The 144,179-nt window shown below is 40.3% G+C and overlaps 2 protein-coding genes and 1 long non-coding RNA gene across 6 annotated transcripts; 2 read left to right on the top strand and 1 right to left on the bottom strand.

Moving 5' to 3' along the window:
* The first annotated feature begins 46,156 nt into the window (after positions 1–46,156).
* Positions 46,157–61,362, top strand: MSH6 (mutS homolog 6). Of its 2 annotated transcripts, none has more exons than XM_030034477.1 (10): positions 46,157–46,489; positions 47,785–47,987; positions 50,526–50,707; positions 52,219–54,760; positions 56,161–56,426; positions 57,026–57,143; positions 59,399–59,488; positions 60,097–60,251; positions 60,457–60,656; positions 61,192–61,362. In XM_030034477.1, exons 1-10 carry the CDS (start codon positions 46,221–46,223, stop codon positions 61,271–61,273), a joined length of 4,107 nt encoding a protein of 1,368 aa, XP_029890337.1. In that variant the 5' UTR covers positions 46,157–46,220; the 3' UTR covers positions 61,274–61,362. The 2 variants fall into 2 exon arrangements, with proteins under 2 accessions (XP_029890337.1, XP_029890336.1); XM_030034476.1 differs by having other exon boundaries at positions 52,216–54,760.
* On the bottom strand, positions 61,329–139,204 carry FBXO11 (F-box protein 11). Of its 2 annotated transcripts, none has more exons than XM_030034478.2 (23): positions 138,715–139,204; positions 100,747–100,874; positions 100,546–100,627; positions 93,665–93,809; positions 92,188–92,317; positions 91,023–91,106; positions 90,808–90,940; positions 85,539–85,645; positions 85,329–85,440; positions 80,156–80,262; positions 79,933–80,070; positions 69,677–69,894; positions 69,274–69,359; positions 69,097–69,191; positions 67,878–68,000; positions 67,690–67,775; positions 67,262–67,338; positions 67,007–67,150; positions 65,962–66,072; positions 64,681–64,788; positions 63,234–63,342; positions 62,740–62,838; positions 61,329–62,661 (listed from the first exon to the last, which is right to left on the bottom strand). In XM_030034478.2, exons 1-23 carry the CDS (start codon positions 138,824–138,826, stop codon positions 62,532–62,534), a joined length of 2,664 nt encoding a protein of 887 aa, XP_029890338.1. In that variant the 5' UTR covers positions 138,827–139,204; the 3' UTR covers positions 61,329–62,531. The 2 variants fall into 2 exon arrangements, with proteins under 2 accessions (XP_029890338.1, XP_029890339.1); XM_030034479.2 differs by having other exon boundaries at positions 93,665–93,806.
* A 203-nt stretch (positions 139,205–139,407) lies between these two features.
* LOC115350275 lies at positions 139,408–143,125 on the top strand. 2 transcript variants are annotated; one of them, XR_003926376.2, is made up of 2 exons: positions 139,408–140,293; positions 141,845–143,125. It is a non-coding gene; the product is annotated as an uncharacterized LOC115350275 (long non-coding RNA). The 2 variants fall into 2 exon arrangements; XR_003926375.2 differs by having other exon boundaries at positions 140,885–143,125.
* The last annotated feature ends 1,054 nt before the right edge of the window (positions 143,126–144,179 follow it).

The raw sequence follows: 144,179 nt of genomic DNA, 5'->3' as shown, positions 1-144,179 counted from the left end.
GACCTCATTCATTGCCAGCACTGGTATTTCCCAAATTAATTTATTCTATTTTGGCAGGAAATTCTAGAAGCTCATTCTGATTTCCTTTGTGAAAATTGGATTTTTCAGCTTTCTCTCTCATTCTGTAGATTTCTTTACAGGGGCGTTCGGTCTGAAAATGAGCTGGAGCTCCTCGTGTCACTGAACTGAAGTCACTTGCAACCCATGGTTTGCCTTCACTTGCCTGGAGTCCTTCCAGTTATGTTGATGCTATACCAGCAGAGATGAACTGGGACTGATGAGATACCTCATGTCTTTGCCCTGTGTACTATGGTCCCTTCTAACATTTGTGCTTCACCAAGTCACCTGCGGGGCACAGTCCTTGCTTTTGGGGGGAGGCTGTGGACAGAGCAATGCGGTACAGGGGACGGGAGGTCAGGCAGACGTGGGTTGGTCTGTCAGCCTTGTTGAGATGATTTTGAGGGACTGGGGACGAAGCCAGTGCCACTTGTCACACCCATAACGACTGGAAGGACAGGGTTCAAGGTAGTTTTACTGTCTTCCTGTCCAGCCAGTTAGCCAACACCCATTAAATATACACATGTACACCAACTCTGTCAATAGTTTTTTAGGGTGTGCTGAGGCAGGATGAGTATCAAGCCCACAAACATGTAAATATAAATGTATAGAGTGTAATCAGCACAAACTTTAGGAAAAGTGCTGTTTATCCTTTTTTTCTGCTTCCAAGACCAGAATTTTAAAGGACTAATTTGGCTAATAAACTTGTAAAGAAATTGAATATGCTGGAAAACTACTTTTGAAAGGTTAATGTTTAAAGAACTATTTTTGGTTCTTTGAACACTGGTGGGAACATAAAGTAGGAGAAGTTAGTCACATCACCACCATTTTCTAAATCACCATTTCCTTGGCAATCTTTTAAAGTTTATCTCCAGTTCATAAAGTGATTTGAAACATCCCTGTTACCTTCACGAAGATGTTCATAGCTTTCTGAAACTACCTGACCACAAGCTCTATAAAAATAAGCATAAGCGTTTTTCTAAAGTTAAATTACCCTGACCTGCACTAAAATGCCTAAAAACTGACTGCAGCCTATCTTGGTAAGCAGTTATGTTCCAATCTGCATTGCTGCCTAGGCTTCAGCATCTCGTGAACACCTGAGGGAGAGAAATAGAGAGACACTATCAATTACTGGTTTAAGAATCATGGTTCTTCAGATTTTGGAATACCCTGTATCTCTTAAAGGCTGTCAATACAAGAAATGTATGTCTAAACTTTGCTGTTGTGTGCCCCCTGATGCTCAAAAATTCAAGGCAAATCTTAGCATCCTTGCCCTTCAAACACTGCTTTTTGAAATGAGTTTTCTGAAGGATATGATTTCTGTAATGGTTTGCTGCCTAGCTTGGCCCTGCAAGAGTAATTCTTTCTTGGGGAGCAGAGACAGGCTTTGTTATCAGTGGATTTGGAACAGCACGGGTCATTTCATTTTACTTTTTTTCCCTTTCTAGCAGTATAACAAGAAGATTGAAAACCCCAATTGAACATTTCTTTAAATACTGCCATTTTCAGGGAGCTTTTGGGCTTCACTTTTGTTTTACCTGAGTGATAAAACACTGGCACATGTACAAAACATAAATATAAAAGCTTGGCCAGCACCTGTTCTGAATAGTGATGGTCAGAAAATTCTTTTGCAAGGTATTTACAAATGCAAAATCTATATTTAAAAAAAAGCTGTACATGATACCTTCTTCATACATTAGAGGAGGGGTTTTTTTGTTTAATAAACACAGTCTCTTCCAGAGGAAAACAAATATATCTGTAACTGTCTTCTGGCATGGACTACAAATAAACTCTCTTGTCCCTTGTTACTGTCAGCTACCATATATCGTCTCCTTCTTTATGTGGATTATTTTTTCAGGCATAAGAAATAGCACTTTAGGGACACTCAGTTTTAAAATCTTAGTTCTGATTTACGAGAGGTTGTACAAACCTGATGCTGGAACAGCCACAAAGGGGTTCACAGACAGACCTATTAGTTCCTTGGCTGCAGGTAAGTAAATGATTAGTAATAGCTGGCATGAAAGGCCAGAGTCCAGCAGTTCTGCTAATTGCTTCGCAGAGGTGCTTTATCAGTAGTAGTCTTGAAAGCAGGATTTGAAACCCGAAGAAGGAATGGGTAAGCCAAGTAGGAAACATCCAATTTCCCTCGGTGCTGCAAAGGTTTTCTAGTGCCTGTGCTCTTAGTCCATCGGGCTGGCAATGTGATGCACAGATCCTGCTGCTGTGATACCCTTAACAGGACCCTCAGATGGGGTATAAGCACCAGATGGAGCGTGACTCGCCCTGTGAACGCTGTCGTTGGGAGAGCGCTCCTCTGCAGTCCTTAGCTGTCTGGTGAATGGGGTGGTCGGTGCCTAGTACTGAGTCCATTAAGTGAGGAAGCGGTCCAAAAGAAAATCATGTTTTTAAGTCATCTGAAAAGCCAGTGAAATGGTGGTAATCAAAAATAGGAAGCACAGGGTCCTGGCTCAGCAAGACAGAGGACCCATTTCTACATCTGCAGCGTGGCATTAGGAACATGGGAATGGAGTTGCAGAAGGCCAGAGGTGTAAGGAATTCAGACTAGTTGCTTGTTCCTGCAGCTGATGGGGAAATGTGTCTCCGGTGTGAACTGGCAAGGGGGAAGATGCAGACCACAGGTCTGTGGGTGAGTACAAAATAAGCAGCTGGAGGACATCCTTGCAGGGCAAAAGCATCTGGAGAATAGCGCTGGAGCAATTTGTAGTATAGCTCTGCCCAAATGTCCCTCTCCATGCTGTGCTTTCCTCTCTCAGTCAGTGTACCAGCAAGTTCATGGTCCTTCTGTGCACAGGCTAGTATTGGCTACGGAGAATGAGGTCAGACTTGTAGTATATTTTTTAGGGGAGCATGCACCTGCAGCTGGGTTTGATCTTAGCAGAATAAGACAGCTTAATAAAGTTTCTTCTAAATTTAATACATGCTGGAAAATACAGTTGACCTTGTCGGTGCCACCGAACAGGCTTACTACATTTTGAAGCTAACTTTCTGGAACATTTAAATATGGAAAAGCAGAGTCTGAGACAGCTTCATTGCAAGGCTGGCTATATTTAATCCTAAAGCCTCAGGAAAATGTCAAAGATGGCATTGCAGTAGGAAATCCTATTTTTCTCAAGAACTGTATGTGGCCTAAGCAGACACATTGTTTTCTTCTGGAACACCAGATGCTGTGGAAAATGTCATTTTAGAAGGTAGACCTTGCAGTCTGATAATACAGCATTTATATAGATTCACAACCCTGTAAAACGGATCATTACTTGCACAAAATCCATACCATCTTCTTGTCTTAATATAGTAGTGAAAGAAATATTCCCAAGATTTCACCGGAGGAACAGATTGGAGATCATGACAAAGAATGAGCATGTAGTGTAATTTATAGCTTGCCCGAATTAGACTTCTCATGTCTGATCTGCAGTTAAAACTGGATATAGTAGGCTTAAGTTGGCTTCGTCAGCTAATAAAGAACTTATATCAGGATAGTGGCTGTTCATTTAGCCTGGCTGTGTTCTGCGATCCGGTCTCTGCAGCTGTTTCCTGATCTTGTTGATGTGTTTAAAGAACACACATTTGGTACTCCATGCTTCTGGAGGTGGCATATCTTCACACTTCCTGCGAAGACTTAGCACTATACTTTACAGAGTAGTAGAAACAAAAGCCCATAACATAAACAATCAAAATTCTTTGGGGAGAGGGATTCTATTTCAAAGCAGAGTCTCAGAGTTCAGCCCCACAAAAAGCCTCATGGCCAGTTCTGCCATAGCTCAAAACTAAGATCCAAAGCATGCATGCCAGATCTTGCTCTACCTTAAGCTAGTTTGTCAGGGTAAATATTTACATATTTTGAAATATAAAATAGGTATCAAAACCAAACTTCTGCCATAGTAACAGACAAAAAAATCCAATATGTAACGTTTACTTGAAAGATTTACATATGGATGTGGAATTCTGTGTAGGAGACCAAGACACACCCACACACTATCATAAGCAGTAATAATAAGCTATTGGATATTTGACTTGAAGGACAGACTAACACCATATATATTTATATATAACCTGTTTGTTAAATTAATGCACACTATAAAAGAGGGACCACCTAATTGTCCGTTAGAAATACTGTCTTGCTTCTTTCCTGGATCTAATGTCCTTTTACTTCCTGGGCTATTGAAAAAGCTAAAAATAACAATAAGGGGAGGTGTAAACCTTTTTCAGGCAGCTGTTTGGTTCTTACTCAAAGTGGTTGCTGCCTCTCCGTGTTGTCTGTGGCACTGAAATCATGAGGTGTCCTCATCCTCGTAGCTGCTGCCAGTGTAAGATGAAGTACCCTTCGAAGATGGGTTAGATGTCATCATTCTCAAATGGAAGTGAAGCCTATCAACCCCCAGGGAAAAGTGGTACCCCTTAGGGGTATGTCTGGATTGGGACTGAAATGCAGCGTTGTCCTGGGAAAATAACGGAAGATTGGCAAGGAGGATTGTAAACACCCTCAAGTGACTTGCAGCTGGGGTGTAGAAAACCACATATATCATACTAATCATTGTTTAGTCTTGTGTGTTTGACAAGTAGAACATCTGTATTTAGATAACACAGGCTTGTGGTAGACTTCGAGGCACCCTATCGAACATGCTCGAGACTCCTGCTCTGCTGTGGGAAAGAGCAAAGCACAGTGGTAAACTACTCCTGCGTGAATCCCTGATATACAGGTGAAAACAGGAGGTTTGGTGATCCTCTAGCGTGGAGCAAGCTCTGTGATGCCTGCGTTCCCGCTTGCATGCCTCTGCCTGGGTGCTGCTTCAGGGATCCCCCGGTTGGCAAGGTAATGAAAATAAATTTACTCTTTGCATTTCATCCGTGGTTTTGTGGTTGTTCCTGTGTCCTTCCTGTGCCGGCTCACGCAGATGTAGAGCAGGAAGACACTTCTGAGCTGCTTTAACTAGAAGGCCATGGCAGCCTCATGGTGGTTACTATAACTTGCAAGCCTTTGAGACCTCTTGAAGGATACTTTGGTTTCTAGACAATCTTGTGCCCCGTGCCACTAGACCTGAAGGGCGATGGTTACCCGAAGCAGCCTGAATATGTCTCTGCAGGCTGCAACTGCACCTCTGGATCTGAGTGCAGTTAATGCTCGGGGACAAGCGTGACAGGGAGCCAGGGGACACATGGGTGTGTGGGCAAAAACAGTGGGCACCAGGGAGGTGCTGAGAGAAGAAGGGCCACAGAGCCAAAAAAAAGAAAAAGGAAATGGCAAGATCCAGACTGGAAAGATGTGTGAGGACATATGGCATGGCAGAAATATAGTATACAACAGGAGGGTAGTGCAAGGGAAGCAAGTGGAGTATAGAGGCAGATGGGGGACAGGAGTGTGTGTATAGGAAGCGTGGAGCGGGATGTGACTAGGGCAGCAGCTTCTCCCATCTCAAGTGAAAGTTACAGGGAAGGAGGGAGCGCTGGAGCGGCTCTTGCCTAGGTTTTCTCTGAAAGACGATGGCAACAGTAGATGAAAAAACAGTGTTGAATTTGGAATAAAGGAAAAAAGGCCATTCAGGAATCATGAGCTGAAATGATTTAAACTCATGGGATTAGTAAAGCTGTAACACAGTTGCAGTGGTCTTGTGTATGGAAAGAAAAACTGGGCTCTGAACAGACTGTGTCTTTGAAATGGGTGCGGCAGCTCTGAATTGAGTACAGTTCAACACCTGATAAGAAGTGGTGAAGGGATAAATAGCATGGCAAGGTTTCATTTTCTAGAGATGTGAAAGGGAAAAAACCTCTTTCTCTAAGCAAGGATTAGATTGCTTCCACTTAGCACTAACCTTCAGATTCCCAAAGTTAAATCAGTATTCAAAATACACTGGCATCCCTCTTGTTCCTGAAAGCGGTTGTAGAAGTGGCACTTTTAAGCTTTCCAATTGTAAAAATAATTTTCTATTGTATGAGTGCAGGGGCAGGATGTGCGTAAAGGAGCTAAATTAAAGGGTTCACTAAGATGAGAAATTTCACTTAAAAATTTTACCTTCCAAAGAGGCTTTTTCAAAACCCTATTACCATCACATTGTTTAACTTGCTTTATTGTTGACCAATTACACTGAAAGGGGAAAGTTACTTTTCTTATTTTGGGTGTATGCTACACCTGTTTTTTCTGCACTGTTAAATCCACAGCCTTCAGGTTCTCTAGAAACCCTTAGGGCTTCTGGATGCCCATGCTACCAGGAATTTAATATTTTCCATTTCCATCTGAAACTGATTTAAAATAGTGTAATATAAATTTACATCACAGATTAATACCATAATTATAACCTGGAAAAAAAGCCACATATGCTAACCTAGCAAATGTTCTTGTGCTATAGCAATATAGCACATCAAAAACTTGTTCACAAGTGGCCTTTCTGCTCTCTCTTTTGTTAGGATATTGTCACGTGGACACATTGGCACAGTTCCAGAAAAAAAGAGATGCGTTTATCTGGAATGAGTTTCTTTTTCTATAGCAAAAGTGTGAGATACAAGAGCACTCAGTGTGTTGCATGCAAGCCTTTATCTTCATTCTATACATATACTTGCCCATAGAGAAAGCACTTTCTAACAATGGTGGCTCTTTCAATAATTTTTTTTGTTAACCTAACTGTAACTTCCTTTAACAGAGTATCCAGAAATTATTTCTACAACTGTGCATTGCAGACAATGCAGAAACAGTTAAGTGCAAAATGTAATGAGCACAAAGGTACAATGGAGGGACCATTTGTGCCTGTTCTCACCAGACAATATCCACACTGCACTTAGGTACATCTCTATAGGTGTCTCTCAGATGCAGAGACTGGAATGACACCAGCCCTAACGGGAACGAGAAATGGGAATTGCTCAGCTAAACTTGTATGTTAGCCTCCTTGTTCCTGTTTTTCCTGTGCTTTGAATACAATAAACCCTGGAAGAAGCATGGGATCCATGCTCAGGACAAAATTTCTTCATAACTGCACTGTGGCAAAAGACATTTAGCATCTGCCACTGGAGACCAAAGGTTAGCAAGAAGCATGGAGAACAAGAAGTTAATAATGCCTTGCAGTTGCCATACAAGCATTGCCTGTCTGTTACAGAAATAACAGCTGATGGGCAGCCAATGCCTTTCAGCAGCCCAAGTGCTTATAAGACATAAAGTCTCAAATAATCTGGCAAAATACTGGTTACTGCTGTGGTGCTATGAAAATAAACCTACTAACTGGGCAAAGTTTGTCTGGATGTGAAAATAATGTCAAAAAAAGAAGCAAATTGAAGTGTCTGTCAGGTAAGGGAATGATTTATGTCTGGTATATGATGAGAAGAAATATAGATATGGTAAACTTGTCCACCAGGATTCAGTTTGCTGGGGATCTAGTCAGCAAAATTCTTCCAATACAAGGGAAATCTGATGAGACAAGCCAGGCATAAGATAAATTGCTATGATGTCAGAGAAACAATATTATCAATGTCTGCGACTGCTGGAGTGCTCATCGTTGAAAAACTAAACATGGTATTATAGCAAGGATGTCAGAAGAAACAAAAAGAATTTCTGCATCATTTTGGTCCAAAATAGACAGCCATGGATCCTGTTCTCCCACAACTTTAAGATTACTAGCATTGCAAATTTAATTCTTCTGACCAACGGATCCTATTTCTTACCATGCTTATTAAAGACATTCTTCCCCTGCTTCTACGAAGAATGCAGGAAACTGGTTGGTGACCCTTGCACACTGCTGCTGCCTGTTCGTGGCATTTCCATGATGCAGGCCAACATGGAGACATCTGGTAGGGAAACAATATGTTTTCACATGAGATTTTATTTTTAAATCTGTTTTTTGAGCAAATGTGGCATTCAGTCTGCACTAATGATGGGAAAAAACATCTTCTCTAAGGCTTTCCAAAAGCTCTGTCTAGTTGATAGCTGTCTGCGGCAGCTATTGCTTAATAATGCAGGTGTCCAAGTCAGTACCATCAACAAGCCACAGAAATTCCCTTTGAGCAGAGTTGAGATCAGCATTTGCATTCATGTGTTGACCCTAGTCTTCCAACTTTCTGGAAGGTAACGTACTTTTCTGGCCATGGCTCCCAGTGAAAATTAGCTTCTATTAAAATAATGAAACTGTCTACCCAGGGGAGGGAGCAAAAATGCAGGGGACAGAATTGCCCTGGGAAATAAATTTGGATAATGGCACTTATTTTACAATATATCAAAGTGACCCCAGTTCCCACCATGTTCAAACCTCCTTTGAATTAGCTTTTCCTTAAAAATGCATCCTGATATACAGCCTTATACACAGACATAACTCTTTATAAAAGTGCTTAAGCAGTTTCTTCCCTACACATTGGGGGAAGTGGGATAGGAGAGTCTCAGTGACTTGACTACCTTGAGCTACTTAAAGCAGCCTAATCCTACAACTCTGAGACCACACAGAAGCTCTTAATGGCTGTAAAGTTTTACATGGTCTTATTATACAAAGATAAATTGCTTTGCTCCCATCCTAAATTGCCTGTTTTACGGAGCCTTGCCTGTAAATTAATAACAAATGTAAGAGAATCGGTAGAATTGTATTTCTGCAAGAGAAATTAATCTGTTAACATTTAAATTCTTTGCCATGGGCTTTAGTAAATCTTTTAGTTGAAGGTAAGACTAAATTCTTCCCCATGGTGCCTACACCTTGGCTTGTACTGTTTTTAAAGATGCACGAAGGATAGAAATCCTTGTGTTTCAGCTTTTTGATCAGATCACTTTCATTTGGCCAAATGCTATCATGGCCATAAATTTCAAAGCTAAAAATAGAGTTGACTTTTTTTTCCCCTTACCCCTTAATTCTCTCAAATAGATAATGATTCAATGCTACCTTGTGACCTTTCAAGTCTAGCTCACTGCATGTTAAGTGAACATACTGATTTGCAGAGCAGAAGTCTTATATTATAAGGTTTTTAACAAAGGAGCCAGAATTTCCTATCTTTTATTTAAAGCAGTAGGTAAGAGCAAGGTGACTTTATTCCTTTACTGCAGGACATACACGTGCCAACTCTGGATCCTAAAAGCCTGATTCTGGTTTTTCACTTCAAATAATTCTATCACAAAATCTTTACTTTTTACAAGACTGCTTCCTAATATGTAAAGCCATTAAAACATTAGATCATGCTTTCACTTGTACTGCCATAAATCTTGAGTAATTGATTAAGGAAAACCGACACCAGATTTGTGCCATCATAGAAAGTAACAAAGAACGATCATCAGCTCTTGTCTATATCACTGCAATATTAATTGCTACAAAGGGACTTTGTTAGCATCTTGGTTTAAAACAAATATTATGACAGAAATGGCTTTTTTGAAAGAATAAACTGTATCCGAATATTTCTGTTTAAATGTTTAAGATGAAATTCAATAGCACAGCATTGAAACTTGAAAGATCAAGCAAGACACATTAATTCATCAGGAGGTCAATCTTTGTGGAGGATGCCCCTCAACACCAGATTTTCTGCCAGTTTGTCTAGCATGTCCTTGTGGGGTAATTCCCAAAATGTCTTGGCAGCCTCAGACAGCTGGTATTCCACACCACTGACACAATGCAGTTATCCAGAAGGTGCTTTTAGGAAGCTAGGGAATTCAAGACTGTAACTGTTTCACTGGTTTATTTTCCCTTTATGTGCAAGAAGGAAAAATTTGGTTCTGGTCAAAGGCTTCGCATAAACGCTATGCTAGATGAAACAGGAGCACATGGAAGTTTTGCAATGATGGAAAGAATCACGCTCTGAATTTCCTTCTTGGTAGTGCAAAATGTATCACAACAGCAGTGTAAGCGTGATGTAATTCATGACTGCTTTGACTGTGGTCTAAATCATTTTAGTCAGGGATGCCAACAAGGAAAGGAGTGTGCTGGGTGTATTTTGCTGATTGTTTTATGTGTGTATACTCTTTCTGGTGATACTGGTTGTGCAAAAGTAAAGAATTTGAGCCTTCTCTTTAATTAACTCTAGCACTGATATCACTGCCTCATGGTCTATCTGCACCGTCTAGGCTAGGCAGGACATCCAAAATGGCAAAACTCTTGATTGCAGCATGGGTTGCCCATTACTTTCCTACCTTCCTTGGACTTTGAATTAACCCACTGTTAATGGAAGGGCAACTCTGTTTCTATGACTTCAAAGGAGTTTTATGAAGGCATGTTGACTCCTTATAAAGCATTGGATACAGTTATGGTAAATACTATGAGGAGACCAAGAGGAGATTATTCATCTGAGTATGAATGAAATACTGATATTAAAATGAGCACTGAATAAAGCCGAGGTCTGGGGGTGGGGAGGGACGTAGAGGGAATGAGTTTGTGAGAGAAGGCAGCTATGGCAGCAAGGACGCACACAAAGGAACTGCTCTGAACTAAGTGGATTGAACTCCGATCTTACCTTACTTCTGTGATGGGGTTTTGCTGTTGAAAATGTCTATTCCCCAACTCATGTACTCATAAAACAAGGAAGAATAAAACCAAAGAAAACATAAAAACTAGTTTCTATCACACGGGATGCTTGATGTTTTCAGGATGTTCCTCCAACAGGTGTTGGATTGGAACAAACAGCTTGAATAGATGATTTGTATGCCATTTGTTACATCTGGCAAATGTAGCTAGTAATGGTCTTCTGGGGGAGCTGTCAGTCATTCCCAGCAGGCAGCACTGCTAATCTCCATAATTACACAAGCCATTATGATGTAATGCACACTCAAATAGTTTTGCATCTTCCATTTTCTGTATCGTCCACCTCCTTTGCCTTTAAACTCTTTATGGTGAGGAGCATCTCAGTGTTCGTAGTTCGATACAGCACGTGCACACTTCTTGCTTTGTTTTTGATGATTAATGAATTGACTTTGCTTTTTAAATGGTGAAAGTTGTAACTAAAGCATGACATCAAAACAAGAATAATGTCTGGAATTTCTAGGTCGGTTCACTGATACACACAATTCAGAGAAATCAGTGAAGTCTTCCCAGCATTAGTTTTGTTTAGTTGAGTATCAGTTGATACAGTAAATGTAGTCCTGCTAAAACTGTTCTGTTCACCATCTCTTAGCAAAACTTGAAAAGCATCTCCTTCTGCATACACGCTAATCTCAGTGAATTCGTAATCTTTTCTGTATGGTAGAAACTACCTCAAAATAATGTCTAAGCAACTCAGAAATGAACAGTCTTGGCAACACCTGTAGGGAAAATCAGTAACCTTTCCCTTTTAAGTATGAGATAGTCTGTCTTCTTTACCACATCACACAGAAAGTCTGTTACAAAACAAGATCATGAACCTGCATTGCAAAACTGTTTGTTCTCAGAAGAAGAGTTCAGTAAATGCCAAATTCATAAGCAAACCTAAAAAAATAAACAAAGGAGCCCAATTCTGTTACCATCCCTCATGGGACCCGGGGCTATATATATCTATCTGATTTTGGCCCTAAAATTACACTACCAGCTTCTTTGGTGCATTGTTTGCTGATTAGTGTATTGCAGTTGTGGGAAAACACAGTCACTACAATGTGTGCACTGGATGAAAACTCGTGTGCACAACAGCTGTGTTTGTCTTAGTTGCCTGCCTTGTGTGTCTCCACCTTTTAGCTGCATGAGAGTTATAGTCAATGATGTAACTGCTACAGTATGGAAAAATACAGTTTTGAGAGCCACTTCTAAATGGTTGGATATAGCAGTGTCCCATTTACTGAGGAATGCAGTCAAGCAAAGAGACAAAGAAACCAAACCAAAAATGCTTGAAATATCACATGCGTCTTTTCAGAGCTCTTTGTTTCATATGTCAGTGCCATTTTCCCCAAAGTGATGTACCTAATTCTCAACTTGGCCCAAAGGAATTTAGGAGATCCGCAGTCAAAGTGAAAAAGCAGGAGCTTCTTCAGAGGCAGGCGTAAATAGCTCATTCTCCCAGTTGGCTCCTTTCCAACTCACCAGTATCACAGGGTGCTGTCAAAGATCACTCCTGCTTTGAGAAGTAGTCCCTAGGCAATGTGTAGAGAAAACTGTATCACTGAAGGATTTCTGTTTGGAGCAATCCACCAACAAACTAAATGAAAAAGATGCCAACTCCATCCCGCACCTTTGCTCTCTATTACCCCTTTTCCCTTACTCCTCTAAGCAGCCACCCACTCTCATTGCTATTTCTCTCTGTTGGGACAGAGATCTGCGCTGGGGAGTAACCGTCGAACTCTAATTGTGGCTCAAGGTATTACCAGTGGCATCTCGCATATCTCATTTTAAGAAAAGGACATGCATTCCAGGAATGTAAACTTAAATTATTTAGAAGAATATTCAGATTACAAAACCTCAAAGACAGTAAATGTTGGAATCAGTGCCGCCCAGGCAAGTGGCACTTTTTAAATTCAGGTATAAACTACTGAAAACTTTTTTTTTCTCCCCAGACAATCTATCTAATTACAGATCTCTGTCCCAGCAGCTTCTCTTGCAGCAAAATTGAATTGAAAATCCATGCAGGGAAGAATTCCAGTTCAAACCCCGTTTATTTTTATTTGTTGTTTTACATATCCATTTTTAGGCCTCAACTCTTTTTCCTTGAGCCATGCACTTCTGGAATGTGTTGTTTTAAATTTTACAGTTGGATAAAGTGAGAGTTAGTCGCCCTCTATCCAGAGCACAGATAATTGGAATCTCACGGGAGGAGGCTCAGGAGAAGAAGTTTAAGAGATTTGCCCAAGCCATGATGCTTGTAGGAAGTCAGGGCAGAACTTTTGCTCAAGAGGTAACTAAAGCGGATGAAATGGCCTCCTGGAACAGGGATTAGCTCATCGTAAAAGGAGGGGGCTGGAAAATAAAGGAGAACATACACAGAGCATTTCTGACTCCTACAAGCAATTAGATGAGTGGGTACTGCAGGAGCACCCCTCTTTCTCACACTGAAATCTTCTGTCCAAGAGAAATTGTTGGGAAAGAGATGCATTTAGCACTGCTGCTATGAGAGAAAATAACTTGGCTGACAGACATCCATTTCTAACACAGAAAGCATGAACCGGGGCACGATGTCTCCTGCCAGCCTTCATGCTGGAGATCCTGCACTAAAGGTCAGAGACCTGCAAGAAAAAAAGTGCCCCAAGCTCTGCATTTCTGGAATCAAAGCCATCAGTCATTATGCAATGTGCACCTAGGCTACCACTTTTGATCTCCAAATTGTTACAGGAGATAAGTGGAGCATGCTTCCATCAGAGTAGGATGCTTCCAGGATTAGCCTCATTATAAGAGACCTTTTAAGTCTTATTATTGATAAATTATACTGCTTTGTTGCTGGCACTCTTCAAGCCAATGGAGTTACTGGCTAGATGACCCATCCTCAAGATGAAAAGAAAAACAGGAGCAAATTTGCAGGTGGGAGAGTTCAAGGTCCCATTTTTGAAAGATGATAAATGCCTCTTAATTTTATTTATTGTCATAGGAACACAGAAAATTATCAGCATTCCTTGTGACCTGGCCCTACATAGTCAAGTATTTGGATAAAATTAAGTTATGTTTACAAAACTGCTATTACTGTCAGCTGAAATAAGCTGAAATAAGCACTACTGGCAGTCAAGAGACCTTTTAGAAAAATAACAACTTTTTATGTGACATGAAGAGAGACTTTTTAACTAACTCTGTTGTCTGTACTTGGTACTTTCGTTACTTGTTCCTGAAAATACACTCTTTACTGTTCTGGAAAATGGTTGTAAAAATGACCCTTTTTTCTATAAGCTTTCCTACTGAAGTATTTATAAAATACTGTGCATTACAACATTTACACAGCAACAGTGAAAGGAAATAAATCCCTTCCCTGCTCCAAGCAAAAAATTCTAATAAAACCCTAAAGGTCATTATCTTCAAAATACTAACAGCGCAGGAGTTCAGTTTAAAAACACGGAAACAAAACCTGGTTACAAAAGCTGTAGTTATTCTGTGGCCTAACTACGCTCAGCTGTGGAATAATTGCAGCACGTCATAGCCTCCTGCCCCACCACTTTGTCCTTGAAAGATTTTGGATTAGCCAGTTTGTCATGACCTGATTTAAAAAAACCCAAGTAGGCAGGCAGGAAGCGGGCTCCGTGCAAACTCTGCGTGGTACTGCCAAAATAAACATGCCTGATTGCTGCAAGGTTTCTGCCAGAAAACGAGGATAGGACTCGACTGGAGGCAAAGGGAAAGAAACAGAGAAGAAATAACAGTTTGGCATCCGGGAAGGGACAGTGCATAGGACTCTACAAAGCGAATGGTCATTGCAGTAGGACCCTTCCCTGCAACTCAGCCAAGAGCCGAGAGGCACCTTGTATGGCATCCTCAAGCACGGGAACACAGAGACTTTGCTGACACCAGCAGCTTCGTCTGGTTCCAGCAAGTACCTCAGAAAGACCTGCATCCACCCATAAACATCTCTAGCTTTAACCTTCAGCCCTGGGGTGCTCAGTCAGGGCTCAAGGACAAATATCTGGCACTCAGCAGCCTGCTGGTGGGTGAGTCTGGACCCTGCTTTTTGCATATGGAAATCTGTCACAGATACCAAACCATATGCATTTTTCCTCTTCCCCCTCTCCTTTCCAGGAGTTGGATTTGATGATCCTTATGGGTGCCCTCCAACTTGAGATATTCTATGATCCTATGATTCCCTGACCTATTCTGCCTAACCACTTACGTGACTCGAACTTCCAACTTTGCCACCTGACGCTTTCCAGAGCTCCGCTGATTCTCTTTGATTTGCCTGTTTCTCCAGATATGACATCAAACTGTGAAACAGGTGAGATTACAGCAATCAAAGTGAAAGCTGGGGAAGGAAGTGAACTCCACAAAAGCTTTGGGCATAGAGAAAGAAGTATTATCTGAGGGCACCTTCACCCATCACCTGTTCTGGCCATATGGCGTGGACTTGCTGTTAGCTACCTTTGACAAATGGGAGGCTGTAAGCAGTGCGTTAACTGGCTTGCAAATAACATTTCCACTCCTCCTAAGCCCACGATCAGTTCCAGTGGTGATGGCTCACGCAGGCAGAGGGCACAATTTCTTAACAATCTGTGCTCTGCAGCAAAGCAGGAGGTTAATATTGGGAAGAGGTAAATCGCCTCCCATTAAGGCTGAGCTCAATAAAGAAGATGTAAGATCTGAATGGAGAGCTGGGATACTTGATCCCATGCTGAGACGGTTTCAGCAAAGGGGTATGCTTCTATAAGCCAGGGACAAACATGCATTCTGGAGGGGTTTTGGGTAGAGCACAAGTGTTGCATACCATTGCATTTTGACAAAGATAGCTTCATCACAAGCAAGGAATGCCTGGAATACCCATCCTGAACCTACCTCTCCACGTTAGTAACCTGTCCACAGATTTGCAGGAATTGGCATCCAGGAAAACATGACATTGTAAAATGGAAGCAAATCCAAATCTTGCAGATTGTCAAAACAGTCTTCCCAGTACAACTAATAAAAGACTAAAGGAAGAACACAATACAAGAGGGGGTTGATACAAACAAGCAGAGAACAGTGAAAAAGTAGCAAGTACTTTCCTGATAAACTCAGGGAACATCTGTACTGGTAGACAAAAACAACGCTAGCAGCAGCACATGATGGATGTTACAGAAAATGTAGTTAACATCTCTGTACGCAGTCCAGGAGCCAGTGTTGTAGCACTAAAGCTATGGGAATTTTGGCAAGGAAAACCCAATCTACAGATATAAGGATTACAGATTATTAGAAAGGATTCATTGCTTTTTCTGCAGGTCGTCTTTACTGCAGCCTGCTTCTGGGTCTTTGTTGAATATGCAAATCTAAAATTAGGAAGATCCACTCAGGGAGATTTAATCCCGGGAAGGTTCATGGCAGCTACTGACTCAGCAGTAGGAAGTCACAGCTTAATAGTTTAATCATTTAGATATTAGCCAAGGACCACAAAGGACACACACATTTCATTCAGCTCTGAAACACTCTTAAGCTGCCTCTAGCATGGTTTTGATGAAGAAATGGGGAAAGCATACTGCAGCCCTGGCTGGGGAAAGGTCAGTAAGGCACTTATGACTTGTCTTAGAATTCAAGATATGAAGCATCCTAATAGAAAGAGTCTCTTGGGCACAGAAAAGCAGCACTAAGGCACTGAAAGCCTAGCAGAACAAAAAAAGTAATGAAACAAACTCTGTCCTAAGCCTGCAAGTGTTAAATAGGCTGAGGGACTGGGTACTTCCTCACCCCCTAAAGCCCATCTGTTCCTCCCCACTTGGCCTTCTTTGTCTGCGCTAGCTCAGGAGCCATCAGAGCCCTCAGCCAGTCTCAGTGTGGAATTCCAGGTACAAGCTGGAAAATCAAGAGTTCAGGGAATTATCCCTAAAGATGAGGTTTTCATGCAAGAGGTAAAAAAATCGTACTCCACTGTCTAATCATGCAGCAGAATGGGTAAATAAAGAACAATGCGATACAGATGTGACACTGGCAGTTGTGTGCTGGACTGCTGTATGCAAATTATGACTGTGAATACAGAAAGAAAATAAAGGCAAATGTAAAAGAAGAAAGGCAGATACACAAAATCAAGAGCAGAGATTATGTTAAAGTAATGCTAATAAGGATACTACCTATTTTGACACTGTTTTGCCTTATCTAAGTTCCATGACTGTATTTCAAGAAGAGTTTGGAAATTTGTGGGCAGAAACTTCTGCATTAGCACCGTTCAGGGTCAGAGGGGTACAGTCAGAGCGCCAGCCCTCTCTTTCATTATCCAACTCAAGGCTATGAAATAGCTCAAACTGTAAAAGGCATTTGGATTAGGATTGTAACACCTCAATTTAAGTAAAATATATGCTTGTCAGCTTGTTGGTACTCAGGTTGTTTTTTCTACCCTTCTGCACATGGAAGTCTCAGTTCTCTGTCTTGTTCCTCTGATATTTTCTGATCCCATAACTGCCAACCGGCCTAACTAAAGTTGACCTGAGCTGCCTATAATGGTAATGTCTATATGCTAAACTATAGATGAGCTAAACTACACCATACATAAACTATATACTTATATTCTATCATTAACCACCTCCTGCATTTCTTGAACTCAATCCAACACCCAGGTGTCATGAAAGAGCTGAGATGAAAACAGAACTACCCCAGGGACAGCCCCTTTGCCTCAGGCTGCCTGACCCAACCAGTTGTGTCCCTCAGCCCAGCCTGGGAATGAGCTTGAATATGTGGTGGAAGGAAGGGAAAAATCAAAGCCACGTTTGGGCTGTGCAGCCTGGACACACCATACCCACCCTACTTTTCTTTGCAGTGGGAACGTGGGAGGATGGATGATATTTGGGCACAGGACCGGAGTGTGAGGAAGAAGATGTGGCACTTTGACATCTGCCACTTTCTTCTCTTCCTCACCTCCCTCTTTCTTGCCCCCAGCATTCCTACCTTTTCGCTGCCATTACTGTCTGCTCAGCCTGCTGCGTAGGCAGCAGCGGCAGCAGGAATTACAGAAGTTCTGGAGTATTTGCCTCCTCTTTGTACCCCTCACCTGGGTGCAGGGTGCATATGTTTCTTGCTCTGCCCTGGCTATGACCCGACCATTTGTCCGCCCAGGGGAAAGCAGTAGGAATACCTGCGCAGGAGATGAATGCCCAGGAGGGATCTGGCCCAGGGTGCAAGAAACACATCGGGTTCCCCTTACTGGCAGGAGCAGTGTAAGCTGTCCCACTGGTAAGCTCGGTCTGATTCACGTTCAAGAAGTGCTTGAAAAACTGTCAACCTGCCATTGAGACAGCATGATGCATTTCCCTGTAGTAGGGCTTTAGCAGACAAGCAGAATCAGCCTGAAAGCAGAAACCACGGTCCCAGACCAATAGCCAGCATATATTAGGATCTCACTAAGAATGAAGTTGGCAGGGCCAGAGGGACATATTGCTAAAAATACATTTGGCAGTTAGCAGGAGAGAAGCAAGACAAAAATCTGCTTCACTCAGCGCTCTTTGGCCACATGTCCTTAAAAGAGCAGGAGGTCCCACAGTAGGCATTCGCTGAAATCATCCTCTGTGGGTCCAAGTAGTAAACCTGTATCAGTGGATTCAATACTGAATCCTGTTCAGTCCTGGAAAAAACTGGGGAAGGAGAAAGTATAACCATTCTTTCCAAGGAAATGATCAAGTGTTAAAGCAAATACATGCAGATTAGCAGTGAGACAACTAGTAGGTGCGTCACACTGAACTCAGCTTCCATCCCAGAAACTCATCAGAGGGAGAAAGCTGATGAAATGAAACTCCACTTTATCTTTTTACTCCACTTTCTTTTTTAAAGTATTTTCTCAGTGCTGTGATGCATAAGGTTTCTTTGGAAAGATATGTTTATTGGGAAAGATAATTTATTAGCTAAGTGCCGGGTCCTGCACTTGGGTCACAACAACCCCATGGAACGCTACAGGCCTGGGGAAGAGTGGCTGGAAAGCTGCCTGGTGGAAAAGGACCTGGGGGTGCTGGTCAACAGCCGGCTGAATATGAGCCAGCAGTGTGCCCAGGTGGCCAAGAAGGCCAACGGCATCCTGGCCTGTATCAGAAATAGTGTGGCCAGCAGGAGCAGGGAGGTGGTTGTTCCCCTGTACTCGGCACTGGTGAGGCCGCACCTCGAGTCCTGTGTTCAGTTTTGGGCCCCTCACTACAGGAAAGACATTGAGGGGCTGGAGCGTGTCCAGAGAAGGGCAACGAAGCTGGTGAAGGGTCTAGAGCACAAGTCTGATGAGGAGCAGCTGAGGGAACTGGGGTTGTTTAGTCTGGAGAAGAGGAGGCTGAGGGGAGACCTCATCGCTCTACAACTACCCGAAAGGAGGTTGTAGGGAGGTGGGGATCGGTCTCTTTTCCCAACAAGCAACAGGACAGGAAGAAATGGCCTCAAGTTGCACCAGGGCAGGCTTTAGATACTAGGAAAAATTTCTTCACTGAAAGGGTTGTCAAGCATTGGAACAGGCTGCCCAGGTAAGTGGTTGAGTCAAGTATGTCCTGGTCAAAGAGCGCTGGGGAAGATATCAGTCAATTAAGTACTATGTTGCAATTGCATTTTAACTGTCAAAGTTATTTTTCAAAACTTCCTAAAAGGTGTAATTTTGTCCTCATTGCCTTCAGTTTCATTGTGAACGCACCGAAGTAGGACAGCTTATATAAGACATGGGCTTTTGGGTTTTATGAGGAAAGGAAAAAAAAAATCATCATCAACAGGAAAGCTAGAAAGGAAGAGAACTCAGAATAGGAGAGCAGATATGGAGGAGGAGCTGAGGGGGAGGGCATTTGTATTTACTGTCAGGGACAATATTGTCTCCTAGAAGAGGAAAAGCACACAATACTTGCAGAGCTTCTGCTGCTCTAAGTTTGTGTACGCTGCCTCTTACTAACTAATGTGTGTCACCTCCGCAGTATGGTAAACCACTTGACCTCCTTTTGACATTCCCTTTTAGTGAATATCATCCGATGGTAAATGAAGAGTGTCTGGAAGGCACAGAGGGCTTCTTGCAAACACTTTTAAGAAATTATCACACTTCTTGCCAGATTTCTGCATCCTGGATGCTTCCATGAGGGCAGAGCTCCTGTAGGGGTTTGGGGAAGATGAGTCACACCATTGCAGTGGCAATAATGCATGTGGATGAACTTCTTTTCACCCTTTCTAAAGCATCATTTGCAGTGTCTAACTAGGTGACTTTTGACTTTTCAGGTGGTAGGCCTGGTAAAGCAAACCCAGCATAGTAGTATCTTTTTCTCTCAGTTGTTCCAAGTCCTCCACCTTGCAGGCCTCCACCTTGGTCTGGTAACCAGAGTGGGAAGGTAAGTAAAATTTGCTTCTGGCAGCAGAACAGGAGGAGAGGACGTGCTGCCTCATGCTTTGCAAAGTACAACAGTGTTTCTGTAAGTGTGGGGGTGTCCATAAGTGACTGCTGATAATCGTCTCCAAGCCACGTGCTCTGCTGGAGGCAAAGACACTCTCCAGTTTATGAAAAATAGCAAAGTACCTGGCAATCCTGAATAAGTGTCACATAACCTTTTTGTGGTTAGGCTATGTGGTTTTTACTCTTCACAAATACAAGTGGCAAGAAAGAAGCGTGCAGGGACGTAAGTCTCTTCACATGTCTCAGAACTTTAAATCTGTCTTCTTGCTTAAGCCAAGTGTTGTGATGGCAGCACAAGCACTTTGCTGGCACTGCATAGTTCTGCTAAAAGCAAGCTGCTTCCCATGGGCAGTTCCATGCAGAGGAAATCTCCTTGGAGAGCTTCCTAAAAGGTTCCTACAAGAGATCCCCCACTAACTTCTACTTCTCAATATAAGCCCATGTTACCTGCCATCCAAATAATTCCTGGGAGTCAATGTTTCACTTCAGCAAAATTTAGTAGCGAACTGTAGCAAACTGAAAGTCTTAAATAAAATTGCACCTGATAAACAAATTCTTGTATGACTTCTTGGTCAAAAAAATTATGTATAATCAAAGTCTTGATTTTCTGACACTGATCCAAAACCAATCTGTAGCTCACCTTTGTGTGTCAAGGAGTTACACAAGTTTGGGATTGGTATATGTTGCATTTGCAGCTACGAGAAGCAGCATAATTTAGGCCATCCAGCTATTTATTTTGATAATTATGCTTCTTATAACATGTTTTCATTGTAGCTGTTGTGACACCATGGATGGCAAACCTCTTCAAACTGGAATAGTGGAATTGGACTGAGAAAACCTCAGGACTTCAACTGATGTTTTTTAACTCTTCTGTAAGGTACCACAGACACCTATTGCCTCATATACTCATTGCTGCTTTTCATCACAGGTGGTCAATTGTACATTGTAAAAATGTGTAAAATCCCTGTCGTATATTAATTCCATTTTTCTCAAGTGCTCAAAAATTCTGAATAGTCTGCTTCAAAATCTCCTGTATTTTGCCTGTAGTAGTTTAAATTCCTAGCTACAGTACGCTGATCTCAATCTGAAATGAGACAGTAACCCTGCAAACAGAAGTGCTGCAGTTCTCTGCCTATCATTAGTACACGTCAACACTTCATTAAACTGTCCAGAGCCTGCAAGCGTAAGACAAATGGACTTGATTTTGAAAAGAGGCAGAAGGAAAAATAATAATTTTTCATCCTGTGTGTTTTGTTGATTAATGGACATACATTCAATTGATAGGGGTAAAAATTTGAATGGACAAAAAAGGCAGCAGTTTAAAATATCATATTCCTATAGTTGAAAGTCAGGTGTCTGTGAGCCATTAGCCCTTGTTAAGGTTGAGAGACTGATGGTTCCTGGCACGGGCCATGAGATAGTCACCTCTAGATACCTTGGGAAAATCAGAAGTTATCATGCAGTCCATTAGCTGCAAATTCCAATCTGTAAGGTCAGGGCTGAGGCACAATGGATATGAGAGTGCATGATACATTTAAATTGGTGTTGCACCTCTTTTGTAGACAAAAATCTTCAGTTTCCAGTGATATTTGTCTTGCTGAAAGCCATTCTGTATCTCTGAGTGTTCATGATTTTTAAATGTAAAGGTTTGAAGCCACTGAAGTGCAATGGTACATTATGTATAGGCAGAGAGACCAAGCTATTCTAAGAAAACACACTGGCCTCAGAGGTGAGGAGAGAATAAAGGCAAGAGAAATAAAGCAGCAAAATGGGCACATTTATGATCATAATTTTAAAAATGTAAAGGTAAAATAATGTTTTGTAAAAATAATTTATTGCACACATTAAGTATGTTTTTATCAGGCTAACTTTAAGAAACAGAGGCAAGTCATGTATAAGGAGTGTGCTTATTTTTAGTCTATAGGAGGAAGAAAATCAGGCAAAGAGGACAGAATCACGGGGAAATGATATCAGGTAATAATCGAGTGAACATTAAGGAGTGAAAAGGATAATAACCATCCTGCAGTGGAAAATGAACATTTGGGATGACAGGGGCTAATTTGTTAGGATTGCTCAAAGCCTCTCCATGCTGTTTAAATTCATGAGTGACCAAAACCATAGCTGGTTTCAAGTCATTGTAAGTTCTCAATGGGGAGACCTAAAGTCTATGTCTATCTGACAAAACGTATTTTTTCTCCTTATCACCCTTGGTGCTTCTCTTAGACTAACAGTACTACTAGCAGTATTTTAAAACACTTGGTGCTGAAAAAAACTGAAATAATCAGAGTGAGAAATACAAGAACATTGAAAATCAGGGAAAAAAAATGTAGCTTTACTTTGTGACAGTTTACATGGAAAGAAATTAATTGGGTGAAATTAAACTAGATTTCCCTGAAAATCACAAGATTTATCGTAGCAAGATAAAAACTGTTTGGAAGAATGGTAACCGTTACCAGTGCACATTGTGCAACTGTGAGATCCCAGAGAGCTGCAGAGCTCTTGGGTCCAGCCATGTCCCTACTCCACACTAGGGCATGACACAGGTATCCACCATTCTCCTGAGAACAGAAAGCTGGGTGAATGTGCAGGATTTGCACATCTAAGTAGTTTTACTGTTTTCTGAAAGAATAAAATCCTTTTATTTTATGTGCTGTGTCCAGAGGGCTTTGCACCATCTCATACTGTATTTCAGAATTGATTTTCTCCTGCTCTGCTTGCACAAGTTCCAGCTCTAACACTGCAAATGTTATAAACAAAGGCTGAGGGAGGGAAATCATGGTTATAGCTCCCTGCTCAGTTTTCATAATGTAGACCTTGATACTTCAGAAAATGGGGGCTTTTTTCCCAGTGCCTCTGGAAATTTATTTGCCCCTGAATCTCAGTCTATTTACAGATTAGAAAAAGACCCAGCTAGGCAAGACAAGCAAATGTAGCACTGATAATCACAAAATTACAACAGATATTCCTGACCATTGCACAGGTTTCAGAGAGGCAAGAGCTTTCCACTGCTAGAAATTATATTTCTGTAAGTTTTGAAGCTTTTGGCAAGAGCGAGACTAACCCTAATAAGTTACTTAAGAACTCGGACTTATTAGAACTCATGTGGCAGCTATGTGAGAATCTGAGAAGGTATAGCAAGCTCCTAAACAACTGACTTAATTAAATGCAATTAAGGACTAAGAGGTATCAGATGCATGCAATCATATTCTCTTGATCTAGCAATTCATATTAATAACTCTCAGAGAGCATTTTCAAATTCGTTATGTGTGTGTGTGTGTGTGTGTGTGTATCCAAACAGCAAATTCTGCTTTATTATGATATTCAAATTCTGTTTGGGGAATATGAGGCAGGCCTAGCAAATCCAAACACTGAGGGATTCTCTGTCCAGTGGAAGCTACCTGAAGACTACAAATACTACCTCCAGAAATTCCCTGTGAGTATAAAATGCAATCCTTAAAGAACATATTTGGACTCACTGGGTGAGTAATTTTTATGTGTTAACTACATTTATTTGCTTTGTCTGACACACAGATTGGCTACCAACTCTGTCTCTAAATTATTTTTGCAAAAGTAGAGCAGCACCCTTACAAAAAGCATAGCTTGAACCATATCATGAATTAAACTAATAAAAGACCTAGCCAGTAATTCCTTCTTAGCAGATAACAAAATAGAAAAAAGTATCAGAGATTTACTGTAGAGGGAAATTATTTTTTCAAGGCTGATTCTATAAATGTAAAGTATTAAGAGAATTAGACCTGTTCTGTTCTGTAAAATATTAAACCAAATCACTTTTCCCACCCATATAATTGATATTTCTTTTTTTAGGTGATGAATAGTCTACATTGTGGTTGATATATTAGCCTTTACAAGTTCTTTAACCCACATCCCAGAAATAATTAAACTGAAATTACTCTGTGCAATGCAATGTAAAGTAAAGATAATAGTTTAAGAATCTGAACACCAGTTTTGGCGAAGTCAAACTGTCAGCACTCATTAATACCAGGTTTGAATCTGAAAGAACTAGAGAGTCCTTCCACTTAAAAAAATTAAAAAATACACTTTTGGTGGGTGCTTCCTTGATGTGGGATAGCATTTGTCATCATCATGCAAAAACAAAGGAGAGTGAATATTGTATTCCTAGAAACATTTGATATCTTTATTCACTGAACATGCCAGGCAGCTTGAACTCCTGACATCAGTGGGCATGTGCGGAATGCCATCCAGGCAATCAAAGTCTCCATAGGTATACTGCAAAGAAAGGCTTGGGTTTTCTATGATGGCATGACTTTTTTTTCTTCTCAGTGTTCTCACAGAGCAGGAAAGGGAACCTGGTAGGCCATTGTCCTAAGGAACGTCCCCTGTGAAGAGGGGACCATCCCATGGCTGCCAGCCTGGGGTTCCTTCAACTGAAATGCTTCAGAAGCATCCGAGCTGACACAGTGCGACGCACAAGGGAGACTTTACCCAGTTTTGTAATCCCTGTATGGTTTAAATGACTTACAATAACGTTAGCCCTTGTGCTAGTAGCGCTGTTCCTGTGTAGGAACATTTAGGGAATACTGTAAATCCTTCAGTAATTTTATGGCCAAGGTGGTATAATACAGTTATTTTGGGCTTCAGCTCACAGTGCCATACGATTACATCAGCATCTTCATTTTCATAAAAAAGAAATGGCAAGTTTCTTGCCCTTACAGAAAGCTTTAAAGGAAGAAGAAAAGCTTTAAAACATGAAATTGATGTAATGTCATCTGCCTGAGGGCCTAAAGCAAGAGCTCTAAAGAGACTGATGCAATGTGATATGCTTGAGAGCCTGAAATGTGCTCTAAAGAGCGTAAACTCCACTACACATCTTCATTTCCTATTTATCCCTGAATCCACGGTCCCAGCGAAGATTGTGACAACCACCCTTGCAAAGAGCAGTGAAAAGGCAGGAACAGATAATTGTGGTAAGCCCTGCCTACTCACTAAGTCACGTGCCCTGAAAATTAATGTAGATATTACAGGTTACCCTGCTGCTCTTGCTTCCTCTCTTACAAAAATAAAAGGTTTCTATTTTCCACTGCTACTTTCAGTGGTTAAGTAGGACTATGGCAGAAGGCTACAGAGTATGGAGCCATGGAAGGCTTGTTGGCAGTACATATGGGCTCTGAATTATCTTATTCCAGCCACCACGTATTGGGAATGTCATTTAATAAGAGGATGTAATATGTGGATGTAATGCGAAGTAATGTTGAAAGTTCATGAATGTTGCATAGCTTGCTAACCTATTATTTTTCTGTGTAAAGAGCCCTGGAAGTACACATGGGGATAAGGGAAAGAGCTGAATCTGTCAGGAAACTGTGTTGAACAATTATGCAGTTACGGGTAGAAGCAGAAAAAAGCTGGGACTCTGTAGAAAGCTAGAATTAATGAAGCCCATTCTTTCCTTTGAGCCATAATGTTATCAGCCTGCTTTACTCTCGGTTTATAGAATTGGCTCATCTCCATTTTTTTAAACTCACTTATGTGGTATAACTGGAGGCATCATCTGGTCTTTTGGTATTTGTTACTATTTTCATCTATTAAATCATTTAAGTATTTTTGTAATTAATAAAGGCTTGTAAGTGTTTTTTTTTAATTTTTTTTTTCTTTGGGCAAAGCTGTTTTAATTGCTTGGCTGCTAATCAGCTAACAGTAGTTGGTTTGAATATTTGTGATCTGACAGTGTATTCTCAAGAGACTAAAAATATGCACATTTCTGATTTACTATAAGTAACTGTAACATTTAACTGACTGAGGTCTCTATCCCACAGTGAACTTAATATAACCTTTGGTATACTATTGGCTTGCAGAATAAAGACAACCTTAACAGGGAGTTAAAAGAAAATAGGACTGAAGAAAGAAGTCACGGTAAAGCATCTGGCATACAAATAGGAACAGAAATATATCTGTATGTATATGCATTTCTACTTATTTTTACTTCTCTCTCATTAGCCCCATTTCTGTGGCTACATTTCTGAAGAAAAGAAGCTGAAAGAAAGAGAAAGATGTTCAGAACGTTTTTTTTAAGTAACGAGGGAAATAAATTGACAAGCAATAAAAGCAGAAAGAAGGGAAACAGCAGCGTAGGCCATAGCCAGATTTGCCGCTGTGGCTCCAGCTGGGTAAGAGGTTACTGCTGAAGCTGCTCATCGCCACCTCCCCCTCGATGTTACTGCCTCTCCAAGATCTGCAGGCGTAACTGAACATGCAGATTTGAGCTGTGTTATCTGACTTTTGGAAGTCATTCAATGTGCAACCCTGCCAACAGCTTCGAAGTCACTACTACTGCAGGGGCAGTAGCATCCATCCAAGGGTCTACCTGGTGATAGTAACCCCAATAACTCAGCTCAACTGCCAGGAGAGCACTTCTGACCAGCTAAATTTGTGTCAATCCAACAACACCAGATTTTTACTACTGTAACTAAGAGCAGAATGTGATGCATAAAAACTGCAAACAGGATGGGAGCAAAAGTGCATCAGTTTGAAGGAATAGGAAATGAAGAAGTTAAGAGAAAAAAAAAACAAAAAAATGAGGTAGAATCTGGCTCAGATGTATAAACCATCTGTACTGTGTATCAGTGGAGCAACAAAGATCTACAGCAATACAAGCTTTGAGGCCATGTGGAAGGGGAAGAGACTGCAAAACGCAGTTGTTTGCTTATAACCAAGGACCTGTTCCAGAGGAGTTTTTGGCAGTGATCTGTGCTGCATGGACTGCTAGTGAGTCTCCAGGTGCTACCCAGGTGTAGGATTTTTGTTTTTTTTTTTTACTTTTAAAGCTATAAGAAGGACTTTACTCCTTTTGCCAGATCAATATTTCCACCCTAAGATGTAGCTTGATTCTGCAAAGCATTCCTGGTTTTTGTCTGCCTGAGTGTGGATCTCGCAGCTTTGTCAATAAACCGTGAAATCCCTCATTTCACTCAGCACAGAGGAGTGTGAATGGAGGTGCTGGGGTGAGACATTGAGATATCGCTTGAGTAGGAAGTCTTACAGTTGTGATGTTCTCAGAGATATCTGTTTCGGTGGGGAAAACAACCAGTGACTGTTCTCTCAACAGCCAGTTGAATTGTGGGAGGGTGCTTAGCATCGAGCCAGTCCTCAGCACAGTAATCCTATAAATCCAAAGAAGTTAATGGAATAAAGAGCTTTTTTTTATGACTTGGGAGCCCCCTGTGGCTGCAGATTTGGCAGCAGTGTCTGGCTTCATGTTCCAGAAATCTCACAAAAAGCTTTATGGTGAAAAAGCGAGGCATATTAGATCTCTAAGCCTTTGACACATATTTCTCATCATAAACCCTAGTATTTTTTGTCCTTTTCTACAGGCTTGTGGATTAGTTTTGGATGTCTCACTCACATAAAGACTCTGCAGCTTAGTTTTCCATATTATTGTGCCCTCAATGCATACTTGCTTTTATCTCCTACAGGCAGAATTGGCACCCTATAGGCAGTCAAAGCATCTGACGTTGTGGGATGACTTGTACACCAAAAAGGCAGGTGTCTTGTGCCAGCCCAATCCCTTTCCACTGCAGTTACTCATCGTTATTTATTAAGGAATCAGTACTTTTCAAATTGGCTTCCACAGTTATAAGCCTTTCCAGCACAATACAGCTTTGAGCTATCATTTGGACAGGGCTGGTGACTCAGACAGGAGTGTGTCTTCCCTAATTCTCAGTTTATTCTGTGTTTAAAAAAGTACCACAGAAAGGACTGCCACTGTCTCTGAGCAGAGACTTCTGAGAAGTGACAGAAAGATTCACCCTTTATAGTGAAAATTAACATGATCAGACTACTCACTGTCATTCCACGACTTTCACACACAATCTCAGTAAAAAGCTTGTTCTCACCCCTATAAAATAAAGGCAACATGAGAAAAACTTTAGACTGTACCCAGCTCCCATGTGGGAACCCTATGAAGGTAAGCAATTACCAACTCTGTTCTCCTCCCTACTTGTAAAACCTCTTAGTCTGGTACCGAACCCGCTCTGTGCTGGGGTGGTGGCCCTACTAAGCTACCTTCAGTACCGTAGGAATTGACCAGCCCATACTTTTCTGAAAATTAAGCATATAAGAATAGAAGAACATCCCTGCTGGGTCCAACTGCTGGACGATCCAGACCAAATGCTTTGTCTCCAGCACTTGCAGTAGCAGAGGTTGTGTAAGGAGAGCACCTGAGCCTGGCCACTTTCTGCAGCGTGTCCCCTCAGTATCCACAACTGTTGAACTGGGGATGTTAGAGGGTATGTCCCTTTAGTGTCTGCTGGTGGAGCTGAAGACAGTTTGCCTGTGCCTTTTTTGAGCTTTCTGAGAACATCAGAACCACAATGTCCCAGGGCAGCAAGTTCCATAAGTTCAGACCTTGCTATCTAGAGCAGTACAGCTTTCATCTCTTTTAAACTCATCTCCTACTAGTTTCATTGAGTGACCCTCAGCTCTCACATTGCAAGACTTGGTGAACAACAGTTCCCCATTCAGCTTACAGTGACTTTGTAAATCTCAGTTATATCCCGCTCCGCCTTCTCCTCTCCCCACCAAACATTCCCAGTCTTTTTGCCCTTTCCATGCAAGGCGACGGCTCCATCCTTTGAAAATTTCATTGCCACGTCTCTCTGCCCGTGTTGAGGAGCACAGGACCAGATCTGCCTGCACGCAGGGCACAAGCTGTGGGTTTGCCGCGGTCCTTTGCGGTGGCCCCGAGATGCCGTCTGTCTTGTTGCCAGGACCCTTTCTGATGGTGCCCCGATGGTGTTTTGTTGCTTTTCCAGCTGCTCCTGTGCACTGAGCCAGTGATTTCAGTGACCTGCCAGTGGGGGCTGCAGGAGCCCTTTCTTGAGTGCTCTAACTGCCTGTTTTGAGCTCAGTATCGTGTAAGTGTGACTTAGATATACTAACTATACTTCTATCTGCACTGAAGCCTTTTTTGACTCCTCACTCAGTTCCCCATCATCAGTGTGCACCGTTTGAGTGCTAGTCTCCATAAACTTGGGGATTTTGCTGTCTGCCGCCCTCTCCAGGTCACTGATGAAGATGTTGAGTGAAACCAGCCTCACATCCAGTCCCTGAGAGACACTACTGTTGACCCTTCTCTGCGCTGAAAAGTGACAGTTTTGCCTTTCCTTTTGCTTCTTAGCCTGTCATCAGATTTCAGACTATAAAAGCGCCTTTCTTCCAATCCCATGGAAATTTAATTTCTTTAATGGCTTTTCATGAGGAGTCTTGTCAAAGGCTTTTTGAAAATCCAAGCGTATTATGTCTACTAGCAATCTTTTCCATAATTCACAAAATCCTCCTTGTCCTTGTAAATCATCAACATATAGAGTTACCACATGAGAACTAAGCGCACTTATCATTTGGCTTCAGAATTAGAAGCACCTTTAAGTCGTATGCTTTTATTCCTCAATTGCATTGTGCAAGGAATAGTCAAGGTTCCCCTCCTATGTGATGTACGTGCTAGCAGCAGGTAAGTGATAGAGCCTAATTCAAGTTGCATTTTGTATATTGGTAGCTCAGAGCATTCTCTAAAATGAAATCTGAAGAAAGAAATATATTCTTTATTTAAATAAAGAAGCTGAACAAATATGTGATTTTTAAAAGCTGGTTGTTTAAGGTCTACTCAAAAGAAAAGTCTGGGGTTTCATCCTGATCAAAATAGAAAGTAACAATGATTGCTAGGTCAAACTAAATAGTTTTAAAATCCAATATTATTATTTCATTAGATTGTAATATACTTTCGCGCCATGTTAAATAGTTAACTCAATTTTGAAATAAAACATTATTTTAAAATGAAAAAGTGGCACACTTCATTATAAAATATTATATTAAACAAACTGTTTCACATTTTAGGGGGTTTTCTGTATTTGTTGGCTGAAGCTTACTGGCCAAATTCTGGTATGAATTTGCAAGTAGTTCCAGTTGATCCAAAACAGCATTATCAGCAAAAGAATTTTTTGTATGAAAAATTTCAGCTACCTTTATATACAAATCTCTCAATTTGCAATTGTAAACAAAATATATACTACAGTATCATGTGTTCTATTACTTGACAGAATATCAAAGTAGGATGTTGTAATTAATGCACAGAGAAGTCTAATTTGAGAGTAACTCACATGTCTACCTCTTTAAACTGCATAAAGTCAGACTTTCAAACTGCTTGTCTTGCATACTTACTGACATATCGCTCATGTGGTTTCCATACTATTAAACTGAACTAAACTAGAGTCTAACTTGGTAATTTGTGGTAATTCTCGTTTAGAGAATCAATCCTCTTAAAAGCAGAATTGTTTTGTGCCATACCTTTTCTCCTGTTCTTGCATCTGAAAATGCCTAGAGTGTCACCTCTGAATATGCCTCATATTACATCCATCTTCTGATAATTTTTACTTATAACCTCTGAGGTGTCTAAGTTACAGAAGGTTATTGTCAACATGCAGACCAAAAAGTCAGTCAGAAGGGGGGTTTGCACAGGGTGTAAATTTGGTATGAAATCACGATCAACTATGTATGAATCACTCTTTCAAAAGACAAATGCAGGTACTTGGTGATCTAACCACATGCCTCAGGGAAATTTACATGCCAGTGATGTACTCTTCAGAATTTAATAATGCATATGCATTGTTAATGTGCTACTTAGCAAACCTAGGGAATATCATTTATCAGTCAGGCAGAATTTCTCCTAGCTTCATTTTTTTCCCTGTTACTTTGCTCTACAATTCAAAATGAATAATCATCTAACTTTTTTACTTAATAAAAATGTATTAAAAAAAGATCTTTGGTGTTGGTACGGGTGCTTTTGTTTATCACACAGGATTTGGGAGATAATGTTAAACAGTACAAATATTAATGGGCCTGCCTTTTAGCAAGAGCAATAAGACTAGGGAAAGTGGGGACAAAACGTTAAGGGTGTCAAAATGTGTAAGCAGGGAAAAAGACAATTTCAGCATAGCAAAAATGAAAAACATTTATAAGAACCCGTTACTGACTGTACGTACTGGCAGGATTTGAAAATACTACCAACTACAACAGGGATGCCCCCCCTACATATTTCTTTATAATACTACATAAACTTAGAATTTTCCTAAAAAATGATCTCGTATTAGAGCTTTGTTCAATACTACAAATGACCCCAAAGGTTACAAAATCTGCAATATTACTGGATTTTTTTTTTTTTTTTGTAACTTAACAAAAGCTCTGGAAGAGGGGAAATAACAGGCAATCAGGCTAAGCAGATTCCATAGTCTCAGTGTATTATGTAGGGGTATAACAAAGTACAATTTATAAAATCATGTAAAGGATCTCAAAATTGTTCACACCTTTCTAGCAGTAATTTATTGTAAAAGTTATGTTCAACACATAGCTAGTAACTATTTCTAAATGATAACAATGTCATCGGAATATAAACAAACTCACTACATCCTGAATCTGCAGTGTGACTCCCAGTGACTTAAGCTTTTTGTTTACATATCTGATATACCACCTAGGATCCAGTTATAATCTGTTGTTTTAATTTAAATTTTAAAAACCAATAATTTTCTCTTCCCTTTGAAAGTAAAATAAGCATCCCGGGTCCAATTTATCTAACTTTCAAGCATAAAAACCAGAAAGTTGAAGTAATCTGAACTCAATTATACTTTTAATGTTAGGAAAATATACTTCCTCCATCCCTTTGATATTGAAACAAATTAGTCCATACTATGCATTAAGCAAAAGTGAAAATTAAACAGCAATGACATAAAATATTATAAAAGCAACATAGAAAAATTAGAAAGTCTTGAAGCACTAACATTCTGCAACCTGTTTTTGAAAGATGCTTATTTCCAGGCAATAAAAACAAACTCTAGCAAAACCACTTCAAGTACAAATTAAAAACATGTGAGTGACATGTAAGCCTAATCTGACTTCCAGAAGCAAGTGGGCAGCCTTAACAGAAGTCCTTTAAGAAACATATATACAGATAGGAGAAAGCACCATTTGATCCTCATGTTTGTATTATTTAATCTTTAAATGCCTTTAGAAGTCTGGCTCTTTACCATTAAAAAAAAAAACCAAACCAAACTTTTTCCCTGAAAATCCTAGCAGGTAACTATGTTAAACTTTATCTGCTCTGTCTGTTGTAACAAAGCCATGATTAATATTGTATTAACCTGTCACAGTTGCATTCAAAGACAATAATGCCCAGTCATGATGCTAAACCTTCAGCACCTGGAGTTAGGAATTGTTTTTCTAATTAGGTTATTTCTTTCAATTTATCTTACTGCATGAAGCACATGGAGGTATCCAGTGTCCTAACACGCAGAACATCATATTACTGGAAGATAAGAGATTAACAGAAAAATCACTATGATAAAACCAATACAAAGCATGTTATATACTCTTGCAATTACACCTTTTTCTTTAGAGCTTTGGTCGTTGCAGCAGACATGCATATTTAGGTAAACACAACTTTGCTGGAAAGTAGTTGAAAAATGTATCTAACCTGTTAGTTGAGGCAAAGTGACCCACAACCATCTAGCAGAAGAAACACTTTTGGGTGGGGTTCGGTGTACAGACGGACTTTCCTCTTTGATTATGTTTCTTACTGGGACAGCTCTGATTTTGTATTGGTTAAATAAATTGGTCCTTTGTAGTGATGGAGGAGGCCTGAGCATTCAATACACGTGTTTCTTTCTGTAGATCATTTTCTAGCCAAGCAAGTGAGAGTTCACTTGGCTGACAGATGTTCACTGAGGAGCAAGGTAAGTGCAATGTACTTACATTATTGATTATGGATGGTGATGATGTGGCTCCCTCTACTGCAGTATCCTAGATGGTGTTGCTAGTCCCTGTCAGGGTTCTCTGGCTTGGCTACGAGAAAAAAGAAACAGTCCTTTTAAATAAAAAACAACCAACCAACCCCAAAGATCACATTAATAAATTCAGCTCACTAAGAAATAGCTTTACGATTGTCTAGAGTAAGTCACAAAGATATACCTCATTTCAGATAGTAGTCTTTTCTGGCAGAAAGACAAAACACCAAAAGAGATTCAGGTGCAGTCGGAGCCTTATAGCTCCTTTTAAAGCAGGGAGGTGCCTTAAGGAGGTGGGGTGTTCCTCCAGAAGGGCCCAGATACAGTCTCATGTCTCTTAAGGTTCCTTTTGCTCCTGCTTCCATTGATTACCATTCCCCTTTTTCAAGTATTTTTCTTTTTCTTTCCTGTGCCCCGATCCTTGTTATCTCTTTTGCTTTTTTTTCCCCTTATTGTTCTGGGCTTATTTTCCCTTTTTGATCTTCTTTGTCTCACCACTTCTTTATAAGACAAAATGCTTGGAAAGAGTTGTTGTCTTTTCTGACAATAGCGTTGACCATTGTCACAAAATCCTTAAAGTGAAGAAAAATGCACTGGCAGCCCAAAAAGCAACTGGTTCGGCGTCCTGATGCTTCAGTTATTACAGTGCACCAACACCATGAAAACTAAGCGTTAACCACCTTCTGCCACCCACGCAACCACGAGAGGAAGTATGCTGGGGACCATGGGGCAGATCTATGTTTCTACATGTGCCCCATCTCAGTGTGGTATGACAACAGTGTGACCTGTCATCCCCGTGCTACACAAAGCTGGTCTGCTCTCAATTAATCAAGTAGAAACAAATTGCTGAGGACTGGGGATTACATGTAGAACTGATGTGGAAAATGGTTTGCACTTATTCTAAGCAGAAATCAAGCAAATCACTTATTTGAAATCAAGATGTAAATTTATATCTACTTTGCAGACAGCTGGAATGACAGCGGTGCTTGTGCAGGAGGTCACTACCTTGTCTCTCAGCAGCAGAGTAAGATCTATAGATGTTACTCCTTTGTATCTTTGCAATATCAGTGAACATCTGTGTTTTGAGCTCATGTCTAATTTTGCAGTGGAATTAATTCGCACTGAAGTTTCCACATGGTTGCCTTCATCTGAAGCAGATGCAGAAGGTAATGTCCAGCTGGTAGACGACAGCGAGTACCTTGCGCCATTTTCAACCACTCCAGCTAGGTCTATTAAAAGATGTACGGCTACCCCCTTAGACTCTCCCTGCCTACTAACAGGTACTTTCTCCTTCTCAGCGGACAGCTCATGAAAATGAACTACCCTTCATACACTACGGGAAAGATGATCACATGGAAGAAAGACAACTTTCTGAATTTAGCACCACAGGTCTACGTGCATGTGCATACCCATACCCATGGGCACGCACACTAGATGCACTCTAGTGAGGGTGCAGAACTGCCCTCTTGGGTACCATCAGGTGCAGAATTGCAAGTCCCAGGTTTTTTTTCCATGAAATTCACAAGATACGATACTTTTTGTGCAACCCCAGTTTCCAAATCTCCAGGTTTACATGAGAATTTAAGTTTTTATTTGAAAGGAAGACATGTTCTTAGCTTTCATCCTTCCAGATAAATATTTGAAAATGAGACCACTTGGAACTTGAAAAATCACAAGACAAATTTTAAAGTTCATTACATTTTAAAAACTTGTTATTTTTTAATGCCTGAAGCTGGCAATATAGCATAAGTCCTATCCTGCTGTCATCTCATAGATTTTACTTAAATTAGATACTAAAGGAGTTCAGCAGTCCTCACCAAAAAAATATGGGGCCATCTGTTTCCAAGAGTTTCTTCTAAAATTATGAATCCCCGTTGCAAGTACTGCCCAGCTGTAATTGGCTGAGAGGTAAGTAAGCCACCACCTGAGGGGAGAGGAAAAGACAGCAAACAGAAACTTTACCCAGAAAATTAATTAACAAATTATACTTCAACTATCTAGTAATTTTTTTCAATACAAAAGTGTTTCAAACTAATGAAGTGCATTTTCCATTCACAGAAAAATAAATGTGTTTAAAAAGTGCACCAATTCGATAAGCTAGTTTAACTATGAAGCAGGGTTTTCTTGAAGAGACCCTGTGTTAAGATTTAAGGAAGAATGTGGGAGGACATAGCAGATGCTCCAAGACAAGTGAAAATTATTTAGGTGTACTTCTATTAGTACAAAAGCTGCGCTGTATTATTACTTTGAACGCAGGATATTCAAGAGACACGGTAATAGACAAGTCAAGCTGTGATGTGGGAGTCTTCCTGCTGAAGTTACCTTCCTGAAACTATGAAGAAAAGAGAACGTGTCAAACACAAAACCATTAAATGTGAAACAAAAAAACAGTAATGAAAATGTAGTGCGTAAAAGGAGACCCTGTCTCCTGGTAACCCTGTGGAAAAGTCAAATTTAGTGATAGAGATTATACCTTAAATTATGCATGAATGAATGTCACAGCTAGAGGCTTTGACTTCTGAAGTTCAGGAAGCACTGATAGCAGACTTGCCGTGCAACTAGTCTAACCTCTCAACTGCTCGGTGTCAAATGTGTGAAAATGCCAGTGCCTACAGAATGAGCAATACAGATATTTTCTGTCTGGCACAGGCACATGAACTCACATTTCTGATGAAAATTGCTGTTTGCAGGTTATAGAGTCACATAGGCAAGATACTTATCATTCATGGCTACAGCAGTTCTGTTCAGAGATGGGTAATTAACCCACTACAATTTGGCAAAAACCTCTAAAACTGTGCACTTTATCAGTGTCCCTTTAAAATCAGAACTATTTACTTTATATGTTTTTGACACCTGTGTTACACGTAAAAAGAATATAGGTGGTGTCCATCATTTTTTAAGACCCATCAATGTTCTAACGTAAGGGTTAGTTGGATTTGGTTCTGCAGAGCAATGTAGGAAGCCCATAGGCAATGTAAGAAGCCCTTGGATAAGGAAGAGTACCACCAGGGTCATCCAGTATTTGAGGAGGGGGACCAGCTACGGCCCCCCTGTGTGTGCTCTGGATCACACAAAGGGGGTGACTGAATGTCAGTCTCACGATGAGCACGCGAGGGCTGGCTGCACATCCTTCCCGTAACTCCATGTAGCAGGCTACCTGCTCTGTCCTGGCAAAAAGCCCTACGCACATCTCTTCCAAATTCTCCACAGGAAAACAGAGGAGAAAATATTGCAGTGATCCTAAAAATGAAGCTTCAAATAACGTTCTTGGTCAGTGCAGACCACCAGGGTTGCATCAAGTCCCACTGCAATCGGCAGTGCAGGACTGAGTGGTTCCATGGCAATACAATTGTCACTGGATCATGACTGAATTGTTGGCTTTAGCAGGCAATTAAAGGAAGGGGTGGAGAAGGACATCTTTATATAGTAGCCTATTTTAGATATCAATAAATCTTAGGGGTTTAAAAATTAAAATAGAAACTTACTTGAGAAAGGAAATAATTTTTAGACCCTGATCTATGGAAAGAATTAATGTATTTGGCACTATCTCTAATTTGTGAAGATATACCTTTGTCCCTACCTGAAATGCATTTAGTTTTAAAGCCCCTGCCTCTCCAAGGTGTGGATGCCAGCTGCACAAATATATCTGATAATTCTGTACTGTAGGCAAATTGCCCCTATATCACCCCTTGCCTCACTGGTTTCCCAGCCTGCTTAATTGCTATACTGTATCATGAAATAGCATGCCATCCAGATATATTTAATGTATTTTTATTTTCTTTTAACAATTACAATAGATTACTAAACTGATTGCAGGTTATAATATAACTTATCAGCAAATAAACTGTGTACCAAAACAATTATACTAGCAACTGATTTCAATGATAACTATTAGGTACCCACTAGAAGACCAGTACCAGTTGTATTATTTGATGCTTTGACAATATTTTGCCCTAAATTTAAAGCAGTATAAAAAAATAATGAACTGGACTTGGTGGTATTTGTCTGCAGGGTTTGCTGCTGTTTCTGTTCAGTTATGGTGGTCAAAACTTTGTAAAAACTAGGAAGAGAATGAGGACAGATTGATAACCGCCTACAGATCAACACCTTACAGCATAACATTGCCCTCATGTATGTCGGTTTTGAACAGCAGCTTGGTGGAGCATATAATATTAGCACTCTGCATGGGTTCCTTCTCAAAGAGAAAGAAAAGAAAAACAGCACCAAGTGGAGCTCTTGGCAGGGATTGGAGATGCCTGTAAAGAAAAGAAAGGCTTATGGGAAAAAAAAGAACGGGAAACATTGTGTCCCCAGCATGTGAAGAGAGATCTGGTACACACAGCAAAAAAAGGAGATAACAGAGAGGGTCCTGACCTTGTGAGGAATGGCAAAAATGGTGTGGAGAGGAGCAAGTGAGGTGACACGCAGAGCCACTGCCATGTACGGGAAGGGGAACAGCATGGCACAAAGAGTGTTTACCATCACGGGGGTGAGCAGGATGAGAGTCCTGGTAACTCCATCAAGAGCTCTCAACCTCCCTGTTTCCCTAGGTTTATATTCCACCACACAGGCCAGGGAATCATCCCTGCTCTACCTTGGGCCAAGCACAAGTTGCTTCTCTGAGTTTAAGGAGAGGTCATTACTGCCATCTCAGAGATCTCAAGCCTCTGTCTCCCTGAAAGCTTCATGTTATGTGGCTCCCAAGTCTGGCTGCTGAAATATAAAGTGATAGTGAAAACCAAGCTACATCAAAAAAGCAGCGTTCTAAAACTGAAGCATTTTACAGTGGGAACTACTAGGTTAGAGAAATGTGTATTGAACCAGCTCTCTAGTGCAGCCACAAGCATATAGGCAGTGATTTCAAGAAAACGAACTCTTGTTAAACATTTCAATTCATGTTCCGAGTCCCTCAGACCTTTTGCCCTTTGTGCTACGTTACAAGCACTAACCTGGCCGTCATGGGGAAAATTAATTTCTAGACTCACTTCAATCAATAAACTGTTGACTGTCACAAACTCAGTGTATGCATACTTTAAAAATAAATCCACATAAATATAAAGCTACTAACAAAACAGAAACTTCAGGAAAGACACCTCTCAGAGCCTCTGCATTAAGAAGTCTGCAAAAAAGGGCTCAGAGTAGTAGTTCTAATAAGCTATTAATTCCCAGTAAGCTGACTGGTTATTATTTCCTACTAAAAGCATACACATTCAGCAAAGGTTCATAGTTAAACTACATCTCTCTCGCTATGAAAACCAGTTGGCAGCTGAGGTCTGAGTCAGGGGATGGATCCAATGTGGACAGGGCTCAGTGGGCACAACACTCCTTCAGTGTGAAACTCAAAGCATCATGTTGTTGTCGTAGCAGAACAGACCACCTTGCCCCACGTCACCTCATCCTTGTCCCGATTTGCACTTTCATCAGAGAAACAACTTTTGGAAGACATTTCCCAGATTTAGTGCCAATGTCACTTGGCAGGAGATTAGCTCCCCATAAGGAACAAAGTTATAGATTTAAGAAGGAAATCAAGAAGCCTCTTCTTTTTTCCCCTGCATTTTAATTAGTAGGAACCAATCTTCCTTTGGCTCTCCGAGCAGTATCTGGCAGGGATGCAGAACTGAAACATTTAATTCTCCAAGCAGTGACCGTACTTGTTCGTCATCACCAGGCTGCTTTCCCTTTGCCTCTCTCACCTATCATCAATGCTGACAGGTGATATCTCTGAAGTAAGAGAACATCAGTCATGCAAAATACAAATACTTTCTTTTTGCAACACCAATTTGCTAATTCAGTGCTGGGAAGAAAACTGGAACTTGCTTAACCCTATCCATCCAGCTTAAATTTATGTTCTGTGCCTCAACAGCTGCAAATATCTCATCGTACTTAATTAACAGACCATTATTATGGTCTGTCTTTGCAAGCCTTTAAATCAAAACTGTTTTCCACAAGAGATTATCTGATTTAAGCAGGGATTGATTCAGGGAAATCCAATGTCCTGCGCTATGCAGGTCAGACTGTTTGATTACAGTTGTTTTATTCTGGATTTATGAGTAATTTTTTCTTTGCAAATTGAAATTATTAAACTGTATCATCAAAAAACCCACAAGTGCTCATATTATTAATAGAAGCACAATAAAACAGAAGGCAGGAAGCAGGATAACTGTGGGTGGCTACTACACTTTCAAAAAGCAGGAGCATCTTGAACCCAACAAAATCAGCAGATGAATACTCCTGCTCTGTGGGAGCCAGATGGAACCACGTAGAAGAGTTTGATCGCCTTCAGCCCTGGCCCATTTTTCTTTTGTTTCATGCTTTTTTTTAATTTCTATTTTTTTAAGACTTACCATTGTTATGCACAGATCTATACTGTATCACATGAGAAACACCTGAATTGGAGATGCAGTCTGTCTGCGGTTTGGTTGTGCATCAATTTCACGGGTTATGTTTAGACTTTTCTTGATTTTTGAACTCTTGTTTCTGGTAGTTCTGCTACATGCCATTCCAGCAGCTCTCATCTCACTTCAGACCTGCATCTAAAAGAAGGCACATTGTAAACAAAACATCCTAAAATGTCATTTATTCAGAAATCTTACAGTTTCTTCTTTTTGCTGCTTTGTCATGTAAGAAAAACAGTAAAAAGGTTTTAGTCATAGACTGTGTAATTAAAGGGACCCTAAATAAACACGCATTTCTTGCTTCATTTCTTGCTGCTATACAAGTTCCTCTAAAACTGGTACAAGGAAGCTGCATGTCTGCAGACATGCAAAAAGCAAGCAAAGAGGAAATTAATTATCTTCTGTTACTAAAATAAAGGTGGTTTCTCAACCCAATTACAGAACAATGAGCTACTGAATAAACAGTCTCTAACTTATTTTCATACTCATGCTTAGCCCCTTAAGTATGCTGGATGCTGAGGAGGAAACTGAGAAGTAGTAAACTTAGCACTGGGGAAAAAATGCCTTTGAAACACACTTTTACAACACCCTTACATATTCATTTTTCCAAGCCTGCACAAAATTAGTATATTAGGATATCTGATACTTACCAGCCTACCAGATCAATTATATTTAGGTCAGAATGACCTCAGTACTCATTAAGATTTTGTCCTGATCGTGTTTTTCTTAAAACTTAACCTTTCACTGGTTACCTTATTTACAGTGCATATCTCATGCTTAAATTCTCCTTTGGGGGAATTTCTGAGAAAGGTCAACATTGTCTTCAGTCCTGTCTATATTGGCATGATGAAACTGTTTCTGTAAATCGTTCCACCTCACAATCTAAGGTTGGTCTGGCACCCTTTGTCACCAAGGTAAGGCCCATAAAGAATTTAGCACTGCTTTAAGGTTACTTCTGATCATCTCACCTCTATGGGTATAAAAGCAGCTCAAGTCAACCTCAGAGAAAGGACACACATTAATTGAATGAAGCAGTGGACTCTTCTTTCCACTCCCCATTAAGCTATTTGATTTCACTTGGTTTTGACGGAGTTACTGGGTATTTGCAGCAGCCCTATAAAAAACAGTTAAGACTAACAATCTTCCTCCCTAGTCACGTCTTGTGCCAAAAAATGAAAATAAAAGATATTAAAAAAATTTTTCAGAAAAATGTGTTCATACTAAAGGGGAAAAGTGAAAATTGTTACATTTGTCCCAGTGGGATAACTGCAGAATATTGGAATGAGAAAATCTTACAGTTTTGTTCAAAATGAAAAAATCCTACCTATAATAGCCAGGGTTTTTTTTCTCACTTTCAGAGCTTTCTGTTAGCTCTGGTACACAAATTTGTTACTTTGCTTAGAAGACACATAAAGAGGGGTAGTGCACATATCTTGTACTTCAAACACCCACCAAAGCAAACTTTCCTAGATTGCTCTTGACATTAACTATTGCAGATACAGCTCTTTTGCTAACGGTTTAGCAAATTTTGCCTGAAGAGCTTTCAAAAGTTTGTTATCAACAATTTGTTTGCCCTGGGCACCCGGCCCCTGCCTGAGCAATGCTCGCTGCAGGTGTGCCTGCCTGCAGCCCTGCCTTCTGGATGGACCCTGGATCTGATCCACCCCCTTGCCTTGTCTGGGGCTGTTGGTGTTATCAGTACCCTGCTCTGCCCACACAATTCAATGTCCAAGTGGAAACCAGTAATGAGTGGTGTCCCTCAAGGGTCTGGACTGGGACCAGTAGTATTTAATATCTTCATCAATGACACAGACAGTGGGATCGAGTGCACGCTCAGCAAATTTGCAGACACCACCAAGCCCAGTGGTGCGGCTGACACGCCTGAGGGACGGGATGACATCCAGAGGGACCTGGACAGGCTTGATGAGCGAGCCCATGCGAATCTCATGAGGTTCAACAAGGCCAAGTGCAAGGTCCTGCATCTGGGTCAGGGCAACCCCCAGTATCAATACAGCTTGGGGGATGAAGGGATTGAAAGCAACCCTGCGGAGAAGGACTTGGGGGTACTGGTGGACAAAAAATTAGACATGAGCCAGCAATGTGTGTTTGCAGCCCGGAAAGCCAATCGTACCCTGGGCTGCAGAAAAAGAAGCATGGCCAGCAGGTCGAGGCGATTCTCCTCCTCTACTCTGCTCTGGTGAGACCCCACCTGCAGTACTGCGTCCAGCTCTGGAGTCCTCAGCACAGGAAAGACACGGACCTGTTGGAGCAGGTCCAGATGAGGGCCACGAAAATGATCAGAGGGCTGGAACACCCCTCCTGTGAAGAAAGGCTGAGAGAGTTGGGGTTGTTCAGCCTGGAGAAGAGAAGGCACTGGGGAGACCTTATTGAGGCCTTTCAATATATTTAGGGGGCTTATAAGATGGAGAGAAACTTTTTACCAGGATCTGTAGTGACAGGACAAGGGGCAACAGTTTTAAACTGAAAGAGGGTACATTTAGATTGGACATAAGGAAGAAATTTTTTACTATGATGCTGGTGAGACACTGGAACAGATTGCCCTGAGAAGTTGTGGATGCTCCATCATTGGAAGCGTGCAAGGTTAGATGGGGCTTTGAGCAACCTGATTTAGTGGAACATGTCCCTGCCCATGGCAGGGTGGTTGGACTAGCTGATCTTTAAAGGTCCCTTCCAACTCAAACTATTCTGTGATTCCAGGATTCTATGATTCAGATGCTGTGGGTCTGCATCATGGTCAGCGAGGGCACTGCCTGTGCCAGGAGCACCCTTGCTCCTGCTGCATCCTAAGCCTCAGCAGTTTGCTCTTGGCTGTACCTGGTAACTTCAAGAACAAGATCCCTCACCTGAGGAATGACCCTTCCTTCCTGTCAAATGTTTGTTCCAAAGAATACCAGGGATAGCAAACACTACAGAAGATAAACAACCAGGCACCTGGCCTCAAGTGTACTTTGCTTTTCTGTTGTGGTTATTGTTCTAGGTATTCTTCTTGATTTACATTATTTCATTTTTCCGGAAAGACCTCAAAATTACCTGATTAGCATTTTCCTTATTCCAGCATCTAACAAGATAGAAATGATTAATTCCAAACTCCAGAGGAAAGCCAAGGTATAGCAGAGAGTCACTGCACTGCAAGCTAGGTCTTGGATCCTGCCCCACTATCAACAACAGTCAATCATCCTTTTCTGCATCAGCTGTAGAGAAGGTACTGTATAATCTAGTAAAGCGAGGTATATCCAAAGTTGTTTCAGTTTCAAAAGTGTTGAGGTATTATCTTGAAAAAAGCCAAATCCTTGCCATTTCCAATGTTCCTAAAATGGAAATTGTTCAGAACCACTTAGGGAGCTAAAAAGCACAGTTGAAGGCTGTGTGGGAGTATTTGCGTATGCATTGGCAGGGGGAGAGGGAGGAAAAGAATTATGATAAATACAGCACTTTTCAGTGTTCCGCTGAGCTTGGTGTAAAGTCTGCACTACAGCAACTTAACAATTCCCTACGGTTTTCTCTTCAAAACAGAATATTCAAAAAAAGGGGGAAGGACAGAGTTGTTTATAACGTTTTCAGTAATGTCACCTTTTACAGCCTCCTATGAAACAACTTCAAAGACTTTCCTGTTTTAATTATTCTATAGCCTACCCTGCTAAGACTGGTAGAAAAACAAGTAGAATTACATATTTTACTAGACAGAAACTGAAAACCATGTCATAAAAGCCCCCTCTCTGTGAGTTTGTGTGAATGGCTCTACAGGTGTGTGTGTGGATGGAGAAATAGGTACCAGAAAACAGCAGGCTGAAGAGAGGGAAAGCACGTGCCAAGCAGTAGCATGCAAAAGTCTGCCAAGCACTGATAAACTCCAGAGACTAGCAGTCCTGCTGAATCCACAAAACCTGATAAACTCTGAACAGAGACTCTGCCAAATCTGTCCAAATCCACCAGCATCAACCGCAGGTTATACAAACCAGGCTACATCCAAGGCGGCTGCTATCTGCAAAACTACAAGATTACCTATCTATCTATGTATATAACACACACACATAGATATACGATGAAACAAATCATCTGGAGGGACTTCCTGAACACCCACCTCAAAGCCCCTGGCACATCAAGACATGCCTCTGCTTTTAAGTACACAGCTGGGGTTGGTCTCCCAACTCTTGCTCCACTTGGGTACCGGTTAGTGTGCATGTTTGTGAACTGTGTGAGGGAATAAGTGAATGCAGTGTGTGATGAGTCCCTTGTGATTAATAACAGCATAATAAAACACTATCTGATAAATACTGGTGTGATCTGTGTTTCCCCCAGCCTGATCCCACCAGAGGAAAGGGGATGTACAATAATCCAGTACTGCAAAGTTTACCTCCTACATTTTTATGGATACCAAAGTGTGGAGCTACCCCACCTTGGGGAGGGCACCTGACATTGGATCCAGCCTTTCTAAAATACAGACTTAGGCATGTTTCCAATGTGGCATTTCTTAAGTGGCTGTCACCCTAAATGGAGGAATGCCCAGACCCAGACATGGGGACACCACAGACCAGGAGAACTGGTATCATTGCATGGGACAAACTAAAAAGCCACAAAACAAAGTGTTAATCTTCTCAGAGGTGTGTCGTGGTTTAACCCCAGCCAGCAACTAAGCACTACGCAGCCGTTCACTCACTCCCCCCCTACCCAGTGGGATGGGGGAGAAAATTGGTAAAAGTAAAACTCGTGGGTTGAGATAAGAATGGTTTAATAGAACAGAGAAGAAGAAACTAATAATGATAATGATAACACTAATAAAATGACAACAGTAATAATAAAAGGATTGGAATGTACAAATGATGCGCAGTGCAATTGCTCACCACCCACTGATCAACACCAAGTTAGTCCCCCAGCGGTGATCCCCCCCCCCCACTCCCCCCAGTTCCTATACTAGACGGGACATGGTATGGAATACCCCGTTGGCCAGTTTGGGTCAGTTGCCCTGGCTCTGTCCTGTGCCAACTTCTTGTGCCCCTCCAGCTTTCTCGCTGGCTGGGCATGAGAAGCTGAAAAATCCTTGACTTTAGACTAAACACTACTTAGCAACAACTGAAAACATCAGTGTTATCGACATTCTTGCATACTGAACTCAAAACATAGCACCTTACCAGCTACTAGGAAGACAATTAACTCTATCCCATCTGAAACCAGGACAGGTGCATACTCCAGGCCCCTCACTCAAGCTTCTGGACCACGTGCCCCTCTTCTAGCAGCGCCGCCAGGACTGACTCACGTGCTCCTGCCAGTCTGGAGAAATCCCAGGGCTACCAAAACCGACCCCAACACCACACTGACTTCTGTGGTGCTCATACCATGCTGGCTCAGGAGGCCACCAAATTCAGGTGACCTTTCATGTTTTTCTGTCACCTCCATTCCTCATATGAACTGACAACAGTCATCGCCAGGGAGAAGCTACCAGGATCTATCAGGAGTCTGCTCAAAACAGGCTTCATCTTTAAAGACTTGCTTTCAGCATTCTCCCAAGTTTTTCCCCTCCCTGCCTCAGCCCATCTCCCTGCTTCCACCTGCCAGGTGGATGATCGGAGTGTAATTTTCCAGACAGTAACAAATTTAAATAGGGTTGCCTATTTCCTGTAAACAACTGACAAAAAATGTGCTACCTAAACATCTCTGCAGGTACCAGTCCTGGCGAGCGTTTTTGATAGGAACAGCAATATCTGCCGAGGGGGTTGTCCTGCAGCGTGTTCCACTTCCAAATGCTTCACGGTCCATGTGCTTTGGAATCCCCTGGACTATTATCAGGAAACTAAATGCAGTTGCTTTTCTATTTCAGTTTGAGGTGTGTGTAGTTGAGGACACATCAGATTGTTTATGAAAGCAATTAGATAAAAAGGAAATTATGTTTTGAAATTAAACGGAAATAATTCTTTTAGAAGGAACACGCGTTTAAAATCCTTCAGTATCGTTTGGGTTTGCGTGACCTCTTGTGGTCACATCCCTACCTTGCAGTTCCACTTTTTTACTCGCGGTGGGAGCGCTCCTGTGACATTTCTGGCTACAGTTGTGCTGAACGGTAGGAGAGTTTTTGGCTCGCAGTATTAAACGGCAATTTTAGTGAAAGAAAAAGCTATGCTAACAGACATCTGGTGACAGTAAATAACTTTTCTCAGAACTTATGCTGACAAAAATAAGTTCTTGGTTTCGCTCTGTAATACTGTAGCTTAAGCACAACAGTTAAGAACTGTGAAATGGACTGTATTCTAATGCATCAGAAAGTTGCTTTTTAAGGACATAGCCTCACCTGTGAATATGAAAAAAACATGTAGGAAGAGCAGAGGAAGAGATCGTATTATTTTAGCTGCCATTTCTTAGCCCTCTTGTGCATCTGCCGGTAAAGCCAGCTGAGAAGTACCACTTTGCAGCCTGGCAACGGGACCAGCAGCTGTCCAAGCTTCTCCTCTGGCCACGTACCAGCTTCTCCTCTTCCCACCGCACCGCTGCTCTTGCCCTCTACTGCAGGGGCAGGAAAGAAGTTCTCCAATGCAGGTGCCGCAGCTTCTCCTTCCCTGAGGAGGTTTTTTTTGTGGGAAGGCCCCAGCTCATCCCATTACTCCTACCAACATTAATCGTAACAACCGCTGTGGCCTCACTGCAGACGAGAGGCAGGGTTTGAAGGGCTGTTAGTTAACAAGGACAGACCTTGCCGTGAGCTACTGAGCTCGGGGAAGGCCCGCCTGGCAGACCACGGCGCAGCAGGCCGGGGACGCTGCCACACGGTAGGCCCCGAGGCGCCCCAGGCCCTCTGCCAGCGGCGGGGAGAGAGGGAAAGCGGGGCAAACACGGAGACCCCGGCAGGGAGAGCCTGAGGAGCCCCTCCGGGGACCGGGGTTCAGGCTGCCGGGGGTGGGCGCGGGCGGCGGAGCGCACCGAAGACCGGGCCGGGCGGCCGCCACGGCGGAACCACCTCAAGGGCCTCCACAGCGGCTCCCGCGCGCCGCGGGGAGGAGGGGGCGGGGCCAGGATAGGCCACGCCCCTACCGGGCGGGGCGGGGCGGGCGGCGGCGGGTTTGGCGCGCGCGCTGGCGGCGGGCCGCGCTTCCCGCCGTGGACCATGTCACGCCAGAGCACTCTGCTCCGCTTCTTCCCCAAGGCCTCCCCGGCACCGCCTCGGGCGGCTGCACCGGCACCGGCACCCGCTCCCGTCCCGTCCGGGACACGCCGCCGCCGCGTTTCAGGGGAGCAGAATGGCCGCCAGGCCGCCGCCACCACCACCAGCCCCACCGCCGCGGCGAGCAACGGTGCACCGGGCAGAGCTGCGGCCCGGCGCAAGGAGGCGGGGGAGAAGGACGGAAGGGACGGCGCGGCCGCCAAGGCCCCCAGGTAACCGGCGGCGGGGAGAGGAGGCCGCGGGAGCGCGGCCTGCGTGAGGGGAGGAGGAGGAGGAGGAGGAGGAGGGGGGGGGGGGGGGGATGATGCAGCGCGCGCGGACCGTTGCGGGGGGGCGCGTGCTGTCGCCGGTGGCGGTTGGAGCGGGACCCCTCGGGGCGCGGAGGCGCCGGTGTCCGTCTGTGTCCCGTCGTCGTCGTCCCCGTCACCCCCTTCACCCACCCGGGAGACGGCGGCTGCTTGGGCCCACCGGGGCCTTCCCGGCACGGGGTGGGGGGGGGCGGTGGGGAGCGGTTTTCAGCGAGCCCCCGGGCTTTTGGCCGCCGCCTCAACGGCGTGGGGGCTGGCGGGAGCCGTGGGGGGGGTGTGTGTGTGTGTGGGGAGTGTGTGTGCGTGGGGGGGTGCGGGCCTGCGGCGCCTTGGCGCGGGGGGAGGCGCTGGCGGCAGCGGCGTGGGGTGATGGGAGGCCGGCGGCCTTCTGCCTCAGCCGGGGTTTGGGGGTAACGCCGGCATCCACCCGGAGGGGAAGCTTATTTTTAGTTTTTCCCTGGTGCCTAAATTTCCTTTCTGTCCCGCGTCTTGGTGGTTTAAGTGTCTCGGCTGGCTGATGGTTTGGCTATAGCCTGCGGGGATACCCCCCCCCCCCCCCCGGGTCATCAGCGGCTGGGTTGAAATCTTGGGGGAGAAGGAGAGCGAGAACGAAAGCCGCATCGGGTGCTTTGCGGTGGAGACGGGGTTTTTATTTATTGCTTTAGTTTTTGTTGCTTGAGGGTTTTTTGGAATCTTACTCGTTTCCTTTAGGTGGCCTGTTGAGAATTAGTCTCTTCAGGAAAACTCGTCTTGGTTATGTAGGTTGGCAATTCGTAACAGGTAGTCTGCAACCTTTTTCTTTAAGTTAATGTGACTGTTGGACCCGGTTACTCTCTCCCCCTCCCTTAAGAAATCCGCTAAGAGACTGGTTACACATGGCTCTAGGTGGCCCTGCTTGAGCAGGGGCGTCGGACAAGATGAGCTCCAGAGGTCCCTCCCGACCTCAGCCCATCTTCTGTGGCTATAAAGCTCTATCTCGGGAGGGATCCAGTAGAACTTGGAGGAGCAAATCCAAAAAGTCGTTGAAGAGAAGTATTGGCGGTGGTGTAGAAGGACTGTATAATCCGGGTTGCACCACCTGGGTGCCACCCAAGACCTTCAGTGGGCAAGCTGCTCAGAAGCAGTGTGCAGTTGCGTTTATGAAGGGAGCTCTTTTAAATGTTTATGCTCCTTAAATTACGCATCTGTTGTCTTTGCAGTGTCTCCTGTGAGTATTCACCTGGTGACTTGGTCTGGGCCAAGATGGAAGGTTATCCTTGGTGGCCGTGTCTCATATACAACCATCCGACTGAAAGAACAATAGTCAGAGGAAAAGGGAAATCCACTCGTGTCCACGTACAGTTTTTTGATGACAGCCCTACAAGGGGCTGGGTCAGTATTAAATATCTGAGGCCATATAAAGGTAAGAGATGCAAATAAAACTTTTTGAAATGGAAATATGCCACTTTTTGTTTTTGAAAAATAGGCATGGAATATAGGGTATGGTGTTCTCCATAGAGAAAGAGCAGCAAAACCAAGATCAGTATTGAGTGGGAAAGCATGTTTTGTACTTTGTAAGTTAGACATAGCAAGTTTTTGAGGGTTACAGGTGCGTTTATGGTTATATGGTTCTTTAAACGTAAACCACTAAGCCCTCTTGTTTATTAGATTAGAACGCAAACTTGAAGCTTGCTTATGTTTTGAAGTTTTTTCCTTTATTTCTCCCATCAATATAAAAGAAGATCTAAAAGATAAGTCCACTATTTCAATTTCTAGCCCTGAAATCCTTAAAATATTAGAAATGCCAAACCCAGTTTTTATTAGCTATTTGGGAACTGCAGTTTGTCCAGCATCAAAAGACTAGGCACAGGATGTTTGGTAACTAAAATTAATTCTACTGTGGTGTTATTTCAACATTTTGCGTAATAAAACTCACATTAGTAATCATGATCTGTTTTCCCCTGGTTTTATAATTTTACTGTTGCTGAAAACTGTAAATCATTGGCTGTAAACAGTCATGTATAAATCGTGTTGCTGTAAACTGTCCTGTTGTTAGTCAAACAGTACTTTGGGTATAATACACTACTTTTTGATACACTGTAGAATTTGCTTATGATGTCAGTGAAACAACTGAATTTAAACAGTTTCTTACTTTTTACAAGTCAGAGTTCCATCTCATGTGATTTTTTGGGGCTTGTTTATACTTAAATGTACTGCATTTAAGCCATAGGTAGTTTTACGGTAATAACATTACTGTTTTAATATAAATATTAGCATAATTTAAGGCAAGTGAATTGGTCGATACTTGATATGTATCTTTCCTGAAGGTATTTTAAAATAATCAAATATATTTTAACAGCTTGCAGTTGCATTTAGAAGCAAATACAGGTAAGCAGAATTGATCTGTGTACCAAAAGAAAATTGCAGTAGAGTAAGATGTGTTCAAAATGTTTAAACGTAGAAACACTGGTCTATCTACAAGAAATGTGGTTAATATAGAACAGAGTAAAAATATTTAAAATACATGCTTTGCTTTTAAATTCAGACAAAAAGCATCTCTGTATACAAAGTAAGTGTGTTGGAATCTTTGGGTAAGAAAATGGAGTTGTGGTGGTGTTTGTAAATACAGACATGACAGGGCTAGGCTTCTAACAGTTGGGCATGCAAGAAGTGGAGTTACATGCAAGCTGGTTAAGTGAATATGCAGGTGTTGCACACTTGAGTATGCAGTTAAATTATGTGATGAGATTTTTCTCCTGCCATTGTTAAATTGTCAACATTAAATGCAAAATATTTTTGGATTGTCTCACTGCGTTTGCAAAATTAAAATGGAGATCTGGTTTGTTAATGTGTTGCACTGTGCTGTAGAAGCAGCTACTTGTAACTCCATCCTTTGCTACTGCAAGCTCAAAGAAATGAATGTGAGAAAGAATTCCATTTGTCTTATTTCTGAGATAGTTGGCCTCCTACAACTCACCTGCCTTTTGTCTACCATTGACTTAGAGCTGAAGCTTCAGTTAATAGCAGCATATGAAGGGATTCACAAGAGCGGGTGAATCTAAACTTATAGGAACAGAAAAAGGAATTGCCCTTTCCCATCTATAGTGTACTCTTATGTCCCCCTTCTTCCTTTCTGCAAGTTGAATACATAATATGTTACACACATGATTCATTTCTTGAGCATGGCATTAACATGAATCTCAGCATCTTTGGGGACCCTTTCTAGAAATCAGTCTGTAGATTGGCTGGGCTTTGTGTTTATGTACAGGTAGTGGAAGGAGGAACTGTGGTGCTCAAGGGATGTGAAAGAGGAAGAGGGATGGTGCAGTTATTAATAGTAGGCTTTGCTTGATGCCCTGCAGTGTCAGGGTGAATTGCCAGCATGATTGATGATCAGCTAATCTGGCTAATACGTTGGTGTTGGGTCTGGCTGCCTTGCTGCGCTTATGGGAGCAGTTTGAACGGCCAGCAGAGCTTTAGCCAAGAAGTCTATGTTATAGATGACTGATGCCCATAACTTGAAAATAACTTTATGATTGAACTTACCTATCATTGCTAAAGTAGCCATGTGGTCTCAGTCAGGTCTGCTGCACTGCTAGTATGAAGTGTTGCTTTTCAGTAGTAACTATAGTTAGTGTGAGGGTGTTTAGAGCTTAGCTTAGAAGTGTTCAGATGTGGTAATGAGTTACAGAAATAGAAGCAATTCTTCAAGTGTTCATGTACTAGGTAGGCATTTCATTTGTGAGTGTTTAGACTTTCTCTAGGGATAGTTTATCTGGCTGAATGAGTGACAGGTTGCTATATTTAAGATGTGGTGGGAATGACTGGTAACAACACAGAATGTTAGATAATTATACTAGTTGTCTGAATACATTTAAAAGTGAAGTATGAACAGTAACTAAATGACTGGCTAAATGCTAGACTAACTTCAGTTTCTGATTAATTATTTGTGGTTTTAAAGGTTCATCAGATGGGGAGACACGGAAGGGAGGTATGTTTTATAGTACAAAGCCTGAAATTAAGAGAGCAATGGTGCTAGCGGATGATGCAATGAGTAAAGATAAAACTAAGCGGCTTGAACTGGCAGTATGCAGTGAACCTTCAGACACAGAGGAGGAGGAGGAGGAAGAGGAGGAAATGGAGGTAAAATTTTTCTTACTTGCTGTCATTTTCAGAAATAGTGTTAGAACTTAGAAGCTGTCTCTTGGAACTAAGCATGGAATATCCTGCAATTCTCTAGTACTGTAATAGCAGCTTAATCTGCTCTTTAATCATGCATGCATATATATCCATGTCTTTTTTTGCGCTGCTTCTGTGTTGTCAGGCCATACACTGGTCTCTCACCTTTTATGGTTGGAAAGACAAGTCTAATATCTCTTCTTGGTGTTCTGTACGGTAAGGACTGACCTCAGAAGTTACTTAACTTCTCTGACTCTCTTTATTGATCACTCCCTGGGTAACGCAGGTGACCCACTTTCTCACTCATAAAGAACCTTTTTTCTGATGCATCTTCTTATCTTCTCTATCTGCTAGTCATATTCCAAGTTCCCCTAAGTTTGATCTGAAGTTTTAATTTATCATAATGTAGAAATTTCTAACTTCTTGAGTATTCATTGTAAGGCCTTAAATTGGATTTTTGGAGCCTGCTCTCATGTTGTAGAGTAGCACTAAAGTACAAATTCTTGTACTGGTGTTAACACCAATCTGTTGGTGGGGTACCTAAAAAGAGATCTTTTATTGTATTGTATTCAAGTTGTGTTGTGAATGATTCAAATATTATTTCAGTACCACCATATGCGTTGGAATAAATTTCTTTGGAAAGGAATGGTACGAGGAAACTGTCAAGGGGACAGTGGTTTTCTGTACCTCCTCTGTCAGCATGGCCCATCTACTCTTTCTCCAGTGTGACATTGCCCCGAGGGACAGATGCCACTCCAAGCGTTGTGTTATGTTTGTGGCAACAGTGTGGTGGGCACTGGCACTTGGTACTTATTACAGTCCCTCCACTGCTGTTTTTCTCCAGCACTGGCGCTGGAGTTCTTAAAGTTTCAGGCTGAAAAGGCAAATAATGGAGCTTCTTTTCTTTCTCCTAGACATGCACAATCTTCTTGAAGGTTACTATAAGGTAGTATGTTTGTAGGTGGAAATAGGTAGTTAACTCAAAAAAACCCAAAACCAAACCCAACCCAAAACAAACACAAAACCCACAAAAAACCAAAACCACATGGGCGAAACTCACATAGGCCAGTACTGAAAGGCTGCAAAACCCAGTCACATTTCTGACATAGGTCGGTAGGAAAAAATTACAGCACAGAGTTAGCTTATGGAGGCATTTCTCCTTTGTGCTGAATTGCATATACCATATGCCTTCTGTCCAGTTTAAATATTTTGTTCATCAGCATCACTTATGCAAAGAATGAGGCTGTAAAGAATGCAAAGAGGAGTAATTATGCCACTGGTCGGTAGCAGTTTGTTATCCAGAAAAAAATTTAATTCTGTGAAGGTAAATGGAATTGGCTGTGACTCTGCTGTTTCTTGCTTGAAGTAGTATAGCTACTGCATTATTGCACGTTTTTGTGCTTCTTTTTGCAGCAGCGATACTTTACTTTGTAGCCAGAATTTTCTAGAGGTAAAATAATTTATTTTTCCAGCAGATGAGTGAAAGTGCATCAGGCAACAGTGATGACTGCAATAGTGAGGAGGATGTGAAGAGTAATAAGCGAGTAATGAGCAGGGAAAGTGCCATAAAAGCCAAAAGAAGAAGAGTGTTGGATTCTGACAGTGATCATGATGGTTCTGACATAGAGTTCAAGCCTGATGTGAAAGAAGTGGCAAGCAGCGAGGAAGGTAGTAGTGGGGTGGATGAAAATGAATCTACTGACACAGAGACAGATGCAGAGAGTGTCGCAGAAAGCCCCATAAAAGTCCCTTCTAAACGAAAGAGAAGAGAGATAAACAAGCCTGCTAAAAGGAGTAGCTTAGAAAATGAACGTTCTGAAACGCCCAAAAGAGCAGCAACGGTTTCTTCAGAAGCCAAGTCTAAGCTGACATCATTTGCAGCACCTGAAACTTTTGAATCTCAAGCAAATGCTTGCAGTGGAGGCACCAGTGGCTTCGCAGTATGGGAACATGAAAAGCTTGATTGGCTGCAGGAAGGGAAAAAGAAAGATGCGCACAGGAGACGGCAGAGTGACCCTGGTTATGACCCATGTACTCTGTATGTACCTGAGGACTATCTCAACAAGTGTACGCCAGGAATGCGGAGGTGGTGGCAGCTGAAAAGTCAAAACTTCGATGCTGTGATTTTCTACAAAGTTGGAAAATTCTATGAGTTGTATCATATGGATGCAGTCACTGGTGTAAACGAGTTGGGCCTGATCTTTATGAAAGGTACTTGGGCCCATTCAGGTTTTCCAGAAACTGCGTTTGGCAGATTCTCTGATGTTCTAGTGCAGAAAGGCTACAAGGTAGCCCGTGTTGAGCAAACAGAAACTCCCGAAATGATGGAAACGCGCTACAAGTCAATGGCCCACCCAACAAAATTTGACAAGGTTGTACGCCGAGAAATATGCAGAATCATCACCAAAGGAACTCAGACGTACAGTGTTCTGGACTGTGATCCCTCCGAGAACCATAACAAATACCTTCTGTGCGTTAAGGAAAAAGAAGACTCCTCTGGACAACGTGTTTATGGGGTCTGCTTTGTTGACACGTCGGTGGGGAAGTTTTATGTAGGCCAGTTCTCAGATGACCGGCACTGTTCGAGGTTTAGGACTTTAGTAGCGCATTACACTCCCGTGCAGGTACTGTATGAGAAGGGGAACCTGTCTGTGGACACACAAAAGATACTGAAGGGCTCACTTGTTTCTTGCATTCAGGAAGGGCTGATCTCTGGTTCCCAGTTCTGGAATGCCTCTAAAACACTAAAAGTCCTTCTTGAAGAAGGCTATTTCAAGGAGAAACAGAACTCTGAAAATGGATGTTCTCTGCCCTCTGTAATCAAATCTTTGACTTCAGAGAGTGACTCGCTGGGATTAACTCCTGGTGAAAACAGTGAATTAGCTTTGTCAGCTCTTGGGGGATGTGTCTTCTATCTCAAAAAATGTTTGATTGATCAGGAGCTGTTATCGCTGGCAAACTTTGAGGAGTATGTCCCTGTGGATATTGATACTGCAAAAACTACGAGTCCAAGTAGTTTCTTTGCCAAAACTGACCAGCGGATGGTGCTGGATGGAGTCACCCTGATGAACTTGGAAGTCCTGCAGAACGGAACCAATGGAACCACAGAAGGTACTTTGTTGGAAAGGATTGATTCTTGTTGTACGCCATTTGGGAAGCGACTCCTGAAACAGTGGCTCTGTGCTCCGCTTTGTAATCCTAAATCCATCAATGATCGATTAGATGCTGTTGAGGACCTTCTGGCAGTGCCAGATAAAATGTCTGAAGTTAGCGAGCACCTGAAGAAACTTCCTGACCTCGAAAGGCTGCTCAGCAAAATTCACAGTATTGGATCGCCACTTAAAAGTCAGAACCATCCTGACAGCAGGGCCATCTTTTATGAAGAAATCAAATACAGCAAAAAAAAAATTGCTGACTTTTTGTCTGCGCTGGAGGGGTTTAAAGTAATGAATGAAATTGTTGATGTCATGGAAGAAATTGCCAGTGACTTCAAATCTAAAATCCTTAAGCAGCTGGTCACCCGCAAAGCCAAAAATCCAGATGGCCGCTTCCCAGACTTGAGTGCAGAGCTTAAAAGATGGGATACTGCTTTTGATCATAACCAAGCTCGAAAGACAGGAGTGATTACTCCAAAGGCAGGTTTTGACCCTGACTACGATAAAGCACTACAGGATATTAAAGCTGTTGAGGAAGATCTTCACAAGTACCTGGATAAGCAACGCAAACTGCTTGGATTCAAATCCATGCTCTACTGGGGGGCAGGCAAAAACCGATACCAAATGGAAATACCGGAAAGTGTAGTATCACGTAATTTACCTGAGGAATACGAGTTGAAGTCAACCAGGAAGGGATATAAGCGTTACTGGACCAAGGAGATAGAGAAGATGCTGGCTGCCATGGTTAACGCTGAAGAGCGCAGAGATGCAGCACTAAAAGACTGTATGAGGCGTTTGTTTTACAACTTTGATAAAAATAGCAAAGACTGGCAGACAGCTGTGGAGTGCATTGCTGTGTTAGGTAAGAGATTTTCTTCATTTTTACATATAGAATAAATATTCTTATATAGTAAATGATGAAATCTGATCTGGATAAGCAAAAAAGGCTTGTTGCCAGCTCTTAATTTGTAGTTTAAAAACTCCGATTGTGATAACAGGGTTGATAATTAAGAGTGATCACCTGTTTCCTTCCTGTCAGTAAATGGCAGAACAGTTGTTAGGTCCTGATGTTTGCAAACTCTTTCTTCATTCCTGTTGTGTGATTGTAGGTGTGCAGCTGAGTATTTCTCGCTGTTCAGCATAGCCTGGTGGGTCTCTCGCTGCTTCTAGGATTCTCATGTATGGATTAGTTGCTTCTTATTAAATGGAGGCAGTGATGCAGATGGAGGTATAAAAATTTAACCTGCTAGTCATCTTTCCGTCTGAGCAGGCTGCTTTCTCAGCAGCCTTCAAAAATAAAAAAAGTGGTCATTGTCACTGCTTCGAAGAAGGTAGTCTAGTAGGAAGACTTCCCCAAATCTTCCTTAAATTTCTAGGGTAGAACAGTCTCCTGCATTCCCTTCTCGGGACTGGCGTACTCTTGTGCTGTGAATTTTCTCCTTGTGCCTCGGAATGAGGCACTCTGGGATGTCTTTGTTCCAGGGAAAAATGAAAGCACTCTCTGAATGCCACTGGGGCAGAAAGGGGAGGACAGGCAGGCAGCGAGCGCTGTCTAGGAACGGATTCTCTGAGCGGGCTAGAGAGCTGGGAAGCAGTCACGTTAGCTACGCTGCAGTACCAGGGCAAGTACTGAATTGATTTTCAGTAGAAAGGGAGACAGCTTTCAGGCTCAGCTGTAATATGTGTACATAAAGTCTCTAATATCACGTAACATGGTCTCATTTTGTAGGTAATCGGCTTTTAGAACCTTAGAGCTAGGCTAATTGAGGGGGGTTGTGCTGCTGCTTTCTGCTAGGCCAACAGAATTTTAGTATTTATATAAATTTATTCTGGCAACTTTCAAGCAGCATTATGATTCTTAACAAAGTAATTCACTGCCACAGAAGCTGATTTCCTCTTTACTTACCCTGTTCCAAATTAAAAACCAATGCAAGAAAATAATGTTTTATACATGTACATTAAAAAAATAGCTTTTGAAGTGAAATTATGTGGATTTTAAAGACTTAAACTAAAAACTAGAGGGGAGGATTTTTAATCTGGCATCGGTAGAAACCTGGAAGGAATGAGGAAAGACATGGTGAACATTCCCACCTTTTACTTGTTCTTCTGGAGTACTTATTGGGTGTTTTCCTTAACAGGAAAATGGAATGGAAATGGAAAATTGTGTTTACAAAAATGCTATTCAATGAGTAAATGCATTCCAGTGAATGAATAAAGAAAGGTTGAAAGCGTGACTTACTGGAATTTCTCTTAATCTTATAGATGTCTTGATGTCCCTTGCTAACTACAGTCAAGATGGTGGTGGACCACTGTGCCGACCTGTAATTCTACTGCCTGTGGATAGTGCTCCTCCCTTCCTGGAACTTAAAAATTCACGCCATCCGTGTATTACAAAAACTTTCTTTGGGGATGATTTTATTCCTAATGACATTGTGATAGGCAGCAAAGATGAAGATAGCAGTAGTGAAGCTTCCTGTGTGTTAGTAACTGGCCCGAATATGGGTGGCAAATCTACGCTCATGAGACAGGTGATTGACTATCTGCATAAGATTGAGTGTTCCAGCGTACCTCTGTGTTTTGCATAATTACATGACTGTTTATAAATGTCAAAGGAGGTCCCAGGAGTGGTCTTCAGGGTGTGCAGCACAGTACAGCAATTACACTGTAAAGACAAAATATAGTCTGGTAGAAAATGCTCATGTTTAGATAGTAGATTTTCTACTTTTGCTTACTTTAGTGAGGAATAAGTTTTATTTCTCTTATGAGAGGTGGTTGGGAAAAATCTTTCTCAAGTGGCCTTATCCAGGATTTGGCATCATCTGGTAAAAGATGCTTCTGCAGGTTAAACAAGATGAAAATAGACTTCGGCGGCCACTGGGAAAGCAACAGGGAGTTTGCTTTATTAACACTGCTTGTGGTGATAACTTGTGTTTTGAAGGCTTTCAGAGTACTTTAGTCCTACTTGAGATTATGATGCTGCAGCCTGGAGCTGTTAAAACAGTGGGGAGCTTTAGGCACTCTAGTCTTTGTTTTAGGGGAAATACAGTTTCATTCCCTCGTTCTCTGTGTGGAACTGAAGCTCCAAGCACATAGTAAAAATTAAAATGTTTTAATGTTTGTTCTGCAGGCTGGTCTCCTGGTTATAATGGCTCAACTGGGATGCTACGTACCTGCTGAAGTCTGCCGGCTTACACCGATTGACAGAGTATTTACGAGGCTTGGCGCCTCAGACAGAATTATGGCAGGTGAGTTTCTGAAATCCAAAGTGCTTTTGCCACCGAGTGAGTTTCTTTTCTTGCTTTGAGTGGCAAGTTGGAAAGGGATAGTCTGTTGATTCTGGGGGGGAGAGCTGGGCGACTCATTTGTTGTCTCTCGTCGTTCAGAGTAGAAACAGGATTGTAGTTATGCTTGATTTGTTTGATATGCTTGTCCTCCATTATTTTTGACAGACACATAGGATCACTTTTTAATGAATTTTAATATTAAAAGCCTGCCTTCCAGCTGGATGCAAGTCTGAGGAATATCTTTTTGGATATGGTACAGCTGATTGTGTTCTACTTAGACGGGTATCTTTTTCTAAGTGTTCTGCAATAGGACAGTGATGTTCAGGTAGCTGTGGTAGAGTTGTTTTTTACCTTCTTGCAAGGCCTACCTAGAGGTCCCTTGTTTCAATCAGAATGCCTGCCTTATGTCTGAAATCCGATTTCTTCAGACAATGAAGAGAGAGGCAGGGTTCCTTCTTGGAAGCGGTAGTTGACAGTTCTTGGGAGTATTTTGTTTCTTCCCATGGAGAGGAAGACGGAAGTGGAGGATGACCCAACAACTGGAATGGGAAAGTCTGCCTGTGGTGGTAGGTTAAGTGTCACGGGGCTAGAAGAACAAAGTATTTTTTGTGGTAAGAAGAGTAGTATCACAACTCATTTAAGGAGGGTGCAGATTTTCTGTGATCTTTCTGCTGAAAAATGTGGGTCAGTGAATATGAAAGGAATTAAGCCTACTGAACTTGTTGCACATAAGGAATTTGGAAATGAATCATTCTGAGTTCTTAATTAAAAAAATATTTACCCTTCCCCAAATCAAGGCTTTTCTTTGCAGCTAGGGAATTTTATTAAGGGTTTCTTTGCCCAGCTATTTTCCATTTTGTTTAATTTCAGTACAAAAAGAAATTGTAAGAATGGAAGAATACTTAAGTGCTTATGGTAGAAATAAAAACTGCCCCTTCTGCAAGAGAGAGGTGGTCTAGAAAAATGTAACATTTTCAACTTATTTTTCTGTCAACTGAGAGCCAATTCTTTTCCAAATACATGCACAAATGTTTTTTCACATCATGAGGCTGAATGCTGCGCAGCGGAACTAGCTTTGAAATCTGTTCTTGTCGCATTAGTTTCCACACTGTGTAGAAATGAAAGCACAGTGAAAGTTGTCCCATGGCAGTCATTTTGTAATGGATGTCAACAGGACTTTTATGAAGTAAATTTTAAGTAGTATCATTTTAAAATTGCCTATGTAATTTTAGGGGTTTATTTTCTACAGCAAATAAATGGTTATTCCTAAACATTGTTAAAACCATATTAAATCCTGGAAATTTCTTTAAATAAATGGAGAATATCAGGATTGCTGGACACTGCTTAATAATTCATGTTGAAAAACTTATGTTAGAGCACAGCAGTGCTTATGCGGCATGAGTACAGGAAGTAAATACTTGCCTGCTCTGAAATTACATTAATTGCTGCTGCATGTGATTATTCGGAATGAACCCTGCAAAGAACTAGTAAATCTGAGACTTTACACGTGTGGATTTGGCATGTACAAGGGTCTGAATGATTGTGTAATTCTGCTTGTAATCTGCTAAAATACAACTTCAGCTCTACATTTCAGGCCTTGTATTATCTGGGTTGCTAGAACTCCTGTAAGATGTTCAGTCCTTAGCAGCAGTATATTTCTTTTGTCATAGCTCACTCAAGTAGAGTACCTACGAGTACAGCCTTTAATTATCTGAATAATTCATTACCTTATGACATCAACAACCAAACTAGTAAGTCTAGTCTCTTGTCTTTTTTAAGATTTTCTGCTTGCTTTTTTACACTGAAAAGCCACACACCTTAGGCCTGCCTCTTGCATTTAAGAGCAAGAAGGGGCAAAAGATTCTCCCCATCTTGTATCCTTTGTGCCCCTCTTTTTGTCCAGCTGGCACATCTGACCAGTGCTATTAAAAGTAGACAGATAAGGTGGCCTAAAACTTAACTCAATTAACTGTACTTGTGCCCATGCCTGTACTCTTTAAGGAGCCAAACCCTGCTTTTTCTGGCAAATGGAGACCTACCATTTTCATGCTGGAAAAAAAGCTTTATGTTTTTGTTCAATTTGCTGTCACGTTTCATTTTAGCTTGACCAAGACTCCAGTGCAGATTAAATGGGGGTTTAGTTGTGGTTTTCAGATCTTTGACTACTTCATGGCTTCTCTTTTTTTTTTTTTTTTTTTTTGTCATTTCTTTTAAAGGTGAAAGTACCTTCTTTGTTGAATTGAGTGAGACTTCCAGCATTCTCCAGCATGCAACAGAGCATTCCCTTGTCCTTGTGGATGAACTGGGTAATTAGTCTATTTAGTAATAGATGGAAATTAAATCTAAGATTGAAGACTAGCTGTAAGGTTGTTGGGCTGATTAAATGGCAACCAAGTACACAGGGGCAGTTTCATCATAATGCTCCTCATGTTTAACTGGTCAGTATCTATGCATGTCTCTCTTACATGTGCTTCTTAGGTGCCCTGGGAACTAATACACCTCCCACCCCCCAAATCGTTACTAGCCTGTTTCTAGCCAAGTTTTTCTGCTTTCCTTTGCATAATTACTTGCAGCAAACCTTGAGCAAGCCGGTAGCAAGGCTCGAGAGAGCAGAAGTGTCTTTTTCTGCAGTGCAGAAGAGAGTGGGATTGTTATGGGGCAAATACTTGGGTCACTACTCGCTGCTGTTTGTCAATCTTCCACACAGTGAAGAGGGAGAAAAACAAACAATACAAATTGATACATGGCAAACAATGCATTGCATTTGTCTTTAGAAAAGCATCTTTGCTTCTGTTTGTTAATCTTGGCAATTAAAGGTGGGGGGTCTATCCTCAGTAGCAAGTATACTATGGATTGAATTTACTTTGCCACTTTTGTTCCCGAGTATGCCAAAGCTTTTCCATTTCTTCTCCAGGCAGAGGCACAGCTACTTTTGACGGAACAGCTATAGCGAGTGCAGTTGTGAAAGAACTTGCAGAGAAAATCAAGTGTCGGACTCTGTTCTCCACACACTACCATTCGCTGGTAGAGGATCATTCACACAACGTGGCTGTGCGGCTTGGCCACATGGTATGTGTAAGTGTAATGTGCAAGTTGTGAGCACCGAAGTATGGGATTTTTCCTTCTGGCTGATAGATCTCATGCTGTGTGTGCTTTTCTGCACTCTTCCACCCAGAGTCATAGATGTGTCCTGAGAAAAGGATGTGATGTTTCATGTGTTTATTAGTCTGGAGGTAAGTATTACATACACTGACTTGTAACTTACTCTTTCTAGGCATGTATGGTTGAAAATGAGAGTGAGGATCCAAGCCAGGAAACAATTACGTTCCTGTATAAGTTCATCGAAGGAGCATGTCCAAAGAGCTATGGCTTCAATGCAGCAAGACTTGCTAATATTCCAGAGGAAGTTATTCAGAAGGGGCACAGAAAAGCGAAAGAGTTTGAAAAAATGACCCTTTCACTGAGAGTATTTAGGTAAGGCCTTGTTTTCCCTTTTTAAGTTGCACATTGCTTGGTAGGCATCCATTTTAAAAATTGGGCAGTGGCTTTTGCTCATAGTCTCACAGCAGGGGGGGCAGTTAAAACTATTTTTGTGACTATCAAATGTACCTCACAAGCAGTGAGGGAGGGAAGTACTAAAACCTGACTACAAGAGGGCAGATACAATGAGTAATGCAGTATTTTAAGCCTTGGGTCACCCTGCTAGGCTCTAGGGCTCAGAGCTTAATTTCCATAGAGGTGCAGGGCTGGCTGTGAGCCGAGCCAAACCGAAGGAATGCCTGAACCAGCCCAGCGCTGGCGGCTGCTGCACAGTGCTGGGGAGGCACTGGGGGCTGTTACAGTAGTACTGGAGCTGCTGGTGACTGCCTCTGCAGCAGGTAGTGACAGCTGCTGGCAGCCTTCACACCAGGCACGAAATGGCATCTCCCTCTTCTAAAGCTGTGCAAGTTAGAGGAAGCTGAGGCTCTGTGTCCATGCTGGATAAAGCTGATTTCATTATTTCCCTTAGGTATCTCTGCCTGGTGGTGGATGGTGCAACAAGTGATGCAAATGCTGTTCAGAAACTTACCGCTATGATCAATCATCTTTAAGAACACAAGTGTTTTTGGTACTGGTGGTTTCTCAAAAAGGTGGTATCAGACAACGTTATGATCTAATAAACTTTATTTTTTAAAAATGACCATTTTTCCATTGTCTTTCCTAGGAAATTAAACCCTTTAATTCTTACCTACCCTCTACATAATGGTTATTGAGTACTCCACAATATATTAAGTCTAGATGTTATGGTACATGCATACACTTTCAGGCTGTTGATTACCCACTGTCACCAATACACATAAATGGAAAAAAGCTATGAAACTGTATAGGGCTGTATATATACTTGTCTCAGCTTCATTAGAGCAGGAAATTACTGTGATTTCCAGCAGGTTATGTAAGTAATGTCCAGACTGTTCAAAAAAAACTATGAACAGAGTAAAGTACAAGACTGTTTTGAGGAGACTTTCTACTGTGTACTTTAAAACATAGTAAAATTTCTTTCACAAAACTTAGTTACATGGGTACTTTGTTTTATAGTGCATTATAGTCTAGGAAGTCTCATTAAAACACTCGCTTTTTTTTGTTAGGGTGGTTTGAGTACAGACTATTGCTGGGGCAGGGAAGGAGATTATTCTAACTTCAGAGGACACCAGAAAAATTGCTGGATATAATTTAAGATTAGTGTTTTCTCTTTCATAGAAAGAACGTACATACTGGGACATGAGTACAGTTACAGCAAGTCTAGGTGTGCTAACAAAACAGGACACATTCAAGTACAATAAGATTTTTTTGCTTGAAATTAGAAACAAACTACATGAGATTAAAGCATTAAAATCATATTTCTCAATCTGAATAAATGTTAAAAAATCAAAAGAAATGCAGAAGTGCTAGCTCACATTTTTTACCATGTTACAAAAGCAATTGGTACCCATGTCCATAAAGGCAGCAACAAAGAATGCTGCTTGTCTACAGAATAGTACTACTGCAAATTGGACTGCGTTTCAATGCTACTTGTAAAAACACCAGCTTTCAGAAGTTGGTATCTGTACAAAATTGCAGCTTATTTTTCTTCACTTCTGTCCCTTCAAAGTCTTTGTTTACACAGTAATGCTAAAACGCCCAGTTCTGTTATCCTGAGTCAACATATTGCCACTTTCTTTTTTGGTAGGTTGAGCTCCATAGTGTCAACACCTCACACATCCGCTTTAATACAGTCTCTTTCTGCAGAAATGGGCAAGTATAACTTCCTCCAAAAAAAAAGTTTTAACAGTTATGATATTAGAATGGCAGGACTTTCTTTCTGAAAGGAATTCAGTTGTGCTGCAATGTATTAGATTCTATAGGTGGAGCAGAGTCATATAGTGTATCTGTATCATGTGTAGGCTCTCCAGCAAGCGTACAGGGATTAGACAGTGTTCCAGCACCACAGTCACAGAAAAACCTACAAAGAAAGAGAGCTCTTTAGTTTCTACTTTACTCGCATTGTCGTAATTGCTCAACATACTCGTTTGAAACGTACCTATCATGTCTAATGAATTCTACGTCATGTCCTTGATGGCACTTCTTAATGCAGTTCACACATATGGCATTACGGTCTGTGGTGTTACAGGTGTGACATCTGAAGTAAAATGCAGCATGTTAGGCATGAACCAAAACCTGATGAGCTGAGTAAAGGGCTGGGGGAGGGCGTAGGGGCAGAACAGCACTAAAAGGTTGTGCATCGGACTGTAAAACCTGAGAATTTTACATGAGCTTGGATTTCGTGGCATAATTCTGTTGCTTGTTTCAAAAAAGCAGTTCTGCTGTATAATCCCTTAGGCTCAGGTTCACACTAACAGTAAACTCAGTAACAGTAAATTCAAGACAATGGGAACTTGTTTAATCCTCTTCTGTTACAGTTGGGGAAGCGTACACATTTGTGTGTTAACAGATGGCAACTGTTTTAGGGGTCTTCCTAGAAGAGAAATTGCGTTTATTTGAAAACCTTACTGTAGGTGACAGAAAACCCGTTACCTGTAGAAGTCATGCATCGGATAGCTGGTGTAACTTGAAATCTTATATAGACACTGGCCTCTACTGACCGCTTTTTCTATGGCATCTTGATTGTTCATTATTTTGTTATCTGTTGGGGGGGGACAAAAAAGCCGAGAACTAGTCACACCTGGATCAATGACTTTTTTTTTTTCTTGAGGTGTTAAATCAGAGCCCCTTCCCCTTAAGAGCTAAACCCATTAGGAACAGTTAGTTCTATGTCTGCATTTTAGTCTTGGCATTTAAGCCTATCAAATCTCAATGCCAGATGATGAAGGCAGATGCCCAGACAGTGCAGTGCACTCCTCAGACCAGACTGAAGACTGTTCCTCTTTGCACGCACACGTACCTGATAAACCTTCATTTAAATACTCTTTGTGAACTGGTTTGTGAATAAATGGTTAGAGAAACAAGCCTTGGTATCAGGCTTAAGTTTTCTGTTGAGAAGTCTGAAACCCAAATGTTTGAAAGCCTCTTGTCTACCACAAGGACTTTTACCCAGCCCTTAGAAAGCAGAAAAGCATGGCTTTTCCCCCAGGGGAGTTTACAAATAAGGCACTTTCCACCACAACGGAAGTGGGAATTAGGTCTGCCCACCTCCACCATTTAAAAGATGTGTCCAAAGCACAGTGAATTTGAGCTACTCAGCTACTACGTTTTCTGTCAAGTCCCAAAGTGCACCTCAAACTAGTTCTGTCCGCTCTCAGTAGCATCACAGCACGGACTGATGCAGTCAGTAAGCCCAGGAGCTGTGAAGCAGGGAGCCAGAGCTTGTGTTTTAAGTGGTATAAAGAATATACAGGAAAAGCCATAACAAGTACAGCCAAGCAGGTAAAAATTCTGCAAACTGAACCTTTTTCTTCTAAAATAACCTCCTGTGGAGCTGTCTGGCATTCAAACCATCACTCCAATCTCCTCCAAGAGGATCTTGTCTCATGCGCACTTCCCCACTATACATGGGAATTTTATGTATGTAAACTGTTCCTAATTTCTGAAAAAAGTGATTTGGGATTATGAATATTCATGCTTTTAGATCCTCAAAGCCACATGAGGCATGTTTCTTTACTGGACACTTGTTTTCAGATATGTGACAAAAGACTTTCTACTATACTAACTTAGAACTGGAATTTGAGGTGGGCCAAAGACCAGTAACCAGTTTGGAAACAATTTTGACACAGAAAAGCTAATAACAGAGTTTTAATATGATAGGAAAACCTTAAGTTACCTTTGAAAGTGTCTGGCTGTCTAAAAATCTAAGATAGCTTAGCTTGGCTTGTTACCTTCAGCTGAAACTCTTCATTACAACTCAGCCTAAGGCAATACCAAATCTGAGCCAAAGATGGAAAAAATGGTACGATAAACCCAAAACCCAGCACCAAATAAAAAATGCAGAAGTGAACAAACACAACCAACAAGGGCTCAGGCTCACCTTTCATCGTGACATTGACACCAGACGCTAGAAATAAACCTCCAAAGCGGTTGTTGAAAATCTGATTGCCTTCTAATGTTGCAGTTGCATGATTTGTTATTTCAATACCTTTATTGGGTCAGGGGAACAAAGAAGAGAAAAGAAAGTGGGAAAGTTAAATCCTTAGTGATTGTGCATTTGTACCTCTCTCACGATCCATAGTTTGTTCATTCTTTTTAAACCATCATAAACTCAGGGGGAAAAAAAGGAAAATGACACAGCTAGAAATTGCACTGTAATTTGCTATAAAACTGAGGTTCAAATACTTCTGTTGAATCCTTTCAAAGAGCTACAGCTGACATGCATGGCTTGTAACATGGTAGTAACAATACACTACTAGTTTATCTGGTAATAAAATGGTGCTATGATCCTGTATTTTCAAGGGGGATATGATTCTTGGGTGCTTAAAGCTGTCATCTTCACATATATTTGGAAGTTCTTGTGCACATACCTTACCCTTTTTAAAATATCTTTTAAAAAAAGTTCTCAAGATGGGCACCTAAAATTCATTTCTTTAAATCTTAGCTTTTATCAGTAACCCGTGTCTTCCAAGTCATTTGTCCAGGACTGCTCTTGACAGCAACCTATCCTTCCCCCCCACCACACTGAAACAACACCTTTAGAGGCTCTTCTCAGAAAACTTGCTTCTTCTGAAAGAAAGATGGGAGAAAACTCAAGAATGCAATTTTAGTTGAAATGGAATGGAATGCAAGACGTATGGAACTGTGATCATTAAAACAGTAAATTGCACAAAAATCACTAGTAATCATTCTTCATCTCTTCTGGAGTAGGAAATGCTCATTTTAGTAATTTTTCAAGTTTGTTCAGCTTGAGATGCAATAGAAACCTCTTTAAAGTATACATTTGCTCTGTTTTCTAGGTTTTAAAGCAGTGATAAAATATTCAAACCAGCATCCAGCAGATAACTCTAAATATGTCCTAGACAACTTTATCAATTACTTCTAAAATAATGAAAAAGTATTTCACAGAAAAATGAGAAGGCAGAATATGTGTTGTTTCTCAACACATGTCTTCAATTCCAGAGACTGCTGTAAGGATAATTCTGGCTACAATTCTGAATTCTCAAATGATTTCTAGAATATACTGAAGGATATCCCAATCTCTGTTAAAATGTCTAAATACAGTGGGGTAAAGAAACTCAAGAGTTAGCTTTGTGAAGAGCTTACTCTAAGCTCCAACACTTCAAAATTTGATTTTTGTTTTGATTTAAACACCACAAACCTGCAGCAAATCCATCGAATATTCTATTTTTCCTTAGCACAGGGTGGCTATTGGTGCTGATAAGAACACCGGCTTGAGCATTCCTGAAGATATCATTCTCTTCCAGAAGACCTATGACAGACCAACAAACATGACATTTGAGCTTGTTAACATTTCCTTACCTGTAACCATTCTGTGAAATATTTTCAAAACATCTCATGTATCATCATCCTGCTAATTCCCTTCATTTGAGGAATACCCACCAATAGCACTGAAGTTAGTGATAAAAGTTTAAAGTAATTCTCAGTATATAATCATGTAAGTGTATTTTTTTCAGTGTACAGAATAGAATTTGGGATCGCATACACCATTACAGAAAACTCCATTTTATTTTTGAGGAAACGCTAAGTCTTTTCACTTTCCAAATTTTTCTTCAATTTTTCTAACACCTTTCTGTTCTTGTCTTCTAAAACCAGCAGCCTGCCAAAGCAAAGCTTAACTTGCATTTTTGTTATTGCAGGACAGGATTACTTTAAAATGCTTAACTTAAAATTAAAGCTCATTCACTGCAAGTGATTATCTACAAAATATCAGAAGCTGATACCAGGACACAGAACAGTCAGGGGATTTCAGAGGAGGACCACTTCTAAATTTACAAGTATACCAGAGATTCCTTAAAGATCTGTCATCTTTTCCCCCTAAACCTTTGACACAAGCAGAACCTGAACTGTTCAGATGCATGATTCTGGCTACATGACTTGAATTCAATACCATCTTTCAGTCAAATGGCAAAGCTTACAAAAGCCGATGGGATAAAAGGACTGTCTTAAGCAGCAATCTAACAGTCGTCTTGGATGAGATTAATAACCTCTCTGCCTCCCACGGATTTCAGTATTACTGATGTAATTAAGGCTAAAAAGCATCAGTGTACGTTCGTTATAACTATTTATTACTTCAGAAGACAAGAGCTAGGTTTCTAAAGAGCACTTTAAAAGGGACACTGCTTAATCTGAAATTAAACTCTTATCCAGAATATTCAGTATATGCCAGTAAGGGAAAAAACTACCTCTTCCCCCATTAAATATACAGATGCCTCCATCTCTTCCATCATGGATTTTATTTCTTCTTAGTGTAGGATTACTGTCTGTTTTAATCCATACACCAGCCATTGCATTATCAAAAATTTCATTGTCTTCTATAAATCCAAGCCCTAAAATTGAAGGAAGGGTGGAAAAAAATAAAATCAAAAAGGATAATAAATGGGAAGAGATAATATTGCAGAATATAAACAATTCTGGATAAATCTGAAAAGCAAACCTACCAGAATTATAGACAAGAATACCACCATTCTGACCACCCCAGATCTTGTTGCGTCTAATTTTGGGGTTGCTTCCAGTTCTAGAGAGAAACGCAAGCAAAGAAGTAATTTAAAACATTTTACTATCTCCCAAGGCCAAACGCTTAAAACACCTCTGCAGAAGCGCCCCACAGATCTCACTGCTTAAGAATCTTACTAAATACAGTTATTTCCAAACATGCAAACATATTTTAGCTTTACAGACTTCTAGTCAATATGCAGGCTATATTGGTAATAACTTACTCTTGTAAGTTGAAGCAGAGGATATTCAGACATACTGGATTTCAAAAAAAGTTATTTTTAGAAACAAATTTACAAGAGCAGTTAAAAAGACACAAAAGAGCACAAACCAAGCTACCTCTGTTTTGACATAAAATGAGAATACGTTTTACCTTATTTGAACCCCTGAGTACATGTGATTATAGATGTCATTGTCTTCTAACACGCCATGTCCATTGTCATAAAAATAAACTCCAACCTAACACATCAAGAATTAAATTATTAGTTCCAAAGTAATGAAGTATAAAACCACAGAACTTTTAACTCTATGGCCCTCTTGTAACCACAGAGCAAAACTCACCTGTTTCCCACTGTGTATTCTGTTTCTCCTCAAGACTGGAGTGCTCCCTGTTGTCACCCAGACTCCAGCCAAGGTATTGCTGTAAACTTCATTTTCCTCAATCACACCTTGTCCTTTTTCATGCTAAATGCAAGACAATTTAAGAGTTGAGAAAACCTGCTAACTGCCAAGACTGTTTTTCTGGCTGTACCCATCCCTCCCCAACATGGCTTCTTTACTGTAGCAAAGTAATTCTTTTCTATTTGAGTACATGTTTTCACTTTTTTTTTTTTTTCTCCAAATAACAGTACATCATGATTTTGAATGTTTGCCAGGAAATGAAGAACACTCTGCATGCAAATCATTATATTTCAAGGCTCTGCAGTAGTATTTGCAAATCTCTGCTAGCTGTAGGTAGAAAAGGTACCTCCCCAGTGCATGCAATCAGATGAAAGTTGTGGTACCTGGCACTTAAACCTAACACCCAGCCCTGTCCACCAGACTGACAAAAAATTAGCATGTCTCTTAAGGTAACTATCTTTACCAAGTGTTTGGGCTTGAAAGTAAAGCAACAGTATTCTTGGTCAAGGTAAGCTGTTCTGGTTGCATTTACAGAATGAATAGATGAAGCTGCACACTTGCAGCATTAGCTGAACCTTAAGTAACTTTTGGCAGAAAAAATACCCAAATATTTCTCAAAATCTGGTATTGCTTAAGGGAACCTGACAGCTCTTTCAGTTCAATTAGCAGAGCCCTTGCATACGCTGGAAATTGCGCTTTATTCCTCACTTTTACAATACACGACCGTACAGCAATTGCAATGTATATCATCCTGAAGGCAAAAAAAAAAATATTTTCTGAGGTTAGTGGTAAACACATTACACTCAAAAAAAGCTGAACAGACTTCTAGTTTGTTTTTGGTTTTGGTTTTTTTTTTAAATAATGACAAACTACTATGAAAACTAAGCCTTTAAAAAGCTTTTAACCAAGAAACGGTGAAATTCTGTCATCTATCCCATTTTAAATTTTTTACTCTGTAATAGAAATAATTTAGTGACATTCGTAAGAGCCTTTATCTTTAAAATACCAGCACCGGGTTCAGTCTATTACAATTAACCTAGTTTATAACGTAAGAAATTAAGTCATTTTAAGTACAATCAAACATTTTGCAGAGTACCCTTTTCCAACGTTTATAAGAACAGAAAACAAGTCTGTACGCCTGTTTGTAGCTAATACTTACTACATAAATTCCACCATGTTGACCATCATGGATCTTGTTGTGTCGAACTATGGGACAGCTGTTTGTTCGAATCTGTATTCCCGCTAATGCGTTACCTGTTAACAAAAAGTGTTATTTAATACAACCTACATACTCATTTTTCTCAGAATTCAAGATGCAATAAGCAAATTAGCTTACCATAAATGTCATTTCCTTCAATAAGGCCTCTTCCATCACCAAAGATATAAACACCACCTTGATTCCCATTAAAAATTGCATTGCCCCTAAGAAACAAAAATATCCACATTATGAAATTATTATAATACACTGTACAATACTATACATGTATGTAGTGCCTAGGACTGTACAATATTCAGATTTAAAATAGTGAATTTATGTTCTGTCACTTTGAGAAACACATACTTCCAAGTATACATGCAAGTTAAAAATGCAGTTCAACCGAACACAGACAGCAATTTCATTTTTACATATACAGGAGTATTTACAGTTCATCATAAATAAATGAAATAAAATTGCAATTTTGCCATCCCCATCAAAACTCTTCTTCTGAGTAGTAAAACATCAATGAGGAAAACGATACCTTATTGTTGGGTCGCTGTTTGAGGTAATCCAAACACCTGCAAAATTGTTTGCATAGATTTTGTTCTCTATGAATTGTCCTCTTCCTTTTTCATGAACATAGATTCCTCCAGTCTGGCCGTGATGGATTTCACACCGAACTACTGTAGGATTGGCATATGCTTTCACTTCAAAACCTGCTATCCTGTTTCTATGTATGTTGCAGCTTTCAAAATAACCCTTAAGACACAAAACATGCAGTTTCCTGTAAGAGTCCTTTTTAAGATGAAGGCTATTCCTTACCCTCCCACCCCTCTAAATACAATCCTCATTTAAATGGAAACAGTACCAAAATTGACAATATGTTAAGTACTTATATAGTGAATTAAAACAGCTATTGCCACTATATCATTTTTTTCCCCCAAATAAAATACTGTTTCAAAGACACTGTGTTTGCATTGATAATTTATTACTGCCCATGAAATGCCAAGAAAAAATGGCAACTCTGGGTATAGCACCTCAAAGAGGTCTGAAAATCAGGTTTCCTTAGCAGCTCCTAAGGCTCAGACTCCTTTCAAGACCTTGAAGGTGACAGGTCTAATATAAAAAGGACAATGCTATGGAGAAGACGACCTACTTATTTTGAGACCCAGAACCATATATATTTGGTAAGAATATGATTTATTTCAGAAGAAGCGTCCTAAATTTCTTTGAAATAAGTGGGCAGAATAAATACATATGGATGCGGGAGATGAGTAATTTTTCCAGGGCTGGATTGATCTGAGTGGCCAAGTGGCAAACTTTTCCCCCCCCCTCCCCTTTTTTTAAATGGTGTACACTTCCATTCAGACACAGCAATAGTAGTAGCAGGCCTACATCAAAACTGTATCTAAACAAATGCTTTATAAGCAGCATAGCTATGGGAAAAAAAAAAGAAAAAAAGACACCAGACATTCCACAAAACCATCCTAGGTATGCTCCTTCTGCTGTGCCAACAAGCACTCGTGTAGCAGCACAATGAACTGGTCCATCTGAAAATTCATCTGGCAAAATGGTTGTTTTCGGCCCAATGACTTCTCTGATTCTAGTTCATTCCAGGGCCATGCAAAGTAACTGTGTCAGTCCTTTCAGAGCATTTTTTAGAACATTTTGATACTAAAATTCAACCTATTCTTTGAGGTGAACTTTAATGGTATTATATGCCCATTTTGCCCAACTAAAAGAACAGAAACAAAAGAACTGAAACAGAGGAAGCATCTCTTATTGGAGATGGTAGATGATCGCCCAGTGATTTGTTTTAGTTTGTGGATGGCTTGGATGCAAGCTCTTGGAAGCTCAAGACTATCTCCAGCGGGCAGCTGCGGAGGGCAAGACTAAAACCAGAGCACATGACATGCAGAGCAGTACTCTGCTGCTGACAAACAACCAGAATTGCACTGTCCATTACAGCCAAGAACACATGGTCGAAAGAGAACGTGAACCAATCTTAGTTCTGTCTTTTCTCCTAGATGTCTCTGTCTCTCTGCTCTGCAAAGCCATCAATAGTATAAACAATCTATATGATTCCAGTTATGGTTTTAGCAGTATCAGTCCTCATCATGCAAATGTTTACCTCTTTAATGAACCGATAACATGTATATAGGTAAAACATCTGACCCAAAAGGAAAGAGGCCGGACCTTCGCTGATCTTTGTCACTGTCACAGGCACCTCGTCCAAATACTGTTTTTCCTGTAGCCATTTAAGTCTCACTAATCGTGAGACTTGTCTGACTTGCAAACTACAAAAAAGCACAATTCCTCCTACTGCTCAGTGTAACTGGATTCCAGTGTTTGTACTCACATGACCTACTACCATGAGCACCTCAGTCCTAGAGTTTCTACTACCTACCACATGGAAATTACTCAAGTTACTGCCAATCTATGTAGAAAGCACTCTGTTTCACTGTTGTATTACTTATGTGCTGTGAATTGCTAAGGGACTTCATCAAACATATTTTGATTACAAAAAAGTAGAAATACATACGGTTCAACAAGGAACTCAAGACAGCATGCACTTCTCCCTAGTTTGACAACTGCAGCCAGGAAAGGCGCTGCATTGATTAAACATCTCCAAAAAAGTACTATCAGTGTGCACAGCTTGGCTCCCCAGGCCCTTCTGGGTGACAATTAAATCAAATGGAAAAAGCCTACTTTCTGTCAATATTCAGAATATATTTTTTTCAAGGATTTAGAATTGGATTTCTTCAGAGTGAGCCAAGATGTTTTCAGAGTTCTCAAGGAAGCTACACACCAACAGACAGGGGAATCTAAAGGAGATATCCTCTGAAATATACTTTCATGCCAACAGGCAGTCTTTGGGACTTCTTATCCCCAAAGGAACCACCTTTTTCCCTCATTTGCACTTAAAATGAAGCCCTCAGAGAAACTTAAATAAGATGACGATTTGGTATAAAGTAAAACTTAATCCTCTTAACGGAATACATAATTTCAATTTAAATATTACTATACATGTTCTTGTATCTTATTTACTTCACACATCATCTTCCCGTTGAGTGCCAAATATGTTGCGACTACAGCAAGATGAAGGAAAAGACGTACTTCAGAGGCGCTTCATTGCAGCCATTTCAGATGCCACGTAGAAGTTGCAAACAAGCAGAGCCTTTATGTGGTCAGCAATATCTTTGCGAGCTTCAGCAAGCGCCATTATTTAATAGTAAGGCAATTCTGGTACAAATACTTTTAGTTCTTGAAAACGGTACCATATACTGTGTAACTTTTAAACTTGCTTGGAAATGAAGTGAAAGAGAAGGCTCCTTCACTTCTGCTCGTGTCCCAGTGTATCTACATAATACGCAACTTCAGAGAGGAACAGAAGAGGTACCTGTATATTAATTGTACTGTGCCCACTATGTCCTAGAATACCATAACATCACTTGACAGCAGAGTAGAAGTATCATTTCTTCAAAAAGTAGAAAATGGAGCCTTCAAAATGATTGCTCTTCTACCTTCTTGAAAAAAGTAGGACCAATGATTCAGAAGAAACTGAGATTTTGCTGTAAGCCGATGTGAAGGAAGTGCTCCCTCAAAAGGGGGAGAAAAAAAAAAATTCTCTATATCTCAGATTCCTTTATAAGGATGACTGCTAGGTCAGAAAGTCAAGGCTTTCTGCTAGGTAAGATCCTCTATCATTCAATATTCATAAAGAGAAACCATATTAAAAAGCCCAGTCTACCTCAAGCAGAGTTAGCTTAAGCTGAACTGCTGACTTTGAGCCGATGCAGTTAAACCCAGTGTATTTCTGCACTTGTTGAGACTGTGTCTGAACACCACCTGTGTCCGCAATTATTAAACTGAATTCAGTTAAATCAACAGAATTACTGTTCGTCAGAAACACGTGTTCTTCCACAGTCCTGAGCAACCACCTCATTCCCAAACTCCCTATTTTCTATGCGGTTCTCTGTTGAAACCAACAACTTCTTTGGCCCAAATTCACCCCCTAGGGAGAAGGGATAAACTTATCTCAGTCTTTAAGATGGCCCCAGGCAATCCCTTCTATCTTTTCCAGACACCACAGCCGCTCCCCTTCAAAAGGCATTGTTGCGCCTTTGAACTATATCCTCTCAAAGACGTCTTCCCTTTTATTTTTTTTTTTTTTTTTTTTTAAAGTGATGAACTTCTGGATCCCAAGAAATCACGTATGGGATCAGACAGCATCTTCTTCTTGGGAAGTTAACAAATATTTTGTTAACAAGGAAACAGATCATTTAACTCCGTACTTAGAAATGCTATTATCCATAGGGCCCACTAACACTGTTTGCAAACCCAAAGCTTACTGCCAGCTCCGTGTATAACCAGTAATACCATTAGAAACAGCCTGCTCCTTTCTTACCACTTCTGTCTAACAGCACACACGGGCTGCCCAACCTGCAGCTCTTAAGCTCCGTCCAGCTGTCGGGCAGCTCAAGCCCAGATCCTTTACGGAGACTCTGCCAGGCGGCTATTAAGGTCAGGAAGGTCAATACTCCTCCTCCGCATAGAGGGATTGCAAGCATTATATTGCCTCCGCCTCCTTCTAAGAATGATTTTCAAGTGTGCTGAGTATTTTATGTGTGTTTCGTGATGGTTTCTGGTTGTAATTCATTGACTAGCAGTAGAAGAACCTGGAGGATGCAGCACCTGGCAGTGCCAGGATTGCTTAGTAGAAAAAGAGGCCCCTGTGATTAGTAAGGAAGAAGGAATAAAGGATACATGTGGAAAAAAATATTAAAATCCTACACAAAAATACGAAGTGTAAGGAGACTCAAAATACCTTAGCAGTAGCTTTCTGCTTGAAAAATCCTAAATATTAAAAAGTAGCTCTGTACACCAAATTTATTTAAAATACCACACAAAACATTAGCTGTGGGCACAAGATGACAGCTACAGTGACAGAAAGCATGGGCAAGAACACACCGCTGCAGTCTGTTAAGATCTGAGCAGAGAAGGTTATCACAAACAGACACCACAGTAATGGTAACGTTGATGTTTCCACATGCTACTTAGCGTACAGAAAAAGTTGATGTGATGACAAAGAAGGGTTCCTGTGCAGCTGGACAAGCTCAGATGACTTTTTACATCAAGAATAACTCAGTAATTGAACTTGGATTGTTTTTGTTTTCTGCATTTTATCTAGTCTAACAAATACTGCTTTGAAATGCATTAGAGTTAAAACTTGTAACTGAGGGGATTTTTTCACTGCTTTTCTTCTCAGAGGAATTTTTTCCCCAGGTATTTCTAAAATGGCCTTTTTTCTTTCTCTGTCTCAAAGATCACAATATTACAGAAATGCAGAGGTATTTCATGTTATTGTTTAACTGTGCAAGCTTTAACACTTCCTAAATATTTACTGACACTTGTATTCCCAACAGGGTAAAAAAAAAAAAAACAAAACAAAAAACCCCAAACAACAAAAAACACCCAAACAAAAAAACCCCAAACAACCCAGGAGACCAAGATGGAAAGAAACAAACTGCTAAAGAGTATCTGACTCTATCAACTTAATTAAATAGCAATAATAAGTGTGACTGACAGCTTAAAAAATATGTTTATGAAAATTTGCCTCCCGAAGCCTGGAATGGTCTTTATTTGAGAGTTGGTGGATTTTATAAAAATCCAAATCAGCATAAAGAAAACCACATTCAAGACGCAAAACGAACCCTTTATTTTTAGTGCATAGGAAAAATTTGCTATTGCAGCAAAAGGCCAACTGAGTTTTTATGTAGTCTGTATAGAAACTGGCATAAGTTTAATTTATATTTTTTTGGACTTTATATACACACTTCTTCAAAATTATCCAATTTGTAGTATTTAAAAGACTGAGCTGCCAACTAGTCACAATCACCCAAATTAGATACATGCTACTATGCTCTTCTTCCATCAAAAATAAAAAAAAACAAGCAATAGTGCTACGTTTCTCATTTGGGAGCAATGAAAATGAAGACTGTTATGCCTAGATCTCAGCTTTAAATGATAAAATTATGCTTATTCTTACAGTAAATCAGAACTTCTCTGTTGTTTGCATACAACTACTAAATATAATTTATGACAAATGTCTGGTAATTCATCTCAGGCAACTGGCAAGAGAGGTCAGAGTAAGGCACTGAGGGCTGCCAATGCCATGCTGCATTTTTAATGCCAGCTTGTTAAACATTTGGCACAAGCACTAAGGCAAGCATCAGAATATTGCCAGTTTAGAAGTAAGAGGTTAAGTTTCTACAAGTATCAAAACACAAAGAACAGTCTGAGAGCATGAAACTAAAAAACAAAGCACTCTTGAACCTTTCAGAGCCAGTACTCCAGCACAGAAACCCACGGGAAAAGAATGTGTAGGGTAGGAATTCAGGACTGGAATGTACTTATCCCACTAAAGTCACAAGCAATTAAGAAAAAAAAAAACAACAACCAAACAAAAAAACCCACACCCAAAAATAACAGAAGGGAAGCAAGAAGTTAACATAGCAAATCCATTAATTTGTTTAGATATGTAGGACTTGTATCTGAAAGATACCATGTCACTTAAAGAATATGTAAATATTGCCAATGCTGTCATTTCATCAACTCTATCACTAGCATGCTACAGAAAAGAGGACTTTGAGATGGGGGGGGGACACCTTTCAAAGGAGTTTATGACTAAGAAAGATTTCAATAATATTTGCAGCTGAGATAAATATTATTCAAGTTCTCTTTAATGTGCTAGTGTTTCCTTTAGACAAACAAACAAATTATTTCTATTCCATTTTGCTTGTGATATCACACTGATCACAGCATTGGAACAGGCATTCTGCTGGTAAGAAAATAGATCAAATACACTTTTATTTAACATGAATCAAGTGAATTCAGTCTGGCTTTTTAATTTTTTAAATATTTCAATATTAATATATTTAATATTTATACTTCAGTACCTAAACAAAAAGCAGCTCCTAGTCAGACTTTCCAATTAACCCTCAAGCCTACATACAGACATCTCCCCTCCAGGAGTTACTGAAGCACTCTCCTTTACCAGCTTTTCTATAGCTGAAATCACTTTATTACATGTTTCCAGGCCTGTTTAAGTCATGAAGGGATATATGGATATATGTATTCACTGAGGTGGATTAGGAGTGCTTATACAACATGTTAATACAGCTTAAAGGAGGCAGTGGCAGCATCCAAACAATGAGATAATATAAAATAAAGACATAACATCTTAAGTTCGCCACCACTCTGCAAAATGGCCAAAAACCTACATCTCTAGAGAATATAAAATGATGTAAAGAAATCTGTCAGAAGACTGCTAGAAGGGCATTCTTCTGGGCTGGTATAATCTTGCTCAACACAGAACAAATATGCTCCTTAGGATGTAACTAAGAACGGAGAAGAGGCACCTAACAGAGCAGAATCCCACCATGTTTGACCTTCCACTGGCAAGAAGATTTTATGCCAGCAGCAAAAATAAAAACACTCTGTGACCTGTCTACCTTCCACTGAGACCAGGAACCTGCAACTCAAACAGCTACAACTAGTACTACATTGCTCCTTTACCCCACCTCCCCAGCAACTCGGGTGGAAAGGAGAAAGGCCTCACTAATTTCTATCCACAGTGTATTTTCTGCTAATACTATTTCCAGGCTGCCAACACTCATGAAGAACCTGACCAGATTTGGGTTAGAACTAAAGCAATAAACACTAAGTACTTACAAGGGAAGGAAGATATCCTAACAAAGGGAAAAGAGATCCACAATTCAGTGAGCCTAAAAACACCCTGTCAGGGATCAAAATATCAATTTTCAAAAACCAGCTGCTTCTCTTCTTCCTCTTACCCATGATAAAACTACATGGGGTTTTTTTCTGAAAGCTTGCTACGTTATGTATTAGCTATAATTGCATTAATCATTCATCAAAATTATGGAAATTTATTTCCCCAAAGAAATGTCTTATTACAAGAGATTATTATTTTATTCAATAGGCATCTGATACCTAGCCAACAGTCCCCCAACACATAACACACAGTGTAGAAAATCCTCATGTAGAACGTCAGTAGCAAAGCTAAAGCAATTTAGTACCTGAATTGATAAACATTTTATTTAGGAATAAGATTATTTTTAAATGGTGGACTATAGTTTCCTTCAAGCAAGCATCGAATGAGTCTAAGTTAAAAATGAATGTCTACTGTAGTTAGATCTCTGAACATACTCAATGGGGGAGGGGGGGAAGGTGACAGGAAGGTGAAATACATGAGGAATACAGAAGGAACAGTGGATCCAAAGGTCAGAAGATAAAGTGAGAAAATTGAAATGAAATAACAGAGGTCCAGTCTACACCCAAGCAATGTCTGCAAAGGTGTGACTTGGGACTCATCTTTCTCAGCTAGTCAAAGCCCTTAGTGTCTAATGCTTGCATTTTTACAAGTCTTTTTTACAAGTATTATTTGTCTTTCTCTGGGACTAAGTAAGATCTACCAGCAAAACTACTACTTAGGTAATAAAAGACATTTACTTATGAAGAACATCGTGGATATAACATACCAGGTCTAATTATGGTTTCTTGCCAAAGAACAGGCCTAGCATATATTTAGCCATAAGTAGGCAAGAAGTGTGTCAGGTAGTAAGGCTAGGAACAAAACGTATGGAGGGGAATATGCACTAGTATCCCAGAGTATGTGAAACGTGCACTGGTTTGGCTGACCTCATTCTTCAGCAGCATTCTGAAATCAAGCCCGTTACAGTGAGGTTTTCATTACAGCAGCAGCACAGCATCACAGAAGAGGTTCCTATTTATCTACAGCACCTTTAAAAATGCAACCCCCAAAGCAACTGACTGTATAGTTTATTACTCCCTGTCACCAAAGTTATAGGCAATCCATATGTCAGTGACCTCCATCTGGACACTGAGCCATGAACCACTACCCTATGGATGCGACCATCCAGCCAATTCCTTATCCACCAAACAGTCCAGCCATCAAATCCGTATCTCTTCAGTTTAGAGAGAAGGATGTTGTGGGGAACCATGTCAAAGGCATTACAGAAGTCCAGACATATGCCATCCATAGCTCTTCCCTTATCCACTGACATAGTCACTCCATCATAGAAGGCCACTAGGCTGGCCAGGCAGGACTTGCCATTGGTGAAGCCATGCTGGCTGTCTCGAATCATCTCCCTGTCCTCCACGTGCCTTAGCACAGCTTCTAGGAGGATCTGCTCCATGATCTTCCCAGGCACAGAGGTGAGGCTGACAGGTTGGTAGCTCACAGGGTCCTCCTTTCTACCTTTTTAAAAATGGGTGCAATGTTTCCCTTCTTCCAGTCACCAGGGACTTCACCTGAGTGCCATGACTTTTCAAGTATCATGGAGACTGGCTTGGCAACTACATCAGCCAATTCCCTCAGGGCTCTGGGATGCACCTTGTCAGGTCCCATAGACTTATGTATGTTCAGGTTCCTCAGGTGGTCACGAACCTGATCTTCTCTTACAGTGGGAGGGACTTGGTCTTCCAGTCCCTGTCTTGCTGGCCATCTGCTCAAGAGGTATGGGAAGAGAGATTGACTGCCAGTGAAGACTGAGGCAAAAAACTTGATTACCTCAGCCTTCTCTTCATCTGCCGTTACCAGTTTGCCAGTCTTGCTCATCGGGAGTGGGGGGGGGGGGTGTACGCTTTCTTTGACCTTCCATTTCCAGCTGACATACATGTAGAAGCCCTTCTTACTATTCTTTGCATCCCTTGCCAAGTTCAGCTCCATCTGCGCCTTGGCCTTCCTGACCCCATCCCTACAGAACTGGGCAGTGTCCCTATACTCTTCCCAGGATACCTGTCCCTCCTTCCACTGCTTGTGCATTTCCTTCTTGCCCTTTAGTTTGATGAGCAGGTTCCAACTCAGCCATGCTGGTCTCTTGCCCTCCTTTCCTGATTTCTTACACCTGGGGATCGAGAGCTCCTGCACTGTGGAAAGCATCCTTAAAGACCTGCCATTTTAAAAGTGACTAGAAGAAAAGTGCTCATTTTGCCAGCTGGGTGGGGGGAATTGGGACTTCGTCATTCAAGCAGGAAAAACAATGATGTGGAACTGTTTGGAAGACATGCAGAATATTTTTGCTAAAACAAATCAGCAAATAATCATCTTTTATTTCAGTGGCAAAAATCCATTCTGTTTATTTCAAGGGCTATGCAAGCTCATTACTTGCTACTTTACACATACATGGAAGTTACCACCTTCATCCACAGAAACAAACATTTTTATGAAAGAAGGCCTGAATTCTGAAATTGAATTCTGTGTTAAAAATCCACAACTAACTACATGCTAGAAAAGTCCTCTTCCCAGAGAAGCTGGACATACCCTGTTTCAGAGATTTAACATTAAAATAAGACTGATTAGGTCTCCACCGAGCATTTTATTTCATTTTTACACCTTCCAGCACCTTATTTTTTTGTTCTGTTTCAAAGGAAAAAGAACGAAGTGATAGCGTAAATGTAAGCCTACCATTACATCCTATTTCAAGAGGTATTTTGTCACTGCAACATAATTCAATATAACAGGCTGCCAATCAACTGTAAAAAGCTTGCTTAAACCTCTTTGAGCTAAAATTGTCTCTAATGTGAAGTTGCCCATGAAAGGGCAAGAGAAGAACAGTAGGCATATTTTAAGATACCTGTTCACATGTAAAAGCATCGGGTTTTTTAAACATTTCTTCAATGGTAGGCAAAATTTGAAGACTTCAGCTTTGCAACATCTATTTTTCTTTCTTCAAAAGAAAACATATACATTACCATGCCATGGTCAAAAGTGAAAACGCCAACATCACGTCCATGGTGAATGTGATTCCGTCTGATAATGGGATTTCCATGGTTTTTAACCCAAATCCCTGCTAACGCATTATTGGAGATCTCATTGTCCTCATATATTCCCTGGTAAATAAAAATGTAAATTGAGACAGGAATCAAGAACAGTAAAAAATTTTATCAAAGTAAAGAAATTGATATCGAAAAATACCTGTGCATGGTCTGTAATATAAAGTCCAACATTTTCACAGTCGCTGATGTTACAGTGTTTAATAGTAGGACAAGCTCCCTGGCCACTAACACATACTGCAGAGCCAACTGGAAGAAAACAGTACAGTTACCATAGCTTCAAAGCAGAGAGTATTTATAAATAGTCTGGCAGTGCTTTTGCAAGAAAAGTTAGCATGAACTGATATTTAAAAAAGATCTGGCGTGCACAGTGCCAAAGCACTGCAAGCCACAGGCAGAAAAACACTAATGTCATCATTTTGCAGATGCAAAAAACTGAGGTAGGAGTTGCTTTAAAAATCACTCTGCCAAGGTTATGCAGCTGCATATGATTGCCAGAATAGACAATAGTTTATATAATAATTCATGCTTATGAAAGTTCTCACTCATTTATTTTCCTATGTTAGGCCGACTGTATATTGACTGTTTATAACAAAGGACAACAGAAATATAATAAAATTCTATGTTAATTACTGCCTTATTTTACTCCCCTTTAAACTTTCATAACCCAGTACTTCAAAGAGCCCAAACAAATAATAATTTTGTAGCATACCAAGACACACGTCTAACTAAAGATGAGCAGGAGACAAACAGCACAATCTCAAGTACAGAACTACACATCAGAAACCAACAGGTCTCTTCCCAGCTGAATTACAAAGCTCCTTGCCACAGCTCCTTGGATGATTGCAGCTACCATACCATTACCCAAACCCCAAACTCTTCTCAGGCAACTAGGACTCAAACTGCTCAGGACTTTGTCAAATCAGCTCAATTCCCTGAACTCCATAAAGTATGAAAACATAAAATTCTACGGCCACTAGAAATCAATGGCAGATTCACAGTGATTTCAGAAAGGTAAGACCTCATTCTCAGGGTATCTGGCCTACATAATGCACACCTTCCCTGCAATTAAACATCACTAAATAAGCAAGCCAGTACATGCTCTGCAAGTCCTCATATTAGCTTCTAGCAGAGTACCACAAAGACTACACTTTAATAATTCACAGACTCATTTACAGAGCTTTTTTTTTTTTTTTTAAATCCTAAAGAAATTATTTTGATTGTCTACTCTGACCTTATGAATAATACAGGCTATAATAATTCCCTGAATTAATTCCTGCTTCAATTCTAGTGGCAGGAACTTCAGCACATATCTTTTAGAAACACATTTAATTTTGATTTGAATATTTCCAACAACTGAGAAACCACAGGCAGCTTGTTAGCTGGTTACAGAGTCGTTACCCTGTTAATTTACACTTTAATTGCTCATCTGAATTCCTCCAGCTTTAGCACCCAGTTACTGGTGCTCCTTATACCAGTGTATGCCATACCCAACGTGTGCACGTATTTAGTGCAAGCAATTGACTCCTTCAGCCTTCTCCTTGATAAAGCAACGAATTGCAGTCAGTATGTTTTTCACCACAACTGAATTTTTCTGCTTTATCTTTTAGGACTTTTCACTGAACTGTTTCTAAATTTTCAACATGTTGCTATGGACACCAGGAAAGAGCACTTTATTCTGAAGCAGGACTAAGCAGAGGCATAATACAGTCTTCTCTACTTCTGGTCAATATTCCCACAGGTGTAACGAAGGATCACATCAGTTCTTTTGGCCACTCAACTACATGAGGGCTCATATTTAGCTGTTTACCCACAATGACTCTTTAAGCTTTTCCCAGCAATCAAGCTTCCCAGGAGAGAGGTTTAATCACTTCAAACTAGGAACAAAAACAAGTTGTGTGTATAAATTCATACTTGTCCACCCTATGTGAATGTTGTTCAAGAGCCTACCTTCCAAAAAGGACAGAGCAACCCATCCTCCTGGTTATTTATAATATCTTAAGTCTGTCATCTACAAGTCTCATCTATATGCATTTAATTTCTTCTCTGCAAGTCATTGATAAAGTGGCTTAAAGTCAAGAAGTCATCTTTGAAACAGCCACCAAAAAAGCCATTTATAATTACCCTGAAAGTTATTTTTCATCTATTTAATGTATGCACTGGTGATTCTGTAAAATTGTAATCTTTTAAGGTACTACATGTTGAAGTCAGATATTTTTCAAGGATCTGTGTAATTATACTGGGACTGCTACCTTCTTTTTGTCAAAGTAAGTAATCAAAAATGCTAACAGTGTGATGCAACCATTATAACTTTCTGTAAATACACATTAATTTGCTTCAACCATAAATTTTAAATTCTTGATTGACCCTGCATTTACTATCTCATTATTCTACCCAGGATCAACAGGCATTACTACTTGCTATACTTCATCCTGTTTAGTCTCTCCAATGCCGTGCCCCCCCCCCCAGGGACATATACCATCTCACCCAGGTTTCAAGTTACTGTTGATACATAATATGAGCCCAGAAGATTTCTTGGCCAGTTCTTTTTAAACTCCTACATGATTTTAGAATGTCTATTTTTACAGCTGTTTAACCTCATCCACAGTTACTGTCAAGAGTGGAATGTATTTCATTATCCCTTTAGGGTATGAGCACATTTATCATTCTTGCCTATTCTCATTAAATATGGAACAAAAATTACACAACATTTTGCTATTCAAATTCTTCCATTCTATGATGGATCAGCATCACTGCTAAAACTCCCTTTGCTCCCTAAGTTAAGACACAAGCACTGTCTCTTCTAGAGAGATGTTATATCTTGTCTTGTTTATCAAGTTCTTTTGGGGAGGTAGGGGGGTATTTTCTTGGGGTGTTTGTATTTTGGAAGGGGGTCCCCACAGTATCCTGCAATTTCTAGTTTCCTATTTATATTAATTGCTAATAACTTCTCAGTTCTTGTATTTCATAATTGCTTTCACTTGCCTTCTCTCTACCTCTTTTGGTGACACTGAGGAACTGTGGATTTTTGGGAACCCAGTGTGATGTTCTAAAAGCATACCTCTATCACATTTTGCTTATTTAAATGAAAGCAGTCTTTATTCTGACTCACTTCACTGGACTTCATTACTGATTGTGTGAAATTGGTTCTTTTAGAGTACCAAGCCCATGTATCACTGGTTTAGGCTTTATTTTGTTTATTCAGAATGTAATGATTACACACACTTAAGCAATACTTAAAAAAAGGCACATTGCCATCCACTACTTTTATCTATCAAGGTGAGTACTAATACAGATTTCCTCTACAATGAATGCAATAGAACCTCTAGACTCAGGATCTTGCCACTCATTTAAGCTTTATTTGAAAATATTTCAAAGATGCTTTGGACTGGCAGCAAAAGACCTCCAGCTTAAATCACTCGCACTTACATAGCTCCCATTTTTACATATTACATACATTAAGAACTTTACACATGACATAATGTAGAAATATCCTTTAATGCAATTAGGAGACCTACAGAAAGGGTATCAAGCATGTGCTAGGAAAGATTTTGAATGCTGATGGATCAATATTTCAGAGATGTCACTGACATGGAAACACTAAAAGCCTTTTCTGGCAGACTGCCATTCTTCCTCCCTTTTTACACACACTCAGTGCTTCCTGAGTAGGTTATAGCAAGGCTTGGTAGGATTAAAAAAGTGAATAAAAAATTAATAATCAGTAAGTGATGGTAGTACAGCCTACACACAGCCTCCAAAATTCACCAGAAATTTTAACTTTAGAGAAGAGGAGCGACAATTCAATGCAGCAAACATTCAGAAATCCAGAGTATTGAAGAGGGCAAAAGTCCAAAATTCTCAGAAATAGTCTTCCATAATGAAAACTGGTCATGAAAAAAAATTAACAAAGCTTAATTTTAATACACAAATTTTCACAACATCAAGACCTACTAGCCTATCTATAAGCACATGTTTCAACATGAAGCCATGCAGCTCTTTAAACTACTTTTATAACCAAGCTGAATGTGGTCCAAGAAACAAATCTAATTCCTCTCATTTGTTATAAGAACAAATTTTCTTTGTATACTTCAATTTCCTAGTATTTAACATTAAACAAAGAAATCAAGATACTGAGAGCAGCTAGCTGTCCTTTGTTCCTCTTCTTTTAACACTTCCACATATTAGCTGATATGTCTCCAATAAAACAGATGGTGATGCGAAGCATTGAGCTGCCTTGACCAAAAGTGAAGTAGTGTTTTACAGCCTGAAACCTCCAAGAAAGAGCATATCTTCCTCTACAAGGCACAGACAAGGAATCCTTCCACTGTTCTTATTACAGTTCCCTGCAGAATTCCCCCCTCCATAGTTCGTACCAGAAAAATGTAGTTTTTATATCTAGTTGAAGATCTCCTTGTTTCCTTGCCTTTATTTTGAGCTAGGCAACCTTTATGCATAGCCTGCTGTGTAGATCCATTCCATTTCACTAGCTGAGCTTAGGTATATAAAGTTCATATTGCCATTTCCATGCAAAGACTCTGTATCTTAATTCTCCTGTACCTCTTCTGACACTCTATTTCATCTGTGTTCGAACATGTTAAACTTGCCATTTCTTGTGTCTAGTGATTGCAAACTGCCATGTCTTCCTGCCCATGACTGTGAACTGCCATCCAGCCTCTCACTTCCACTGCCTCTGACCCTTTCTTTCCTGAGTCTAGACTACCAATGTTTCCCAAATCAGGCAGTATAAATTCCTCATTAACTCTGACGGTGAAATGAGTCTAACTTTCCACACTATGCGTTTCTTCTGCCTGTATAGCTAGGAACTCATACGTTGAGTATGTCAAATCATTCCACTCTTGACAGGAAAGTGAACTTAGCTTAGCAGTTACAGCTCATGATGGTTTTAATGCCAATCCCAATACTGCATATTGCAATGAACCTAACATAAAAATCCCATGTGTGCCCCCTTCAAATGCCATCTCCTGCCAGCTACAACTATATATACCAAAACCAGGTAAGTTTATATAAAGTGCCACTTTTCAGGTTTTAAACTAACTGCCCAGAGAATTCAAACTGATTCAAATGGAGGACCAAGTATACATTATCACGAAGGTCTTGGACACAAAGAAGTCACTGTAATAATGCCATTTCAAGGCAAATAAGGCTTGCAGACCTGTATTAAACACCTGCATTAGAAATTGAAATATGCCAATAGTGATCATCATCAATTTGTGTGCTGGCTGCTTCCATGTGCCCTGGTTAGTTTAGTAACTTTAAACACAGGTTTAATTTCAAACAATAAAAAGCCCACTAACCCGTACAAGTACTTCGAATAATACAGTGATCTATAATTGGACTGCAGTTCACGGTAATCTCTAAGCAGTGGTGTGCATTGTGGTGCTGAGCAGATTTGTCATCAGGGTTGAACTGAAAAAGGAAGACAACACAGAAATGTAGTATTTATTTAATTGCTCAGGCATTAAAATGAAATTATTAAAAGCTCTGCTGAAGTTTGAGATTCTTACCCTGATTGTCATATATCCAACATAGGCATCTTCAGAACCCTCCATAAAAACGAAGGTGGAATCTCTAGTGTTTTCTATTATAACTTTATCTGCTACTTTTCCAGGTGCTGTAAAGAACACATTTATTAAGTCTTAGTTTATGCTACTGAAAAAAAAAGATCCTCAGAAAACTTACAGAATTCTGTTCAAAGCAACAAAGGAAAAGGAACACCATTCTTGGCACATAAATAGTCTTCATGTCAGAAGAATCTTAAAACAGAAAGTTTCAAAGACAACTGAGAAACTAGTCTTTAACAAAGACAATCTTGCACCAACTTAATATCTAGTACCATAAGAAAGATCTTCTCTTGTACAGAGCTAGTTTTTGACTACTACTTATTACAAACTGAATTAATAGTTTAAACATGGATACCAGTCCAGAGGCACTGTAATTCTGTTACTAAGTACAATTTATTTTGGTATTCTAAACCCTTTTATTAAAGGTAAATACATACATTCCATCACTAATTTGAACCAATTTAAACGACTACTTAGTAATCTGCTCACGACCTATGAGTGATCTCCCCACACTTCTCAAATGCAAGATTCAGTTTTGAATTGCTACCTTCATCATTCTTTAGAAGAAAATTTTATAAAATTAGATTGAACTATACTTCTGAAAGTATGTACAGAAGGTTTCAAAATGGTTCATTTGCAAGTTCCCATAATCTGCAATTTGATTTCCTGTGTTAACAGCAAGGCGAGCTCTACTCTTTATCCTTAATCCAAAGGAAGGAAATGTTTACATCGGTATGGCAACAGCCAGCAGAGGGAGCACAAGTTAACAACAGTCTTATATTGGTATAAATTCAATGATACTCATTCACAAGCAAAATAGTTTGTCTGATTCAAAACTGCACATTAAATATGCAAGCCAAAAGAAGCCTTCCTCAATACACAAAATGTAAATGTGGAAGTTTCACATATTATAGCAGATAACTTATCTGATAGCAATTTCAAACCATTCCCAACTCGAGACACACAAATGTAACCAGATATTTGCCCTAAATTCTGTATTTTATTGAAGAGCCTACGCCCAGGATTTCTCACGAGCGGATCTTTTTCTGTTGTCTGTTGACACTAGTACAGACAAGTGGTATGTCTTGTTCTTTATCACTCAGGCAGAAAGGTGCCAGGCAGAATGAAGCAACATTTACATCATTATCCAGCTTGTTCTCACTATCTAAAAGCTAGATCTCTGCTTTCATTACTGCAGAGGTGCAAATATTTTAAGGTAGTCTAGCTTTTCTTCATACCACTATCCACTTAGTACTAGATAAGAAGTAAGAGAGGCTTTGATGAGGATTTGTGTTCTCATACAAAATATTTTTCTGTGGCCTGGTAACATTTCCATATGTTCACCATGGTGCAAATGCACTGGCATACACACATCAGTATACTTCAGCATCTGAGAAAGAATAGCACCACAGTATTGCAGGTGAACCAAAACCAGAAAATAAATGGAGCCCTTAAAAGGGAATAAGAGAGCCATAAATTATTATCAGAATTGTGTTCCCTCTTAGAGGGGCAAGGAAAAATGGCACTTTACATTGGATGCTCTTAAACACTATCAAACAAAGCAGACAGATTTGTGGAACTGTGCTTGGAGGTGTTTGCCATGCACCTGGATGATGTTCTCTACAGACAAGTCCTTCCTCTTAGCACGAGTTACTTTACAGGTCTCTGAGTTTCAGAGGTCCCAGAACGCCCATTATGGAACATGCCAATTAGTAAGACCACTGCATTTAGATCCCCCCCAGGAAAAGGCTGAAGAGGGAAGGGGACTTGCTCAAGCAGTGGCTTAATTCTAAATGCATCAAAGAAATTCTCTGCAACATCCTACTGAATCTTTGCAAAAGAATTATTCAGAGAAATATCTACATTGCAGCTTTTGGCTTAGACTACTTTACAAGAGAGGAACCAGTATAAGAAAGGGAAAAGAAAGAAAAGGGCCACTAATTTCATAATCAAGCAAAACCTAACTCCCAAGAAGTCTATTTGCTGAAGTCTAAGGGAGTCATGTTCCAGGGGATCAGAATTCACGCTCAGTGTAAGGACCAAGATGAAACCATTTAGAAATAATTTAACAGAAAGCCTATGATAAGGGACTGCCTAAAGAATTAAAAATTAACTGAATGTTGCCTCAGAACTCTTTTATTCTTCAAAAGGAATAAAACAATTTCACTTTTCAGTGCATTATTAGAAAAATAACTAGATCCTGCAGGAAATAACTGTGACCCTGTTCAACTGTATCAGGCAAAAAATGCAGAGGCCCTTTTAGATCTTGCAGTCTGTAAAATCTACAGCAAAGAACTAACTCTAAACTAGTCTAAAATATAATTTTCAATTCAAAGATGCAGAACAGGTATTTAAAGAAGAATTCAGGCATGTGAAGGTTCTCTTGCACTCAAAAGTAAAAAAATACCTTATGACAGTCTTAACCATTTTAGATTTTTCTACTTATTGTTTTTACTAATTTTCTTCTTGATTGGTAAAATCCTTTGATAATCCTTTTTTCACTTACTTGCACATTATTTAAGTCAAATGGAAAATAAAGGGAAAAAACAAAAGCTGTATCTCCTAAAATACAGAAAACACACATATTGAGTGAAGATTCTCAGGTCAGGACACGTGTCTGTACAACTGCTGAAACTCAGCTATTAAGATGAGAAACTTTGTGTCTTGAGTAAGATGAGCACTCCACGGAAGGCTTGCATTCCTGCAGTCATCTGACACCCCCTCCCCAACCTTGGAAAATAGAATTCTTTTAAGAAATTCATAGGTATTTCTGTCCACTGAACCAGATGCATCAATCTCCTTACAGGACCTCTACTCTTACTTCTTAACTTGACAGTTCAGATAATCCACAGTACTAGTAATATCTTCAAAAGCTTCCTTCTGAACCCGACTCCTTTCCCTAGATTTAAGGAAATAAATAACCCCAAAATTAAACAGAACAACAAATCTAGAATACCAGGCATTATTCTGTAAGAACATTTTGCTTATATGAGAAAGCAGAAGCTTCTTGAAAGCTCGAGGTATGTAAAACTGCCTTTCTAATAATGTTGTGCTTCTTCAGAAGTCAGCAGAAGAAACCATTAAAGAAATTTGAGCAGAACTGCGGAGAGATTTGGTGCTGCCTTAATCCTACCATTCTGAAAAGCATGCCAGACTGAACAGAGAAGAGGTAGTTCTCCAAGGCTTAGTGGTTCACTTTAATTTGTTTTCTTTTCCAGACAAATGAAAACTGACTCCCTCTACAATGTCACTCATCATTCAGTGGAGAAAGTCTGAGGAAGTGAAGAGTCAGCAGTGCCAGAAACTGAAATATAAATACATCTAGCATTTCTGGATTCCTCTTGGAGGTTTTGTTCCCCAAGACAGCTATTCTGTTACAAAAATACACAATGCAGATCCCTTGCTTTTAAAGAACTGTAGTTAAGATAACTGTTTTTCTGAATAACTTGGGTTAATTCCAGTGGAAGGGAACGCAGAGGGCCTTTCAAAACTTAAAAGGAGCCAGAGAACATGCAGAAGTTTAACCAGATATCAAAGATGTCGTTTCAAGTTTCATGAAGTAATTGAGAAATTTCATATCTTAGGACAGTGCTGATCCAGTTTCTTCTGGATTTTAAACACTTCACGAATATGACTTGCCCTATTTGTACTGGCATCTATTATACTGTCATCCCATATCTGAAACAGAAGCCGGGGGTATTTTGTTATTTGTCTAAGGCCATGTCTGCATTAACAAGCACTGCAGCATAAGAGTGGCACTAGAGTGAAATAGTGCTGAGGATTAGACATCCACATCACATGTGTTGCAGGACAGGGAGGGCAGAAGAGACTGTGACTTTGGACTAGTCCTAGCGTGGTCCCTCTGACTGAACGTACACTGACTACTAGAGTGCAATAACAGTATTCCAGGAACATGTCTCTTAGATTAGTCTCATCCAAAAGGAATCTAGTTTGCGCTCCAAAACCTCTCCACAACACAAACCAAAGCACTGTAAGAGGGGATTTTCAGGATGTTAGCTTCCGAAGCGTACTCATGAACTGACAAACTAACATACTAACGCAGCTGCATCTCGCAGATCTGCAGGGACAAGTTTTAAGACTAACACTGGAACGATCTAACTGCATTGCTCAAAACTGTTCTCACTGCCAGGGCTGCAAAACCCAGGCAAGAACTGCCAGAAGAGGCTCACTCAAGAACAAAATGGTTGGTATGCAGAACAGATAGATACCTGAAAAGAGGGACTTTTCAAAACAAACAAAACCCAAACAACAACCCACCCCCCACCCCCCCAAACAAAACCATACAACAACAACAAACACCACAACAACAAACAAAAAACCCCAAACAAACACCACTACCACCCCCAAAATTCCCCCCCCCCCCCCAAAAGACTACCCCAAAACCCCCAACCAACCAACAAAAAAACCCCAACCCAGACAGATGGAATCTCAGAAGAAGCAGGCAATTCACTTCTGGGTCACCACAGGAGCAAGAGGTCCAAGGCCTCTTAACCAAGATCTCTACCAGCCATTAAGACAGTCTGAATTCTTACTACACTATCATGTTGCTGGGGATTAGCATGCTCACAGTTGGGACAGGAAAAGCAAACAGCTCCACAAGCACCACAGTTTGCAGCTAGGTGTATTATATTAACTTCCTAAACCTTTCCTATTCTGAAAGTCTTATTTCCTTCTACATAGAAGTTCTCCTTTAGAGGTACAGTTGGGAGACGAACAGAGAAAGAACCTCCAGTCTCAGAATCTGTCTGCTGAATGCTCTCATTTCCTTCCTTGAGATGGAATTACGATGCTGAAGAAAATGGGACAGATACTAATTTGGGCTTGCTCCCACTGCTGGATTCTACTCTGGAGATAGGTTATATATAAACAAATTTCATAAGAACCACCTGAAAATTTCAACTACAGTAATGTAACTGAGTATATTTTCTGAAAAATTCAATTTTTTAATCCTAATGAAATAAAAAGATAAATAAGTTATTCCAAGAACTAACAAGCAGACAACGGTACTTTAGTCTGAAGCATCAGCTACTTTTTAGTTAGTGACACTTGTACAGAAAATACTTATTTACTGGGCTGATGAAGAAAGATAGGCATTTATAGTGGATATTTAATACACCAGAATATCTTTGTAATTAAGGTGGTAATTAACACAAGTCATACTTTGAGACAAAGATGCTCTCAGTTTAAATACCTGCACCGATCATGGTGATTGGAGATTCTATATATATCCATTCATCAGTATATATACCAGAGTGAACAAATATAAGTCCATCAAAATGAGCTTCTTGAACTCCACCAAGAGCATCCTCAATGGTATCATAATACTAGAAGAAAAGGGACAAATTTAGAGAGAAATATCCATGCAAAGATATATAAATATTCTTAAAAACTGCTTCAGAAACATACCAACATATTTTCTCTTCCTTTGTATCTTGCAGGATTACTGTAGAAGTGTTCAGCAAAACCCGGCTTTACATGTGCTCCTTTGTACTAAAACAAGGAAAATAGCTTATGATAAGCTTGCAGATAGGTGGATATGAATGCACAGACAAGAGATCTACTAATCCCCTAATTAACAAGCCATTTGCTGATACCAGTTTGTTCTGGGAACTAAGGATCATATTCTGACCTCCCATATCAGGCACCCAGTTTGAAATGGCAACCCCAAAAAAGTCTGAGCCTAAGAAAGTGACCAACTAAGCCAAGAAGCTAACCTACTTACACAGCCAAAAGCCTCTAAAGTGACTGAAAATCTTTGTGTACCTTATCCACTCCACAACAGATGTTCTTATTTCCATCTTTTGATTTTTCCAGCAGCTTACCACGAAACAAACTGCATTTATATGGTGAGGAAAAAAGAATCCTATACCTTCACTTTTGATTGAGTACTGAACAAAGAAGCCAAGTGAAGTATTTGTCCTCAACAAGCTTTAGAGTTTCATTAACCAATTACACATAGCACTGTATAATACACTCACCTTGATACTTATTTCCCTTACTTATGTTTTTCAAATATCATGCCCAGCCATTCTTACAATACCTTTGACACTTTGGATTAGAGGTTCAATCACATGGCTTAAAGGTTAACTTGTTTAGCTCCAGTCACGTCAGCTGTAAATCACTATTTAAGCCCAAGTGATATTGTCAACATACTGTTTGGTTTACTAGAGAAAGATGCATATGAATCTGATAACCAGCATGCACACTGGTTTAATATGACAACAACAATACACTTGAAGTTTATTGCGAGCCACAGACCATGAGAATCTCTTGCACGGAATTTCAGTGATACAAAACATGAGGAAAACCCAAGACAGAAGAGCTGGATGCTCAAGCACTCCACTTTATCATGATGTGTCTCCCTAAAGTGTGCCTCAAAAGAGGAAATAACTTCAGATATCCCCCTATTGCATAATGCAATACAAGGATCTCTCCCCACCTGCTCAGTCCCATAATCTCATTTAAAGTCTAAACCAAAAATAATTACTATTGTCAGCCACATTTCAGAAGTTCGGGTTTTTACTTTTATAAACCATCTTTAAATTGGAATATAAATGAATACTACTGTTACCAGTTGCTGAAAGCTTTCTTTCCAGGGATTTGGATGTTCATATTCTTCTGGATTAATCTGATAAAATTTACCAGGTTCAGGATGCATCATTGGACGAGTGTACTCAAATACTTCCATATACAATCTTTTCCTGAGCAGAATTGTCAAGCAGAAAAGGAAATTAATGTATTTCTGATCACTCTTCCATTTTAATGTAACACACCAAATGTTAAAACCTGTTTTTTTTTTCCAACAGCATTTGCCAGTCTGTGACAGTGAATTTGACCAAGATCAGTATCAACTCCTTTAAAAGGCTTCCAAAACAATTTTTCTGTTGGACTGACTTCTGTGTTTTTCTAAGAAGAATTTTGACGTGCATTTCATGATCCAAGCGAAACAGTTCTCAACATGTAATTTCCATGAAGAAATTCAAGCAGTTAGTTACACTGCTTGTGGAATCAGAGTCTAATTGTATATTAACTACACCATTGCTTTAACACTTATGAAAGCTAGTAGCACAAGAATAACAGGAACTTCAGACGAAGTGTGCCACCACCTCTTCCTCACCTTGCCAAAAAAAAAAAAAGGTTGAAAAAAAAAAATGCATTCACAGAGAACAAATGATGCACTGTATTTCAAAAAGAGTTCATCAGTAGACAGATTACAATGGCTTAAGAAGAAGAAAATAGCACACAACAATTGGATTCTTTTGATTAGTGCCAGAATACAAATAATTGCAGTGTCTGAGCCTGCTGATATTAAGCCCAGACTTACAGGATGACACTGAATCTCAGAAGTTGTAATTCATCTGACAAGACATCCCCAAAACAGTCTTTAGCACAGAAAAGGGGGGGAAAGGGAAGAAGAGCATTTTTGTGACGTTACACTCAAACTTTATTATTTTTCTTCTTGTCTTAAGCTGTTTTTTTAATATAAAGATGAAGAAACAGATATAATTTTTTTCCTTATAGAACAATTACAAATTTAGATCCCATTTATCCAAGCTCTCAATAACCCAGGGGCAGGGTGGATTCATACAGGGAAAAACAGCCTGAGTATCCAACCACTGAACAAAAATCAAACCAAATGAAATAAAACCAACAAACCTGGAGTAACACTAGACAAAACTTGCATCTAACATTAAGAAATGTGTTGTTTCTTTTGTGTCAAGTAACACAATCCCCACAGAAGCCTGCAAAAGGTTAAAGAGGGGAAGAAGGAAAGGAGTAGCTACTGAAGGAATACATCACTGATTTTTTAAAACAGCCATTATTTAACTAATATCTACACTACTAGCGAATCAAAAGTTTTACTGCTTAACACATATAATCAGATATTCATAAGTAACAAATAATGCTTAAGTAAACCAGACATATTAAAATAAAATTCATTTTAATTCAACTAATTGCAACAAACATTTCAATTTTTCTATTGTACTGGCATCTCATGCAGCACATCTAATATTTCTCAAGATAATGAGGAATAGCTTTTCACTTACCACAAAATTGGATCATTAGCCAGCTCACTGAAGCGTTTACACACACAAGCTGCTCTACAGAGATCCTGCTCCAGCAGGTAGGAGAAGATCTTTAGAACCACTTCATCTGGCAACTTCTCCTGAAGATACTGTTCTGCAGGTGCTGCTATTAAACAGTAATCTATATAAGATTATTGACATATTTAACCAGCCCAAATTCTGACCAAAATAGATCACCAACTTGCCATTTGAAAGATTCCCATTTAAAATGCCAATGATCTCAAAGTAGTTTGGGTTTTTTGGGGTTGGGGTTTTAAGTTCATTTCATCTAACTCTAAAGGCAAAAGAAAGAGGTAAATGGTTGACTCTGGAGTCAGGTAGAAGTTATAGACTTCAAGACCTCTTTCAAAACTTTTTAGTTCACCTTTTCTATTGGAGGAATCAATCTGCATACAATTGCAGGCATTAAGTAGGCTACTGTGCACGTTCCAGATATACTGGCTCCTCAATGCTATTAGCTTCATTGAGGTTCAATTAACCCACATTATCTATATAATAATAATAATCTGGTCCCAAAGCCAAAATCTCTGCAAATGTTTTCAAACACAAAAGAATTTACTCAGAATTAGTCACTGTCTGGAAAAACTACTAGTAAAACTTCCATGTTCTCCCACAACAATCACATTAGGAAAAAGAACGTCTGGGATGCAGGAAACCAGTAGCCACCAATAATTCCAAAGTCTCCTCCTTCCACTTACTCCCATATATGCTCTTTCTTTCAAAATGAAAAATCTAAGCCAGAAGAAGTGTTAGCCTTGCCAGATGTTGTATTTCTTCAGAGGTTTGAGAAAGTGGCATTCCTGTATCTCTGTGGAGACGTGAATGCACTTCGTTAAACCCCTGCTCTTGGGCAGGTGTGCACTCTACATACGACAGTTCATATAGGAAAGCACCATCTGTAGTTTGCTTTCTCACAAGACCCTTCTGTGGCAGGTATCCTCAGAGCAGGGGGGTTCTGTTTGCACAGGTCACTTGTTAGGTTATTGTCTTTAGGATCCTTTCTCAAGCAGAACCGTACAGAGCAGCTTCCAAGAGGATTTGTATGCAAGGCATTAAAAACTCCTGCTACATTCATAATGCAATTACATCCATGTAATGCCCCTTGCATTATTCATTTTTTTCTAGAGCATCTGAACCTAGGGAGCAATAGGATCATGATTCTGGCTACTACAGGAAGACCGCTAAAGTGACCCTCAGAAACACAACCTACTAAATTTGATGGAATAACATTCTGAAAAATGGTTTCCATGTGAAATTACACACACACCAACAAAAAAAAAAAAAAAAAAAAAAAGATAAGCCCCAAGACTTCGCTGGGTAAAGCAGCACAAATAATTACATTATTTCCAGCTAGAAGAGAGAAGACATGAACTGCAAGGACCAGAACTGTGCCTTTTACAAAGAAGCTAAACTGTGGTCTACAGACCACATCACCAGAACCTGTGTACTATGAGAGAACTGATTAAAGCTGTTTTTCCAGGGTGTCGTGCTTACATCTGTGGTCAGACCAGTTAGTAGAAATTATGAACTATTACTGACTTTGCAGTGACTTTCCCTGAACCTGTTCCTTGTTGCACCATTGTATTAATGTCACCTTGGTGATTCACAAATACCGATTTCCTCTAAGATGCTACGAGGGCATTTATCCCATCGACTGATGGCTGCTCTCAACAGTAACACAGCATACAGTCATAAGCTATAGGTACATGCCACTTTAATCCAACAAAAATCTATGCTGTACAAAAGGGATAAGTCTCACCATTCCACATGCCTATAGCTATTTGCTCCCAAAGTATCCTTTAGGTTGGTACTACTGATCATGGACAGAATAAACCAGAATTTTTTTCCTCATCCTTACCCATCCTCCTCCAAACTAATTTTTTTATGGATCAGCGACTTTAGTTCATTGCAAGCTACAGAAGTGCTAGCATGGCCACAAGGAATGAGACAGGAATGACTGTCCAGAAACTGGCCAAGACGGTTCCCTTCAGCAGCAGTATTGTTAATGCCAGATTAAAACGTTCTTTTTATTCAAAAACAAAACAAAACAAAAAAACAACCACAAACAAACAAAAAACTCCAACTTAAGAGCCAGGCTGAAGCCAGTAAGTTAGCAAAACTAATAAAAAGCAAGGAGTCTGGAAAGGACTTATGCTCAAGAGGCACTTGGGGAGCCCAAAGTCTGGGGAGCATGTACCAGCAGTCCATAAGGTTGGGCATCACCAAAAAACATTGCATGCAGAATCACTGCTAGTTTTTATAAAGGTCTTTTTCCACTGGAGATATAAAGGTTCTTTCCTGTGTCAAACAGGCAGCAGCAATTCATTCTACGGTCCTAATTACCCTTGAAATGCATCACAGGACATTGCTTCTGAATTCATCTTTTTCTGGTAGCTTTCCAGTTAGATGTGGAGATGGAGTCTTCTACTGTCTTACAAGCTGAAATGCAATGTTGTGAATGCAAGGCAGTAAATCCTCACATGCCTTCCACGACCCGTGTTCTCCTTTTAACACACAAATCCCTAAGGCATACAATTTAATCTTCTTCCCAAGACAATCAGTTACTTCCCTAAACAACGTGCAGAATTTTTTCTTCCTTTAAGTTTATGTATGTTAGGACCTTGATTAATTCTTTACTGAACAGAGAAGTTCACTACTGTTGTGCTCTGCATTGCTCAACAGCTCACACTCCCATTTTCCTCCCTAGGCCCTATCTCAAAATGAAAATTGAAATCCAGATGTGTTTCCTTACCGCAAGGGGCAGGGACCAACTTTGAAAGTGTCAAAAAAGCTTCTTGCAATAAAAAAAAAAAAAATATTACAATAAAAAAGCCACAATACCCCCCTCCCTCCCTCAATTTCTCAAGTTTTATTTACTTGGAAACTTAGGCACTGATTGCAAAATGAAGATGATGATTTTACCCACCTTTATCCAAAATCCTGTAGAAGTGAGAGATTTAGTTTAAATTGCCCTTCTGCTCAATTAAGAAGAAGGGGTTGATCTAAGATTTCTTCACTCAAATCACTAATATACTGATTACTAGGTGAAATTCTCCAGTATAATTTGGAAAAAGCTAATTTACTTCTTGATGTGAAGACTTAAATATCCTCAGGGTCCAAAAGACAACTCCATGCTTATGTTTTATAAATTCATGCTTCACATTTTGGGGATCTTTTAGTAATCTGTCAAAGCAAGGATGCATTCAACATGTTCTTCCTCCCAGTTTACAAAAATAAGCCAATACAGTTTAAACATTTGTCTGGCCACCCAATCAGAAACATTCATGTGCTGCTACTCCTGACAGTTTTATGCCTATTGACAAAGCGAAGGTTAAGTATGAAATGCATACTCTTAAAAAAAAAAAAAAAAAAAAAGATAATTTTCCAAATAAGTGTTAAAAATAGACAAGAATAAAAACAAAAACAAAGTGCAAGAGGTCATCACCAATCTTCATCTTTGCCCTAACATAAGTTGGCAGTTGAACTATTTACAATTTTAATAAAGTGTTAATAAAGTGATAATACATTAGACAACTGAAAATTAGAAACACAGTTGGTTATGTCATTCTGTTTCCACAGGATATGCATGAAGCTATTTCAGTTTCAGTTCTGATCATTTACTAGATAGAAACTAGTACAGTAATACCAAGACAAAAGACAGGGAAAGCTGCCTGAAAGTGAATTACCTTCTTTGTACAAAGACAAAGAATGCCATCCCATGAATCCTGAATTGTAAATTGTGTGTCTTGTATGGATACCTTCTTTGTCCATTTTAGTGGAGAAGATAGAGACAAATAGCTTTTATTCCAAAAGGAGGCATTTAGTAAAAATATTTTCTTGCTAAGTAGAAATATGTCAGAAAACACAGCATGCAGTGTTCTTGGAAAAATTTCTCATAAATAAATAGGAAAAATAAAAAATAAATTTTAAAAGGCAGTAAGTTCTGCGAACTATGAGCTGTACGTGTACCTAATGCACGGAACCATCAATGAGTGATCCAGTAATCTAGAGTCTCAGTATCTACTACAACTCTGTAGTTTAGTGAAAAGAAAGAAATTACTTGTCTGTGAACTGAAGTCTTCCAAAGATGGTTAAAAGTCAGCAAGAACTGCCCAGTATAAAATGGATATGCAAATGATCTTAAAGCAAGAGAGGAGAAAACCTACGCAGTAATAAACAGAAAGGAAGAGTATGTCAAATGATTGAAACCCTGGATTTAAATGATACGACGAGGCAAGTGATACTGAAGACTGTGAAATATCCCGGTAAGCAGAGGCATACATTTACAGTTGAGGTAACAGAAGGAAACAGTCAGAATACACTGAATTTAAATCCTTCTGTAAATCAAGAAATATTATATTCACATATGATACAAATATTTGGATCAATGAGATCTAAAAGCTGTAAGTACTTTCTACAGATGTCAAACAAATGCTGAATTTGTAGGTTCACCAGTCATTTGTGATGTAAGAAGCACAGCTCCACCATACCTTTTTCTTATCTAAATTTTTGGTTTCTTCATTTTTTGTATTCTACTTAAAGAGCTTAAGTGAAAAATTATTTACGTATTTTCTATAATGTGTTGCTTTCTCTTCAAGATTCTTGTATATTCATTAATCTTTCTGTCTCAGGATTGAAGAACTCATTGTCCACTGCAGAGACCACTGGAGGACAGGGTTGCAAATAATAAAAAAAAAAATCCACGTCAATATTTCAAAATTCTAAGGTGTTCTTCTTGACAGTATCTGAGACTGACTTTTTTTTTTTTTTCTCTCCTTACAATTTGAAATAGCAAGTCTCTTTCAGCAGCACTAATTCTGAAATTAGTATTAAAATAAGGAATACTCTTCTGTTTTTCCAACTGCTGGCTCCACTCCAGTTGGAAGCTCTAATTGACTGGCATTTCTCCTTTCATCTCTGCCAAATTTTCCTCAGCTCAGAGTCCATACAAGAAGGAATGGTTCTCCACCAAGACATCTTCCTATATTTCTAGTCCCACGCGTTCATCTACAGTTCTAAAATAAACAGCTATATGTTCCAGATGACAATATACAGTCTCCACTGATGACAATCCAGAAAGTCTCATGCTTACAACTCAGTCACAACAGCTACCATTACCTATGACAACAAAAAACTGGGGGAGAAGGGGAGCAATTCTCACTGCAATCAATACTTGTACAAATTTAGAGGAATATCTCAAAAACTCAATGGGGAAAATAAAAAAAATAACCATCATCCATACTGGGAAAGAGATTAATAGAAAACGGGTTGAGAAGGACACTCCCTTGTTAGATTGCAACTGGTCTGAATACAATCTTAAAAGTAAAATTATAAAAATCATTGTTTACAATTCTTCTCGTAATTCCATGCTGGAGAAGCCTCCACAACCCTGATACATTCTTGAGCTCATGTGGGGAAAGTAACAAAAGGAATGTGCAGCAAAGTGTGGAGAATTCCTTTGGAAATTAGTGCCATTCATGCTGTAATTTGTACCACAGGACTCGAATAAAGTTACATACCTTCACTAAAGCAAGAAGGTGAGTAAAAGCATAATGAAGAACACATCAGAAGTCAATGAGCTTAAGGAAAAACTAAGAACTGGCAAGAGAAACTAAGTCTATGACAAGATGACTTTGTACAAGGCTTCAGATACCAAATCAGGAAATGAAACTGGAAGTAGAATAACACAGGTTGATTTCAGTTGGTTCTGGCTATTTCAAGGATATAAATTTTGAGGTTAAATGATTCTTAACCAGCTGATGAAATTAAAAGAGTTAAGGGGGGGCGGTGTGTGGCAATAATACAGAGGCAGAAAGAGACAGAGAAAGATAAAATCTACACTATGGAGAAGGTGAGAAGCCAGAAAGAGCAGACTTCAACAGAAGCAATGAAAACGGACCAAAGCCTTGCGCCAGCTGCTCAGTTTTAATTCACAGCATTAAGGGAGACATGGACTTAAAAAAAAAAAAAAAAAAAAACCAAAAAATACCAAACAAAAAAACACCACCCCAAGAAAAGCAACAGAAACCACATCAATGGGAGTTGGCAAGCACTGATGTTGATTTTCCAGGGAAAAATGACAGCAGATCTCCTGGAACTGAAGAGTGTGTCAGGAGACAAAAAGGGGTAGAAGGAGAGAGACTGAAAAATGACGTAGAAAAAAGAACAAGTAGGATATATGTGCCTACATATGTGTGTGCAAACAAATAAAAAACACACACACATACACACACTATATAATTATATTCACATGTATTGCATGTATGTGTTTATTATACAATGTACATATATTGTATAAGTATGTGAAATATATGTACATATACGTATGTAGGTATATGTGTATTTTTATTTATAAACAGACACAAACTCTCTCCCTCTCTCCACAATGAAGTGCCATAATCACATACCCAAACTACCTTTAAATAATATACTGGAACAATACATCAATATGAGAAATGGTAAATAAACCTAGTCAGAGTGCCGCACCATTGCAGCATTACTGCTTCTAACAGTAGCTTGGATACAGCTACACAGCACTTTGAAGAGAATAAAAAACAAACCAAAACAAAACAAAAAAACCCCAAACCAACATGCCTGCAGTGAAGCAGGCAGACTAAAGGACCAGCTTCTGAAAATCAGATTAAAATCATGCTTCCAAATTTGAAGTTCAGAACAAGTTTGTAGCTGTTTTTTCACTGCAGTTTCTTAGTTGGAGAACAGACAGGAAAAGTAAGTTCAGAGGTGGTGGTGGTGTGTATGTGTGTGTGTGGGGGTGTGTGTGTGAAGTCAAAACGTCTCCACCCCTTCTCCCCCACCCCCTTTTTTGTACAAAAAGTTATTACCTGATAAATCCTGGGATTTTCCAGATACTCTAGCACGTTTAGCTCGGTGACCAAAGTTTTCAGTAGCTGAAGTGGAGGCACCCTTTAATGAAATAAATAAGAATTAGTTCAGTCATTAGGTAACTTATGAAAAGTACTAATTAGCTTCCTATTCTTGAAACAGTAAGATTTACTTTACAATTAAAAACAAACAAAAGTTACCTCCATACTGCTCTTTGTAGGGCAAGCTGTTCTTTTAGGTAGAAGAGTTTTTCTGCGAAGTTGGTATGGACTATTTTGTGCACCAGGACCTGATTCTTCTGCAACCATATCTGCAGGTACATCATCATCTGTCAACAAAAAAAGGAAATTTGCTAATTAGAATTGTAGTTTCATTTTATACCAGAAAAACGCTAGAGCAATTTTCAAATACATCCAGTCAGGAAGGTGGGGAGGAAATGCTAGAGCACACAGAATTTTTAGTAAAAAAATCAGAATATACACAGCATACATAAAATTACATGAGAAAGTACAAAGAATTAACTTATGTTCTCCATATGTACACAGCAGCTATGCCAAAAGCTGCTTAAAAAACCAAAAACAAAACCCCCAAAAACCCACCACAACAAAGAACAAAAGCCTAGGCTTTTGCTTTCTCTTCAAGCATATAATTCACTGTGCTAATTCCATCACCTCATTACCTCAAATTTTTCACCTAACAATTACCTCAAATTTTTCACCTAACACTATCAGCATAATGAGGAACATTGGAGTTTCAATTATTAACCAGATGTTATCAAGAAATCCTTTAGTAAACATGGCATTTAGTACAAAACTCAAGGCAGAATTTTCCCCAAACATTTCAGGAATAGCCCAGGCCAGCATAGAAATCCTTCTATAACATGGAGGTAGTTTTAAACACATACATTCTGTTTGTCTGAATTATACTTAGAAAAGTAAGTGTATATTCTCTCCCTGCCTTTTAAAAAAGGGTGCAGAAAGTGCGATGAGTACAATTTTAAAAGTTTTTGATTCATTAGTTTCAATTTTCCATGTTCGTATATTTATGGAACATACTCGAAACAAGCAAGGAATAATTACTTATCACTGCATGCCCTACAACTAGCATCATTTAATAAAGTTACAAGAATTTTAAAAAGGCCAGAACAAAAACTGTCTAGAAAATAAAGCCCAGCTCCACGTAAGTAAAAGGTATAGTTTCTGCAGATGCTTAACTGTGAGAAAAGAATTTTGGACTTCCTTTTCATTTTAACTGCTTTTTTGTTTTTAAACTGGGTAAAACATGATGTAAAAGTGACAGCCAGAAAAGCAAGACTGTAGAGTAAGCAGTTTTCCTGAATATGTTAGGGTGAAGAGAGACTGATGTCAACCCCCCCTCCCAACATAAACACCCCCCCCCCCAAATATTAAACCAGTCTGTTTAAAACACAAAGAAAAGCAATTTTAAAAGTTCTAAAAATTGCCCTACATTTCAAGATCTTAATCTCATGATTTTCCTAAGGGTTACTTGTTTGGGGGGGGGGGGGGTTGACATAAGTTACAAAACATTGCATTTATATAGGATTATGCATGCCATCATAGCCCAAGATGCTACATCAGCGACAGCTAACCAATAAAATTCTGAAGAAAAAGCTATTTCAGTGTCCTCCTGCTCTTTTCTGGTCCTAATTTTTCCTCTACCGTAGCAGATTATTTATAAACTGCAAACCTTGCCACGTATCATAAAGAGATCACAGCACTGCCAGGACATCTAAATAGAGGACAGAAGCTGGTAAAAAGATGAAGTTAGCTGGTGGTACGTGTGCAACTTCACACAGTCAGCTCAGGGCAGTCTAAGAGAGTGTCATCAGCTCATTAACCCACCTGAAAACTAACCCTGCAAGAAGCACCTCCATGATGAGCCTTAGGCCAGCCCAGAAGCTGCTCCAGCTCAGCACAGCCCCAAAGACGGGACAAGAGCACACGACTGGGAAGAACCACCACCCCTTTTGCAGCAACAGCACAGGTTTTTAAGGACAGAAGCAAACTTCTACCAAAACCCCACCACTTCTAAAAACAACAGGGTAACCTCCGTAACTCAGCTAGAAGCTAGCTCACTCTCCCTCTCCCTGTCTGCTACTTACATGACACACCTCACCAGCATCTGAGCGCTTCTCTACCTGCAAAGGCTAAATATTTATGTATTATGCAAAAACTTAAGGACATTGAGAGATGAACTGCAGTGCGTTTTCCTGTGAAGGAGTGTCTGGCCCAGTGTTAGCATCACGCACCTGCGGGAGGTTACTGACCCCAGAGCAGACCCATCGCATACTCACAATTCAGTCACCTAATTTTACCCGTTTCTTTTCCTCTCTGATCAAAAATACCCTACCAATTTAACAAGATATCAGCGGGCGGAAGAGAGAAGCTGCTACAGGAGAGTTCCCAGCCTTCCCTCGCACGCCAGAGCAGAAGAGGAGCCGTGGGCCTGAAGCGGGCCCTGCCAGGAGGAATTCGGGCAGCCACCACCAGCAGCCAGGCTCTCTCATAGCAAAGACACCCAAACGTGCTCAAACACTGCAGCATGCATCTACTTTGCACCCCTTGTTTCTATTTAAGATCTGATACAGTAATCATAATTTCTGTCACTAATATCGCCCAGAAGCACGCTACTCGGGGATTTTGAGTGTCTTGTCTTAAGCCCGTTGCCCTGTTTTGCACTGAAGACACAAAATGACTGTCAGAATGGCTAAATTTCACACACACACCCCCCCCCCCCCGATTCTGGATGGTCAGTACAATAGCACAAAACTGCCACATGAAACACTGCAAAAGCATAATAAGCAAAGAAAACCGGGAAAAAATAAAAATCAAAGCACAGAATTTTGATCTCTCTGTAGGCGACGAAAAGGGCAGAGACAAACCCCAATCAGGTCCTTAGAAGTAAACCCGTGGAGGCCACTAAGGACAAAACATATTACTGCTGGAAAGGGAAGGCAGAAGCCTGTGGGGAAAAATGGAAGTAAAGGTCAGTTTGGCTGAAACACTGAAGGACTGGCTAAGCAGAAAAGAAATGTATTCATTTTCTTGCAGTGGATTTAGAAGGATGGCAGGAGTCCTGCTCGAAGATCGCTTTCCTAGCACAGATGACATTAAGGGATATGCACACATTCACTCAGATTCACAGCAGGTTATCAGAGGAATTAAAATCTTCCTTTTTTCCATCCGAGTGGCAAGGAAGATGAGAGAAGGGCACCAGGGGAAAGCAGGAACCCATGGGAAGCAGACTGGTGCCCAGGGCACACGCACACCAAGGTGCCCGTCACTGCTGAGCAATGCCAGCCTGGAGGCACCAGTCCACCCGGCAGCACACATGGAACATATCGTGACAGCGACAGTGACTGACGTATTGTGAGAGCTGCTCACAGGGAGGAACGCTTCAGGAACCAAGAGCCTCCGGCCTGGCCCTGCAATGAACCTGCTAATTGCACGCAGGTAATTTGCTGGCTATAGAAGGATAACGAGAGTCAGGTGAGCTAGAATGACTTCTTTCTCGCCAAGCAGTTTTTGTCCCACTTCTGAGGGGCTGACCAGCTTCTGCATAGATATCTAACATTTCAGGAACAATAACAACTGTGATAATACTTCTCAAAATGCAGCCTGTGTAGCTACCGTCAAGTGAAACGCTATCAGGAAACCTGAAAGTCTTAAGTGATCTGTTACAGAAGTAGCCTCGGTGCTTGTTTTTAGCCTTCCAAATGCTCCGTTTTAAGCCCTGAACAGACTAAACCAGCTACAGTGCTAGCTTTCAGATGAATTCTTCTCAGAAAGTAGTATTTCCTAAAGACTGCACATTACCCTTCCCTAAGCAAGCAACATGACAATGCTCATAATGCAGACTAGAGAACTCCAAGAGCTGTATTTTGAAAGTCCCTCTCTAAAAAACACACTCACATAACAGACATCTGCCTGCTTTAAAGCAGAAAAATCAATTTTAAAATACAGAACCTCAATGCCTCCAAAATATTTTGAAAAACCCTATTTTAAAGCATAACAGTATTAGCTACTGCATCTAATAACGTAAATAAAAGGCACTATAATCACCTTTGTTAATGGCTGAAGTATAAAAGTCAATAAACAAATTTGGGGGAGTGTGTAATATTAATACCCTCAATACAAACACCTGCTGAAATGACTGCCAGATGCTGTCACAGTTTTAAGCAAGTTAATACATTTGCAGTTTTTATGAGGTTAAATTAAGCTGAGTCTGCTCTCAAATAAACATTTACCTGAATATTTTGCACCAATTATATTTTATATAAAAGAAAATAATTTCAAACAAAATCATGTTTATTGAAAATTAAAAATTTAGTGACACTGACAAGTCAAAACCTGAATTTAAATTAAAAGTATCTTATCTGATAGTTCAAAACAGCTCATGAAACCTGAACCATAACACTACAAGCTTTAACACCCACAAAAGACCAGTGCAAGCACAAATACTTTCCGGTGGGAAAGAAAAATAAAATTAATCTGCCACTCTGTCAACTGCTATAATCAGTCGAGACTGTCTTGCATTTCCACAAATGCTATGGAGGTGTGTACTTTTAAGTGTGTATGTTAAAGAGTATACAATTAACTTTTGTTTCATTAGGACACTGTAAGTTACAGGAAAGTGACAAAGGACTGTCAAAACAATTAAAAAAAATATACAGATCACTTATTGAGAAAGTTCATCATGTCCACACCATCTTCTTTACAAAAACACGTGCATGTGGTTTTACTTCTACCTTACACATGGTCAGATAATATTTCCAAGAGTCATCTTAAATATTAACAAGTGTCGTGAAGACAGTAAGGCTGATAAAAGCTTTTAAAAAAAAAAATTTATTTAACCCTCCCCAAATACACTCATATCAGAAAAAAAGAAAAAAGAGGGGGGTTCAAGGGAGAAAGCTCATGCACCAATCTGTAGGGTTTAATCATTTAGTTTTAACACTGCAATTTCACTTCTTTGTGCTGTTTTTCCGTATCTTCCCAAAACAGGGCGGGGGGAACAAAACAAAACAGATTTGTAGTCAAGAGAGGCAAAATGCTGGGGGTGGCAGGTATTCCCCAACAGACAGAGCATTTAAATTGTTCCTGCATACTGGGGGAAGAAAATGGTGAGAAAAATGCAACCAACTAGTTTTAAACAGAAATCCATATCATATTGGGAGTAGGTCCTAGAAGAACACCTCTGAAAAATAAAGTTAACCCATATTGAACCTATTTAAATGAAGTGATGATTCAATCTTGCCTATCAAGCAAATTTTAACAGTAACAAGAATTTGTCGTACAGTTTCTTGTGTAAAACTGGTGCAATTTCGGAATGAAATAATGAACTATTAAGACAAAAAATCCCAACGCTGTCCATCTTCATAATTAGAAGAAAATCTGAGAAAGGCAACTAAAACGTGAACTGATACAGCTCAGTTGCTTTGGGCAGAGCGAATCTTGCCATATATTTAGCAAAATGTGGGTAAGGCATACTGCCAACCTGTGAGATGACAGCTCCAACTACCTCACTGCTGGATTAGGCTAAAATTGCAACAGAGAAGAAAAGACGACACAAGTTCAAGGGAGTAGAAAAGTACATGCAAAAGAGATAGCAACAAAGGCAAAATAACTTACAGAACAGAAATACAAGACAGGAGTTCTGTATTTGCACATACAATACCTGCAAAAACATGAACATCTCCGTAACAAACTGTCAACCCAAAAACCAAGAACACACCCTTCCACCATTCTTCTTTAAGCAGAAAAATCTCTGGGAATTAGCTGTTAAATAAATGTATGTATCAACAGTGTGACTGACACTCATCCTATGTCCTTGCAAACATTCCTAACAAGTGGCTGACACTTAAAAGCAGATACAGTACTAAAACCTGAAAGATACCGAGTACAGAAATGGTACATTCTACTCTATCTCAGAGCAAAATTTTCTCACACCAGTAGAAGCTTTCCCATTGATTCAAGGCAGCATTTAAGGATTAGTTTAAATTATGGCTGGCCAGTTGCTTTTGAAATGGAGACCATTTTCTTTTGAGAGCTATCTGAATATGTCTCTGAAGAGAAAGCCAATAGCTAGGAATACCACCACAAAAAACCAAAATCAAACCAAAACAAAAAACAAAACACCCCCACACCCCAAAACCAAACGAAAAACAACACCCATAAAAAAAACAAAGAAAAAACCAACTCAAAAACTGAGAAAGATGAACTGCAAAGTACACTGAGCCCAGATCCAACATATCCTAAAGGCAAGAGCATTTTGGTGGTCTTTCACTGTCAAGTTCCACTTCTCCAAAGTGGACTTCAAAAAAATAAAGAACAACCCCCAAAAGAAACAGGAGGCATGTATACAGCAACTCCCTTCATTTTATGTTTAATGTTAAAAAAACATTGATACTAAAGTAGGAAGTAGCTGCAAATTCATCCACTAACACAAAAGAGACTTTAATAAATACTGTAATATATTTTAATTATCATTATGGAAAGAAACCCTGCAGTATTTTCCAAACAATATCCAAAGCAGCTTGACTCACATAAATATAAAATCTAAAAGGTGGTATTTTTGTAAGGTTCTGATGGCACAGGTCAACAAGAAGGATTAATCTCTGACAGGAGTCAAGGCTGTTTGGAACTGGAAGAGACCCAGCACAAAAAAGATTCAGAGACAGATCTCCACTCAGAGTAGCAGGCTTTCAGTTTGGAAAAGGGACAGACCTAACATTAAAAATGTATGCTTTCTTAAAGGCCACAGAAAGATCAGACTTACTGAACACCATGTGGAATAAAGAGATTCTGCCTTCTGGGAATCAACAACTAGACACAATAACCATTACTGACTACTAGAATATTTTAAATATACATACAATTTCTTACTGATACTAAACAAAAGACATTATGTAACAATACACAACCTTATTGTAATTTGTAACAGTTTATTTGATAAACAAAAAGTATGTGCAATACCTAGAATTTTTCCTGTATAGAAATTACTTCTTAAATTGAGAGAGGGGAGGAAAAAAAAAAAATAAATTATGCTTTAAGCTAGAAGTCTTGGTACTTGTTTAGAGCAAAATAAAAACATCCATCACACCACCCCCAACCCCAGGAATCAAACCGCACCTTTTTGGACTTTACATTTTAAGCTTTTAAACATCGATACTCAAATGAGACAGCTTATTACTCTTTGGAAATAGGTCGTGCAGTCATGATGGCCTAAAAAGAGTAAGAATAGATCAGACTCAACTCTACCCGTATTTGCTCAAAAGCTCACCTTAGTTTTACAACACATTTAAATATCTTCTACAAGGAAAAAAGTAACTACTACTTCTATCTACATAGAGAGTTTCTTAACGCTTAGATTATTTTTTGTGTTATTCTTAAGATCTAATGGAAATTGACTTTTATCTAAGAAACTGATCTTTTCTCCTCCTTGACACATTGTGCAGCCCAATACAGCAGTCCTGACATAGGTCACTCAAATCAGACAGGAGAGAAAACACTCTCTCAGAGGTCTGTTAGGTAACTAGCACCCTCAAAATGCTGCATATTAAAATACAGCTTATATACACAAGGCAAAAACATAAGTTCTTAGAGCTCACACAAAGCAGACAAAGTGAAAGGAGACAACTGGGAAAGATAAACTGGCTGCAAGCCCAAAACTTGTCCCCAACTATATTTTGTTAAAAATTATCAACCATCATAAACAGTTACTCACATCTCTGAACCTCGTTCACCAGGGAGTTTGTAGTCTAAAACCATCTAGCATAAAACCCATGTGTGAACACTAGTTTAAAAACCCCTCCAGGTCCTATGAAGAATATTTTCCTTTCAAAAAGCCAAGAGCAGAAAGTGCTAACTAGGATTTGATGAAAAATTCTAGTTTCTTTCCACAAGCACCACACCCCCAAAAGAGGTATTTAACACCAGGTTAAAGACTGAATTTCTTTAATAAATAAATAATTAATTTACATTAACATGCACATTTTTATTAGACATACAGAATAATTGTGCAAGTACCTGCATTCTTGAGCTACTTGTTAGAGAACTCATTTTAGAGAGGGAAGAAAAAAAAAATCTTTTTCTTAGAACAAGCAGCTCTAATAATCAGCACTAGCATGTTTCAAACAATAGTACCAACAAACCAGAATAAAGAGATAAGATTTTTCCTTTGGTATTTTTCTTTAAATTATCCTGTTTTCCCAAACTGATGATAACTGTATTACAGCATCGTCTATAACATCTAGCAAACTAATAAACAAATCTCCAGGTGGCTGCTTTGCAAGTATTTTATTAAGACAACTTCCCTTCCTGCTTAATAGGCAGCTTGACTCCTGCTCTGACAAGCTTTCATTGAGAAGGGACAAGGATCCCTTTTTGGGTGCATTCCTCATTAATAAAGCAATACTTTCAAAGCTGTAGCCTTGCTGCATGGTTCCTTGATGCTACAGTGAAAACGCTGACCAAGTAGATTTTAAAGCTTCAGGAATATACAGTGTTTAAGAGCCTTTCTTATGTAGTCCTTAAGAGCCTTTCCTCATTACATTTCTGAGTGGTACTAAGGAAAATAGACTTTATTACTACAAGCTTATTTTTTCCTTCTGTCTATTCCGACTACTGACTCAAGTTTCCAACTAGGACCAATTTAATTAAAATTTCTACGTGGTCATACCACTTCATTTGTTAGAGCAGTCAAGTTACCAGTCTCAAAGGTCATCCCCCCCTTTGGCTGAAATACAGCCACTTTCATCTCATTAGAAAAGCATAGCCAGTGACAACAATAAAAACACACTGAAAGACATTCAAGTATTCCCATTTTATTCTGCATCACAATCGACCACAAAGATATTTCTGATCAACCACCATACTTCAACATCAGGCAGTACTTCAAGGTGCCTGAACAGAGGCAAGAATGCAACCTTGTGACCATACCCTTGGAGCTACTGTGATGGAAAATATCACCAAACAAAAAAACCAAAGAAACACAAACCCCTTCTTCCTCTTCCTCCCTACAAAAATCCCACCTTACCAGGAGACGGTATCTCAGACAGGAAGAAATGAACATTCTCCAACAGCAACACCAAAGTGACCAGAACATGTGTACTTTGGTGGCACAGAGGAATAGTTGAACTAAGTAGTCACTGGCACTTTAAAAAAAATAAACAACAAAAACCAACAAACAACACACACAGAGAACTCGCTTCCCTGAACTTTGCTGTTAGTAAAATGGCTGGACATTGATAGGATGAAAACCAGCCTGCAAAATTTATGTATTGGGAAGAGGGCAGACTCTGGCTGGGGTCAGCTGGGACAATTAAGCAAATTAGTTTTATGGAATGGCCATTAAGGCAAACTAGTATTTACATCTTGTCTGACAGCCTGGCTCAGGCTAGATAACAATTTTTTTGAGAAAAATGTCATAGCTAGCATATGTAAAATAAATACGATATATTTGTGAGGATAGATTATTTCTAATAAGCACAGAGCAGCTGAGCTATGAAGCAGCAACCTTAGTAAGTCAGGATATTCTTGATACCCATCAACTCCAAAAAGAATGAATTAGAAGTTTGTAAATTCCTGGTTTTATTAACTTCCGGTGGCAATTATTTCCAGCCTAATCTCATCCTGCATGAGTAACTGCCTTTAGCAGTGCTGGAACTAAAGAATGAGCATGACACTATTAATTTTTTCTCCCTTCGAGTTTCAGGTATCTTTGAAAAAAAAGTGGGGGGAAACCCACAGTATAGGAATGAGTAAACTCAGTGAGAATGCAGAGGTTTCACTAAATGCATCTACAGTTTACACTTCGTATCTTCTATGGCCCATAACTGATCCATGTGCAGAGATTTTCTGTGATGCATGGGAAGCTAAGAAAAACCTTGCTCAGAGAAACATGGCTCCCCTTGAAAGGACAGGAAAGTTTGTGTAATAAAACAATCCACATAGCTACAAGTCTCATTATGACTAAACACTGTTGCAACTATTCAAGCATAACTCCCATAAAACAATCTCAGGGCACAATCACTTCACCAAATTTTCAGGAAATGAAAGCCTCCCACAGATTTCTCTGCCATAACAAGTGCTCTGCAGATGTGGCTAAGACAGGCGAAAAAAAAATGTATCTCCTGCTAGTAGTAAGAGTAGTTTGGAGATACTTGCCATGCAAAGCCATCTGCCTTACATGGACTCTACATCAGAAGTGACTGACATCTATCAATACATTGGCCCAGCTGGAACCTAGTTATGTCAGGGAGCAGTTTTGATATACTAAACTAGGATTTCCTAAGGTTCTTCAGAATTAAAAAGAGTTTCTGAAATGCCTATCACAACAAGGAAAGGCAGTCACGGATCTGTCTTGCAGTGGCAAAAAACCTAAGGAAAAAAAGGCAACCAAGATGAAAGGCCAGACAGTCCTTTCTCTGTGCTGGGTGGTGAGGGGGGTACAGTGAGTATTATTTCCTCCAAGAAAGAAGCAAGAGGAGGAAGTAGTACATTAATAGTACTTTAAAGCTTACTGGGCTTGGCTATCATTCTTCCCTTTCTGTATCTTACTATTATGTTACATCAGAGGAAGAAAAAAAAAATAATAATCAAGAACCAGGAACCATCAACTTAAGCACTTTATGATTTAATGTAACTAGGAAAACAGAGGGTCACCAAGAAAATCCTAGTTTGATTCTTGAGTTTTTATAGATCCCAGATAACACTTTGACATAGCCTTCAGAAACAATACAAGCCAACAGATTACTAAGCTTAGTTTTCTGCAAAAATCCCTACTGGTATAGATGAGCAAACACATACCATACCAAGCAAAGTTTCCAAGTCAAGTTCAGCTGCGGTGGCAATTTACACCAGCCATCAGTCTAGAAAGAAGCAGAGGAACACCAAACGGTCCAGAGGCAAAAACCTGGACCTTGTAACTTTTGACAGGCAGCTGGGAGGAAAAAAACACCTTGAGCTAATAATATTCACAATTTTGGATATCCTTGCATGTCACTAGAAAAAGATAACTGTGTGAACTGCAAAAGGTAAAATACAAATTCCATTACCTATTTTGGCTCTTTCCCCTAACTTACTATTACAATGATATTAAACATACATGCTACTTTCTCCTCCTGCCCAAGTATTAGAACCAACACTTACACAAGTATTTCAAATGTTACAGCCGAAATGTAAACAAACAAAACCCCAAACCCAAAAAACCTCATGAAATGCCACCATATGAACAATATGACTAGCAACAGTATACTGAAAACTTAAATACACTACAGACTAGGGAGAAAAAAAAAAAAAAAAAAAAAAGAATATTACATCCCTCCAAATCGTTTTTCTTTTATTCACCAAAAAGACAGACCCCCTATTACAGTACATAGTTGTTTTTAACCTCTCAGCAAGGCTATTCAATGACAATTATGCCAGAAACATGCACATACAAAAAAGAGAGCAAGCATTTATTATCCTTGGATGAGCCAAAAGTATGTTGTATCTAATGCACTTTGTAATAAGGCTGAATTTTACAAGACTAACTGTGGCAAGGTTTGCATGCACCGAGTCAGACTTACCTGATCATTACTTATTCTGAAAACTTTTCTAAATGACTGTTCCTATTATTCTATTACTGGAATTACAAACTCAAAAGTGCCTGACAAGAGCAGGAAAGCACGGCTCAGCTTAGCTTCAGGGAAATGACTGTGAGAAAACCAAGTATGGAACTATAGTAAAACCAAGCATCATCAGGGCGCAGGAAGAAAATGCTTTGTTACTCATTAGTTATTTGCCAGCATATATGTTATTAAGATGGGTTAAGAAAACTTCATCAAATTATAAAACACCACTGCAGTAGGCAACTTCTGATTCAAATCTAAAATTTGTTAAGAGCTACAGTAAAAATAAAAAACTGCTATCAACCCCATATACCATAGTACTAAGGGCCAACAGCCTACCTAAACCCAAGCTACCCTGAGAAAGAAAGGAAAGTAAACCCTATACAAAGAACAACTATCCATATTCAAACCTTCTGCTCTGGGAGATAAGACTGAATAGGTTTTCTACAAAGTTTTACAATATTAATACATTATATAAATACAAATTGGAAGAACATGACTGACTGTTTTCCATTGCCAAAATGTGTTGCAAAACAAACATCAGGAAAGCTGGAAACACTGTTTTATATTATATGTTCAAGGAAATTGCAGCACAGGGAGGACACACTGTTCTTCCTTGCCCTGTAGAGTAAGAATCCCCTAAGCACCCCAATCCAGCAGTTACTGCTCTTGGACATCTGGAGGGGGAAAAAAAAATTACATCCTGATTTTTTATTAGAAAACCAAATGGCATAGTTTTGATACATTGATCCAAGTTGCTACCTTTGTTGTTTGTTTTCTCTCCTGAACAGGACTTTTTTAAAACCATGTTTATTTTTAAAGACACATACTTCTTTTTTTTAAACCTAAACACTGTGTAAATTCTATCTATACACATTAGTTTACCCAACACATTCCACAGCACTTCATAACCAACCAGTCTACACAACGCTCACCTAGTTTTAACTTTCCCCCATTTTCAACTGCAATGGAAACATCCTGTCAGATGCAGACTGATCATGTATTTTTACCATTAAAAGCAGTATCATGCATGAAATGCTGCATCAATGAACTTCTAAAAGCTTTTTCTAAGTAGCTATTAAATTTCCATTAGTATTTTCTATTAACACTGTCATCTCACATCATGAGTAGGTCTTTACACATGGGTTATGTATATATTTAAGTGTATTTGAATATCAGAAAAAAATACATTTTTTTTATACATAATACAACTAATTTTGATACAGGAACTCAGTTTTCAGTAAAACTTGAGAGACTAAACCACCAGCAGCTGCAACTGCTAAGGTGGGGGGGGGTAGAGGGCAAAAATCAGTGTATTTGGCTGTTAATTATGTCTTTTGGCAACTAATTACACTAATTGCAGATACATTTTTTTTCCCCGAGAAACTGTGAAGTAAAATGTAATGACAGCTTAATTTAAGAGTTTCCAAATTGAGATGTGTTTGCAGTGAATGCTCTCAAGTTTAAAACTCTGCAGATGATGCCCTGTATCTTGATGAACTATTTTCAACTACTGACAATTTCATTTAAAAAAAAAAACAAACAAAAAAACAAACAAAAAAAAACCCCAAAAAACCAACCAACCAAACAAAAAAACCCAAAAAACCCCAACTAGCTTCTTTTCTCAGCATCTCTCAACAGTTTTTCTCATGGTCCCCATTTGGCTAAAGCTCTGTTACGCTAAACAATACAGAAACACCATCTAAAAAAAAAAAAGTCTTTTAGATTTTTTTTTTTCCAAATAAAGATGCTTCCTATTTGCATTTCAAGTTTATTCTTAACAACATTAAGAGACAATAAAGTTCAAGCAGGCAGTGTAAGCTTGGTTACCTCAGAGCAAGCGTAAAGCACAAAACAGAGAGGAACTACTATTTTTTCATATTGTTTAAAATATCCAGAAGTGCTGAAAGTTTTCAGCAGGGTTGTTTTTCTTCCCTCCACTGCCTTTTATGTCCAGTCTTTCTGTACACCTACAGCAGGAATCCGGAACTTTTCCTTTTCTTAAACAGGTCCTCCTTCTCACGCACCTAAACTCCCATTTTGTTCCGTAGTTCTGGATACTCACCCATTTTAAGACCAGATAGAATGGCTCTTTGTCATTTATTCCATAACCATTTTGAAGTCCTGACCCACCACACTTCCTACAAGATTTCCCATGGCAGCTGCCCCATGGGGAGGTTCCCCTCCATCCCATGACTAGTGCTGACTCCCCCTCTATCCCCATATTCTCAACAAGCCTATGCAGTTTGATCCTGTCCCTTTTAGTACTTCTTAGAGTTGATGAAAAGTAAAACAAATACACACAGAATAGAAATGCAGCTGTTTGCATATGAATAGCTGTCGAGGCATTCTTCTGCAGACAGTTTTGATATATATACAAAAATAGGTAGTAAGAGAAGAGTCACAGGTGTGCAGCCCTGGAACAGTTCCAAACACAATGATCCACCAGAAAAGATAAACACCTCTCATCTAGCCAAACTAATTTTACTTAGTACATCAACAGACTAGGTCAGTCGCAATACCTCGGTTGAGGAGGTCTGCCACTTCATAGTATTAATTTATTGTGGTTTTTAGGTCATCTGACTATATCCTTAAAAGGCTGCAGGAATAAAGAGTATTAACATTAAGAAGGAACATCATATTACAAACAAGACAGATGGCTAACAAACCTTCAGATAAATTCTGTATGACAAATAATCTTATAGATAATTATCTCTTCTGGAGGACAAACTGCTCAAATATTATTTAAAATAAAAACAAAGACTTCTTTGGCCCAAAGAACTGTGAAAGCTTACAGCTCTACACAAATAAGGTGAGAAAGCATTTAAGCACTAGAGAGGGACATTATAAAAAAAAAAAAAAAAAAAATCCATGTTAACATAAGGAGACTTTTTTTTTTTTTTACTGTGGGGGTGACTGAGCACTGGCACAGGTTGCCTGGAGAGTTTGGGGAGTCCCCAAACTCTGTGAGCCTTTTCCAAGGCAGCCATGGCTTTGCTAATATGGTTTATTTGAGGTAAACCAGCATAATAAGCAAAAGATCAGCTTAAAAGGCTGTTCCATTCATTTTTGAAGGATGACCTAAGTTAGGAGCCCAGACTCCTCACATAGTCAGCAAAGGCAGAAGGTGCCATCAGAGAACAATTCATTTATTGCTTGACTCCAGCATTCTCATCAGGCAGGTAACAGCTCTCCCACTCCTGCTGAACACGTCGAGACTTTAAGTATTTACCCTCTAGATTTCCTATTACATGGCCTCACTACTACACCAAAGCTCCAATCCAACTGCTTTTACCCAAGGAATGCTTTGTTATAAAACATAAATTTGTAGTACATTAGCACCTCAAAAACCTGAGCTTATTTTCACTCTTTTGAGTACTCCACACATCCAAAAATCCCAGACATCATGACATTAGGATAGGAAGACAGACCACAGTATTTTCAACCATACACATGTAAAACTACACAGCTTTACATAGCTTACACTGCTACATAAACATGGATATTTTCTACACTGGCAAGTGTTAACACTTACGTTAACACTATGTTAAGCAATTGAAGAATCTGTATCAAAATACATTTTGTCAGCAAAAAACCTATTATGAAGGCATAAGAAGAATATTTTAGGTTAAATCCAAACATCTCAGCACAGTCATTTAAAGATCTGATTAAAAGTACTAAAATGTAAGTTGTTAAAGCATTCTGCAGTTAGAGAAACTCCCTTCTTCTCTTAGATTTCCATAACACATACATTACCTCATTCCTTCCCAATTGTTAGACTCTGTTTCATTTCATCATCTTCGTGGTCCAGAGGTTTGAGGGGAAAAAACAGCATTACCAAGCATTTTGACCAGGAGTTACATTGTAAAACATCGTAGGGTAATTCTACACACTTGACCAGGCAAGTGAACCATCACCAAGCCTTTCCAAACACACTACCTTTATAACGAACAGCTAAAGGTCTAGCAACTGATTAGGTATTTGTAACAAATAGCTATTTTACAGTAGTAGCAACCTTTGTACAAAATTGAATGCTGATGAGTAACTGATCAAAACATCACTTTCAATTTCTTTAATTGTATCTACAGAAAAAAAAAATAATAGAAGAGGTCAATCTCAATGGTGATCTGCAGAAGTTTTAAACAGGAGGCCTCAAGCTGCTTCCCTCATCTTTCCACATTAAAGACTTTCCCAAAGGTAAGGAGACATTTGTGTTTACCCTGGAAGGTGAGCATGAAGACTGCCATGCAGAAATAAAGAAACTTCTGCCTGACCATGTGATCTCATTTACACTGCTCAAACTTGATTATAACAAAAATAAAAGCTTTGATTACAGAGGTATAGGAAAAGATGTATCCCACACCACTAGAGTTGAGAAAGAAAGTGAGACAAAGTCCAAGACATCCAACAGATCCTCCTTAAGAGAATTAAGATTTCAAAATTAAGCACTGAGGTGGGAAACTTGTGCCAGGATGGATGACATACTTGACTTACAAGTACCATCTACTTAAGGGTGATCTTCAAAATAGTGTCTTTTTCTCCCCCTTGTATCCTTCATCTAGAATGAAATACTCAACACCACTAGTGTACACCATCTTTGTACAAATCTGTAAATATCCTCCTGGTACAAAAAGAGGTGATTCATTCTTTTTCCATATTATTGTTTTAGGCTCTCAGTGTTAAAAAAAAGAAAATAAATTCAAGAAGTGCTGCTGTGCCAATTCATGGTTTCAAGATCTTCGCAACTGTAAATTGAAGTATGCTAGAACACGTCGGCTGAACACACTGAAAAACTCACCTGCTAGACAAGATCACACCAGCTAGAAAACCAAAGTAATAATACATTCAACCTCCCACACCTTCACTCTAAATTACAGTCAATTTGCTAAATGTGAAGCCATACGCAATCACTCTCCCTTACAAAGTATGTTCTCAAACTAATGAATCTACAGGCTATACTAAGATGGTTATATAACATCAGCAAATTGAATTTATTTTCCTGGCCCTATTTTCTGTCAGTCTTTGTAATCATCGTCTTAGTTTCAGTTTCCTTCATCGAGTCATCCTGTCACAGTTTCACCTGTTCTGAACTTACCAATCTGACACACCTGTAAACTACTCAGTTGTTCCACTGTTATTAATTTGCAGTAGCACCTGGAGACACAGCCAAGTTAGTCACTTCAAACACTTAAAGCAGGGGAGAAAAACCCAGACTTACCCTGAAGAGCTTGTGAACATGGCTGCAAGCAAGACTAGAACAGGAGAAAGTAAGACACAAAAAGTAATCACGTTAAGTTTGTTTTCACACAGGTTTATACTTCCATATTGACTGTGCAGTGTTTTGGGGTTATGTGAACAACGTTCACATCTCTCTGTCCCTGGGGCTTGCTTACGACCATCTCTTCTACTTGATCATCTGGGATGATGGCCACATAGTTTAAGAGCTCTGCCCTCAAAGACTTGCTTGAAACTGATGGAGCCAATTCAGAACTGGCTGCTGCCATCTCGAGATACTCTACCCAATTCATGAGCACATAAATGATTAATGTCTTCTAAAAGTAGGCGGGGAGGGTTTAAAAAACATTGCTGCTTATATTCTTTCAGCTGCTGCTTCTTTCAGTCATCACTGCTATACAGCAGGGGTAGAATAAGTATTTTCTATGAACTCCTTTGAATTTAAATGTCACTGACTGGTGACAATAAAGGAGTATCTAGTGAACTACAGTTTCCAATGTTTGATCTGAATTACTTTACCTTGTGCTAATGTTTAGGAGATCCATTCAGTACCAAAAGTCCTTAATTTCATTAACCACATTTATCCCGCATTTTTCTTTACTGAAGTTGCAAACTATACAGTCATGCACATTACTGTGCAATTGAAATTTTCATAGAATGGCCACCTTCACCCTCCACCCCAAAGATAACAAAAGCATCTTGATGCCATACAAGCATGCATATGTTTCAGAAACCTACCACCCACAACAGGTCTTTGGGTAGCAGTCAAACTTGTGAAGAAAATACACAGCCCGTGGCTTCTCTATGCTCCCAAGTAAGGGCTGGACCAGTGGGCATTATTCAAACCCTGTGAAACCTGAGGTTTCCAGCCAGCAAGGCTAGAAGGCAGGCTACCTTGAAATACAGATTACACCTTGAAGAACCCTGTCATTGTACAGTAGCTGGCTGACTTTTTTTTTTTCCCCTAGATGTCAGAGCATACACCACCATTGATGACTAACAAGTAAGGAGCACAAAGAAATTTTCGTGCATCAGTCAAACCATGATTGAAAAACTATGAAGCCTGACATGAAATCAGGCTGCTATCTTTTAAGTGTAATACTTAACAGTCAGTGAATTATTTCATGTCAGTGCTGTGTGGATTTCTGATACTGCCACAAGAAGAGAAACAGGCCAGAGCCTGAACTATGATGGAATTAATCTTTATTTCCAGTTAACAGGCACAGTGGACACTAGTAGCAGACAGATGCACTGCACTACCTGCAGTGGTACTATGGGAAAGCGTTATGGTAGTTGGAAGTGTCCAGTTATAACCAGAAATGAACAAGTAAACAAAACTGAGACATCACCATAGAGATTTATTTCTATTAACAGACACCTCTCAGATATGTTTTCGAAGTATAAAAAAATATTTCCAGAAACATTTCCAGAGAAAAAACATTTCACTTTGTATCTCAGATTCTCAAAGGATTTACAGGAGATGCTGTCTTTGGTGGAGGAGAGTTCAAGAACTCTGTCACAAAATAAGAGCTATGCATGTGTGCATAGAGATACTAGATAATAAAAAAGAAAGAATCTTAAATACCGAGAAGAGTCAGAGCCTGCTTCATTCTGCTCCTGTCCTTTCACCTTTCCTGCCTAATTGGATCCTGGAGAACTCCAGTGCTTCAGGGAACACTGGTCAATGCCAACAATTCAGCCCCAATCCAGTATTAACCATCTTTTCTAGAGACAACAGGTTTGTATTGACCATCTAACATCTTTACCTCAAAGAGAGCTTCTCTAGAGTGTCTAAGTCTTCCTAGAAGAAAACCTTGCATGCAAAGCATCTACAGACTGATGGTATTATCTTCTACACAGCCACTCCATATGCCACATCCACCTTCTTGGCAGACCAACGCCTATCACAGGATAGCGAGACTATAGAGTGCAACCTCAGTACAACGGATCACAGTAAGTTTCAAGTCCTATGCATGCAGAATGTATAGGACACTGTCCATTTGGAAGCATAAAAAGCACCCATTACACAACTACATTCATCCAGTCTGTTATATTTGAAGTACAAGCATACCCGCAAGCTGATTCAGTATCACTAAATACTCGAAAGAAAATCCTTCATGAATTGTTCTTAAATCATGAACATTCAAAACATTTTTAGCAAGTAAAATATATTTTGCGCACTCAAAGTATGCCACGGGTCACGAATACAGTTAAATCCAGCCTACTGAACAAGTGGATGTTTTACTCCACTGAACTAAAATATACAATACTTGTTAACTATTAATTATGCTCCATCCAGAACAGCATCCTTAGATCTCTGTTCATTGTTTGCTTTACCACTGGCAAAACTGAGATATTCTAAGTGCTCTAATATGTATCAAGGATATTTTACAAGTGCATTGAGCTTTGCTGTGTTTCCCCCTGTACTTTGGTTAACCACATGGAATATTAGCCATCTTTGTTATATTCATGCTCAACACAGCCACAAGAATTGTCTTAAGATGTATTCTAAACATCTGTCAGATTCAATTCTTGAAATGCTTGTTCTCAAACTATGGCCAATTTAAAAACCAAACTGTTCATATTCTATAGATTGAACAAATTAACACTTTATATTAAAAATACCAGTATATTTATTGAAGTAATTTGTTCACACCTAGTATCTACGACTACTTTACACAGAATACAGATTTTAAGAATAATTCTTTAAAATATTAACTTTTAGCATGCATCATGTCTCACCATTCTGAAGATAATCCAGAAGTTTTCTACAGCAACCTTTGCTCTTTTACCTCTACATGTATCAATATCCATCCTATATCCAGATGCTATAAATATGCACTTGTGTTAGCTTTCTGGGGCTTAGCTGATTACTGGATTTTTGTTCCCAACTTCAAAAACTAGTATATTGGTAAGAACAAGTATTTCTTCTAAGAACTTTCTACCTCTGTTAAGGAGGGATGGCTAGTATTAATTTACCGAGAACCATAAATCCCTTACCAGAAGGCTCTTCATTTTTTGCAACATGAAAAACAAAGAATTCCACCACCATCTCACCTCTTCCACATTTTCTTCATCTTTTGCTTACTTTTGCTCACATACCCTAACAGAAAGCTGTGAGAAGCAACCTGTCTTTTGTTTCAGAAATCCGAAATATTTTTTCCATCTGATCTTTAAATAATGTACCAGTACAAATTTATTAATATAGATAAGATTAGGCAATGCAAAGCTTTTGTAAAATTTGAGATTTCAGTGTTTTGGACTACAAATTTCAGTTGCAGAAAAAGCCACGGAAAGCAGCAAAGGTGGATTCCAAACCTATGAATCTGTACACAAAGTGACCAGCCACAGCGGCTGTGGCTGGTTCCCAAATATTTCAGGAAGTTTAAGGCATAAAGCATGAATAAGAGATGAAGCCTTCACAGCACAATTCTCCAGTATATGCTACCTCTTTAAACATTGACTAAATGATTATAAAAACAAGCGAAGAAAGAAACACACTCCAGAATACATCCACCCATTTCTAAGATTCTCTCCCTTCAATTCCTTCTCATGGAAGCTTGATACATTTAGCTTTCACCCACGCATCAGTAACAACAATATAAAACACTGTTAACATCTTCTCTGCCTTTTCAATTTTGTTTGCATCTCCGTCCCCCACTAGGATGCACCCAACCACTGAGTTACCTCTACTTTTTGACCACAAACCAGACTTCTCCAAGTGAAGCTGAGACTCCTACATTTGGTCATTTAGTTTTAAGGACTAAAAGAGGCTGCAGGACAAGACACCTGCCCTGAGTCAGGACACCTACCTGTACTTGATTATCCTCTACTCCTACCAAACTTAACTGCAAAATTATAAACCTCTCCCCCCTTGCAGTCGCTGACTCGTCTCTATAGACACAACTGGAAATAGATACCGTAAGTCTTTTTTCAGCAAAAAAATCACCTGCCTCACTTGCATGGAGCATTCAAAGTTTTGAGTTTCCAAATATCCTCATCCACCTACTTTTTATCATCTGAGTGTACACAGATGGTACTTTAAAAATAAGACAGCTATAACAATAAAGACAACAAAACCAAATACAATAGCATGGGGGGAAATATGAAACAGGAGGGACACCAACCAAGTAAGCAACCCAACACAGTCAAGGGAATCCAGCATCAATACGAGTGCTGTGGCATTTCTTCTCCTACTGAGGAGGAAGTGAGACCTAAATTCTTGTGCAAGACTAATAACAGACATAAGTTGGAAATGGAAAAGAAAGAAAACCTAACAGTAACCATTCGGAGTTTAAGTTATAATAAAGAAAATAATTACGTTGGACCTCTATACCTATTGCAATTAAAAATAAAGTCCTGTAAGGAAGAAAAAAAAAAAAAAAAACCACCCCAAAAAATCACTTTTCTTTGTTCAGTACTCCCTCCAATTCTCCTGAATGGGAGGTGGAAGAAGAATTACTCAAGACCAACTTATAAATTCCTATTTTCTAGTAACTTCTCCTGTAGTTTCAGCTGAAGAAACTACTATTCATGTCTTCATCCTCACACCAACCCTCCTAACCTCAGAGAAAGAGTTCTGCTCGTGCTAGGTAACAGCTGTATGTCATACTGGTATCTTAATTGAGAAGTGGGCAATACAGCAGCCCATACTATTTAACAAGAAAAAGTACATATGTAGGCACCATGTATGAGAAACAGTCCACAAGCAGCTCTAGGCCTGGCATACAGGCAAGAGGCTGACAGCTCCTTTTACTTTTAATTAAGCATATAGAGAAGCAAGTCACATATATTGGGGCTCCCATCTGGTAATAAGCAAAGTGTACAGCAATAACATATTAAATACTTTCTGGATCAAGTGCACTAGTCAAATGCAGTTACCAGAATGAAAAAAATTAAACATTAAACATTTATAACAACCTAGACTGGGAGAGTAAAAGTCATATTTGGAACTCAGACTAGATTTACTGCCAGGCAGTAAACTGTTGAATACATATAATTAAGCATACACAAAACAGTATTATGCTAACAAGACTTTAAGAGCAGCAGTTAGGTAAAAGAGTAAAACCATCTTTCACTGCAGCACTCTTCTACATTCCAAGGGTGAGAACCATTTACGCTATACATGGTGCCATCTATGAGTCAGAAAATGTCAGCATTCCTGGAAAGTGAAGAGCTCTGAGATAACGTAACAGGTTTTGAAAAATTTGTTAACCATGTTTCACACTTGAGAGCTAGTGCCCTCAAACTCAAAAAGTAAAATAAAAGTAGTCACATGCATTTCAAAAGACAAAATCCAGTTTGGCTACTTCAGCTTAGATTTTTAGGCAAAAGAAAAAAGCCTTTTTAAAATATCTTTTGTGTTCTTCAGAAAACACATGGGAAAGGACAGAAGCTTTCCTTTAATGAAAAGTAATGGATTGTGCCCAAAGATCCGCAAACCTTCAGCTATGACAGTGTTGGGAATGGAAGAACATCACACAGAGGGAAAACTCCTAAGACCAAAAAAGTTCCGGTTTGGTGCCCTTAGTGGACAAATACAGAGCTGCAGACATCTTGAGTAAACCAAAGTTCAAAATGAATTTTCTTCTTCTATAAAGCCAAACCTCACTGTGAACTAGTTGCTCACTGTAAATACAGAAGAGTTCTGGATTCCCAAAGAAGAGACTTGAGATAAAAAGAAGGGGAGAAGAAAGTCTTACCACCACCACATTCTCCCCACTCATCACCACAAATGACACTGGAGACAGGAGACCAATGTGTATTAAAACACCAAAGTTAAAAACCATTAAAAAAAATAAATAATACCAGGACTCCACAGTCTCTCCCCCCCACAATGGGACAGCCTCAGACAAGACAGCATGGTTGCCAACATAAAGCTGTCTCTAATGTATCTATTAGGAAGCATGGTGCCAAAGTAAAGACCAAAATCAAGGCAACTAAGTCATGGACTTGAACATCTCAAAATTCAGATGATATCAGGCAAATCCTTTATCAGAAATAATTACACTGGGAGTGACTTTGAAAGTGCCACTGAACTTCTTTTGCCACTATAAATGAGTACAATAGTTTGTCAGTGCCCTTTCTGGTACTTAAAATTGTAACTTTTTATTCCAAGTCATTATATATATATATTTTTTTTTAAATCAACTATATTTTTCAGATTGACAAGTACAGAGAACTAAATAAAATTTCCTGGAAATCTGAAGCAATTATTAAAGACAAATGCTTCCACCACACCGGAAAGAAAAAAAGTTTCCCATCAAAAATTTACTTTCATCTAACAAGTGACATAATTTAGTAGGACAGCTCTACAGAAAATTTTAATTCCAGACTGTTCTCTGAGCTACATGTAGCAACAAGGAGATACCTCAGACACATCCTACTGCATGTTCATAGACTCCAACCTTAACAGCCGGGGGGCCTGGCCAATTCTTTCTGGACATCGGAAAGGTACAATCAACACTGAGACAGATTCTGAGACCAAACCAGTGTCCCTTACCAGCACAAAGTCAATAAATGCATGTTGCACATAGTCCCTTTAATGGTCTCTGGTCTACTGGATGTGCTAGAAAAGTGGGGAGAAGTGGACAGAGAACATATATGCCAGATATGCGCATATATCTTTATACAGGTCCTTTTAGAGCAGCCAGCAGCTGGTTTAAGTTAGAGCAGAGTATCATCTGCACCAGTCCAGATTATGACTGAGGACTAAGAATCCATTACTAAAGTTATACTGTTTCCTACCCTCTACCCCCAGAGTATCAGCTGGCTGTATGGGATGAACAAGTAATAGCAGTTAAGACTTATGCAAGAGCCAATGTAAAATGCTATCCCAGGCTCCCTGAGACTTTCCCAAAAGAGTAAGCTATCAACTCATTCCTGGTTTTGAAGAAACAAACCCCAAAAAGCCAACCAACCAAACAAAAAGAGAGGGAACAGCACCCCCTCTTCCAATAAAAATACTCAAAGCATTTCAAATTAAAAGCCATATATTGTTTGACTTCCAACTGCAGTGTTTTCTCCAACTACTTGTTTTCCCAACAATTACCTTTCATAAAGCCACGTAGTCTTCCTCAGATAAAATTATGTTATTAGGTTTTTTTTCTCTCTCTGCTCACAGCAATGTGTCCACATGATCAATACCATTAAGAGTTCCCACATCCTTACTCAGGAGCCTGTAAGATAAAGTTTCTGGAGAACTAATGCAAAATCTAAATGTTTGAATCTTCCACACAATCCTTTCTGTAGGTTGTCTCTCAGCATACTTCCTTCAGTATTTGTGCTTTCACAATATAACATTGCATTTTATTAAGAATGTATAGTTTTCTTGTGCCATAGGTATGGTTCAGTGCACCCACAGGCACACCTATGGCTTCACAACTGCCACATTATTGTTATATCTCAAACCCGCAAGAAATAGTCTATAAGGACACAGAACGCAAGTTATACGAACGTAATTTATTCTCACAGAAATGCCCACTGTTCCTCTTGGGATTTTTTAAGTTAATTGCACAAACAATTAAGGGAACCCCTACTCTCTTCCTTACCCACAAATAAGGGTTCTGACAGACACGCAGTGGCAAATTAAAAAAAAAAAATTGCCAGCTGAAGCAAGTCCCAACCCTGCCAGCTGCCCCTTAGAATACAAGTTGTTGCCCCAATGACAGATGGCTGTACAGCTCACGTGGCAATTCAAAAGCGGCTCCAGTTTTCAGCCTAGCATAATTAAGCCAGCCAACTGCAATTCTCGTTTACCTTAGTATGTTGCCCTGAAAGATTAAAGCACCACTGCAACCATATTTTGAGCCATTCGGTGATCCTCGCCTTGAACAGGGACCAGCTGGGAGCACAGGACAAATGACAACCGAGAGCAACAACTCCCAGTTCAACCATCCAGTTTTTATCCTGGGACAAGCTGAGCACTAAAATAAGTCCAGAAAGAAGACAGGTGTTGTACCAAGAGAGACTGTATAGTTTAAAACTAGACTACCAACCACAGGAACCCAAGAGCATCATGTTCAATTCTATGCTTTGCCACAGATGTGGTTCCATGATAAAGTTAAACCAATTTAAGAGTGTAATACTGCCAAAAAGGAGAGTACAGGCCTTTTCCCACCAGCTACCTCACACTATGGCCAGTGACTGTACAGGTACACTGTCACTAAAACCAACAACAGAAGGAAGAAGTAAAGCACCACCAAGAAAATCCCTTCTGGTGGCCACCTGCAATTACACTGCTTAAACCAATGGTGAAACCATGCCTACAAACTTCCCTGGTGACTCTGGGCAAGTTACGTCATTTCTTTACGCTTTCATTTCCCGCTGCTGAAGTCAGAACAATGGTACTTCACTACATCCCAGGTGTGCGATGACGATAGCTACAGACATGACTGAAAGCCTACATGACAAGAGTACTGCAAGACAAATATCCAAATTAGTAAAATAAAGGGGATCCTTTACCAGTACCTGAAACCAGGCCATCGCTAGAATCACTGGAAGAAATAGTGGGATAAGAGACATTTCCCCATGTTTAGCACAACCCTGATGCAAGACCTTCAGGCAGAAGGGAATGATTGAAGTTGAGTGCACTGATTAGTATCTTTTTACATCACTGCATGCTTGAACAGCTCTTTCCCGAGTAAACTCTTAGCATATACAAAAATAAGGATTTTTGTGAAGAGATCAGTAAGTCAGTAACCTTCTGGACTAGAAACTGCTCCTTAGCGTCACTCCACCCACTGCATTACTGTTACTAGAAATACTGAAAGAGGAAACAAAGAACCACTGAATTACTCCTCTCACTTTAAAGAAAAAAAGTTAAATATGCACACATATGTATGAGTCTATTCTTAAAAAAAAGTCACTGAAGAAGTGGTTTCTTATTTAATTTAAACCGCCAAGATCATTTAGTCTTTTACAGAGACTCTCACTAGCAGAAATTTTGTCTGGGTGGGGACACTTTGCCAGCTAAGTTTGGAGAAAGGGACACTTAAGAATTTTGTCTCCACATACATGAAAAATATCGGGGGGGGGGAAGAGGCAAGCCTTGGGAGGAAATATATCACTTATCTGTATTAATAAAAAAGGAGCAGGTTGATTTTTTTTTTTTTTTTAACTAATCTACAAAACCAACACAAGCAGGATTTGTGGATACCAAGTTCTCAAATCTTGCTATTCTGATCTATACCTCTTTGCCCCTTTCTCAAACCGTACTTTAATTTCACAAACTAGAGGAATTAAAACTCATTTTCTGTAATACATTTGGCCACTTCTGTAGTACTAAAGAATTTGTGGGAAAGACAAAATATATATCCCAGAAATCTTACAAAAGAAAACTTAACCAGGCTCAAGCAGTTCCCCCAGCCACCATAATGCGCACACAGTATTTATATTACTGAAAAATATCACCTTTCTGCCAACAGGACCCTACACGTAAATATTGAGAAAAATCATAGCGAATGTTTAACACGCAGCATATACACATAATTTTAGTGACTAGATCAGCATCAAAACAACACAAAGATACTAAAACAGCCCACTTCTTCAGTTTTTTTTACTATTTAAAACTTGCTCATTAAACTTACTCATTGTGAAAGTGGTAATTATTTCCACCACTCAAGTGACAGAAAGAGTTGAAAATTTCTGCCTTCCCTAGCCATTACAGTACTACTTCAACAGACTCTACCTGTTTGCCAACAGTGGTAGTCCAGAGGAATGCTGGAGGTCCAACCTTGCTGTTAAGGAAGAAATATTGGTGTGGCACCCAAAGTATATTTAGTCAGAAAATCACTGTGCCCAGCTCACTAGGATTTCAGCATGCTCAGTGTTTCAGCTACTGTTCTTGTTTTCACACGATTGTATAACATCTAGAAATCTTACACACACACACACACAAAAATACACTGGCAGCTCATAGCACTCTTTGTCATTAAGACAAGTGAAATAAATGAAACAAACTATGCAGTCAGTCTGTTGGGATTTACCCAAGAACTTGATAATGAATCCACTTAGAGCACCAGTGGATGGCAGGTATTGCTTGGTAGGCCTTTCAAATAGAGAAGTTAAAAATCATGATCTTTCCATACACTACCTATTTTTAACTTCCACTGTATTAATCAGCATAAGAGCAACCCACAGCAGAGTGCACACTCAGATCTTCAGTTTCTTGAAAAAGTTATCCAGAAAAACATAGGCTGAAAAATTCAAGAAGTGAATGTGAAAACTGATCTTAAACTGGACTACCACATAATATCAATATTGAAAATTTCAATTAAAATTTTGTTTAAAATTAATTTTCCATTCTTCTTTTTCCCCACATTATCCACATTTTTACAAATAAGTTAACACTTCCCTTATACTCACTTTTTATTTTCAGCCCAATTATGGAAACTATAGCTAATAGCTATACTAAAGCAAGAAGCCCCTAAAAGATAAAGTGTTTATTTCAACATTAGCATGACCAACATATTTTACTTTAAAATTACATATTATTTTGTCTATAACTGAAAATCAGAATAATTTCACCTCTCCTTCTTTTTTGGCATTTAAAAAAATAGGTTTAGATGAGACAGAGCTCTCAGAAAGCATTGTTTCCTGTTAACACTTTTAACATTAACAAGCTCAGATGTTCAAACGTTACTTAGACAAAATGGGAAAGCCAGCATCACATCCACATGTACTATGACAACTTTATCTTCCGAACAGAGCTTCATTAGATACCCACTGAACCTACTCAGGTATGCCTTTTTCAGTTACTTAAACCTTTTACATTATGGTAAAACTTGACAATGGCAAGCATCCATACTGATACTGTCAAGTGTATCAGCAGATTATTGATCACAAGCTGCTGATCAATGAGCAGCTGCAGCTGAGAAATTTGGCAAGATATGAAAGGGTCTAAACTCATTATCAAAGGCCACCTGAAGTCATTCAGATACTACCCATTATCACAATCACACACATTCTTCTTCTAATCATCCAGACAGCAACAGTAGCCCAAAGCATTTATCTCCTGCCTTTCCACTGAGGCTCGGCTAGCCAGACAACTGCACAACTTGTGCTGAAGGAGGTTCTCCCAACAATGATCTGAAGCATATGCCTTAGAGGCTCAATTACAAGGTAGCTTTGCAGACAGTTAAAAATGGAGCCAGAGAGGAAGCTCCAAATGGATCTGAATAAAATAGTTCTTCTGCGATGGAAAACCCGCTACTCATTTTCATATACTGCAACCACCCTAGACCTTCAGTCTTGCAACTTCCAAGGTCATAAATGATGGGAGGCTCAGCTACCTCCTGTCCCTGTCCATGATCTTGACTTGGGCAGTTGCAGTCAATACAGGTCAAAACGGAGCAAGTGAAATTCCAGAATAAACTCTGGTTTATTTTGAGTAACTGATCTTCAATGACTGTTGAAGAAGGTGAAGGGGCAGAACCTTTCTGCCAAAAAAAGATGGTCACAGATCTTACCATCTTCAGAGAAAGGTGAAGTGTGACATCTTGCCAAAGACTAACATAACAACCATCTAAACAAAGTTGCTGTCCTTCCTCCTTCAAGACAGCAACAACTTAAGGAAATAGCAAACATTAATTTGAACAGCTACTACACACAATTTAAATTAATGACCCAACAGTATTTGGGTCATCTTTCTGGTCTCTTGCTTTCCCAACAGCCAGGAAAGGCTTATTTAGCCATAAAGCACCCATTTTGTCCTCAGCTCTTAGAAAGATTATTACAATGGGAAGTTTTCCTATGCTTCTGCAGCATAAAGTTTTCTCTAAAGGTATGTTGACAAACTTACACAACTATTTATTTATCAGACGACTACAGCAAGTCTGCACCAAGACCTATGTCTTAAGAAGACTGAATTCCAAGTAAAGAAAAAAAAGTCACACTTTTCCACTCACTTTCCCAAGTACAAGAAGCTTGGGAACTGTAAATTTTACCAAATACCTCCTAGAAAAACTCTCGTTGGCCAAATAAGAATGAAAAATTGGGAGGAAGCTTTATTTATTTGTCATATACACATAGGATCAGTAGTGCAGTAATTAACTAACCAGCTTTATCTGCGGAAAAGGGGGGAAATGAGTTAGATTCAAGAGGCAGTTCTGAGTTTCTCTTTGGGAGCCTTAGAAATCCAGTAAGGCAGCAAGACAGGATGGCAATATCTGACTACTGAAAAGTATTTTTCCACATGCATTTAAGTAGTATTTTAGATTTTTAATAATTATTGATGAACCAGACTGGATAGCTATGTATTTACTGTTGCAAAATCTAATTTCAACTAAGAACTAAGCACTAAAAAAGAAAATCAATTGTTTTACCTTTCATGTCGTTTCAGATCAAATTCAAGCACCATTTGTGGTCAATGGGAATCTTTCAGCTAGCCAGGATTTCAGTGGGCTTTGGAATCAGAACATCCAAACCCATTATTGCAGCGTTAGAATGATTTCAATTACCAAGCACCTTCTGAAAGAACTCGAAGTAAAATCTACTTCTTCAAAAACAAGAAGTATACCAAGATACTGCAAAATAAATGACTTATTTGTGGTGTTTTAAAATGCACTAATAAAGCTTTCATAAGTTTTGCTAAAGTAAAACACACCTGGTAATTATAGCATCTGACTGATTTTCAGGGTAGCATCTTTGTAGTATTCACTCCTTCAGCAAGGTATGGTCTCAAAACAGCAATACAGGAAACTGTGGTGAAGTCCTCATCTTACTGTTGTATAGATACACCCAAATTAGCTGGGGGACAGAAACTGCATTATTGTTTTAGCCAAGGCACTCCAGCAGGTCTAACAATCCACGTGGAGAAGGGAGTGCCTTGAAAGAGTGTAATGAAAGAGGGTCAAGCTAACTCAAATTACCTTCCATTTGCCACAGGCTAAGAGCATACACATGAACAATTACTGTGAATCAGATACCACAGATCAGCTGACATATGGTAACCTGTCATCCTACAATAACCTGCCCAAATACAAAGATAGCTTGAAATTCAGACTGGCTATAGAGCTACAACTCACCCCTATTCAGAAAGCAAAAGACTAAACCCTTGAACCTTTGCTTCTAGATGTGCAAGCTGAAAACAAGCAACAGAAGAGAACCCACAAATCAGAGCCCTTAAGGCAAACAGGCTGTTTCCAAACACTACAAACTGGGATTACCAAAAGGAAATAGTTACTGTAACATGACCTATTCATGCTAACCAGCCCTTTGGTATAAAAGCATGCACACAGCATGATGACCATGAGACTGCAAATTCAGCTCTTCTGCTGGTCTGGACAGTGGTTATTTAAAACAAGTGTAATAATTCCAAGTACAGTTGTTAATTTTGCCTTGTAATGGCAATTCACAGTAGCACAAACCCCAAGCTTTTGCTTCCCAACCTCATTCTCAGGACTGCTTGTTTCTCTATGCTGTGTTCAGGAGCTAGAAACTGAAGAGTTCTCTGAAACATATGAAGGACTATCCTTCCAGTGGCCTACTGCTGGAATAACCCACGTGTACTCTTACTGTTCACCCCCAGTACCTTCCGAAGCCAAGAGCAATGTCTGCTAAGAGATTTAGTTCATTTTTTAAATCAGTTTTCACTAATAATTGCAAAAACCATCACCAAACAACTAACCCTAATCCAAACACCTACCAAATCAAGCAGGACAGAAAAACTGAGGAAAAACTCTCTATATACTATCAACAGTAGACTGGCACTCACATGGTAGAGCTATATAGCTGAATCAGTTTTCCTGGAACACAGAACCCGTTGCCCGAGAAGATAAACACCACTATTATTTCAATATTGGAATACCAGTAATATATGGTATGTATTGGAATGGCATTGCTATATACTTTTGCTGAATAAACTAAGTAGAATCAAGAAAATACAGCTGTTTATCAGAAACAAACCTAGGAGCCTCAGCAACAATGCTTCTAAGCAGAAAACAACTATGCAGCAGTTCAACCTCCTAGAACAAAACAGTGCCTGAACTCTCACATTTAAGACATCAGGAGGGACCTGACAAACCTGGCAATGGAGTGGAAACTGCAGGTTTCCATTACAACGAACAGTAGATCTCATTGTGCGTATCGTAGCACGTATGGTAGAACAGAGCCACAGCAGCATTTCGACAGCTCCTCTCAAATGGACAGGACCATCGCCAGTCACTGTGCAAGGCTCCAGTCTCACACGACAGCTAAACTGATCAGAGGGTCAGCCATGAGGACGAGGGGCAGTCCCACTTCCTTCCTCCCGCTCCCAACTGCATACCTGAGGACCGCTTCTCTTACACACTCACCAAACTCTGCAGTTAGTTCAAAGAGCTAAACCAGCAGATAACTATTCAGGGTGTTTTGGAGGCAGGAGATGAGAACACAGGGCTAGAAGCAGGAATAATGGGATGACCCCTTCTCCTCTAGCAACCAGGCTCTAAAATTAGTTACCTTGTCAAAATGCAACTACAGGAAGTATCTCAGAGGAGAGCATAAAAAGTAGTCCCTAGAAGCCTGCTAGAAGAACTGTATGTTTCACAAGTGTTCATTTGTTGCTTGTCTGTGTCCTCCCAGCTTCTATGTATGGACGAACAACAACATTTTAAGAACAGGTGGCAGTATAACCAGCAAAACTTAGTTATTGAGAAAAACCACAATAACCACTATGCAAGTTAACTTTTAAGAAGTATTCCAGATTCAGAGATTTTAATCACCTCAAAAAAAGTTCACTAAACTTTCTAGGAGGAAGTACACTTTAAATGATAGGAGATTCCTCTAGACTGTCTTCTTTACTTTAGACTCTACATCTAGAACTTGCTCTCCCTCTTTTACAAGAATCTAGAACTCTTTTTTTAAAATAGCAATATATTATAAAAAGCAGAATTTTGATAGGTGTTCTGTAATTGCACTGTATGTTTTAGTTTGCTTTCTTCCCCCCTGCCATTTCATCAAGAACTGAAAAACTCAGACTAAAATCCTAGGCTATATTCAGATACTACATTTTAGTACCATGAACAATAACAAAAATCACCAAGTACGCTCCCCCCCCCCCCATTCAAGTGCTGAACAGAGAAACACCACATAAGCAAGAAACAAACAGAAGTACTTAACAACCAGAAAACATGAGAGGATTAGCTAATGACAAAGTCAACTGAACAAACCTTTAATTTTCTCAATTCCTGTTAGTTCAGTCATGTTTTCCTCTCTTCTTTGTTTTTATTGTCCACACATTGCACAGTTCTGATTTACTTTTCCCACACCATCTGTTATAATATCTAAGGCTAAATATATTTAATCTAATTTAATGTAGAAATTTTAGAGAAGCACCCTCCCTCCTCTTCCTAACAGACCAAATAGTTTACAGCCAGGAGCTGTAAGGGGAAGTTTCAGCACTGCCACAGGTGACCCACATTACAATACACCTGGTGCATGCTCACTCCCTTTACAGAAGTGGCCTAGACCGGAGTGGGGGGGGTCAAACAAGTTGTCCTCCCCGCAGTGGCAGCCCCCTCTGGCTGCCACCTGGCCTCCCCGATGATACCACTGTGCATGTGCAGAGTAAGTGTGCTTAACGTGCCGAATAAACACACACGCACAGCAGACAGTCTGCACAGGCACTGCAAATTCAGCACTTGCTAGGCACACCAGATTTACCATGCTGGTGAGGAAACTGCCGATATAAAGCAAGCTGCAAGCCTGACATTCCCAGGCAGCTGCTGGGCTGACAAAGCACTCACAGTGCTCCAATTGTATGCATATACATTAAATCCTCCATGTTCAGTGCACATAATGTTTATTATGCTTAATGCCCTGCACACCTGCAGTAAAAGCCTGACACACATTGGACAGCTTTGGTCTACTCCATAACTGTGACTCTCCCAGGAAGCACCAGAGCAGGAGTTGGGCACAGGGCATAACCTTCCCCCAAAGCAGAAAGATATCAAATAGACCAATGTAGGAGATTTCATCACCTCTTTACAAAAACTTTTTGAGCTCAATGTTTTAGGCAAGACAGAAACTAAACAGAAAAAGATTTGGTATTTCTGGGAAACTATAACAGACGATAATAGACTTATGAATGACCAAAATATACCAAAACTCTGGGCAATGAACATTACTGTGTATACCAAGAACAACTGCACTTGATTTTGATCTCTCCAAATCAGATAGAAAGCTTTAGCATAAATTTAGGCACTTGTCCTACATAAAGGACAACAGAGGTACCCAGACACTCCTTTGTACGCGTGGTGCAGAATCAGGCTTTGGGAAACAGAAGCTGTACTTGAATTACCAAGTTTATAGATTCTAAACTTTTATCTGTAAAGCAGACCTTGGAAACTTTTCATTGCAGAAACAAGGATTACATATCCATATACAAATGTATCTTTTCCTGGCCTAGGACTCTCTTCTAAGGAATATGGAAAAGCCTGAATTAGATTTCTCTCCACCTGGAGCAACTGATGCCTGACTTCTTGACTTCTTGCCATAAGGGATGATCCTACAAAAACTGAAACCAATTTAGTTATTTTGATGCAAGTCTGGGCATTTGCTTCAGAATAAGAGTCATTTAATTCAGTTACTGTTACAACCCAGCACACACCAAGGTAAGCCTTTTGGTGCATATATTATAAAAAAAAAAAAAAAAAGTAAAAAAAAAAATCACGCGCATGCTTACACACATGCACTTGAAATAGGGCCAGATAAAGACTCCTTAACTTTCCTGAGATATTTATCTCAACATTACAAAATTCAAGCTTTGTGAGCAAGAAACCTACTGGAGCTTAGTTTCTACATGTTTGTGTCTTACACAGCCTAACCTACTCTTTCTCCCAGTAGTACTTCAAGCCCTCATGTCCCCTGTACAGACAAATGAGTAATTCAATTACCTTGTGTGCTGACAGGCCAGCTGGTTGCTGCTTCTCGGCAAGGGTAGAGAGGGTAAGTTATAAATGTTTTTCCCTCATTGTCTTCTTCCTCTGCCCAGCCAATAATTTCCACAAAACTTAAGAACTTCACACCCCATTGACAAATCTGGATGAAATGAGCTAACGAGTTCAGAAGTTGCAGAGTGACAGACAGACAGACTGTACGGGTGTATAAGTCTTGTTTTCTTTGGAAAATAGACTGGCGGGAGGGAGAGCAGCAAACTTGCAAGGTAGGTTTACAGGCTGTATGTATTAAACATGCCCCAACTCCAAAAGTATTGACCCAGCTTAACCCAATCTAAATCGGAGCTGCCACAGTCCCACCACACCCACAGGCATTCAGTGCTATCCCTTCCCTTGTACCAGCACTTGTGCCAAAAATCAACCTGGGGAAAAAAAAAAAAAAAAAAAAAAAAGGCAGTTAGCGTTTGGCGCAGGCAGCTCCAGAGCCAGCTCACTGCCTTGTCACATGGACACCGCTACCACGTAAAAGGAACGCGCAGGATTGTGGCAGACGCAGCTGCCATGGTGCTACACATTTGGTCCTTAACAGTATACAGGATCCAATCCTAAAAGCACTTAATACTGGACATAAAGCTCAGAACCTTGTTAGTACCACATCCAGTAATGTGCTGACGTTATAATGAAGCACATATGCACTAATATAGTTATTATTTTGATTAGAACAGAAACAAGAAAAAAAATATTCACGTGATAGCTCAGAGCTTGACAGTTTTAGCTGCATACTGGAGAAGATTTTTTATTTTTTTAAAAATAAGTGTCTAACCTTGCTTTCTTCCTAAAACTGTACCCAAACCTATACCCTGAAAGGGGGGGAAAAAAAAAAAAAAACAAAAAAAGCACTATAAGCAAACACAGGAATATTTAAACACAGACATCACCCAGTCCAGATTTCCTTTGGGGTAGACCATTGTCCTAAAGAAAATGAAAGGATCCATCTATTCTGTATCTATCAAGCAGAATTCCAAACCCACAGAATAAGCCACTGGCAACCCCGCTGGTGACTGGGGAGAGATCAGGAGGGAGAAGGTAAAACAGAAGTAGCATAGTGTAGCCAGAGTGGCTAATTTAGATGGAGGGAGGTGTGAACAGCAGAACATAAGGCAAAACATCTTGGGAAGTATATCCTGATGACATCTTATCTTGGCTGTACAACACAGTGAGTTTGGGGAGAAAAATTTTTTATCTGCAAGCATTTATGATCTCCCTTCCCCACTAATCACAATACAGGTACACAAACACTGTTTATCAATGTATAATAAAGATAGCATGATTATGCATTCATTAGATCTATTCATACTACATCTATAAAATACATTAAACCAAGAATTGCTTCACAGTATAAAACACAGCTTTGTATGATTTTTAAACCCTTACATGGAACCTTTGATGGAGGGTTTTTATAAAACCATTTTTTTCCTAGTGATCCATTTATTAATAACAGGAGTCATAACTTGATTTTTACTCAGTGGTGAAAATGTAACAGCTGTTACACAGTTGCAAAACACTGCCTACTTACACAGCATTAAATAATAAATAAAGCTCAAGACCTAAAACACGTTTTACTAAGCAATCTACTTTAATGATATGAAGCAACAAGAAGTTCCAAAGATTAACTGTGCTACGTTATCAACTCTGTTCCATGATATTTGTACTATTAAGTACTGTGCTGTAATATGAAGGAGGAAATTAATAATAACAAATAATAATTTTCACTTAATCACAGCTGCACTCACGTTATCTAGTAACAATTTTTTTAAATGAATTTAAATCTGAGTTTAACAGAAACCCTTTCCTAATAACTTACACTGCTTCTTCTGTACAGCCTTTTTTAAGATGACCTACATTGCTTGGGAATAAAGGTGAAAAAAGTCACCACTGCTGTGTGCGGTATGGTCTAACCCTAGTACATTGGCTTATAATTTAGTAGCATTATTCATCATCCTTTAAAGTAACAGCTCTGCACAAAGCGATCAAAGTCACAGGTAAAACTGGCATTAGCTTCCAGAGATAGTGGATCAGACCTTGCAAGTTCTGAGACAGGAACAGGAACTGCACTACAGACACCCCAAATGTAGATATAACACTAACAACAAAAGACCCTAATGCTGCTGATACATTTTTGGGCAAGTCAGACCTAGCGCAACTGACCTTCAAAAATGCAAGGAAAAAGCTAGCAGTGATCCATATGGAACAGTAATTTCGGCAAACTGTGGAACTTGATTTTATTACAATTTTATCATCACGAGTGGAAAACAGCAACGAACAATGTAAAAAAACCCCACCAAAATTAGGTGAATGTAGAGTTCCACGAAACATCAGAGTAATACAAATAAATTGCAGCCTCCTATTTTAACAGAAAAAGTTTCTGCCTGTATCTTTAGCAAATTAATAACATATGAATAGTCTGAGACTGGCGGTCCAATGTAAAACTGAATAATCACAGCATTTAATCCATAAGCACACCTTTCCGGATGCCTTTTAGAAGTTACATTTTCATCTGTTTAAAAGAAAAAGTAAACTGTGGGGTTGAAAAAATTCTATATTCTGTATATGGAACATCAATGATGAAAATCCTCAGTGCATGTCATTGAGAGGAGGAAGTTCTTTTCGTTATTTTTTGGTTTGGTGTTTTTTTTTTTTTTTTCTTCTTTAAATGTCAGTATACCAGAGAAGTCATTTTAATTATATAATTACTGAAGATTTTGGAAGGTTTACACAAGACCCATAATTGGGCATAAGACATCACATCCTCTGGTTATATACACAGCAATCTGGTCTGGGTAACATTCTTTGCTCTGACCAATGTGTGCGAGGGGGGGCGGGGGAAGGAAGGGGAGGGAGGGGAGGGGGGAGGAATGGAGAATTAAAAATACTTCCTCAGATTAAATTTTCTTTACTTCATTTGCTTAAAACGTTTTGATTGCACAAAACGCACTAAAGTATTTATCACGATGCATCTCGGTAGTTAAAATACCTCGTTCTCGATGTGATATCCTAGATACTCAAACAAAAGACATTCAGATGACAATGAAGGCTTTTTTTTTATTTTTAAAAAGACATTTGTACATCTAAAACTGCACCACCGATCAGCCTCCTTTATCATGCCAGAGTTGTGACAGCCAATGCATAAAAAATTAAAATCCAATCCACCAGATAAGACATGCAAAATGTCTCCTCCAATCCCACCCCCATCTCGCCTTCAAAAAAAAAAAAAACCACCAGCCCTGCACATACGGAGCACACGCACACTCGCACCCCCAAGAGCCATCACTGGGGCGACAGTGCCAGGGCTGAGGGACCGCCACCCCCCTCGCCCCCGCACCCCGGCACTGGCCACCCCGCTCCGGGCTCCATTAAGGGGAGGAATCCCACCTCGCCGCTTCCTCATCCCCCCTCAGACAATGGTGCTTTTCCCCCATTAGCTCCAAATTGTCAACATTTTTACGCTAGGCCCCGGCCCCACCGGCGCGGGCGGACCAGCCGGGCAGGGCTGAGGCGCTGGGGGGGGGGGGGGGGGGGCCGGAGCCCCCCGTTCCGTTCCGGCCGGTTCGGGGCCGCCGGCCGGTGCGGCGGGGGTGGGGGGGGGGCGGTGTGGCGGAGGTAAATAAATGGCCGATCGGCCGCGGCCCGCGCCCCCCCGCCGGGCGCTGTAACCGAAGCCCGGGCGCCGAACTGCGCAGCAAACATTGCGCGGCGCGGCGGGCCGCGGAGGCTCGCCGAGACCCGGGCCGCCGCCCCCCCCCCCCCCCCGGACACCATTTCGCCGACGGCGGCGGGGAAGGTGTCGGCGCAAGTTGGCCGGCACCAGAGCCCCCCCCCCCGCCGCCTCTCCCCCCCACTCCCGGCCCCGCAGCCCCCCGCCTCCCCGCCCCGGGCGCCGGTTCCCCCCCCCGCGTCACCTCTCCCCTCCGCCGGCCCGGGGGGCCCAGCTCGCCGCTCCCCGGGGGGGGGGCACCGGCTCCGCCGGGCGAAGGCGGCTCGCCCTCCCGCAGCCCCCGGGGACGGGGCGGGGGGCTCGGGGTGGGGGGGGGGGGGCTTCGCCGCGTTCCGTCCCTTAGGGCCGGCGGCGATCGGCTCCCCCCCCCCCCCCCCCCCCCACTCCCCAACGGGCGTGGGAGCGCGGCCGGGGAAGGGGCCGAGCCCCCGCCTCCCTCCCGCTCGGCGGCAGGGCCCAGCGGCCCCGAGTCGGGGCAGAGCCCAAGCCAAACAAAGCGCGGCCTGAGCGGGAGCCAAGGGTGAAGCAGCCTGGGCTTTTCCTGCCGGTGCCCGGCCGGGCGCGGCGGGGCCCGGCGCCGCCGGCGAACCCCGCGCAAGGCCCCCCCCCCCCCCGCCGCCCCAGTTCGGCGCGGCGGCGCCTGGCTTACCCCGATCCCCGGCGGCGGCGGCGGCGGCGTTGTTCCTCTCCTGCTGCTGCTGCACCGGGCGCGGCCTGGACACTCGCCTGGGTCTCCTGTTGGCGGCTCGGACCGAGTTCATTTGCCGACTCGTGTGGGTGGCGGGAGGGGAGGGGGGGAATCCTCCGGCAACCGGTGCCTCGTTGGGGAGGGGGGGGGAAGGAGGGAGCCCCGGGGCGGCCGCCTCGCAGCAGCGGGCAGCAGGGAAGGAGGGGGGGGGGGGGGAGTTCTCCAGGCGGGGGTCCCGCCGCCGCTGCCGCCTCCTCGCCGGCTCAGCTCGAGAGGCAGAGGAGCCGCCGGCCGCTGGCTCTTCCCGAGCGCTGGCTGTGGGGGACGTTCGCGCCGCGGCCCCCCTCCCCGGCCCCCCCCGAAAATCCCTCTCTTAAAGGAGCCCCGCGGTCCTGCCCGTCTCAAGCCCGTCGCTGCTCCGTGGCAGGAGGAGCCATTGACACTGCCAGAGACACACTCGCGAGGAGGCAGTCGTTGGCGGCCGCGCTCCGGCCAATCGCCGCTTCCCACACAGACGGCCGGCGGCGGCGCGGCCAATCCCCGCGCCGCTTCTATGGGGAGCGGGGTGGGGAGGGAGGGAGGGAGGGAGGGAGGGAGGGGCGGGCGAGCAAGCGAGCGAGCGAGCGGCGCGGCGCGGGGTGGGGTGGGGTGGCGGAGCAGGATATAAGGGTCGGGGCCGGGCCCCGCGCGAGGGCGGGTGGCGGCCGCGCGGGGGCCGGGCCGCGCGGTAATGGCGGCCGCCGCTTTCTTGAGGAGAGGGTGCGGGAGCCGGAGCCGGCCGCAGGCGCGGGGCCTGGCAGGCCCGCGCTGCGCCGCCCCGTTCCGTCCTACCGGATCCGCCTGAGGCCGGTGGGCCAGGGTAGAGTGGGCGGGCGGGCGGGATCGGGCTGTGCTGTGAGGGCAGCCCCCCCGGGTGTCTTGTCACCGGCCGGCCCGCACCCACGGGTGGCCGCCGGGCCCTCCGCGGAGCCTGCCCGCGGGTGAGGCAGCAGGAGGGGGGGAGTACGGAGGGGCCGGAGCGCCCTCCGCTGAGGCCGTGGGTGACAGGGGAGGGAGGGAGGGAGGCTGGCGGCGGCTGCCGCCGAATGTGCCTTGTTGTGTGTACTGTGTGTCTTGGTAACCCTGCCTTGGGTGTGGGCTTAGCCGCGGTGCGGCTTGGGCTGGGGGTGCCGTCTGATTTCGGTTTCCACGTACCGGCTCCCTTATTTCCTGACTGGTTGTTACCAACTTTTTCACTGGGGGAATAGATCTGTTCCTTGGTCAGTGTGCACACCCGCGTTTGCATTGCCTTCTGCTAATACAACAATGTGCTGTTTATCTTGGGCTGGCAGTTTAGACAGCGTGTGAGGCTTCTCATATTGGTCATGTTGGTGCTCAGCCGGTGGCCTGAGAGGAGAAAAAAAAAAAGAAATTAGTTGTGTGGGTTTTTTTTTTTTCTTTTCAGAAATCACTTAATAAAATGGATGGCAAAATCCAAGCAGTAAGGAAGATACCTTCTCTTTGCAGGGTCGCTCAGGAGTCTGCTTCTAATGCTGCAAAGGTGGGTTTGTGTGTAGTCCTACTTAAACTAAGCACTTGGAGTCTGTGGAACCAGGGCCCTTGTCAGTGCCTGAAAAACAAAAGTGTGTTATCTGGTATAAAATGTAAATAAATGGTTGTAATTAAAAACACATTAGGCAGGAGCTTGTTCAAAGCTGACAAATGAAGGTATAAAGTAAGTTTAGGAAATGACAGCTTTAAAAAAAAAAAGCTTTAAATATGTTTATACTTGTGCTTCTAAAGTAAAGTGAAAATTGTACTTTTGAGTTCATATCAGACCAGAAATCTTGCCGTAGCTGTTAAGGAGCATTTCTTAGACTTAGCATTTTGTTGCCTTGAGGTATGACTGGAGAAACAGTGAAGGATTGTTTTCCATGCCTGAAAAAAGTAATTCTTGCCACCTTCTCTAATAGTAGGGGAAGAAATAATAAAGTTAAGCTCTTGTGGAAAGAACTTCATAGGGAAAGAGAATAAATGTCACTCTGGGGCCAGTTTCTGTCATAACTATTACCAGGCTAGTGTACTAAACATTCAGTAGAGCTACACAATTACATGTACATTTCATAAAAAATATTTTTTCTTCTGATGGCAGCATTGTGAAAATGTGCTTTAACTTTTGAATGGGAAGAATGACCATACCCCAAGAACTGTGCCGAGCTTGCTGTGACATGGTTAAAGATTTTCACATCATTAAAACCCTATAATCTTTAAAATGCAGTATTTTAGTAGTTTAACTGCATTTCTGTTCAACTGTTCTAGTTGTGCTCTCTTCACCAGGACCTAGCCAATGAATTCTTAGTGTTGCAGGGTTACCTGAAATGGCTCAATATTGGTGTACTCCAAACTTCCAGTACTCTAAATCTTTGAAAACCTGTTCAAGGGCCAAGATGGATGACAAACTAGTTTTCACCTAAAGCATATAAGAATCTAAAGCTTCTGATATTAGAATAAAACTTTATCGAAAACTTGAATCAGAGCAGGCTTTAGACTTTCTTAAAAAGTCTTGAACTAGATTGAAAACAAATGATCTCTTGGCTTAAAACCCACTTTTTGTAATTGGCTTCTTAAGGTGGTAACTTGTGTTAGGGATGTGATGGTGGGAGTCTGGCAAAACTCAGTGTAAATGGGAAGAATGTGAGTCTGTGTATAAGCAGTTCCAATATGTGGTCTCACCGACTTAGCCAAAATGCGCTGAGAGCAGCCTATAGAAGGTTATGCAGAAGCTTGTGAAAAATGCTCTGAGTTGATAGAATGAGAACCTCATGTACTGAGTAAGAGAAACTTGATGAAGTTACTAAATAAATTACTGGTGCAAAAAGTGATACCTGTAAGCATTAATTGGTAGCCTACAAGGCATGGAGTAGAGAAATAGTTAACAGTGCTCCTGTCTGATACTGTAGGCTGTGCTTTAGAAGACCAGACATTAGAAAGCCTGAAAACTCATCAAACCAGTTTTGACTAGAACTCTGTATCTCTTCTCATAACAAAATTAAATCTATCGTGTCTGATTGGTGACAGCTGGGACTTGGTCATTATAACTTTGGTTTTGTAGGTCAATCTTTGAAATGTTATACTTAGCCATCCTGTGTCTCCATTGTTGCTGTATAGCCTCTGAGAGGAAAAACACTCTTCTGTGCCAATGAAAGATGAAAATGCCAATGAAAGTCCAAACTAATATTAAGGCTTCATTGTATTGACCAATGTGGAGATGCTTTAAGCCATCCTGTGTGATGTGCTAATAAACCATTCCTGAATGTGGGTGCAATTTATACTGGCAAGATAATTTTGCGTCTGTCAAGACAGTTCTTTCTTTATTTAAATTGGGAAGAGAGGGAATGAAAAGTGGAACTAAACTATACTGTGATTTTCTTCATAATTGTCTACGATATAAATGCTTGCTAGACTGGTTATGTTGGCCACAAATCACCTTCTGGTGACCCACGAACAACTTCACACTATGAACAGAAAGGCATAGGGCCAGGGTGAAGAGTTTACTTGGACGGTTTACAGCATAAGTAATTTGGGCAGAGTTGTCAAGTGCTAGCTCAGCATATGAGACTATCGTCTGACCTGCACTGAATTTCAAATGTATATGTATTTAAACATTAATGATATTTGGTTCTCTGTATGTACATGAAGAGTTGGTTGCTGCTTTGAAGAGATCACCTTCCTTCCTGCATGGAGGAAGGGATGCCACAGAGTGCTTAGTGATAATAACAGTAACTTGTTTATTATGTGTTAACATAGAATAGTTAGAGCTTTGTAGCTACTGAGGCAGCTTCATAGAAAGAAGTACTGCAAGTTGTAGTGAAGGAAATACTGATAAAGGGCTTCCTATTTGTTTGTGAGGGTGATGTGCAGAGACAGAAGAGCAACTTTGATTCAGCTGACTTGCTCAAAAATGAACATGGCAGTTAAAACAACTTGAAGATCTGACCAAGATAATAGAACAGTTAAGTATTTCTTTTCTAGAATCTCAGTAGAGAATAGATGAGAGACTAGAGATGGTGTGGCCACAGAATAAGCAGGATTGGGAAATGGGTGTGGGGCAGTGTGAACTGTTAAGTCAGCAAGGCTGATTCAGCCCAGGGTGATCTGCAGGAATCACCACTATTTTATTCCCTTTAATGTACACATCTACTAGCAACCTGAAAAACCTCACTTCAGAGACTGTTAGAAATGCTTTGAATGTGGGACAAATTCATGTAAGTCGCTACAGTCCTCACTTGCCCTGAGGATGTGAGTATTGCTTTAACAGTTGATCAAAACAAGCCTAGGATAGTAGATTTCAGTGAATGGTGATCTGTGGATTACTTCTAAGGGGTTCACAAAAGATAAGTAAGAACAGCCTTTAACTTGTATATGATGGCCTAAAGCTCTGTTTAAAAATTGTTCAGAAACTGCAAATTGAAGAAAAAACGCTGAATTCCTGGCTTGCAATTAAGTGGAAAATGCACAGTATTCTCACTAGCTTTTGCTTCGTAATATTTGTGAGAGAACAGGAAATATTTTGAGAGCACTATTGCAGTTTGTTACACAAAGCTCACTGCAGAGCCTTTAGCTACAGCTTGTGGATTTGAACAAGAAATACAAGTCAGTTTTTATCATGCTTTTTAATTGCTTCAAGTGGCTTTGCAAAGGAGCCACATGTCTCTTCTCCTTACAGATGAAAGTGAAGCAAAAAGGGCTGAAAGGACTTGCCCAGGAGCATTTATAGGCTATTAACAGGGCCAGGAATAGAACCCAGGGTACGGGAGTCCTTATCTAAGGCTTTCTCCACAGTGTCACATTACTGCTTTCAGAAGCATAAGACTTTTGCCTATTATTTCTAACCATCTCATAAGCTGTTAATATATCCCTGGACTAAAAATACTGCATTGAAGATTTGGGACTGACCCAGTGTGGACTACTGACTTTAAATTCTTTAAACCTAGAGGGCTGTTTCTCACAAGCTTGGAAGAAGTGAGCCTTTCAGAAATAGCAATACCTAGAACTGGTTGAACCTGCTTGCTCTGCAGTTCAAAAATATTAATGCCATTTTGTTGCAATTTCTCTGACCCTCAGTTCTTCCTAGTTGTGTTTTACATCCCACCTAATGCAGCTAAATCTTCCAACTCTACAGAAAAAGACTCTTAAATCTCCACTTCATTTACCTGCAATCCACGTCTCCTGAAATCTAGCTTGATGTTGGCTGACCTTAGTGGGTTGCCTTCTGGGTGAATGTCTGTGGCTGGGATGTTTTCTGTTGCTGTACCAACCTGGTTTCTGCAGAAAGAATAATGACCTCGGGGTGGGGAGATGTGTGTTGTTTCCTATAAGCTTACATGACTGTTTCAACATGTTTATCTAACATGTTAATTTTGATTCTGCCCTAACAAAACCTCTCT

This window comes from Aquila chrysaetos, chromosome 13 (assembly GCF_900496995.4).
Source record: "Aquila chrysaetos chrysaetos chromosome 13, bAquChr1.4, whole genome shotgun sequence".
NCBI lineage: Eukaryota > Metazoa > Chordata > Aves > Accipitriformes > Accipitridae > Aquila > Aquila chrysaetos.
The sequence above is the reverse complement of the archived record's forward strand: the minus strand, read 5'-3'. Positions and strand labels throughout refer to the sequence as shown.

Bases quoted from the DNA above. Each gene is read 5' to 3' on its own strand.
- MSH6 (XM_030034476.1), top strand. From the start codon at position 46,221: ATGTCACGCCAGAGCACTCTGCTCCGCTTCTTCCCCAAGGCCTCCCCG. The intron at 50,708-52,215 runs GTAAAATTTTTC...TTATTTTTCCAG, and splicing joins AGGAAGAGGAGGAAATGGAG to CAGATGAGTGAAAGTGCATC. The intron at 60,657-61,191 runs GTAAGGCCTTGT...TATTTCCCTTAG, and splicing joins CTTTCACTGAGAGTATTTAG to GTATCTCTGCCTGGTGGTGG.
- FBXO11 (XM_030034478.2), bottom strand. From the start codon at position 138,826: ATGAACTCGGTCCGAGCCGCCAACAGGAGACCCAGGCGAGTGTCCAGG. The intron at 80,071-80,155 runs GTATTTTTCGAT...TTTATTTACCAG, and splicing joins ATATTACAGACCATGCACAG to GGAATATATGAGGACAATGA. The intron at 69,895-79,932 runs GTAATGTATATG...TTGTGTCTTAAG, and splicing joins TCACTTTTGACCATGGCATG to GGTTATTTTGAAAGCTGCAA.